The sequence below is a fragment of the Oryctolagus cuniculus genome, chromosome 3 (genome assembly GCF_964237555.1).
Source record: "Oryctolagus cuniculus chromosome 3, mOryCun1.1, whole genome shotgun sequence".
Lineage (NCBI taxonomy): Eukaryota > Metazoa > Chordata > Mammalia > Lagomorpha > Leporidae > Oryctolagus > Oryctolagus cuniculus.
This window is the reverse complement of record NC_091434.1, coordinates 150284679-150428857: the sequence shown is the minus strand read 5'-3', so window position 1 is coordinate 150428857 and position 144179 is coordinate 150284679. Positions and strand designations below refer to the sequence as shown.

The 144179-nt window shown below is 38.7% G+C and overlaps 1 protein-coding gene and 1 long non-coding RNA gene across 3 annotated transcripts; both read right to left on the bottom strand.

The window, feature by feature from the left end:
• Positions 1-25726: 25726 nt before the first annotated feature.
• Positions 25727-127288, bottom strand: MDFIC (MyoD family inhibitor domain containing). 2 transcript variants are annotated; one of them, XM_008258188.4, is made up of 5 exons: positions 127146-127288; positions 126680-126878; positions 105354-105476; positions 63482-63760; positions 25727-28329 (listed from the first exon to the last, which is right to left on the bottom strand). In XM_008258188.4, exons 2-5 carry the CDS (start codon positions 126771-126773, stop codon positions 28082-28084), a joined length of 744 nt encoding a protein of 247 aa, XP_008256410.2. In that variant the 5' UTR covers positions 126774-126878; positions 127146-127288; the 3' UTR covers positions 25727-28081.
• On the bottom strand, positions 44994-57857 carry LOC138849050 (uncharacterized). Its single transcript, XR_011387420.1, has 2 exons — positions 47489-57857; positions 44994-47122 (listed from the first exon to the last, which is right to left on the bottom strand). It is a non-coding gene; the product is annotated as an uncharacterized lncRNA (long non-coding RNA).
• Positions 127289-144179: the final 16891 nt, after the last annotated feature.

Below are 144179 nucleotides of genomic sequence, written 5' to 3'. Positions count from 1 at the left end.
ATCTGACCTCACATGGGTTTCTGAAAGCTACCAATACCATATCCTGTATTGCTTTTATACTTATACATTGTACTGTGATGTGTGCTAACAAATTCGTGTGCACTTATAAACAGGCTGAACTGTACTTCTAAAATTCTGGAGTGATATTTCTTTGGTTTGAAATTATGTTTATTCTTTTTTTATTTTTTCTTATTTTCTCAGTGAACACTAAATACACATGAAAAGAAAACTCACAGTCATCACCTAATTGTTACTAAATTCTTTTTTTTTCTTTCCTTTTTTTTTTTTTTTTGGACAGGCAGAGTGGACAGTGAGAGAAAGAGACAGAGAGAAAGGTCTTCCTTTACCGTTGGCTCACCCTCCAATGGCCGCCACGGCCTGCGCACCATGCTGATCTGAAGCCAGGAGCCAGGTGCTTCTCCTGGTCTTCCATGGGGTGCAGGGCCCAAGGACTTGGGCCATTCTCCACTGCACACCCTTGCCACAGCAGAGAGCTGGCCTGGAAGAGGAGCGACTGGGACAGAATCCGGCGCCCGGACCGGGACTAGAACCCAGGGTGCCGACGCTGCAGGGGGAGGATTAGCCTAGTGAGCTGCGGCACCAGCCTAATTGTTACTAAATTCTTAAAGTCATCACTTTTGCTACTCTTAATCTGTCTTCCAAAATTATCTTTTCCATTTTTACTGATCCTTTCCCAGCTTGTAAGCATGGCTAACTTGCCCACAATTAAAAGACAATTTGCACAACTCTCTTTTCCCTTTCATCTATTTCCCTCTCCTAGTCCCTTAAAAGTCCATTTTCTTATTTCTGCTTCCTCAGTTTTCTCCCATTTCTTTGTGTCCACCATTCCACTGACAACAAACTAATATGTTACTTATGACCTCCTGATAGACAAATCAAGTGGACTGGTTTTAATGTTCATCATACTTAATCTTGCAGTAGTACTCAATGACAGTGACCATTGTCTTCTCCTTGACATTATTTTGTCTTCTAAAATGTTCTGGAGTGGGTGTTTATTTCAGTGATTAAGATGCTGCTTAGGACACTAACATCCATACCTTCCTGCCTTGTTCCAGCCCTGGCTCTTCTGATTTCAGTCCAGTTTTCTGTTAATGCATACTCCGAAAGGCAGCAAAAGATTGCTCAAGTACTTGAGCCCCTGCCGTCCAGGTTGAAGGCCTAGACAGAATTCTCTGCTGCTGGTTGTCAGCCTGGCAGGACTTTGGGAAGTGAACCAGTAGATGGAAGATCTCTCTCCATCTGTTTGTGTGTGTGTGTGTGTGTGTGTGTTTCTCTCTTTGTCTTTGAAATAAAATAAATAAATATTTTTAAGCTAATAAAATGTTCTAACTGGATTCTAGTCTTGTTTTCACCTCATGCATCCTCTGTATTTGCCAGTACAATGATATTTCTCAATGTCTACATTATCCAAAACAAGTAGCCACTAGACACTGTGACTTCTTGGGCTGGAGAGATTCCATATTATATAGAGAGCCATATTAGATTATGCTTCAATATATTTGTCAACATTTTACTTCTTTTAGTGTTCATCTTTAGTACATGTGTGAGAGTATGTATATATATGTATATATAAAGTGGTTAATACAAGAGAGATAACTGAATGTTTAACTTCAATTTTGCTTTAAATAATTACATGTGGCTAGTGGCTACAATATTGGATATAACAGTTCTGAAACATACACTAGGTTGGATGCCTCCCAAGTGCCAAAAAGTTCTCAAACCTTAACATGACTCAGGGTTATAGCTTTTTGAAAAATGTTGATTCCAATGATTTATTCCATCCATCCATCAACTAATTAAAAGACTGAGGACCCATGGCTGTTACTCGTCTTTCTCCCGGAGACTTATGATGAGGGACTAAATGAGGAGATCATTTTTGTTTTTCTTTCAAGATGGACAGGAACCAAGACAGGATGATGATAATCATTCCCTTGGCTTAGAAAACTGTTTGATACATGGCAAACTCAACTCCAACCACCAATTCAGAGATTTACTGATGTTATGTTTTAAATAAAACCTTTTAGACACTTTTCTGCTCTCACATTTTTTAGTATGCTAAAACTTAGAACTGGAAACGAAAATCTTTCTCTACAAGTAATTTCAAGGGCAGAAGCCAAGATGGCACATGGTAGAAACATACAATCATCTCTAGGTCATTAAAAACATCATGTAAGTCACATAGGCAGAACAAATCTTTGTGGTTTGAACCCAGTAATATAAATTCTCAGTCTGGTGATCTAAAGGAACTGGTGGCCTAAAATTTAAAGTACAGATTCCCCGCCCTGTTCCAGAAAAGCCTTTCAAGCTCTGGTCCCTCCCATTCTCCAGTTGTACCTCATATGTCTCTGCTAAAGGTCTTATCATCTTTCATCTTTTGCCAAGACATAGTAAATTACTTAGCACAAGAAATTTCTCCTTCACTGAGAATCTCCTATGTGATACCTACCTGTCTTGCATTTGTTCATTTAATCTCCACATAGTTTTCTGAGGCAAGCAGGTCATCCTTCACTTTCTTGATAAAGAAAGTGAGCCTTAGTTTAATTTACCCATTATTATATAACTAGTAATTTGTATGTTAGTAGGAATTCTACACTGAAACGGGATTGGTTATGCATAAAACAAGATGAACGGATTCTAAAAATTTAATCTGAGTAGAAAAAAACCCTAATTACTCCAGTATGTTATATAATTTACTTAAATTACAAATTCTGTGTGAAAGTCCAATATGGCACATTTAACAGAATATATATGCGACTGAGTGAGGAAGAGTAGGAATGGCATATGTATTTTTAAAAAAGTAAATTAATGGGTTAAACAAGAGAGAGGTCTTGTATGTGTCATGATCTGGAGGATGGCAGAGGGGAGGAGAGAAAGTGAGAGAAGGAGCAAGTGACTGCATTGGAATACATTACCAATAGTAATTGTGAACTGTCCTCTGAGGCTTTTAAATAGGAACCTAAGACACATAGTAGTCATTACTGAATGCAAGCATGAGATTCAAAAATTTAAACTTTAACAACATCCTCCTCATCACTCACTAACGTATTTATGTTCCACTAAGCTCCTCACTTGATGTCTTCAGTTTATGGTTTGCTCAGTGTTGACTTTCCAGTTGTCTGCTACATGGTTATTTTTAAGTATTGTTTCTCCTAGAATCAAAGTTTCTGAATAGAAGAGCTGTTAGGTTCTTAGTTTTCTAGGTATATTCTACAATCAACTCATTCAACAAATTCATATCTCTATCTATATCTCCTAGATATTTCTGCTAGAAACTATATTATGTTCTTCATGAATATAAAATCTTTCTGGTCAGTACGAAGTAAGTCGTCTCTGAAAGTCTGATAATTTATCATCAAAGCTCATAATGATTATTATGCTATTTACTCCTTAAGTCTAGAGGAATAAAAATTTATGTTACCAAATGCAGATTGTTTTAATTATATAACCTCAGCCCATTATTGTAGGAAAACTACCTAAGAAAGATTAAGCTGTAGCCCTCAATACCAGTAGCTGATAATAGAATGGTCCTATACACAAGACATCTGAACCATGTTAGATTATTCTTCAATATATTTGTCAACATTTTACTTCCTTTACTGTTCATCTTTACTGCATGTGTGAGAGTGTGTATGTTACGTATATATTTATATGTAGCATGTGTACATTTATGTATATATATATTTATATATAATATTACATATATTTATTTATATGGATGGCCATAGGAGGATAAAAAATGATAAGCAGTCCAAAAAAAAAAAAACCAACATTCCTTTTCTTTGTTGTTGTTGACTGATTAAGTCTGGTTCTAATACTGAGTGGAATTTCCAAACATGACCCTGGGGCAAGACAGAAAGCAAAAGCCAACATATTTCCCAAGGTATTAAAACTATCAGGAGGAAGTTCTAGTATTTCCTTAAACACACACAATGTAAAATTAATCAAGATATGATGTCATGCTTTATTGAAGTATTTATTTTCATTACAATTCGCACAGTTCTTCAAGGTCAAAATGACATTGGTCTTACTAGAAAATATGGGATTTGAGTTACATAAATCATTCTTTAGTGTTTAGAAAACAAACCATGAATTTTCATGAATTTGGAACACAACTCTAGGGACCAGATGGTATCAAAATTCAAAGATAAGTGACAATATTTCTTTTTTAAAGGCACCCTTGGAAAAAAAGTTAACTTTTGTGGTTATGTTGAAAAAAATGCAAAGACCAGTACAGCCTATCCTTTTTTCTTTAGAAGTTGTGGAGGCCTTTTTTTCAGCAGTGTGATTCCCTGACATCCCCCTACTCTGCCATTCTACTAAATTTCCTCTCACATCTTCTATACAGCCCCCTCCCACATACACAGGACAGAAGTGGAACAAGTGGAGAAGAAAATGATGAGAGTAATGCCGAGGGAAGACAGCAGCGTGTTTAACATCACAAGATCAGAGGGAGCCCAGAAGCAGAACCTAGAAAAATCCTTTCACAGCATGCAATATAGAACAAAAATCCCCAGAAAACTCAAATACTACTATTATCATGTTTCAAAACAAGAAAGCTAAGAAAGGTGACAAAAGGACCCAAGAAAGGATTGCACATACTTTCAGCCACCTGTGTGTCGGGTGGAAAGTTTTCATCAGAACCCTTTAATTCCTTCCTTTGAAGTATAAGCCCAATCAAGACAATAATATGTCCTTGAACCAAAATGAATCCTCTCTGATAGGCTATCACTCTGGGTGATAAACAAAGCTTTTAAAGACATAAACTAGCTCTGTAGGTGGCATTCACTCACTCCAAGGAAGCTTTTGATTAAAATAAAAATGTATGTAGGAGCAAAGTTGAATGAAGGCATTCAAAAAGTTTTATTCCATTTGGGAGAAATAAACATGAAAATGAGACCTCTTCAAAACCCTACAAGGGTAGACAAATTGATCAAACCAGGCAGTAAGAAAAAAAGGAGAAAGAACAACTTCCCTTCAACTGCTTGAAGATTTTTACTTTAGGAGAATAACCATCAAGCCTTGAACAACCTTTAAACAATTCTTTTCTGTAGTGTTTCCTAGTTGTTCAACAACAAATATGAACATCTGTTCAATGGGTTTTGCTAAGGAAGGTGAGAAGTAAACTGAAGTTAAAGGCAGCGTATGACTTTTCACCTAATGGCAATCTATTTGCAGGCAACCTATTCAGATGAAGAGATGAATACTGGTGCAAACCAAGTGAGAGAAACCAAAAAAATAAATTTAAAAAGGCAGATGAGCTAGATATGGAAAAATGTTGGGAAACAAAGGGAAGCAATCGGGGCTGAATTTCAACATTAAGAAAAGAAGTTGTAAGGGTAAGAATTTCTTCTGATTCATATGACACCTGAAATAAAATTGGAGTCTTTTCCTGCCATTCAAAAAAATGAAAATATGGAGACTAGTTATTGGGTAATCCACAAAGAAAAGCAACTATAATTATTGTAAATAGCCTCATAGGAGAGTATTCTGTTGGAGGTTGAAAGTAACAGAAACAAAACTTTCTAAAGGTAGCTCTCACAAGGATATTTCAGGGCACACAGCTGAAACACAACTATTTTTCAGATTTCAGACTAGGTAAGAGAAATTCAGAACAGAGGATACCGTTAGTAAAGTCAGCATTTAATTTCTCAAAGAGTGTACTGAAAGAGGGTGCAGATATTGCCAAATCATTCATGTCAAGTTCTCCAAAATCACATTTTTAAAAGCACTCACATGCTTCTTTGGGAAGAGAGGGGTGGAATTTGATTAAATTCGGCTGAGTATGGTTAATTACTGTTTTTCTGTGAAAAATGAAATAAATTAAAACCATACACAGACCAGCATTTCTAAGCTACCACAACATTCTGCTTCTAGATCTGATGGTGGTGAGTCCAGCAAAGATGTTTCAATATGATTTTACTGTAGAGAAGATATTAAATAAGAGGTCTTATTTTTCATCTTAAACTTCTTTTAAAATTTTAATTTTAAACATTATAGAATTGTTGACATGTCAAATAAAGACATAGGATTTTAAAACTGATTTTCATGTTCTCTTCTCATTTATCATCTTGCTCTGTGAAAAAAGTCAGAACAATAAAAACACACCAAATGGAACTCAAATTCTTAAACAACTTAAATTATTATTTGAGGACAATCCCTCAAGCCATGTGCAATCAGATGTTAACAATTCTTGATTTGTATTAATGATAGGGAACTGGTAAGGCAAGAATAATTTAAATCAATATTCATTATTCAAATCTATTTAAGCCAACGATTTTCATTTTTGCCTTATCAAGCAATTCCTATATTTAAAACCAAAACAGCTAATGATCACTCACAAATAAACTAATAACTGATATTTCATGTTTTCCAACTAATATGTAATATACTTTATTGCTGAGAAAGTGCTAAATGATTGAAGAAAGCATGAAAAACATCTATAATTATTAATGTGCATGAGGAAATCATGAATAAATGTATTTAAGCAAACTTAACTGTTTCATTCAAAGAATTACATAGTTTCAGGATGATTGATTTTTCATCATGTATTATAAAGAATATCAATATGAATGAATACTCCACTTAAAATTTAAATGTCTTCCCTTCAAACATTTTTAGTATTTTTCTGGCATTAATATATAGAAATTTAGGAAGTACAAATTACAAAAGAAAGAATAAAAATCACTAAGAGTCTCCTAATTTCATCAGTTAGAGGCAACACTACTGAGTAATAGTATATTTGAGAAAGGAGTCAGAGATTTTTTTTATAAAATTAGAGATTGACTATTAAAAAGTTATGTATTCTTACATATAGCATATTAATAGCTCATCTAAAATAGTTGTTGTGCCTAATAATTTTGTTTTTGTACTACTTGGTCATAACTTTTTTTGAATTCACATCAATTGTTCTTTTTTCTTAATGGTTTCTTTCATTGCTTTTAAAGCTAAAAAGCTACTAAAGCTTTATATAAAAGGCAGTGGCCTGATCAGAGCTGTCCTTTGGAGTAGATTTTTTCAAACATTTAGTCCCAGGATCCCTATATGCTCTTACAACTCATTGAGAACTGAAAAAAATATATGTTTAGTCTCTATCATAGCTTCCATGTAAGAAATTAACACTACATTTTTATCTCATTAAAAGTCATAAGCCTATTATATATTAAAACAAAAGGCATTTTTGATAAATAATATTTTCCAAAACAAAAATATTATTATTATTTTTTTGCACAGGCAGAGTTAGACAGGGAGAGAGACAGAGAGAAAGGTCTTCCTTTTTCCACTGGTTCACCCCCAGATGGCCCCACGGCTGGCACACAGCACCGATCCAAAGCCAGGAGCCAGGTGCTTACTCCTGGTCTCCCATATGGGTGCAAGGCCCAAGCACTTGGGCCATCCTCCATTGCACTCCCGGGACACAGCAGAGAGCTGGACAGGAGGAGGAGCAACTGGGACAGAATCTGGCACCCCGACCGGGACCAGAACCCGGTGCGCAGGCGCCCCGGCTCATTATTTATATTTTTGCAAATGATTTTCACACCTGGTTTAACAGACAAGAGCAAGGTTCTGTTTTTTTTTTTTTTCTTCCTTCAGTTTGTTGCAATTTCTTGTTTACTTCACAAGGATAAGTTATTAGAAAAAGAGAGACTTGATAATAGCCTTTTCAAATAGCTATGGATATTCTTTGAATGTTATACATACAAATATTGTACACACACACACACACACACCAGTTTTTTAAAGGTTAATTGCAACCAGGAATATTAAACAATGTCAATAAACTTTTTTTCCTATGGCATTAAAATCCATTGACCTATTTGCACTTTGAATGGTCTTTTACTCTTCCATGATTTTGAAACATTGTTCACTGGTCTTTGGGAAGTTTGGTTCCCTAAATTATACAGATCTTCCAAATGCTGACACATGTAATTATAAAATGTTTTAAAATGCATCCATTGCCGCTATTGCTGACTTTTTTTTTTAAAAAAAAAAAGGTTTTGAGTAGTGGATATGCTTTCCAAAATTCTGATTTTCCCTTGAAAATTCAATATTTATTATTCTGAATAAATAGTTCTTTTCCTTGAAATGACAGACTCATTTCATCCATTTTTAAAAAAAGATCCATCAAATTAGGAAAAAAACATGGTTTATCCGTCATTAACTGTTTAAGGTAAAAAGAGACAAAAGCGACTTGGTCAGCTCACATGTCAGTCAGTGTTTTCCTCAAGATAACTCTTCCATTGTAGGAAGTAGGAAGTACCAAGGTAGGTAAGTGCTCTTCCAAAATTGTCAGGCAGGATATTTAGAAAGTCTCGTGTTTTTAGATCAAGATTCAGCACAATTAATAAGTACCTATCATTCTCAAAGATCTTTATAGAATTTCTATTAGCCTAAGAAATTCAAAATTGATTTTAAACTTCTATGTATTATAAGGTTCTAGGCAGATTCTGCAAACAATGGATGAAATATCAGAATGAGATCACATTTCAATAGCTACTACCATTAATGTAAATACTACTGGTCTGAAATAACAACATGAATTTTATATGTAATAAATCTATTTCTAACAACTTTTCTTGAGACTCTCAGTTAGAAAAACCCTCAATAAATATTTTCTTCTGAAGGATGTCAAAATGCTGAAGGATGTCAAAATGTAGAATGCCAAACAGGTTGGGAAGAAATACAAGATTTTTTTAAGATAAAGGAACATCTAAGAGATAGAGGGCATTTTGCCTAGTGGTTAAGACATCTGCCTTCCATATCAGAATACCTGATTTTGATTTGCAGCTCCAGCTCCTCACTCTAGCTTCCCACCAATGCAAACCTGATGTGGGACTGATGGTTCAAGTAGTTGCCTTCTTGCTACCTACAGGGGAGACCCAGATTGAGTTTTTGGCTCCTGGTTTACCCTGGCCACGGGTGAACCAGTGGATGGTGTTCTCTCTTTCCATCTTTCTCTCTGTCTCTCTGCCTCCAGAATAATAATTAAAATTTTAAAAATACACAGAATGAATTTTTGATCCTTGTCTAATTTTTACTATCTGAAGATGTACATCTGATGTGTGTATGTGTATATCATTTTAATTTATATTACTAGATAAATGACAGTCTGAATAAAAAGTACACAATATTAAAAAAGAAAGTCCTTCAAAGTCTGATTACATTGTCCTTCACTAATTGTGCCCGACAATTTATTCAAATTTTGAAACCTTTTAAAATTATGCTTTATATCGTTTACAAAAAAAAAAAAAAACAAAAAACAGAAAATAAAAGGCTATGTTATGAGTTACTGAGTTTCTTAAATATAGTTTTCCTTATATCTTCCTGGAATTCTAAATGATAAAAACCTTTCACTGGAATCTTAGCTGTATCTCAATGTTACTTCTTGTCTTTAATTTTTTTAAAAAAAATTGAGAATATGCAGATGGGTATGATTGAATTGAAAGAAAGAATGTTCAGTTTTTTATATTGACAGAATGGATAGACTTAAAAACCAGATGTTTTGATTCCCAATTCTCCTGGCCTTCGTTGTCCTACTTTTCAGGAAGTTGAGTCTAGATTCTGGGTATTTATGACCTAGTAGATTTGACAGTGATGTTTCCTGTATGACACGTATGTGTTTTAAGGTAATCATATTATTAGGGCATGAGAGAAAATTCTGATATTGAAAATACAATTGATAGTTTTATAAAAGCAATACATTTGCTCTCCAAATGGAGTGAAACACTCCTGTGATTTAAACCTAGCTCAAAACTAATTCTGAACTTTAGGTGTCAGTGTATAACCTTGTGAAAGATTTCCATCATTTGCATTTCCGTGGTTCCATCCAAATTAGCTTTAAAACTTTGCTTCCAGTTAAGGTAGCATTTTACGTTCATTCTTTCTGATCTTCTACTGCAAAGATGGCATTGTGCAAAAATTTATATACAGAATCTATATTTCATATACACATTTCATAAATATATGAAAATAAGCAAGGTATAAACACAATGAGAGAGAAAGAGATCTGATCTCAAAACAAAATAAATGATTCTGTGGAATATACTAGGTAGGTACAACAGGTTGAAAGGTAGCTCAAGTTATGCGGCTCACTGGGTTCCAGATCTAGACAACGTCAAGACAGCTCAAAGTTTGTTTGCTGTGTTATGATGAGGATTTCACACAATGTGGGAGCCTGAGCTAATCTTAGTTCTTGAAACACACGTCTGGAATATTGTTTCCTAGTCACTAACCTCTGCTCCCAACTGTTCTTTGAAAGCAGAGTGGAGAGTGGCACATAATGAGGCTGAGTGAATGCAGTAATTTTCTCAGGTTCAGCCAGTGAGGTACAGAGCCCAGCTCAAGCTCAGTCATTTCTGATTCCAAAGTCTGGGCACTTAATTCTTTCTCCATCTTTTCTTCTCTGACTCTTACGCTGTTTTCACAAAATTTATTTTCTTTCACTTCTATTCTTGCTCCAAATTTGTATTTCTTAAACTTTCCTGAATCAAGAGGCACTTTTAGAGTTTGATAAAAACTACGGGTTCATTTCCAGGAAAAATGGATATAAAAGTAATTGTCAACATGTTTCAACTTCTCTGGCTTTACACTGAAATCTGGCATGTCACAATGTGTCATGTTTCTTCTAGTGATCTCATCAAGTCTAGTAAATTCAACAAGTACCTATTTGTGGTTGACTCTTATATCAAACACATCTGGTGCCCTGGGTCACAACTCTAAGTGCCAGCTCTGTTTTCAGATGTGAATGGGGCAGAGAGTTCCTATGGGCTTCTGCCTATTCCATGTTGACCAAAATCAGCATCAAGCAATGCCGAAATACTTTTTTTGCACCAGGGTTTCTAGCTCAGAATACTGTGGATGTGAAGTAAGTCAGAGTACACTCAGCTTGGAAGTATGGAAGTAACACCCTAAGAAACAGCGTCAACCACTGTCACCTTTGAGGGAAATGTCGGGGGTCCTTGGATTAATGTCCCCACCTCCTGCCATTCTAATCAGATATGGGTGAAATTCTCCCTACATCTCATAGTGACAACCTCAGTAATGCCTTATACTGGCTTTCCCTCGCAGTCCGTCTGCCTGCTGCTCAGTGTTGCTCTCAGGGTGACCTCCCAAATAAACTAAATGCAAGTTATTGCTTCAGATCCTCCTTTCGCAGCAACTCTGTCGGAGCTAAAATAACTCTCAGATTTGTTTCTCTTGCCTTGATCTCTTTTGAAATCTCATCCTACAAGTCAAACTGTAAGAATATTTTAATTTTCTTGTGTGAGGTGAGGCCTCCATTGTTAGTACATTTCATTCACCTAACATCGCTTATCTTCTTTAGTAGCTTTATAATAAAGTAGTTTGCCAAGATAAAAATTTTGGGTATTACCCTTATCTCTCACCTCTTCTCATTCTCATATTCACCTAGTACTAAGTACCATCTGTTTGACCTTAGTTTATATACTGAGAATCTCATACCATCCACTATCTGCTTCTCTCCACTCCTACTGCCATACTTTGGCAACCTTAGTTTCTAGATAATCTCTTAGCTCTCTGTAGTAGCAGCCACAAATCTGGTCACATTTCCTCCTTTCCCACTCCTTTATTCCCAGGATTTTTCCACTTTATTTGTCTAAATAATCTTTCTGAAACTCACTTCCTACACTCCTACACTTAACTTATTGCACATGGGATAAAATCTGAATTGCTTACAATGGAACAGCATCAACAACAATAACAACAACAAAGTGCAGTTTAACCGGAGTCCCTATTTTCAGCCTCATCTCTCTGTCCCTCCCATAAAAATAGCTTTTTATCCACATTGAATGTCCTTTTGTCTTTGGACATGATACAGTCTTTATCACTCCATATAATAGTAAATGCTCTTCTTTCTGCCTGACCATTCCTTGCTCCTCTCTAGTTAGCTGAAATCATGTTTCAAAAACTGGCTCAAATAATATTTCCGTCAAAATATCTGTTCCTCTCAAGCCTCAATCTTCTGCAACCCCAGACAATTTGCACATTTTCCTAAGCCTTCTCACATTGTATTTTAATGATTTGTTCACTTCTTTGTTTCGCTTGGCTTACAGTGTGCTATATAAATGCAGTGGCCAGCTCTGATTTATCTTGTCTTCCAGGGAATGGGAGAAAATCACCACTCAAAATACGTGAGGCCAACTTAACTAAGTGGTACTGAGAATATCAAGTAGAAAGTGGACATGGAATGAAAGCCCTGGGAAAAGAGGATGATGGAGTAAGGAGAGGATCTTTATAAACAGGCCGGTCAGGAGACATGAAGAATGATGAATGGAAAGAGAGCTCAGATAGGAAAGCCAGAAGTCATAAGAAAAATATCCATAGACAGAGGGCAAAGGGAAGATACAGGTAATAGAAGCATAAGTCCCAGTTGATGGATAATGCCAAAATTTAGGAAATACCTCACAGGTTATTGAGGCTAAATTTCCAAGGTACTGCAACTATTCATACAAACTGTTATAGTCCCTGGATTAATTTAGTGTAACATTTCAAATCATTTTTTATTATTGTGCACAAAAAAAAAACAACATGGATACAGTATCGGCAAGTGACTTAAATGATACTCTCTAGTTTGGAACTGTTTGATGAACCCCAATTTCCCTTTGGTGAATGTGGGTGTTCTAAGTTTGTGTCTCAGAAAGAATGTTGAGAATCAGCTTTTGAGTTAGAAATCTGATCTAAAAGCCAGAGTTAGAGTCCCACACCAAGTGGCAACAGGGTGTCCAAAACTCCCTGAAACTTTCACAAATGAAAAATGCATATGCTTCATCATACCTGTAACTTCAGAGGAATGAGTTTTAATTCATTGTGTTAATCCCACTCACCAGATTAGAGTAGGCAAAGAAAAGATATGAGCTCTTTTTTGGTTTTAATATAGAAGAAGACATGTTGGAGATATGTAAGTAATAATGTCCCGACTTCTTAAATTCATATAGAAAAGGATTGGCAATAATTCCAATAAAAAGAATTAAAATTTTTCCCTTGATACCAGTGCTCTTTTTCTGCTGTTCTGTAGTGATGTGATTGTTGGCTGTGTTACAGTTTGATGTTCTAGTAATCCTTTTTGATATATTACTAGTGATGATCTCTCTTAATATTTTCTGAGTACAGTATAACTATATTTATCTGTTCTTTATCTGTTCACATTTTCTGTCTGGCTGGGCTATTTTGCCACACATTTATCCTATTGGGAGGAGGCAACTGGAATTCTCATGTCCATGTTATTGTCAGATTTTGCTACAAAAGTGTCAGGAAAACCTCATAGCAGTTATTCAGGGAATTCTTTCAGGATATAAGTGGTTCTACCAAAGATGTATATACAAAGCACATTCATATATTTCTACTTAATACACCACTAAGATTTCGATGTAAGATTTATTTATTTGAAAGACAGAGTTACAGGGTTGGGGGAGACAGGGAGAGAGAGAGAGAAATTTTCATCCTCTGGTTCACCCCTAGATGGCTGTAACAGCTGGAACTCATCCTTTCCGAAGCCAGGAGCCTCCTCCATGTCTCCCACATAACGGTTGCCACTGCCCAAGTACTTGAGCCATCTTCCACTACTTTCCCAGGCACATTAGCAGGGAGCTAGATGGGAAGTGGAGCAACTGGGACTCAAACCAGAGTCCATATTGGATGCCAGCATTGCAGGCAGAGGTTTTACGTGCTACACCACACCACAGTGCCAGTCCCAGTTTTGTTGTTTTCTAAGAGCATCTCATACGTGACTCACAAGAATATGATTTTAAAAAATCAGTATTTCTATGTGAGCTAGAGGCAACCAGAAGATACCAAAGGCAAACTGAAAAATGTCATGAACAGAACTTTTAGAGGCAGTGAGTACTGTTGACATGTTGTAAATATGAACTTAGGGAGTGACTTCATGATTTTTATTCTTCTCCCTTGAGGCTCAATATAGGATATTAATATTTCTTTTGTCAGAACATATATACATATACCAACTTCTCCCATTACCTTGTAACAGTTCTGAACCATAAACTATTCCTGAGAATTGATTCCACACTCCTTCAAATATGACTTTTCATAAGGCAAGTCCTTTAAAAATACAACATTTCATCTATTTCTCAGACTACATGTCAAATCAGTATCATGCAAACATAATACTTTTACTACTTTCTTAGAGCATGGTGTTGAGAGGGAAAAATTTAATATATCGGTGCGACATCTACATTAATGCAATGGTGCAATATTGAAACTGCTTTTATCTGCCACATTTCTCAAATGAAAGTGGCAGCTAAATTTTATGGTAGTTAAACTGTGAACCTTGCTCACAGTTTTGCCTACGTGGACATGGCCCTTTGGTGTTATTAAGGCAATAGTCTTTATTCCGCATCTTAGACTTTAAAAGTTGCTATGGATATAAGAATCCTATCATGTGGTCATGTCTACACCGTAAAATCTTTCCAAAGTGTGCAGCAAATTCTTGATAGAATTCACAGGTCTTTCAAGAACTTAGAGTAAAATTTCATCTGGCACTTCCAAGGCATGCTGCTAAGGAGACTGTGGTCCAGCTGGGCTCCGGAAGGCTCCAGAAACACACTTTTCAATAGTTCCTCAGTGAGTCTGTAACAATGCCTGTTGTTTGTTTCTCCTGCTGTCTACCCTACAATAACCTTGTGCTTCACACACAAGGAAAGGTAAATTTCACTATTTGAACAAAGGCTGTAATTTGGAATTTTGGGGCAAAGACAACCTTTATTAGTTAAGAGTTAGGCTCACTCTTGCAGAGAACTTTACCATTAACAGAAAAGAGCAGCAGATAAGCAATTTCTCATGTGAATATACTTAAGTGGCTTGGTAAGGGATTATGTTTTAAAGATCCTTATACTTTTATGTAAATTGAGTATGCTAGAATCCTTGCTGTGAAGATGATAAACTCCTTGTATCACCCACAGTCAACAATATCTTTTCTTTAGCTGTCCTGATTAAATGAATGACATTCACTATTGGTAAATCCCCCACAGAGGAACTTGAGCTCACATGTGCCCAGCCACAATGCCAGTAATGACATGATCCTGAGGGGATTTGAAACCCTACCTCAACAAATTTACTTCTGTTTTTCAACATATATTCAAAGCAATACTTTAGCATTGTAATGTGATTCTTGACAGGGCTAAGGTAAATTCATCATGCTAAACTGAAATGTTTCTGGCAGATGTCTACTCTGTAACAATCAAATTGTGTGTACTATAATATATGACAACCACAGTGCTACTTCTAGTTGTGAAACTTACAAGTATAATACTTTATTAATGCAAACCTGGAATATAATTATGCAATGCATTAACCACCATATTTTTTCACTTAGAAAAACTTTTCCAAGTCAGTCTGCCCATCTACAAATAATGAGAATTTTAAAATAAATATAACTTTTTTGTGACAAAGATATTTAGGCATTTTGATACTTTTCAAAATTGTGTATTTGTTTAAATTTAAGAAGACATAAAATTCAAGCTTTACTCTTATTAAATACTAACTTTACTTCCAACGAAAACAGCTATTTGTGCATGGACTTCTTTAAAGAAGAAATGATTAATATGCCAACACTAAGCACTAGACTGTGTTTAAAGTGGTTAGGTTTTACAATAACTTCTGCCTAAAAATCTGTAACATGTTTATACTTTCAATACAATTTATGATATATTAGGTATAAGATCCTAAAGAGTGCTTTGCTTTAAAAAAAGAACATCCAAATGGATGTTCACCTTTTGACTTAATACTACGCAGAAAGCCTCAGCATGTGACTCTCATTTAGGATATAGTCACTCAAAACAGAAACAATCAGGGAATCTTTTGAGAATCTGGCAACTTGAACTTTTCATTTTATGGTTTGGATTCCTATTGCCTTATCACATATACTTTCAACAATTATTTTTATGTAAATATTTTCACAAACAGGAAGAAGTCTCAGTTCCTCTGTGATGATGCAGATGCCAGATGCAAAGTGAAACTCTCCTTCAGGGGCTGGTTACTTCCATAGGGAACAAGTAGAACCCAGTGGCTTGCTTTTGCCTTACTATCTCTCCTTCTCCCTTACTATTCTTGGTAAGGACCTGTATTTTAAAGACTGTGAAATTTCATTAATATTTGCAATGTGAAATATTTACAATCTAGGGACTGGTATTGTGGCATGGTGGGTTAAGCTGCAGATGCCTGCAATGCTGGCACCCTATAATGAGTTTGAATTCTGTCTGTTCCACTTCTAAGCCAGCCCCCTCCTAATATAAATGGGAAAGCAGTAGAAAGTGGCCCCATTGCTTGGGCCCCTGCACTTATATAGGAGACCAGAAGAAAGTCCTGGCTGTTGGCTTTGGCCTGGCCCAGCGCTGGCCATTTAGGCCATTTGGAGAAAACAGCAGCTGGATCTGTGTGTGTGTGTGTGTTGTCTCCTTCTCTCCCTGTAACTGTCCATTTCAATTAAATAAGTAAATCTTTTAAAAATATTCACATTTTAACACAATGATTTTTTTGCAAAATAAAAATTCTATTCCACCATCTTTTTGTGGATTATTGTAAAAAATGAAAAATTAAAAGTAAATTTTGATCAATTTATTAGGACTAAGATAACATGATATGTGATACAGAGAACTTAAGACAAATTAGGCAACCTCTCAGGGTTAATATTTTCCCTAACAAACAAAAATTGAAATGTGCCCTGTTGAGAATTTGAATAAATTTGTGCAAAAGGACCAAGACACAATGATAGAAGATTTACTCACTGCGGAGCTTCTGGGGCACATGGGGTCATACAGTAGCTAAGACTTAGGGTAGGAAATAGTTATATTCACTAAGCCAAGTATGCAATGAATCATTCCACTAATAAATTAGTCCCTAATAACTGGTTAGTGATTTGATTTAGTTAAAAATGGACAGCAAGTGTGTGCATGTATATGTATAACCTAGTGGAAAATCTCCCTCTCCTTCAGTAACTACACTTGTAATTGTCATCCAGTGTGCTTTGGGATACTATATATCTGGTTCTGTACATGACTGAGTTACTCATATGCATAGATGCTCATTAATTTACTCATTTACTAAAAAATCAGTAAGTAACAGAATACCTCTTAGATGCCAGGTACTCTGGATACTGTCTGTCCTTGACCCCTTGCTCTTTGTCTTCCTCATACTTCTTCCCAGCCTACCCCTGAGAGACCAAATTAGCATATCAAGGAACTGAAGATTTGACTCTGGCATTTGTCTGTCTTGGTCACCCTGAGTGCCACATACTACTATCAGTGCCCCCAGGTATACCCTAATAGAAATTACAAGAAAGGTTTCCAACATTGGTGACACCGTTTAGAAAGCACTTCAAAATTAATTTAACAAAAGCATAAATATGTATCCTGAAATATATGAACTTATTTAACATTCATATAATTTAATTTGTTTGCAAACACTGGACACATTTAACACATCCTTTGGGACCATCTTTAAAGTTCTCTTCCAGAGTTGTGTTTAATTCAGTTCTCTCTCTCCTGTCTGTTCCTACAATCAGTGCATTAGCTCAGTCCCTCAACACTTTTTGTGCTTATAAGCAAATGCAGTGTTTCAGCCTATTCATGTTCCCTCTTCACCTCCTAGGTAGTCCATTAGCTCTTCTCCTGCCCCAAAATATAAATTTGATCTCACCAGCTTCTTCATTAAAATCCTCAGAAGGCTTCACATTTCCTACAGGACACAGCCCCAGGGTTTTTCACAAGATACTTAGGGTGTTGCCTTTTTTGATTTGGCTCTGCTTCTTCCAAACCTCCCTACCTTCCATTCTTTACTGCATTACTACAACTTCAGAATATGCCAATGAGAAGTCATTCTTTCTCCAAATCCCACTCAGAACGTTTCTCTTCAGGAAAACTTTCTCTACTCTCTTGGGGAGACTTTTTCTACTCTCAGAGCAATTATGCCTGTCTCTTTTCTGTCTTTAATTCTATCAAATTAATATGCATTCCTTCTTGCTAAACTGAGAACCCATCAACAACCACCATGCTACCATTTCTCCCAGCCTAGGGTCCATCCCACACAGGTGCTCAGTAAATGCTCCTTGACTAACTGGGTGAATGTCTCAGGCAGGAATTAATATAGTGCTGGTTTACTAACTTAGCAAAACGGGATGTCCAAGACTTGATACTGGACCTACTTTAGTTTGGAAATGTTTGGCACTGAGGGAATGTAAGTGTTATGTTAACTTGATTTATTATCATCAGCTACATTTCTATGGATTCTCCAAATTGTACACTTCTAGAGGGATTAACTTCCAGGCTAGTACTTCTGCTGTGGGTCTACTTATGTTGATAATTAGGATGATATAATTCAGGTCCTGGAGAAAAAAGGAAAACACCATTGCCTCTAGGGATCCTAAAGTTTTGGAAACTCAGTTGTAAATTTTGGGGACTACTTCTGGTAACGATGGCCTCTTTCTTTTCCTCCCCTACTCCCACTTGTTATGTCAAATGTTAGCTTGAAGAATGTATGATCATGGAACCCAAATTGCTGAGTAAATTTATGGGATGTCTAGTATAGTTCTGGCAATATGATATTCAGTTAACTGTACATAAACATACAAAAGACCACCAGCACTGATGTAATTTTGATAAATATTAGAAATACATGATAACCACACTGGATTCAGATAATATGTACATTTGTGCACACACACACTCTTCCTCACCACCTCATTCAGCCAGTGTACTGGAAGGAAACAGGTGGCTAACTCACAGGGCTTAATTGAACAGAGTTTAATAAAAGGGACTGTAGAACAGTGAGTTGCGAGGGAACCAACAAGGGAGTTTGCAGGGAAAAGATCTAGTACCACTGGGACATCATTACTTCTCTATGCCTGAAGGGATAATGCAGGGGAGCAGGAGGAACTGTAACTAAGAGGAGCCACTGTACAGAAACCACATATGTGGAGGAACAGGACAATTGTCAAACCACTACCGGGCAGGGAGGGGGCTACACAGTGGACTAGGAAGTAAGATTTTTAAAAATTTTTTTTAATTTTTTTTTTATTTTTTGACAGGCAGAGTGGACAGTGAGAGGGAGAAAGACAGAGAGAAAGGTCTTCCTTTGCTGTTGGTTCACCCTCCAATGGCCACCGCGGCCGGCACACCACGCTGATCCGATGGCAGGAGCCAAGTTCTTCTCCTGGTCTCCCATGGGGTGCAGGGCCCAAGTACTTGGGCCATCCTCCACTGCACTCCCTGGCCACAGCAGAGAGCTGGCCTGGAAGAAGGGCAACCGGGACAGAATGCGGCACCCCGACCGGGACTAGAACCCGGTATGCCAGCGCCGCAAGGCGGAGGATTAGCCTAGTGAGCCACGGCACCAGCCGGAAGTAACATTTAACCTCTCTCTCTCTCACATTCTGATTTTCTGCCAGTGCCTAACATAAGCCAAAGCCAACAACAAACCAGAGAGCAAAAGAGAGGCACAAAAGCAGGCAGAGACAGAAAACAGATCTGGCGGGATAGAGAATGAACAATACAAATCCCATGAAGAACATCCACTCTTGACTCTTCACCTTTTTATGGGAAAATGACATCATTGATAAGGAGATATAGAACAGCCATGCATTGTGAGCTGCCTGATTTTTGAGTCATACATGTAAAGCAATATAACTATCGCAAATAGTTATGATTTTCAGTCTCTCTTGTAGCCCAGGTCAAGATCTTCAAAGTAGGACAGATGGGAGAAAAGAAAAAAGGTGTACAAGACTTCTGACCCCATATCCCCATAAGAGCTTAGCAGAGCATATTTAATGTATAAAGTAATATGTAAGCTTTCATAACAAAGAATTTTTTTAAAAAAAGAAATTGCATAAACAGAAAAAAAAAAAGATTTCATTGGAAATATACTGATCTAATGGAAAGAACCAGGAGTCTAAATTAGCTTTCCCAGGTCTATCAGTAATTAGGAATGTTACTTTAGGAAATAAGCTCAAGTAACCTATCCCAATTTTTTCATCTGTAAAATGGAAGTAAAAACATATGCCCTAACAGAATCATCACGTTAAAAAGATCAAATAAAAAAATGAATATGGTTTCCTGTTGGACAAGTTAAACAAGCTCTACAGGCCCTATCACTTCTGGATGCTATCTTACAAAGCTGGTCCCTGGGTGTATGCTTGCCAATCATCATATCCTCTCTTTTTGCCTATCTTTCCTCTACACATGGAGCACTTCACTCAACTCCAACTTAAACATCACATATAAAGGAAAGATAAGCAGTAAGAAAATCCAAATGCGTTGGTAATACCACTGCATGTTAAAAAGAAAGAACTAGATTCACATTGAACTTCGTTTTCGTGGTGCATAACTCCCCTTTCCATAGGTCCTATTAACTTCAAAGGAAGCTCTGTGCATGTAAATGATTATATTTATTGGATGCGCCAACCCCTTCTTATCCTCCGGGCACAATTAGAAATATCATAGAAAAATGAATGTCAGAGAGTTGGATCCATATTTGATATTCTATGGGAAATTTCCCATAGTTACAGATGTTAAAAATCCTGCCAATAGTCCAGTTATGAATTTGTAGTATTTCTTCTTCTATATTATTGGAATGAGTTTTCCTCAGATTTTAGAATATTCTTCTTATATTAAAGAAAAAATATTCTCTTTAGGTCCAGATAAACTAGTAATAAAATCTTGGCTTGTTGTACAACGTGGTATAGTAATACAAATTTAGACGGCATTACTCTTCCTTCAAGGAAATGTTAATGCTTCCCTGACATGATCCCATTAATACTTACAGCAACTCTGTTCCTACTTCAAGTTCACCCTGGGAACGACTGTTAAGAATGTCTGGAAAATAAATTCCTCAACGCTCAGCTAACTATTATATCCACAAACCATATTGTGATTTTCAGTGTTCACTGTAAATTCAGACCATTACCAATATTCTTGTTATGTACCTACAAACAGGTTTCAGCGGTTGAAGTTACCATAGTCAATTAAAACAGTTGATGGGTGTAGGGAACCCTGCATTGTTCACACTGATTTCATGTTTGTTCACTTTGAATTCAGTCATCCCAAGGCTTTGGTGGAAGTGTCTCTAATACTGACCAACAAATTCATGTACCACTCTGTGCTTTCAGTAAATAGAAAGCTCTTGCAAGTGTTATGCACATGGCGCCTCAACAATGCATAGAATACATCTAAGAGAAAAGATAGCTCTTGTTAAATCTCCATTTTTCTTTGAAGGCAGAAATAACGACAGATCCCATTGTTTGGTTCACTTCCTAAAAGCCTGCAAGAGCTATAGCTTGGCCAGGCCTAAATCAAGAGCCAGGACCTCATTCTGTGTCTCCCATAAGTGACAGGGACTCAACTACTTGAGTCATCAGGGTGCACATCAGCAGGAATCTGGAGTTACAAACAGATCCAGGACTGAACCTAGGTGCCCTCAAAGAGGATGCGGGGGTCCCAAGTGGCAACTTTATGGCTGGGCTAAATTCTGTCCCCAGTTTAACTCTTAACTGTAAAATTGTTTTTCATGTGGTAAAAGGCAGGGGTGGGGGAGAAGCCTTTCAAATCAAACATTTGGAACTGAGATGAAAGAGCAAATGTTAACTATGAAATGGTTAAAACCTTTATTGGACATGCATATGCACATGAAGGGCGGTTTGAAAGAGACCCAATACATTTTTATAATGTTTTGAGAAGCTGTACATTACAAAAGATCTATTCTAACTAACTTCATGGACAAACAAATAAAAACATATCAGAGGAACTTAAATCCATTTTGCATTATTTGTAAGAAATAAGTAAGCAAGAGTAGTCTAATTTTAGTAAATATTTATAGTGCAAAAAATTCCAAAGTATATATAACAATCAAATTTCTAGTGAAATTGTGTGTAAGTAGGTTTATTTTGAAAGGAAAAGTCCCACTCCCAGTGTCATAACCAATTAAATTCTCCAGGTAATGACCCCATTTGCATAGTGAGCGGAACCCACAAGTGGGAATTTTAATGGGTACACCACCTGAGTACAGTAATTGAGAGTGACACAACTTGAACTAGTTTTGTGCTTACCCCACTGAAAATTCTACTCATATTATTTTTAATGCCAAGCTACAAGTCAAATTTCAAGATGATGGATTTGTTCTTTTTTAAGCACTGAGTTTGAATAAAAGAAATGCTTTAATTCAGTTATGCATTGCATATCTTTGCTTTAACTAATCTGCAGTTCTGATTCTCACCATTGCTTCATTTTCTTCAGTGATTGGAATTTAATTTTATTCATTAATTTGCGAATAATTAGATAAAAAATAATGTCCTCAGCAGCTAAATTGCTTTTGGATTGTGATTTAATGTACTTTTACAAGAATATGTATTATAGTTAAGCTGGCATAATAGTTTACTAAAATGTAATTGTGTAAATATGCCCAATTATTCTGATGATCTAACAAAATCTAATATAACATGTATTCACGATACTTTACTCATCCTTTACCCTGAAACCAACAAAATGCAGTTTCTGTGAGCTGATCAGAGACACCTTGTCATCTGAGAGTGTTACTTTTAACAGCTACTCTCCTTATCTCTCAGGCACTATTCATGTCCTTGAAAGAATTGTACATTTTGATTGAGGGATCATATGAGGTCCACATTAAATTACATAATAAAGGTGACTTTGAGACTCTAAGAGTCAGACACACACGATGAACTGTGCTTTCGAGGTTTTAAGGTGACATTTTTAAACTTCTTTTGTTTCACTCTAAGATTGCTTGTGATACTGTTTGTAGGTGTTTGACACCACTCTGCCACATCTGTAATTGGCATAGCATCCAGCAGACAGGCTCTGTACATCTTTACACTGCAACCTACCAAGTTAAGAAATGTATTGGTTCAATATAAAACAGCAGGCTGTTTTTAGACATAGTTACTAGTGCACAAGCTTTAATATGGCTTGGCTTCATCCTATAATGAGATCTTTTGGTTCCCTGCTCAACAGGCTTTTATTCCTTTGCAAAAGGCTATGAACTATGTCAAGTGGATCAGCTGCTTTTGTACACCCTCTTTCTTGGCTTTGGAATGTAATTCCTTTGCTTCTACCCCTTTATGCATCAGACAGAACTTAAGAACCTTTTCAATTTTTCAAGCTCAACTTAGAACGAATTTGTTTGAATTTGATTTTTACCATTTTTCTAGTAATTACATTCTCAACCAAACCTTGCAAAACTCCCGCCTGAAGAGCTATACTTTGTCTTTAACACATACATCTGTACCTCATATTGATAGTCTGTCAAATGACGGTTTTCTGAGATGATTATAACAGTCACCCCTCAATTAAGTACACGATTCTCTTTCAATGAGCACTAAATGGGATGAGGTGACAGAGCAAGTGTACAAATAATGAACAAATACTGCAATTAAAACTACCAGTCAAGGGGCCAGCGCCGTGGCTCACTTGGTTAATCCTCTGCCTGCAGCATCCCATATGGGCACTGGGGTTCTAGTCCCAGTTGCTCCTCTTCCAGTCCAGCTCTCTGCTGTGGCCAGGGAAGGCAGTGGAGTATGGCCCAAGTGCTTGGGCCCCTGCACCCGCATGGGAGACCTGTGAGGAAGCACCTGGCTCCTGGCTTCGGATCGGCACGGCGCCGTCCATAGCAGCCATTTGGGGAGTGAACCAACGGGAGGAAGACCTTTCTCTCTGTCTTCTCTCTCTCCCACTGTCTATAACTCTACCTGTCAAAAAAACAAACAAACAAACAAACAAAAACCTACCAGTCATTATTCAATTGGAAGGCTTAGGCACTATAGTTATGGCCTCGATGAAAAATGTCATAATGTCCCAGTTGGATGAAATGTGATGATGCAGATTTCTTTTGCACAAACTTTGTTTCCTAGTCAGTGGCTTTGTATATGATCCTTGTCCCAGATTGCCTATTGTCTTCAGGGCAATTTGATTATACATGCATGATGTTTTGGGTCATAGTCTTTTAAAGAGAGAAGTATTGTTCATGGCAAATTTTACAAGGTGAACATCCATCACAGTTAGGACTTAACTTGGGATGCCCATATCTCATATTAGGGTTACTGGTTCAAATCCCAGCTCTACTCTTCATCCCAGCTTTCTACTAACATGGACCCTGGGAAGCAGCAGGTGATGGCTCATGTAGATGGATCCCTGCCTCCCATGTGGGAGACCTGGACTGAGTTCCTACTTTGGCCTGGCCTAGACTCAAATGCTGTTGAAATCATTTAGGGAGAAAACCAACAGATGGGAGATCATTCTCTCCCCAAAATGAAATAATTAAAAAATTCATTATGAATTTATTAATGAGTGAAAAGGTGAAAAGGTCTGTAAAACTCAAGCTTCATATTAAGGCCAGACTAGTATGTTATCCCTCTCCATGACCCCTTCCAAATCCTCTAAAAGTCCTCTTAAACAGGAAGTAAGTATTAGTAACCATACAATTAGAACTATTGGATTTTAATTGGTGGTGCCAGAGTTGAAGCTTCCTTAGGATTAAATGGCTTTCTGGAGGTTCCCAGTACCAATCCAAGCAGAAAAAAGCATTCACTTTACACTTTTTGGTTATAGGGGCACACGGAGGTAAAGGATTGAAAGGAATCCCTTGTGATACCCAATTGCTGATCAAAAGTATAAATAATGAGTGCCAAATAAACCCTATCAATATAGTAACTATTACTTGATACAAAAAAGATAGGCCCTACTGCATCAGTGTAAAAGGAAAAGAAAAGCTGGTACTATAGTAGTTGACAAAATTTTATTTTGCCTGTCAGATTAGATACAGCAATCCTTCAGGCCAACAAATCATAAGTAATTGGAAAGGGCACAAAGGTCTTGAATAATTTGAATAATAATCTTATTAATAATCAAATATATTTGTTAGGCACTTGGGTAAACCTAAGACTTTAACTAGCATTCAAAAGGAGGCCACAGTGTTTTTGGGCTCAAGTGTTATTTATGCTAGGCAATGACGTTTGACATTTATAACATCAGAATCTAGGGCCCTGATAGAGTTTGTCTGGATAAAGGATGTAAAGTTATTATATAAGGTTGCCTTGGTTACTCCTTTAACTGCTCAGATAACACTGAGTATTCAGGTGAGGAGAATGGTTAACAGTTGATACAGTGTCAAGAACACAAAAAATGAAATTATTATTTTTCTAAGTAAAAGGCCACACTGTATTGCTGAAGTTATATGGTACTGTTTTAGTTAAATACTTACCATGAAACTTTTCCAAAAATTATTTCATTGAAAATTCTAGATGGAAATACTTCCTATGATTTACTTTAGTGTGAAATTCATTGAACCCAATTTTGTAGATATTTGAACATTTTAACTCAGTGTTCCATTTTAGCATACATAAAAATTTACCTCAGTTTTTATAAGTTGAAATATTATTTCAAAGTAAACAAATTAAATCAATTGACAAAAAAGGGTGAAAACTGGTATGTTGATATACTGTAAATTTTTTTAAATTATGCTTTCATATACTTTAATTATGCTTTGTACCATAGTGACTGATATATTTCATAGTTCATTTATGGACATGAGTCATATGATTTACACAAGGAAACCATGAAATCTTCAGAAAAAGATATCATAGGATAAAAAAAACCCTCAGATTGTAAACTACAATCAAATCCCTTCAAATGTAAGTCAATATATCAATTCGATATGAAAGTAGGCAAGAGCACAATAAAGAAGTCATTTGTTTTATTTCAAAATAGTGTATTAGGATAACACAGGTCCAGTTTAAAAATATTTAAGTTCCCACATTTAAAAAGAGATCAAATCTATTAACTGTAAATTATAGCACTTAGTCATGATTTCCATATAAGTCAACAAACCATTTTACTTATAGAAATTCTAAAATATATGGAAACTATATTCACATTTGCCTACTTTTCTTTTTTCTTTAAACTCTACAAAATGATTTATGGAATGACTGCCTGGCATAGACAACAGAGGAAAAATACAATATAAATATGAAAATAAAATTCTGATATCCATTTATGTTCTCTGCTACAGAGAAACGTTATTTCAAATGTGTTAATATTTTCATCACAAATAGTAACAGGATACATTTAAATATCAACCGCTTGGTTGAAAATTTTTGCAGGATAAAAGCTCAAATCTTTAACAATTCCAGATCATTAGGAGACTTTATATGTCTATAAACAGATGATATTCTTACACCCTGATGCATAAGCAAGAGTTGACCTCTGGCATATGTAAATATTCAGATTCTGGTATCTGTGAAATGGGACAAAGGATTCCTTATATTTGATGTACAAATGCAAGGTGCATATGAGGGGAGGAAAAGGAAGACAGCTGTTTATGAGAATTCTATTTAAACTCAACAATTTAAAGGTATACATATGTGTATGTGTGCATGTGTGTCTGTGTGTAAATAGCATGCAAAGGAGGATTCAAGAATTTGCTAACTTTTTTTTCTTTTTGAACCTTTATAGTAATTATATTCACATAACTAGAAACTAGGTTTTATTTCAAAGAAAAGAACCATATTTGACATTCCCATACTTCAGTTTAAAAAACTCTCATAAAATGGATAGTTTTGTTAAAGATTTCTGAAAAATATAATTTTGCTGTTATTAACAATTTGATTTTGGACAGAGGAGCCGAAAATAACCATTAATCGTAAAGGACATTTGTAAAACTTCTCCAAGGAATTACATGAAGTCGAACTGAAGTACAATTTTGGAGTGACTGAACTCAGAAGGAGAGCAAAGAGTATGGAAACTTACTCCCCTTTTCATCTGACCTACACAGTTTCATGTCTCAGTAACTCATAATTAGTCTTGTAATTGACTTTTTAAAAATACTTAAGGATCTTCATAACATGACATATTGGCTTAATCTAACATAAAAGTGCAATCCTGAAATTTGGTCATAGTAGATATCTAGATTCCCAATGCACTGGAAGGAATGGTTTGTATTCATAAAATACAACACTGGCTAAGAAAAACAATCAAGACAAACAACAACCTCTCTCCAACAGACTGAAAGCTCTTCAAATAATAGGAAACATTTTAGGAAAACAAAATTGTAAGACTGAGATTTTAATATAAAATACCTCCTAATTTAAATTTGGCAGAAGTACTCTATTCCTTAAAAAATAAAGATATCTTAATTAGGTATTATCTTTTCATCCAAAATCTTATAATAACATTTCAATCTTGTGTAAGAAAATGAATAACTTGAGACAATTTAAATTTTAATAGTTTAAAAAAAAGGATGTTTTCGTGCAACTAAAAAAAAAAAATGTATGCTGAAGGCATTTTTCTTTTAAATGGATGAGGGCACACACAGTTCAAGCTGTCCACCTAACACTTTGCCCTAAATCTAAAGAACTCATTCAAGAAGCAGATGACTCACACATTTTTTTTTGCAAGAAGTCTCTTCAAATGCCACATCTCCCCTAAAGCCTTCCTGAATATCCTGGCAGCTCTTCTCTGGGTATTCCTAGCGCCCTCGGAGTTCCCTCTCATCACCCTCACTTCAGTGTGCCTTGTGCTGTGGTTCATTCTTTAGGGCGCCTTTCCTCTGCTGAACTGCACACCCCTGTGGACAGCAGAGAAACGACAGCCATTTCTGCAGTGTGTGAGGGAAGCACACACAGTAGGCCTTCGGGTCTGTGGGACAGGTGGGGAAGACAGAGAAGAGAGCCCGGAGAGCAACACTGGGTGCCCAAGTATTGTGTGGGTTTGTTTTTCAAAGTTACTTTAAAACAAAGGATGCTTACTTTTAACCACTACTAGTTAAACATCAAAAATAAACTGTCCAGCTTAAATACCCACTGAGAAATAATATACAGGGAGCAAAGAAGTAGTTAAAAGAAGTAGTTAGGAACTTTCACATATTAAACCACATAGATTTGGTGAGAGAACAGGCTTTCAGAGACTACTTAAAATAATGAGTTAACAGTGCAAATACTGGGTTGCTGCATGAAAGTCTTACCATGTGTCTCTCTTCCCCCTTACAAGAAAGTTTAAAATGTTCTCCAGTTTTAACACAAACAAAAGATAAATATTTACGAAGGAAAACAAATTCCACAGCATTCCATACAGATTTCCAAACAGTCTGATGATTCACAACAGGCATCCATGATGCCACAATCCATGTCGCAAGGGCAGTTACAGTCATCCCCCATTTCGTCCCCACAGCAGCAGCAGCAGGCTTCCGAGGTGCAGATGCCACACGAGGCTTGTCCAAGGACAATATTGCAGAGGGTCAGGAATTCACAGAACAAGCACGCCAGGATACAGTGGACACAACAATCTTTGTTTTCAGTCGTGAGGACACCACATAGTGAGAAAAAAAAGGAACACAAAATATACGGCATCAGCAGACTGAATAAGAACTTATCAAGTAAACAACACACAGCCCCCAGGACATTCATCCCTAAAAGATTTTTGTGGGCTGAATGCTCAAAAAATTATAGATGAGAGATCTTCAGAAGGAAATACTACATTCAAAAAATATTATAGGTGTGTGTACTTGTCCACGTGTCTTAAGATTATCATTCTAATAACACCATTCATTGTGCGGTCCATCCACGTCTGATTTTTTTTAACCAGCCTCCTCTATATGCTATTCCTCTTTATCACACTAGGATAAAACAATCCCATAATGTTTTTAACACCTTTGAGAAACAGAAATTTCCTTCAATTGCTCCACATACATGTTCCAAAGTTAAAAAGAATAAGGCATAAATAAGAAATGATTGGTATATTATTGAATACTTAATTCATTAAACTAGAATCCACATGTTTGACTCTCAAATTGACTTATTTTCATATTTTCAATTTTTTTTATTTCACAAGAATTTAAACAAAAGTAATGAGACACATTGTTTCTGGAAAAGTTCTTCTTATTTCCAACAAAGGAATGTGCACCTTAGCCAACAGGAATAAGAACAGAGTAACAGTGGTTTCCCACTTCCTTTGGTGGCAAAATACCTTATATCTCTGTTATTTCCTGAGACACAATTAATGATGCCTCTCTAAACAAACTTTATTAGCTGATTAAAAAAGAGGAATTAAGCAAATTATAATTTAATAAGCTTTGTGTACATATTCTGCAGTTCTTTCTTTTGGAATTCTTGAGCAAATAGGAGGAGAAATTAAAGGAAATTTATATTTCTGAAAGAATAAAAGCATTTAAGACCTCTGTTTATGAAATTTGTCCAGTATTAAAAATGTTTGTGCATTTTTACTGGAAGTATAGAGACCTTCAAAATGTTTATGGAAAATACGTATTAGCAGAAAACCATGCTTAGATTTCAAAAGTTTTTGCACCAAAATAAACTTCATTTAATTCCATTTTCTTTGAATATTTTTATCCCCATTTTTCTGGTTTACTTTACAGGATGGCTTTCCTTTTTGTGTATGTTGTATGATATATATTTTAATAAGGGATTTCATATCCTGCAACAGCAGCAACACATAACAACCCCACCCTCATTTTATTGTCACATGTTCTTTGCATTTCTATATTTGGCACTAAAATTGAAAGCCTTGGATGGAATTTCAACAAACTGAGAAAACCACAGATGAAGGGGAAATAATCAGCTTGCTTGGGAGACTGCTATAATAGACAAGAATACTCCTCTCTATATAAAACCATATAACTCTACATGTAGATATGAATTGACAGCATCCCAAAACAAGCAATCACCAAAGTATCTATCTGGGTGCTCTCTCAACTCTGCAGGCCTATCCCTAACCACCTGAGCATAAACTCCCAATTCACCCAACATCCCCTTTTCCCTGCCGTCTCTACCTCTGTAGAGAATTCAGTGGGTGAAAAGAAGCAGTGGGGAAATACAAAGTCATTCTCTACATGCCAGATGACAAAAAGGGGAGAGGGTCAAACAAGAACTCAAATGGGAAACTCCAGAGTTGTTTGTAGATTTAAAGCCTAAAAGAATAGATCAGTCTTTCATGCTTGTCAGTGCCAAGTCCATTCTTATATATGATCATCCATGGGGCAAATGGAAAAAGTTCATTTAGATGTTAAAGTCTCCAAGCCTCCTAATCTTCCCCTAATGTTTATTTTCTTGTAGCATCCAATAATTTCAGGACAAATCAATCTATGAGTATACAATGAACTTGAAAAGTTCTAGGTTTTTTTTTGATTTATTTATTTATTTGAAAGTCAGAGTTACACAGAAAGAGGAGAGGCAGAGAGAGAGAGACAGAGAGAGGTCTTCCATCTGATGGTTCACTCCCCAGATAGCCGCAACGGCTGGAGCTGTGCTGATCCAAAGCCAGGAGCCAGGAGCTTCTTCCAGGTCTCCCATGCGGTGCAGGAGCCAAGGACTTGGGCCATCTTCTACTGCTTTCCCAGACCACAGCAGAGAGCTGGTTGGAAAGAGGAGCAGCCAGGACTAGAACCAGCGCCCATACGGGATGCTGGTGCTTCAGGCCAGGGCTTTAACCCACTGAGCCACAGCGACAGCCCCTGTTCTGGGTTTCTACAGAGTGCCATGGTTCCCTTCTGTCTATGTTCTTTCTAGAAACTTTCATCCTAATATTTGTTTTATATATCTCTGTTTAGTTGGGCTCTTCCAGGATTAAACTATCATCATAATTTGTAAAATACTTGAAATGTTATAATCCATTTTATTATTATTAGGAAAACAGTGTTTAACTGGCAACAAGTCGCTTATTCACTGGACTATCAAACAAATCCTATGTTAACTAATTATAAAATAGTTCATCAAGAATTTCACTTTTTTTTTTTTTTTTTGACAGGTAGAGTTATAGACAGAGACACAGAGAGAGAGACAGAGAGAAAGGTCTTCCTTCCGTTGTTTCACTCCCCATATGGTCGCTATGGCCAGAGCTGTGCCGATCCGAAGCCAGGAGCCAGGTGCTTCTTCCTGGTCTGCCATGCGGGTACAGGGGCCCAAGCACTTGGGTCATCCTCCACTGCCCTCCTGGGCCACAGCAGAGAGCTGGACTGGAAGAAGAGCAACCGGGACTAGAACCCGGCACCCATATGGGATGCTGGCGCTGTAGGTAGAGGATTAAACAAGTGAGCCCCGGTGCCAGCCCCAAGAATTTCACTTTCTATGATTGCACTGTGGCATGTCTTTAATTTCAAGACAGAGAAGGAATTTACAAAGGCCTACTGGACACTGGGTAACTTTTAACTGAATTTCTTAAAACCCTCAGAATGGCCACTGAGCATGTCAATTCTTCACATACAAACTATAGAAATACATTTTACATAGACGTATATATGAGAGAACTTCAAAAAGTTTGTGGAAAAAATTAAACGATAGGTTTATTTTTGGTAAAAAAAAGTTTTGAAACTCATGCATATCTTTTTTTCATAATATGCATTTTCCATGAACCTTTTGAAGACTCCTTGTATGCATAGATTTCAAAAATTTTTGCACCAAAATAACGTTTTAATTACATTTTCAACAAACTTTTTGAAGTACCCTTTATGTAATGGGTTTATCAATTTTAAAGGGAAAGCATGTTTGTCACACTCAGCCTTAGAAATGGAGAGCTCTAATTTTTTTTTAAGCTAGCTTTTCCAAGTATATACTCCTATCTCGAGAGATACTGTTTTGAATACTGAGTGAACTTTTCGCTTGTTTTTCATTGGATTCTATAGTAACGGTGTATGTCTAAATATCCCTACATCTAAAGAATGGAAACTGGACTGTGTGAATTCATGTGTAAGTAGCAGTTCTTGTTCAACATAATGTATTTCAGATTCACTCATGTCAGTTAATAGATGTGTAGTTCACTCATATTCCAGGTGTTTGGATTCTTTTGAATTAATATACCACAACTGACTTGTTCATTCCATTATTTATGGGCATTTTTCATGTTTTCAGCATTTCTCCTCTTCTAAATATTTATATTTCAAACACTTTTTGGAAAGTCACCTAGTATACACATGTCAAATATGTAGTAGAACTGCTGCAATGCAGGATTGCCAATGTTATTATTTATTTGGTAATATCTATGCATTCCCAAAAGGATTGTTCCAAAATTTACTCCCGCTAACCAAACACATTGAACTTCAATTTACTCCATATTCTCACCAAGCTTTGAAATGGATGCACTTTAATATTTATGCCAGTTAGCTGTGTGTGAAATGACATCCTATGATGATTTCATTTTGCCTTTCCTGTTTACCAATGACCCTGGATATCTTTTTACATTGGCCATCCATGTTTTCCTCTTCTTTAAAATATGTGTTCAGGGGCGGGCGCTGTGGCACAGTGGGTTAAAGCCTTGGCTGCTCCTCTTCCTATCCAGATCTCTGCTATGGTCTAGGATACCAGTGGAGGTTGGCCCCCAAGTCCTTGGGCCCTTGCACCCACTTGGGAGACCCAGAAGACGCTCCTGGCTCTTGGCTTTGGATCAGTGCAGCTCCAGCCATTGCAGCTATCTGGGGAGTGAACCAGTGGATGGACGACCTCTCTCTCTGTCTCTACCTTTCTCTGTAACTCTGTCTTTCAAATAAATAAAATAAATCTTTAAAAAAAATAAAATAAAAATAAAATATGTATTCAGAGGGCCGGTACTGTGGTGCAGTGGGTTAAAGCCCCAGCCTGCAGTTTCTGCATCCCATATGGGCGTTGGTTCCAGTACCATCTGCTCCTCTTCCAATACAGCTCTCTGTATGGCCTGGGAAAGCAGTAGAAGATGGTCCAAGTCCTTGGGCCCCTGCACCTGCATGGGAGACCTGGATGAAGCTCCTGGCTCCTGGCTCTGCTCCAGAGCTCTGTTCTGGCTGCTGCAGTCATTTGGGGAGTGAACCAGCACATGGAAAACCTCTTTCTCTTCTCTGGCTCTACCTAGCTCTGTAACTCTGTTTTTCAAAAAAATAAAATAAATCTTTTATAAAAAAATATGTGTTCACAGAGTTTACCACAAGGTGTATTTCACTCTCATGCAGTTTTTCTATTGAGTTTGTTCTTTTTCTTGTTGATTTTCAGAAGTTTTTCATACATTCAAGATAGCAGTCCTTTGTCAAATATGATTTCCTCTCTAAGTATGTAATTCTCTTTAGTTAAAATAACAGCAGGGGACAAGTTCATCTTTAAACCTTGAGAGTTTGGGGTGATGAAGGAATACACATCAATTCTTGTAGTTAGCTGACGATATGGAATTACCTTGCTAAAGAAGTTAAGAGGCAGATGGACAGATTTCACAAATTAATCAGTGAGAAGAGGAGGCACTGACATGGTTTGGTGGCAGAAAGAAACAAAATGTTTTAGTGTCTGATTCAAACCAAGGGAGTCCAGTCATGCTTACATGCAGAAAGTGGGTAGAAACCAATAAGCAAAGTGACATTCCTAACTAAACAATTCATGCTACTCATCGGGTATATTCATCTGAGAATTCACGTCTTCCAGATCTCTGACTACAAAGACAGATGTCAACAGAAATTAAAAGCCCTAAGCCAAGAAATGAATCTGTCTAAATTTCTACTTCAAGCCAGTGAGATCTACAAATTAATTTAAGTCTGCTAAAATGTCATTTTACTTTTAGTAGACAAAGAAAGTGATTTTAGAAAATGCTGTTGGCTCCAAGTTAATCTAACACTTTTTTTGAATCTACCTCCTATAACATAAACTGATCATTATAACTAACACAGTTGCTTTACATAGAATGGGCCATCTAGTATCAATGCAGAAAGCATATTTATTTCATGTTTTCAAAATTAAGAAATATGTTAACTTAAGAGAAGAGATGTTTTCATGACTCTATAACAATTATAAACCTAACTTTTCACTAAATTCTGTTTTAAAGTCTATAGATATTGATCCACTTAATTCCAATAACATTCCTAAGAAGTAGTGAGTACTGGTTTTATCCTCAATTTACCAAGGCAGAGACTGATTTATTTTTAATTTTGTTTTTTAAAAGGCAGAGAGAGAAAGACACACATAGATGGAGTGGGGGGAGAGAAAGAGAGAGAATCTTCCATCAGCTGGTTCATTCCTGAAATGCCCATAACACCTTAGCTAGGGCAGACTGAAGCCAGGAGCCATGAACTTCATCTGAGTCTCCCACACGGTTGGCAGGGATGCAAGTAGTTGAAGCATCATATGCTGCTTCTTAGGGTATCCATTAACAGTCCCCAAAAATTATATATCATGTGTTTCTCTGATTTGTGGTAACTAATATGTAGAATACAAAAAACTAATGTATATGAGTGAAATTGACATTTTGAGATTTGACTGCTGTTGATAGCCCTTGTATATATTCTTGAGAAACAGTGGTTTTTCTACTTAATACTGTTGAATTCCTTATTTGGTGAAAGGTTAAGCTTGTGATTACAATGAAAATTGAAAGTATGTCATTGTAAAAATTAAATGCAAATAAGAAAAGGAGGTGGAAGGATGGGAATGAGGGAGGGAGGGGGGATCTGGTGGGAAGCATTATGCTCTTAAAACTGTATATATGAAATAAAAAACCATGTTATTGCAAAAACTAAAGAAAAAAGAAAGGGAAGGAGGAGTCAGGAAGGGAGGAAAGGAGGCAAGTACAGTTATCTTCTTAAAATTGTATCTGTGCAATAAATGAAATTTTTATCTTTATACTAATAAACATTTAAAAATAAAATAAGTTGTACCAAGTTTTTAAAAAAGTATCCTATAGAATTAAGCAACAGCAGCAGCAGCAGCAGCAGTGGGACTCAGTTCCAGGTGCTCTGATATGGGATGCAAGCATCCCAAGCAGTAACGAGCTCATAGCACCACAATGTGCACATCATTATCTACTTGTTTTTAGTTCTCATTCATGTTCATTTTCCTTTCTATGGATTATTCTGACCTTAGAGTTTAATGAAGAGTTCACAGTAAACGCTAACACTAAATAAGTAACAACAGGGTCATCACTGAGTTGGAGAACTATTAAATCACTGGCCACATTACTGAAATAGGCAGCAGAGGGTTGGCAACCTGGAAGCAGATGATGTTTCAGCCTAAAGAAGTACCTTAGCAAATCTGAAACATAAAAATGAAGGGCCACAGTTGTATATACCAAAGCAATGTGGACAATTCATAGGAATACTAGTGGAAACGTTAATGGTAGACACCCCAAAGGCTAAGCTATCTATGTAAATATTAAAACTTATAAAAACAATCATTGTTTTAAAACACAGACCCTACATATTTTACTAGGAAACCACATACTCAGAAAAACCTAATCTATTAACAGGCACCCAAAGAAGCCACAAACCAAAATGCATCTTAAAGATGACAGAGCTATTAAACACAGTATATCCATAGAAATACACCCATTTTATGTGATTTATATGTAGTAACAGATCTAGAAATGGCAACAACAAGAAATGGATCCCTAAGTTACATCAAATCAATGAAATTATCTGGTTTCTATTCTTACCACATGTTTTATCTTTTTTCAAGTTGTATTCTTTAAAGAGGAGCTCAACTGATGAAAAGGGTACAATAAACTATGAAGTAATTGCAATGGTTCCTGCCCCACACTGCCAAGGGGCACTGAGGGTCACAAAAGACAGGAAAACTGAAGCAGAAAGAGACTGCAAGAGTGATCCAATCCAAGAAGACTGTAGTAGAGAAACAAACTTTCAGAAAGACAGGTTCTCTGTATCCATGTGGTTCACCGTCAGAAATAATTCTTTCTCCTCCTGTTCTTGAGGTTTTCAGTTTTTATGATTTTATTCAGTCATTATTTGCAGTTTTTGCCAAAAGTGTTTAACCTTTGAGAAGCCAACTGGGTTCCAGGAAGGAAGCCTATCCTGTCTTAAACTGGGCCAAGCCAGAATTGCACAATTCGGAATACTGAGAGGAGAACTCAGCACAAGACTGACAGCTACTGTAAATTGAGGAAAACAAAGAAACACCCTGGCAGCCAAGTAGTTATAAAGAAAGCATGAAAGAAAGTTTCTAGCACAGCACTGGATCTGAAAAGCAAACCACAGCTAAAAACACTGTCATGAGTGACTGTGGACACAACTTCAGTCTCTGAGTCCTGGGAGAGGTTATCCATGTGACGTCCCTGCAGCTGGCACACCTGGAGAGCTCAGGTAACAACGGAAACTGACCTCGCAGTCTCACAGATACTGGCCGAAAATGTCTGTGACCCATCCAAGGAGCTTTGCTTTGCTTAAAATGAGACTGAAGTTTTGTTTCCATAGATGTCAGTTTATAATAAATTACCCCAAATTGATTTACCCAATCAGTATGTGAGCAAAAATCACTAGGAAATTGGAGGAGAGTAGCTTGTGACAGCAAAGGGAAACCTGAATAACAGCCACCAAGAAACTATTTGCACAATAAACTCAGCTCTGCTCTAAACAACTCTTTTATGTTTCTTTCGTTTCCACCCTTTAAGATGTGGTATGACAGGTGCTCTGAATTTCTTGGAACAAAGATACCAAGCAGCTGAACTGGAACACAGACAGGCACACGGCCCAGCAAATTCTGAGAACCATCAGCTTTTTTCTTTCTTTTTTTTTTTTTTTTTTTTGAGTGAATACAGATTGTATGTATCTTATCTTAACTAATCTATAATAAAGCTTCCTATGACTTAAAATGCTTGAAAATACTTTCTTAATCAGGTCCCTGTCAATGTAAACTATATTCTGAGAAGAAGGTTCTTTAGAATCTGAAAGACTAACAATATGCCAAAAAGCAGCTGCAGATTGGAACATGAGCAATCACTGTTATGTGGAATTAGCAATTTAGGAAACTGCTTTGAGATCAAACCTGACTCTGTAGCTTCACCAGCAAAGCTCCAGGGCACTCACAGTTGTTCCCTGTCCTTTAGCTGCTAAGATTCACATCTGCCCAGTGGTGGGATGATACCCGTTGTGCAGGGCCCAGCTGGGTGGAGGCATTCCTCTTCCCAGATACTGCTTTCCTGTGACTGTGGTTTCTCAATACAGAGTCCAAAAGCAGCCTGGAAGTGGGCTTTGGTTATCTTGAATCACAGCCGAGAAGGCTGAGTATCCAGCCTCTGTGAAAATCCAGCTGTGAGGGCCAGGACACAGTCTTCTCCAGGGAGTTCTGCTCCTCAAGTGTGTGTGGGGCTGGGAAATATTTACTCATTCTGCACGGTAGCTCAGCTCCAAGTAGCTCCATGCCTCCAAGACAGAGGACGCACAGCGTTTCTGGCCGACAGCCTTAGACTGACCTGCTGCCTGAATAAACTGGCCTGCAGTGTGCCTCCTACACAGAACCCTCTGGCTGACGGCTGTCCCAAGTGGCCAAGTGTCTTAGCCAGAATAGAGTCAACATTTTCCTAATGGGGAAGAAAGTGAGATAGGTCAGGAGGTGAAAAGAAGGCTGGAGAAGAGCCACATTTCCACTGCAGCACAAAGAAGACCACGCTCTGGGAAAGTGAACAATAATCTTTACTGTTATCTATCCTCTCAATGAACTCAAACCATCTCTGAAAGAAACAGCACTGTCGTCCCACTCGCCATGAAGGGACTTCCCATTGACCTTCCCACCACACATCAAACTCCTGGAATCCATCCATCCCTGGCCTATGGGTGGTAAATTCGATTTTTAAACTACATCAAGAGGATGGCATGGAGTTTTTGCTTCTCTTACTCATTTATCCTTTTACCTGACCTGTGACTGTTCCATTAAATATTCCAAACTCTCAGAAGAGAACTGATCCTGAATCATTGGTCGTGACTTAACTGAAGCAGTGGTGTAGATAGTTCTTTTAAAAGTTGCATTTTACAAAGTCTAGAAGATAGCACAGGCATCAGAATACTTTTTGCCTCCCAAAAGCTTAACCCAGAAAACTGAAGCTGAGGAATCATGTAGTTATCTGAGGGGTTTTCTTAAACCGTATGTGTAGCTCTTTCCCCATCTTGAAAGATGGCAGATGCGAAAGCTGAGTAGCCAAATACTAACAGGAAGTCCTTATCCACTAAATACAGACTGAAAAGAAAACAAAGAATATCCTTGCTACTGTCACATTTGGTGTTGACAAGAATGCTGTGACCTGGGTGGCTAGGATTTGTGAAATACCCAGACATGATCCAACTAAATGCCCTTTGAAAGCTGATGAGACACAACACCAAACCCTGAGTATAAGGAACTGAGGGCCAGCATCAGCTCCAAAGCATTTCCATCATCCCCGGTGGGTATCACAGAGGAAGGACTTGACTTTCCTGATGCAGATGAGCAGTGGCTTCCTGCCTGGGACTGAACTTCTTTGCCTCCCTCTGTTGAGTTTCTCTGCACAGAACACACCAGGAATGTGCCATCATCATCTCCACAGAAAGTGAGATCAATAGCATGAACACCCCAGAACATCTGATGCTCACTATACCTAGAAGCACCTGTAGAGGCCCAGATACCAGGAAGGTGTGATCTTCAACACAGAAAGGGGAGTATGCATTTACGTAGGAGCCCAACATTAACTGGAGAGCTGTGGGCTTGCAAAGTTCCCCCAAAATCAAAGTTTTCCTCAGCCCCAGTTCTACCTGCAATCCTTTCTTGTTCTAACAAATGGAATTTAGCCTCACAAATTGGTGTTCTAAATTTCTTACCAAGAACTCAATTAAATAATTGGTATACTATAAAAATTGATACATAAAATTGGTATTTGGGCAGACAGAAGGGAACCAAAGACAAAAAAATTATATTCATTTTACAACACTAATTTTTTTAAAAAATTTATTTGTGAGGCAGAGAGACAGGAGACACACAGACACAGAGAGAGAAATAGAGAGAGAAAGAATGAGAGAATGAGATTGCATCCCTGCTTCACCCACCAATTGTTTAAAGAAGCTGAGGATGAGCCTGGGATAAAGTCAGAAGCCCAGGAATTCTACCTGGGACTCCTATGTGGGTGGTGGGAAGCCAATTACTTGCGCCATCACTGCTACTTCCCAGGGTCAGCATAAGCAGTTAGATGGAGTCAGAAGCCAGAGCTAGGGAGGGAACTCAGGAACTTTGATATGGGATGAAGGTGTCTTAATGCGCATCTCAATAGCTAGGCAAAAAGCTCACTCCCTCTACAACATTTTGAGATCACAAATGTGATACTGTGAATAATAATAATATTATAATAATATTACTTCCCTCATAGTTATGATGATGATGGAAAGAGTTAATGTTGTATCAAGGACTTCATATGCAAGTACTTAATATTATTATGGTGATAGTAATGATGATGGTGGCACAATATTTATTTTACATCCAACTAAGTTCCATTCACCCTCATCATGACACTGACTTGGCATCATTCTCTTTTAATCTAGGGAGATTTGTGAAAAGCTCTGTTCATATGGCTCTAACACTTCAACACAAATTAAAAAAAAAACAAGGAGGCAATTCTAAGAAACAGATTTTATAAAGACTGGAGCAGAAATCTGCAGGAAAGAATCTGTAATCTTATTTTTGGCTACAGCAGAAGACTCAAAAATGATAATCTATTTTTTCCATATTGAATTCTTATCAATTTTTTTCTCCAGAAGCTAGAAAGCAAAAATACAGCAAGACTATACTTTACTTGAACCTACTCAGAGCTGACTCTTAAGTTGGCCAGTGAAATATCTCTAATGCAAGAAGTTGATAATAATAAGGCTTAATAGAATTTTTGGATAATGAAATCAATTTTAGCTTTTTGTTAAGGACATAGATTTATTTGAAGGAGATAGTGACACACAGATCCACAACAAGAAAGAAGGGTGGGGGGAGAGATCGGGAAGGGAAGAGGTACCTTCCATCCACTGGTTCACTCCCCTAGATGGCTGCCATGGCCAGGGCTGGTCCAAGCCAAAGAAAGGAAACTGGAGCCCCATCTAGGTCTCTCATGTAAATGGGAGATGTATCAGAAGCAGAATAGCCAAGACTCAAACTGGCTGTCCTAATAGGATGTTGGAATTGTAGCAGCTTGACTCACTGTGCCACAATGCTGGCCCCTGCTATAGCTCTTAAAAGCTTTGTCCTAGAAAAAAATCAATGTTAAACAGTCTACTCAAATTGGTAACAATAACATTTATGGTTAGGGCAAAATACATGAAAATAAATTCTCTAGTGCTAATGAAAGTGTGCAAAATTTCTGTGAAATGCCTGACTTAATATTTTCTCTAATTTTGTTTTCCTAACTGTGTTTTTTACACAATTCACATTTTGACCTCACCTCTTATTTGTCCTTTATTTAAACACTGTGCAAAGTATGTTATGAAAACAGATCAGTATGTTATGAAAAAAATATATAATGTACCTAACTGAGTGATTCTGCAAAATGTTACAGTGGTGGTGACGATAATGAGTGAAATTTCACCCTGGCCATGGCTGATGATAGTCACAGACATTAGCATGTTGCAGAGACCCATGGAGCTGACCACATCACCTTGACAGTTCATGGCAGCTCGTGGGAGTACACAATCACAGGAACAGGAGCTGACAGAATCTGCACTGAGGCCTACAATACTCGCAGTACTGGGATCATTCACAATTCTCCAGGCACTCGACCAACCACAGCTCAACAACAGTCCAAACAGCACCTTTGTAATCCAAAGGACTGAGCGGTTCCCACGGATGAATGTTCTTGCAAGCCCCAAGGAGGCAGGGGCAGCATGCCCAGCTGGAGGAACAAGCCTCACACAGGAAGAGGAGCCTCACCCAGAGAAGGCCCGTGAAGAGATCCTCAGCCCCAACCAAAGAGGCACAGCAGTCCAACAGACACACCAGGAAAGATGAAGAGGAACAAGCAGAGTGAAAAGTGACAGTGAAATGCAGCACCAAAGCATGTTTCAAAGCAGTGCACAGGAGGTAAATCCTATTATTTATGGAATTAATTTGTGAATTAATGCTGGCATTGTTACTCTTTACACACACACACACACACACACACACATCCCTTTACCCGTGTCATCTATTAATAGCATTTGATTTTTTTAAGGCACTATCACAAGGCTCAAATGAACAGGACAGCATGATATTGAAATTATAAGTTATAAATACCTCTACCTTAATTTAGTGTGCAGATAACTTTGGAGCCAAGAAAATCTATGACTGTGTTGTTTGCAAGTACACTGAAACTGACAAAAGCAGATAAACCTGCCTTTCTCACACAATGAAAATGGCTTACTTATTCTTATTAAACTGTGCAAAAGAGATAAAAATAAAAGCCCTCTGACTGAGCTGACTCCCAATCCCTTTACTTCCTCCAACCCCAACTCCACCTCCAGCTGAGTTCATCCTGAGTCACAGCTCATTATATACCATTTGGACAGACAAACTCCTGAGCTACAAAAAGAAATGCTGTAAGTGTCTGTGGTTGCCACCTGTTTGTATGTTTGTTTTAAATTAGGTGATTAGCAACAGGGAAATAACATACTTGGGGCACAGAAACAAAGGTGCTTCAGTTAACGATCACTCTTCCAACTTCATGAGTGTCCTAGATAGCCAATGATTACCCTATTCAGGAGGGCTGTGTTACTGGAAAATTAAAACTGGCTTCCTAGTCTTGGCTCTGTCAATTATTGGCTGAGTAATCTTGAACAAGTCATTTCAATGGATGTCCATATGCACACAGAAAAGGGAAAAATGATCTCTAAGTTCTTTCCAAGAAATAACATTCTAAGATGATATAATCTACTATTATCTATAACCAGTAGATTTTTAATGTCTAGTTCAGGGTCTTTTCTTGGCCTCCGATAGGGCCATTACTGAACTTAATGCAACATTCAAAGCACTATGGAAAGAATGAAAGCTGAATACAAACTGACTGTAAGTTGGCTAAGCCCCAGGAGCACTTGGCTCTACTGTGCAGGAACCAAAAAGAAACAGGCCCAGACAGCCTCACTGCAAAGACTAAACAGGGGCCCAGAAAGAAGGCTTTGTATAAGCAATGGGCAATGATCAAAGTACAAACTGCATGCTCAGGTCCACAGAAGCTGTTAGTCACATGGTATTAGCCACACAAGTTTCTGAAAGTGGTGAGTACATAGGGAATGGGGTGGGGGGATGAAAAATAAATACAGTCCTTATTCCTGACCTGCACAGGAATCCAGAGACAACACCTTGGTGGTTAAATGTACATTCAATGAAAACTTGAACTTTTGGCTACACTGCCCTAACTGAAGAGAGGGATCTCAAGGAATGCAATGTATATTTAAAGGGAGTCATAATACAGCATTGTAACTGCTGTGACTGAGATAAGCCCACAGTGCTGGCATGAAGCTGATGGGGAGGAATGGTCAGGTAATGATCAGGAAAGCTAACGAGGCACGGCCTCATTGGCATGACCATCAATCTCATGAAGTGGGCATTTGCACTTGGCCCACTACACAGATAAGGAAATCGAGGTTCCAAAAGTTTACATAACAGGCCCAAGATTCTAAGGCAACAAAGGGAAGCCCTAGGATTCAAATTTAAGTATATGTGACTTCAAAGGCTGTTCTCAACACTAAGACATACCGTCAACATGTTTTAGTTTATTAAATTTTCTTTCTATTTGTCAACCTTCTATACAGTAGCTACTATGGCCCAGATACTACCGTAAGCAGGTTACAAGTATTTCTTCATTAAGCTCTTAGAGCAATTTTATAAGATGGTTGCTATAAGTAGTCCCATTTTGCAGTTGAGGTCACTGAGGCACAAATGGATGGCATATTCAACATCCAACTCAGACTTGAATGATGGAGTTCTGAGGGGTGACAGAGGAGGAGGCAGGGTAGAGGAAGCAAGTCAGGGTGATCTCTGAGTTGTGTCTTGAAGAAGAAGCAGGTAGGGAAAAGAAAAGGCAAAGGTTGTTCCAGCCAGTGGGTAATTTCTATAACGGCTATGAGGCAAGAATCAGATACTTTCAGAGATGCAAGTGGCTCAGTATCTTTGGAGAGGGGAATCAGGTGAAAACACCTTCAAGATTCTGTGTCTGAGACATGGAGGCAGGGAGAGCATGCAGTGACAACACAGAATCAGGTCAAGCAAGGCAACTGGACTGAGGAAATACAAAGGAGGCAGGACCAGCATGCATTGATGATTCTGGGGGAGGCACAGACGGGAAGAGATGGAGTCAACTGTGACACCGTGGTTTCTGGAGTCATTTCCCAAGAAAAAAATCTAGGAAGAAGAATGGCTTGGCTTACAATAATTCTGACAAAATGATTTGTTTGTAGTGGAGACATGTTAAGTCTGAGGACCCTCAGTAGCAGGTGAGAGGTAGCTGGAAATGTAGCCTGGAAGGCAGATGGATCCAGGCTAGGCAGTCACTGGTGGCTGAAACTCTCCTAGTGAATAAAATAACCAAGTGAAGAGAGACAGCAGTCAAGGAAACAGACTGAGAAAGAGTTGCTGGCAGAGGAGATGGAGAAGTTAACAAGGGTGCAGAAAGGTAGGAAAGGGAGGCACCGTGGAAGCAAGGGAGAAGTCCATTTCAAGGAGGTTCTGCCAGATGCTCTGTGTATCCCAGTGATGCGTCAGTGATGGGAATGCGTAGCAGTGACCTGGAGTGTGACTGAAATGGGACAGAGCAGAGACCATGAATTCAAGCACCCTTTCCAGAAAGCTAACCGTGAAGGGAAGGAGGAAACAGGAAACTCTACAAAGGGAAGCTGAATCCAGGAAGAAACATGCACACTGACACACAGCCCCCTGCATGCACACCTCTGGACAGGTGCCACAGTGGAATGAGTGGCTAACAAGATGTGCAGCATCTGGGGGAATGCTACAACAGGAAGAGCGGCATCTCCTTCGAAATGGGAGGTAAAATCAGACTTAGGTGTAGGCAAGTGTGTAGGTGGGTGTGGGGAGCAACCGGACTAGACTGAGTTACTGGAATTAAGACTTATTCTATGCATCTGCTCTCCCACAATATGGCGCTGGGAGAGAAGTAAACAGCTTCCGCACAGCTGCCTCCAGTTCAACTAATAAACTGTAGGACTTGCTATTGATTGGAGGAGAGCAGCGTACTCGGCGTGTGGACAGCCGAGTTAGGATTGGCGGAGGAGGACTATAAAGGAGGAGAGAGACGGCATGCACCAGGAACATCTAAGGGGAATATCTAGCTGAAGGAACACCCGTGCAGCCCCCGAGAAGAGCCGGCCGGCGGTGTGCCGCTCCCCTGCGGAAGTGGGGAATGTGGCCAGGGGGAACTGCCCTTCCACGGAGGTGGAAGGGATAGTAGCCAACCCGGGAAGAACCAGCAGCAAACCCGGGGAGGGCCGAGCAGACGAAAGAACAGCGCAGGGTCCTGTGTTGCTCCTCCACGAAGAGGGGGAGCGACAGGTGGGGCCCTTGATGGAGAAACCCTGAGAAAAAAGCAGGACAGCTTCTCCTCCAGGACTATGAGGAAACCTTGCAGAGAGCTCCTCTGAAGAGAACAGCAACAGAATGAGAAAGCCATAGGGGAAAACGGGAGTGTAGGGGCTCGCCTTGGTGGTTCACTGCTGTAACCCAGTCCCTGGAGAGTAAGTTGCAAGAAGTATTTGTTGAATGACCTTGGCACATTCTGAAGAATGGCTGAGGCGGTCTGAGCATCCACCTGAGACCTGTGAACACATGCAGAGTGATAGAGATCTACATGGTCAACAAGCTTTCTCTAGTAGTACCCAGCTCCCACATCAACACAATATAGATGTTTGGTTCTGAAAGGTATTCCAGAATGCCAGGGTCACAACGGAGCTGGGATCTTCATCAACAGATCCACAGCTGAATAATGAAAAATGAAATGTATGTGAGGACAATATGAGGGTACTTCAAAAAGGTTGTTGGAAAATAGAACAAAAAGATGTTTATTTTGGTTCAAAAAATTTTGAAAACCATGCATAGTTTTTTCATAGTCTCACTTTCCATAAACTTCCTGTAGTCCTTTCATATAGACATGATGGTATAAATATGTATGTGTGTATATATATATATATATATATATATATGTTTATGGCATGCTCAATTGGTGTTCAAGAGCCTGTAGTTTCAAATTTATTTCTCACTACAAGGTTTTTTGTTGTTTTTGTTTTTTTTTTTTTTCAAGAAAAGGAAAATTAAATACCATAGACACTTTATTAAAAGATAAAATGCAACTCCACTACAGGCTCTAACACACAGGCCTTGGCTTGTGGCAGACCCTTATAAATACCTGTTGACTTGAAGCCATGCTAATGGAAAGAAGACTTTGGTTTTGCTTTAACTTCCCCTGTCACTCCACTGAACACAACTTTCTAGGTGATACCTATCATTGATACTGAAATGTTCTTTCTAAAATAACTACTCTTCTGTCATTTGAAATTGCAATTTCTATACCCCTCACTGAGCATAATTATGAGAAGAAAAATAAACTTCAACTTTCAGTGTCAACTTTAAATTCTGTTATGTTATGGGGATATTATTCCCCAAGAGGTCTGTTTCCTCAAACTTGATTTCCCAAGAGAAGACAGAGTAGAAATTTAGGCAGCTTTAATATGTCTTTGAAAACTAGCATATTAATTCATTTTGCTCCTTTCTTTCAATTATCTTCACACTTCCACCAAACTTCTAAATTTCTAACAGACAACTACAATTTATTTGTATGCATACTTTTCCTCTTTCAAAATGGAGAGAATGATTAATTTCCCTGAGCAAAGCGTTGAATAATTATTCAATTTTATTCTTCTAATTGCCTTCTAGTCCACTTGAGAGAATATCTACCACCTTCCGTTTTCCCTTTGGTTAAGTGCACAAGAGGAAGGGAAGCCAGTACAAATTACCGGGGCACTAGTAAGTGCTTAGAAGGGAGCCTGAGGCCACACTGTGTTGCCTATCAATTTAAATCCCACTGGAAGATTTGCCCAAAAGCCCTGAAAACATTGTGTCACTGGGTTGTTGACTTGGAAGCATAACCTCTGGTTTCACAAATACTTATTTATGGAGAGCTAAATTAAGATAACCCAAACAGTTGCTTACAAAGACAATGAATTGTATTCCTGGTATTACTGACTATGTATTGGTAAAAGTATGGCATTAAAAGGTAAACATGAAAATAACAGTTACTTTGGAATTTATTTAATGTGATTTTTAAGGTGGAAATTTGAATATGTTATTTATTTACCATTTCAATCTAATGTGAGCACAGAAGAGCTATTCACAAAAACAAACTTTGTTTCCACATCATGAAAACTGTACACGGAAATGCAAATTTACAAAACAAGTATGTTAAGAAAGAAATTGTTTTCCCTACAAAGAATGCCTAGGATGTGAAAGGGGCTAAAACAGGTATGTTTAGGGGTTTTCTTTGCTTGTTCTGGTTTTGGTTTTAGTGTGCCATGGACACAAAATATTTTTAAATCTATAAAATGAAATATATAGGACTTTGGAGGAAACCAATTGTGTCAAAATAATCATAACATTAAAAGTTGAGGTAGGGGGCTGGCACTGTGGCATAGCAGGTAAAGCAGCCGCCTGAAGTGCCAGCATCCTATTATGGGTGCCAGTTTGATTCCCAGCTGCTCCACTTTCAATCCGGTTCTCTGCTGTGGCCTGGGAGAACAGTGGAAGATGGCCCGAGTCCTTGGGCCCCTGCACCCTCATGGGAAACTGGGAAGAAGCTCCTGGCTCCTGGCTTTGGATCCCAACAGCTCCAGCCATTGAGGCCATCTGGGGAGTGAACCAGCAGATGGAAAACCTCTCTCTCTCTCTCTCTCTCTCTCTCTCTCTCTTCCCCTCTGCCTCTGCCTCTCTGTAACTGTGTTTTTCAAGTAAATAAATCAATCTTTAAAAAAATAAAAGTTGAAGTAGAATAACTATGTGCTTCTTTACATTAACAAGATCTAGTGAGAACCTGATAACTATCATGATTTTAAGGTCGTGCTCAGCATAAACAATATTTTATGACTTAAAAAACAGCATTAATATGATTGGAAAATATTATAGGTAGACTCACAGGTACTACTAATACTACTGAATATTGATGGTTACATTTACAATTGAGGGGAAAACAAAATTTCATTTACTAGAGGTTAGTGAAATTAAGTGATTTTTTAAAATCTCATTCAAGACATAGTTGGTCTCAAAATTAGTGAACACTGAGCTGGGGGATCACAGTGAATCTTTCTATTAGCGTCTTATTGTATTCTATTTAAACCTTGCATATCAAAAACTCACCTTGTGAGCCGGCGCCGTGGCTCAATAGGCTAATCCTCCACCTTGCGGCGCCGGCACACCGGGTTCTAGTCCCGGTTGGGGCGCCGGATTCTGTCCCGGTTGCCCCTCTTCCAGGCCAGCTCTCTGCTATGGCCAGGGAGTGCAGTGGAGGATGGCCCAGGTGCTTGGGCCCTGCACCCCATGGGAGACCAGGAAAAGCACCTGGCTCCTGGCTCCTGCCAGGATCAGCGCGGTGCGCCGGCTGCAGCGGCGGCCATTGGAGGGTGAACCAACGGCAAAAAGGAAGACCTTTCTCTCTCTGTCTCTCTCTCTCACTGTCCACTCTGCCTGTCAAAAAAAAAAAAAAAAAAAAAAAAAAAAACTCACCTTGTGAGAGTGCTTCAGATATGTATCTGTTTATGCAATGAGTTCACCTCTACTTCACACTCTATTGAGAATTACACAAATTATCTATAAAAGTGTCTCAAAACTATGATAGTTTAACACAAAGTGAAAAGATTTCTAAGGAAACTAGTATTTCTATGTTACTTCAATTAGTTGTGAGAGTCAGGTAGGATCATTTGGGAATGGAATTTTAAAAAATACTACAATGACTAAGTAACTATTTGTTTTTTTAAAAAAATCCAAAACCTCCATATTCAAAGTTATTTTTTCCAATGCTAAAATCCTCTATTCTTAAATATTCTTATGTTTATGTAGCCAGGAAATCATATATCTTTTGCTTATACATAGAATGGGATGGGGGTACACACACAAAAAAGGAAATGAAAGAATGCGGTCATAAAATACTAGAAGGGAAAAAAGGAAATTTTATAAGGCACCAAAAACAATAATTAAAAACACACAATATAGGGGGCAGTGCTGTGGCGTAGCGGGTTAAAGCCCTGGCCTGAAGCGCCAGCATCCCATATGGGCACTAGTTCTAGTCCCGGCTGCTCTCTTCTAATCCAGCTCTCTGCTATGGCCTGGGATAGCAGCAGAAGATGGCCCAAGTCCTTGAGCCCCTGATCCCACGTGGGAGACCAGGAAGAAGCTCCTGGTTCCTGGCTTCAGATCGGCACATCTCCGGCCATTGAGGCCATATGGAGAGTGAACCAGCAGATGGAAGATCTCTCTCTCTCTCTCTACCTTTCTCTGTAACTCTGTCTTTCAAATAAATAAAATAAATCTTAAAACACACACATGCACACACACACACACACAAATATACAATATGGTCCCATTAAACAAATTTCAGCTAAAGACAAAGAAACATGAATATCATTCAGCAAGACTAAAAATTTAGAATGCTCTCCCCCTAACAAATTTCTAACAGGCAGGGTACATAGTATTTGGACTTGATTTAAAAATTCAGAGGGACCAGCACTGTGGTGTAGAGTGCTGGGCCACCACCTGCAATGCTGGCATCCTAAGTGAGTACCAGTTCAGGTCCTGGCTGCTCCACTTCTGATCCAGCTCCCTGCTAATGGACCTAAGAAAGCAGCAGAAGATGGCCCAGATGCTTGGCCCCTGCACCTACGTGGGAGACCTAGAAAAAACTCCTGGCTCCTGGTTTCTGCCTGGCCTGGCCTTGGCTGTTGCGGTCTTTTGGGGAATGAACCAGACATAGAGGATTTCTCTCTCTCTCTCTCTCTCTGTGTGTGTGATTCTCTCTGTGTGTGTACCCAAATGTGGCTTTCAAATAAATGCATCAATCTTTAAAAATACATGCAGACTTCAAAATATTCATTAAAAAGTGCATTAAAAGCCAAGTTCATTTTGCTACAAAACAATTTTGAAATACATAGATTATTTTACCATATAGATTTATTATTCACTTGTTCAAGATTGTTCTATGCATGAATTTCAAAGATTTTGTTCAATAATAAATACCTTTTCATTCCATTTCTCACAAATTTTTGAAGTACCCTGATACTTACTTTTTTTTTTAACTTTTATTTAATGAATATAGATTTCCAAAGTACAGCTTATGGATTACATTGGCTTCCCCCTCCTCAATGACTTCCCTCCCACCTGCAACCCTCCCTTTTCCGGCTCTCTCTCTCCTTCTATTCATATCAAGATTCATTTTCAATTTTCTATATATACAGAAGATCAGTTTAGTATACATTAAGTAAAGATTTCAACAGTTTGCACACACATAGAAACACAAAGTGAAAAATACTGTTTGAGTACTAGTTATAACATTAAATCACAATGTACAGCACATTAAGGACAGAGATCCTACATGAGGAGTAAGTGCACAGTGACTCCTGTTGTTGACTTTACAAATTGACACTCCTGTTTATGGCATCAGTAATCTCCCTATGCTCCACTCATGAGTTTCCAAGGCTATGGAAGCCTTTTGAGTTCACCGACTCTTATCTTATTTAGACAAGGTCATAGTCAAAGTGGAAGTTCTCTCCTCCCTTCAGAGAAAGGTACCTCCTTCTTTGAAGACCTGTTCTTTCCACTGGGATCTCACTCACAGAGATCTTTCATTTAGGTCCTTTTTTTTTTTTTTTTTTCCCTAGAGTGTCTTGGCTTTCCATGCCTGAAATACTCTCATGGGCTTTTCAGCCGGATCCGAATGCCTTAAGGGCTGATTCTGAGGCCAGAGTGCTGTTTAGGACATCCGCCATTCTATGAGTCTGATGTGCTGATACTTACTTTTACAGTCTCAAAATGCAACTCATTTATTAAAAGCCAAAGTACTTTAAATGAAGTGGTAAAATTTAGGCTGAAATGCATACAACATATTTTTAAAATTGTACCCATGATACAATTTTAATCCTGATAGTATTTTTCTCTGTGTATATTGCTTATAAATTGCAAAACACTTATGAATGGTCAGCAAGTTTTTGTCAGAAGATTCAAACACTCTGCAAACCTTGTATCTTTCCCCCAAAACTTTCTCCTTCTAATTGTAGTATTTTGCAGTGTCTAGTGCTATTATTATAACGAAGACATTTTTTTGAAATTCTTCTAAAATGAGAGGAAACTTTGTAGTATATTTAACATTATTCCAAATCATAATTTTTTTTACATGGAAAGTCTCCAAAACTGTGAATTTACCATGCCAAATTGTTATGGTCACTTGAAAGGTCTCCAGTGAAGTAGATAAAAGTCTGTCCTACATGTAAAGTGCTGTACTTAAGATGTATGATTTTCCTGGCTACATAAACTGTAAAACACAATGTTGTCAAAGCATGAGCCCTTTCTTCCAACGACCTAAATCTGACAGGGATCACAACACACACACACACACACACACACAAAGAGAGAGAACTGCAACACAGTGCACTCTGTAATGGCTCTCCTCCCTTCTTATGTACTCAAGACACTGAAGTCTCCCCTCTGTCTGCTCCTTACCCACAGCACTCAGCCAGCATTTCCCATTGCTAAAAACACTCCCTTTCAGTTCCCAGGCCTTCTTCCTTTCCCCTTTAGGAAACTTCTTGAACAGAGTAATCTAGACTTGCAATCTTTAATTTTTGTTCCCTCATTCTCTGTAGAGTCACCTTCAGTCAGACTCTGTCCCTACCACAACACCAAAAATATGAAGGTCAACAATGACTTCAACATAACAATTTCAGTGGTCACTTCTACTCATCTTACTGGACTTCTCAGTTGCATTTGAAACATGATTAATCCCTCCATTTTAAAACTTCCTTCATCTGATTCCTCCACTGCACTTCTTTATCCACTACTGGCTGTTCATCCTCACTTTTTCATAGGAAAAAATACAGAATATATGTCTGAATACCATGTGGTCTGACTCTTAGAAACCTGCAGGAAGGTGAAGAAGCTAAACTGAAAGCTTAGGGCTCACTTTTTACAATATTTTTTGTTTACTTTCTGGCCAACTGTTTTTAACCCTGCATGAATATTAGAATCATATGGGAGGCTGAAACCTTGGACCAAATCCATTTCAAGTTAATTATAATCTCTGAAATAAGGTCCAAAGTTGTATTTCACTTCCTCAAAAATAAAATTTGTCCTAAAGCTCTTACTCTAAATACCCAGATGTCTGGGTTGAGAATCCTAACCCTGGGTAATCCCATCTACATTAAACCCGGTACCCTAATCATTCACAAAATGCATCTTAGAGGGCTAGTGTTGTGGCATAGCAAGTAAAGCCATATTGTGATGCCAGCATCCATATATGTGCTGGTTTGAGTCCTGGCTGCTTCATTTCCAATTTATTTCCCTGATAATGGCCTGTAAAAAGTAGCTGAAGATGACCCAAGTGCTTGGACCATTGTACCCACATGGGAGACCAAGATGAAGCCTCCTTGCTTTGGTCTGGCTCAGCCCTGACCATTGCAGCCACTTGGGGAGTGAACTAGAGGATGGAAGATTCTCTCTCTCTCTCTCTCTCTATCTCTTCACCTCTGTAATTCTGATTTTCAAATATATGAACAAATCTCTAAAAACCACACACACATCTTACGACTGCAAACCTTTCTGAACTCCACCCACCTCTTTCCAACCACCTATTCCACATCACCATCTGTATAAGTAATGGGCATTTCAAATACAACATTTTCAAACCAAACTTAACTTTTCTCTAAGAACTAAACCCTGTTCTTCCCACAGTATTCTCATCTCAGTTAATGGCAATTCCATACTTTCAACTAGCCAGCCAAAAATTTGAAGTCATTTTTAACCCGTCTTTCTTTCACACTAAAATCTCGTTCTTCAGCAAACTTTGTTTTAACTCCAAAATACATTTGTATGCAACATCACATCATATCCATCATGGCCACCCTGATCCAATCCCATTACTTCCCATGAGAATCAAGCCAAAGTCTCATAGTTGGTCTCCCTTCTTTGGCTCTTAGGTACCTGAACTCAGCTCTTAAAGGTAAAGTGCTGTTTAGAGATGGTAAGTCAGATAATGTCAACGATCTGCTCAAAATCTGCCACAAGCTTCCTCCTCCAAAATCAAAACATTACAATGAGTTGTTAGGCTCCTCATTATCTGTTCAGTTCATAAATATGTTTGATTTTAGAATAAGATATCTAGGCCGGCGCCATGGCTCAATAGGCTAATCCTCCACCTGTGGCGCCAGTACACCGGGTTCTAGTGCCGGTTGGGGCACCGGATTCTGTCCCGGTTGCCTCTCTTCCAGGCCAGCTCTCTGCTGTGGCCAGGGAGTGCAGTGGAGGATGGCCCAAGTGCTTGGGCCCTGCACCCCACGGGAGACCAGGAGAAGCACCTGGCTCCTGCCTTCGGTTCAGCGTGGTGCGCCAGCCGCGGCGGCCATTGGAGGGTGAACCAAAGGCAATAGGAAGACCTTTCTCTCTGTCTCTCTCACTGTCCACTCTGCCTGTCAAAAAAAAAAAAAAAAAAAAAAAAAAAAAAAACAGAATAAGATATCTAAATGTATCCAATCTCTATTGTTACCTCCAAGAATAACACAAGTGCTAACCAGATTTTGTTCTTTTTCTTAAAAACTTGGGGACGAGGGGGGAAATGATAATTTTGGTCAGATTTTTGAAGAAGCTCATAAAACCAAAAATGATCATAATCATGGTTTAGGTTATTATAGGTTAAGTCTTAACCTTTTCAAGCCATTGCTTATAACTATAATTCAAGGAAGCATAAATTTACTTTAAATATATTTTAAAACTAACCTACTGGCCTCAATTTCTCAGGATTTTGCAGTGGTTTTCATACTCACCTTTTCTATACTTCTAATTCTTTAACTGTTTGGTTATCTATTTATGTTTTATTTCTTATACTGCATTATGTGTGAAAGTTATGATTTAATTCAATTTAGGACCTTATAAATCTAAATTGCAAAAAACTACCACTGCTATCAATTTGTGGTCCCAAATACAACAGGCACAAGTTTGGAACTCAAAATTACATAGCCCTGTAAATCTCCACCATTCAAATGCAATTAATGCTCAATGAAAGAGGAAGAAGTGTGGACTCAAGAAAGGCTTTTTAGTCACCAAAGGTTACCTTTCCTTATCCCAGAGAAGTTACTCGGAAGTCTGAACCTCATCAGTCACAGAGCCTACAAAGAGCACAGCCTCTGGGGACCACAATTGTGCAAACGCTTCTCTTGTTCCTCAATCTTCTTGCTTTGACAATGTATGAATTTCACTTCATTCAGTGTACTGAATTCTACCACTTGTCTCCAAAGAAACTATATGCTGGCCTGTTAAGAAGGCAACATTACCGCCTTTTAGATTTTCAGACTTTGCAACTCACCTGGATGCCCTCCATCCAAATGGAAACATACTCAAATCTTACCATCTTAAAACAAAATAATACTCATGCAAACCAAACAAAACCTCGTTAACCCTTCACTTCCGCCCTGGACTTTGGTCTCACTGGAACTCCACAACCCACACCATTCTGTGTTCTCCATAAAAATGACTCTTAATAAAATGACCAAAGGACAATCACATTGTTGAATCTGGTAGAATTATTCTGCATTCTTTTTACTGAACCTGTCAACAAGATCAGGTGCACTTTGGTATGGTCCTCTTCTTCAAACACTCTTCCCCAGGGTAAGTGTGTGGTCCAGCAGTTAAGATGCTATTTGGGATGCCTGCATCCCATATTAGAGTGTCTGGGTTTGTATCCTGGCTCCATTTCTGATTCTGGATTCCTGCTAATGTGCACCCTAGGAGGCAGTAAATAATGGTTCAAGTACTTAGGTTCCTGTCACCCATGTGGGAAACCCAGATTTGTTTCAGTTTGATTCATGCCTAGATATTGCAGGCATTTTGGATGATGAACTAGCAGATAGGTGACCAGTCTGTCTCTATCTCTCTGCCTTTCAGATAAAATGGAAATAAATAAATTAAAATTTAAGAAAAAAATCCTCCCCTCTCCTTCATGACATTATATTCTCCAGTTTATTTCTTTTTTCACTGTTCTTACTGTTTCTTCTATAAGCATTCTGATCTCTCATCCAGGCTATATTATCTGTGCAGCCTTTCTCTAACTTACTCTCTATCTGACCTCGCCTCTGGAGAAACATCTGAAGTTTCCATGGGACTGTCTCCAAACTCAAGCTGAACTCACACTCCCATCCCATCAAACTGGCCAGCCCCCAGTGATTCCCTGAGTCACTTTGTTCTCAGACATCTGACCTTTTCTTTCAAATCTCTACTTAAGAAAGCTCATCCAGATTCTCAGTTATAAATCTCTCCAGTTTGAGAACAAAAGCAAGTGTGCTTGGTTCTAACTCCTCACAAGCCCCAGTTGTGTATATCCAAACGCATTTTGGAATTCTCCTCTTGTACAATGTTTTATCATTTCAAATTGAACAATTCTAAAGCTCAGCTCACAGAGTGGACCTTTGGCTCAGTCACTGAGATACCACTTGGGATGCCCATATCCCATATCAGAGTGCCTGGGTTAAAGTCTTGCTTCTGCTTCTGATCCAGTGTCCTGAAAATGCATACTCCAGATGTAGCCAGTGATGGTCCAAGCACTTGAGCCCTGTCCCCACATGGAAGACCCAGATTGAGTTCCTGGCTCCTAGTTTCAGCCTGGCACACCTGGTTGTTGTGGGATTTGAGGAGTGAACCAGTGGATGGGAAGTCTCTCTGTGTCTCTTTCTGTTTTTCAAATAAAAAAAAAATCAAAATTCAACTGATGATCAGTTCCAAACTATATTCAGACATTGTTTCTGATTTTTATTCATTTTTCCATCAAACTGAATTGGGAAGTTAGTGGCATTCCTGTTCAGAAGGCATATCAAACTGCTGTTTGAATTTATTCCAAAGTTAGGCCTCTTCCAGGACTCTACATCTAATCCCAAATCTTTACAAAAAAATTCAGGTCCTTTACTGTCTAGAGTTGGCACAACACTTGGGGTTGAAAGTAAGCTTTGGGCTCCAGCTTGTCTGTTATAGTACCTATATTGTGCTATTTGAGATTTAAAAAATACTCAAATGTTCATTATTGTCTTTTAAAAACCATAAAAACCTTGGTGTAGTAATAAGGTCATAAAGTTTGTTCAAATCTTTCCATTTAGTTTATTATTCTGAAGCTCAGTTTCTAAATAGCCTCTTCACTTAACCACCCACACCCCAGAGCTTCCTGGCCATTATATCTGTATCTCCATTGTTTTATTTCCTCCCCACCCATCTCCTCAGTAAATGCTAAACTAATCTAAATCATTCAAACAGTGGCCTCAGATAGCTTGTTTGCAAAATCAGAAAACAGAAAGTGAAGGAGGTGAAGTTCATATGTAACTGACAGCTTCTATCTTTTCTCTAAGATGGGCACAAAACTGTTGCTTGTTATAAAAGCAGAACTTGAGACTTGAGGTATATTTTGATTTGTCACTATATTTGAAGCTCAAATTATATATATTTCAGAACCTTGTAAAAATCTTTTCTTTCCTCCTTATCAAATAGATGAATATGAGAGTACAAATTACACTGCAACCCTAAACACTAAGAAGTATATTTAAATGTTGGCCCTACAGAAACACTTACAAATACTATATGTTATAATTTTTAAATAACATATAATTAAGGGGCCAACGTTGTGGTATAGTTGGGTTAAGCCTCCACCTGTGACGCTGTCATCCCAGATCAAGTCCCCACTGTTCCACTTCCCATCTAGCTCCCAACTAATGTGCCTGGAAAAGCAGTTGAAGATGGCCCAAGTGCTTGGGACACTGTACTAGAAGAAGCTCCTGGCTCCTAGCTTTGGCCTGGCCCAGCCCTAGCCACTGCGCCATTTGGGGTATGAATCAGCTGATGGAAGATACCCCTTACCCTCTCTCTCTCCTCCTCCTCCTCCTCTTCTTTCTCCTCTCCTCTCCTCTCCTCTCCTCTCCTCTCCTCTCCTCTCCTCTCCTCTCTCTGCAATTCTGCCTTTGAAATAAAAAAAATCATTAAATACTTCAAGTAAACAAAAATCAATGATTTATAGGTGCTGAATGATTTATAGTTCAACATAGTCAGCTATGATGATGCCTAGTCGACACACACACACACAAACATGCACCCGTCCCCGTTGTTCCATTTAGTATGTTGGCTAAGCAACAGAATACATTAAAATCTCATTTTTTTCAAAGGACTAGAAAATATTGCATTGGAAGGCAGAATTCTCAACCCTTCTCCCACACCATTATTCTGACATGGAATGGAAGGCATTGAGCCTGAGAAAACAGAGTAAAACAAACAAAACATCATCCAAACAAGTTAAGTATTTTGAGGTATGCAGTGACATATCTTCCCAAAGTCACAGAAAATTTGTTTCTGGAGGCTCTGATTATATCACTTTGGTCATTTAATGAAGTCCTATTATTATGTTTCCCTAAAAAAAACTAGGACTACATTTTTACAATTATAGGGAAAACTGAGTTTTTTTTTTTAATGGGAAGAAATAAATATAAGATTTTACAACACCACTGAAATTAAGAACAAACAACTCAATTTCATTTTTACCTTGCTGTTTTTCTAGTTTCAGGATTTGGGACAGTGAAGTTGTTAACTATATGGAATAATGAGAAAACTTGATGAAGTTTGGAGGCAAGAGCTCTGAGTTCTAATCCCAGCTCTGCTGTTTCTTTCTCTATATTTCCTTTAGCTCAAATATTTGCACTTCTTTTGATGTCTTCACATTCTCCCCCCTGAGGATTTGAGTCATTCCTTTCAACCACAATGTCTACGGAATGTTAAAGAACAAGTATCCAAGTTCTCCAGGTTTCAACCCTTACTCACTTGAACACTCATTGAATGCATATAACCACGCACTAGACTGTAAGCTTGAAATCATAAGAAGAGCAAGACAGAGTCTTTTCATTCAGTGAGATCAATGTTTAGCACAGGAAATAGAGTAAAAGAGATAAACTTTAGCACAGTTTGTTTATCAAAAGTGCTGTGGAGATCCAAAAGAAGGGCAGTTAGCCCAAATGAGGCATCAGGAGATGCCAAAGATAAGTTCTGAAAAAAATGTGCAGAGGTCAAGAAAGCAAAACAAGTGAGAAGGACATTCCAGGCTCACAGAAGAGAAGCAGAGGCACTGAGTTGTGTTGTCTTATCACCTGTGCAGGGACTTTGATGCACTGTAGTAAAGGTACAATTCTAAGCAAGGAGCTGAGTTGGAGTTTGCAGGTGCAGAAGAGGGAAAGGGCTACAACAAGGTTAAGGAAAGATCCTTCTGCTGTTTCACCATGATTCTCAAGGAGGAGCAGGGAGGTCCTCTCTGAATCACCTGGTTAGCACCTCATTTGAAAACTGTGTAGCCTACCCAGGCTGAGGCCTATAGAATCCTGGTTGTTCTCCTACTGGTAGGCATATGTCCTTCCTCTCTGGTATATTGTGAAAAATTCCTACACTGTGAATACAAGGAAAAAATGCACCAAAAAGTGGAAGAGATGCCTACAATGAAGATGAAGAAAAGTTATAGATGTCAGAAGCTGAGTGAAGAGTTTAGAGAGAAAAGAACCAGTAAAATAGGATTGGACTTCAGTCCATCCATAGGAGCAAATGCTCTTATGCACGGGTGCAAATGGAGAGCTCGTTGGCATCCAGAGCTCAACAAATCTAAAACCAATTCCCTATTTATTTATAGTAATGGGTCTTTACTAAGGCAGCAGGAGTGCAGGTACATCATGTATCACACGTTTCCTACAAGCATGAAGGTACTCATCCTACATCTACAGAACAGCAACCATGGAAATACAGTACTATAGCAAGAAAAGAAAACAGAATTTTTCTAACAAGTAGATACGGGATATAAAATAGTGTCTTCCCGAGAAGTGCTATAGCTCTGACCTACCATTTTGGAAGAATAGGGCATCCCAGGCTGCCTAACAACTGGTCCTTTCCCACCTTCCCAGTTTCACTTCTCCTAATTCAGGTTCTGTGAAGAGAACACATGAATTTATAAAGCTCTCCAGCCTTGCGTGCCACTGTGCACCCTCAGTTCTCTAACCTAACGGTGCCTCATGTTTCAGGTCCCCATCCAGGCACTGCATTTTCCAGGAAGCTGATATTCCTGACTCCTCGGTGATCCTGTATAGTGATGAGCTAACAGCAGCTGATACTTATCTACTACTTCTTCTAGACCAGCCTGTGCTCCAAGTACTGAATAGCATCCATGTAATTCTTCCTAACAATCCTAAAAGGAAGGCACTAATAATATTCCCATTTTACAGGTAAGACAGAGTCACAAAAAGGTTAAGTAATCTGCCCCAGGAAACTGTTCAGTAGGAAAGCCAACAATGAACCCAAGAAGACTGGTCCTGGAGTCCATGCCCTCCACGTGATCAAAAATGAGATGATCTTAGTTACATAAATCATGCTCTTCATTGTCTTATTCAGTATTTGTGATCAGTGATATACTAGGATTGGGTATGTATCTCTATAAATACTCAATGTATAGTATCAAGTATTGAATATAAATTAACATCAAATATTCCTAAAATGAATACTTTTTTAAAAAAACTTTTTGTTACAACTTAATTTTTTATAAAAATATATAGCTGTAGCTAAAATACATTGGGATTTATCATTCCTCTGATAAGAGAAATGTCTTGGAACCTAATGAAAACCCCTGGCAATTTGAGCATTATATGATACTAAATTATACCATAATTATTTCAAAGGTCAAGAATCTTACACATTTAGTCTTAAAACTCTCCACCCAGGTGAGGCAATCAGAAAATGAAAGTATGTATGAAAATATTTAATTATACAAAACAAGTAGAAATCTATTAATTTAATAACATTTAAATAAAGTGTGCAATACTTTCCCACATGGGTATTTTTTTTCTTCTGTTGTAAAAAACTGAACTTTTTAAAAGAGAATTCTTTTAAGTGACTATGAGCACATATTTTACTTTCCAATTCTAGTTTCAAGGAAGATTACGACACATTGGTTTGAAATGAAGTGGCAGGTAAAACTGCTGCCTGCCACCGACATTCCATATGGGCACAATTCAAGACCCAGCTGCTCCACTTCCCATCCTGATCCCCACTAATGCACTTGGGAAAGCAGCTGAAGACGGTCCAAGTTTTTGGGCCCCTGAACCCAGGTGGGAGACCCGGAAGAAGCTCCTAGCTCCTGACTTATACCCGGCCCAGCCCTGGCCATAGTAGCCATCTTTCAAGTGAACCAGCGGATGGATGGTCTGTCTCTGTCTCTGTCTCTCTCTCTCTCTCTGTATCTCTCTCTCTCACTCACTTACTCTACCTTTCAAATAAATCTCATAAAAAAGAAAATATGTGCCTAAAAAAAGGAACCAAGTACTGTAACACTTGCTAACTCATAAGAAACTCCTTAGAGCTATTATGTTGGGCATGACTGTACATTTGAAAAAACAAAACCAAAAACCTGACTTAGACTCAGTCTAGCCTTATTAGAATTTATGGATGAGTAGGGAAGAAAAATGAAACAAGAGGACAGATGAGCGTTGTTTTCCAAACTTTCATAAGAAGGACTTCAAGAAGCAAATGTTTACTAATAGGAAGAGCCTTTCTAATCCACACCTGTTAACATCAGTAATATCCAATGCAATGATGGAATGGGTAGCAAACTATTGTTTTCTCAGAGATCCCTAATGAGACAAATGGCACAATACAGTGGTTAGCAGCATGTTCTACAAAGACAGAGCATTTGTTCTTGTATCTCAATTTTACCACGCATGGACCAGTTGATTTTGTTTGTTTCAGTTCACCTCTCTCTGCTTCTGTTTCCACATTTATCATTATATCAATACACACAGTTCATGGAATGACAGTGTTGTTGGGAGGATCAGTGAGTTCATGTGAGCAAAGCAGACAGAGCAGGGCCTAGTCCATAGAAGACATTTTCTAACTACATGAATTGATGCATCCTAAGAGACTGGAGATGGGCATCTGGCCTACTGGTTAAGACGTCACATGGGATGCCCCCATCCCATATGGCAGGGCCAAGATTCAAGTTCTGGTTCTGCTCTCCATTCTAGCTTTCTTCTAATGCAAACGCTGGGAGGCAGCAAGGAAAGGCTCCTGCCACCAAGTGGGACACCCAGATGGAGGTCCCTGGCTCCCAGCCTCAGCCTGGTTCAGCCCTAACCATCACAGGCAACTGGAGAGAGAACCAGCATGTGGGACATCTCTCTCTCTCTCTCTCTCTCTCTCTCTCTTTCTCTCTTTCTCTCTACCTCTATCTCTATGTCTCTCTATCTCTCTCCCCACCTCTCAAATAATAAGAATCAACAATTTAAAGAAATACAAGGCTATTTAGATGCAGGCCTCATGTAGCCCATGGTTAAAGAAAGACATTAAAACATTTCATCAACCCACACACTCAATTATGCAGCTGGTTCACTCCTTACCTCTGTGTTCAATGAACCCACCTCTTAGCAGTGTTTTGCAATCTGGTCAGCAGAGGCCCTTAGTGCACTTAAGGGAACACTATGAAGTAAACATTTAATTCCATCATCTGAACCAGAAAGATTCCCTTTCAGCTTGTCTATATTATTTATGTGCAATACAAAAATCACAACCACAAGCGCCATGTATCCAGAAAGAATACAACTATCAAAATGAGCATGGTTAGCTGTTTTGAGGTTTTCAGTTAATAGACTTTGCCAACTATTTGAACATTTGCTATTAAAGAAGAAGGAGTCATTGATGGAGACTTAAGAAAAATACGGAATAGAAAAACATAAAACTAAGAAAAGTCTAGATACTAAATCCCATCATTGTTATTGCTTTTTTCAAAACTATGTTCTACCTATTTTATTCATGCAACAAAGCAAGTCTATTGAAGACTCTTCTGATATACAGGTCTCTAGAAACCCAGCAGCTATCCATCTCACCAAAATTGTTTCTGCCACTTTCCCCTTCTACTCGTGAGGTTTTAGATTTCACCTCAATTCATTCTGCAGACCAAGAGACTTGCTATGAGGCTGAAGCAGCTGTGCTGTATGAAGAGAACTACAGAATCTCTGAGCCAAACATAACTTTTAAGAATAATCTAATACATACCCTTAATTTTATAAAACAAGTGGCCCAGAGAAATCAAGTCCCCCAGCCAGCAAGTAGCAGAGTTGAGAATTTTTTTTTAATTTTTAATTATTAGTTCAGTGTGTTTTTATCTTTTTACTATACTACATTGTCAGTGAATAAACAACTTCAAAACTGAAAGAAGAAACAATGAAATTTTAGGGCATAAATTTATATAATGAAAAAAATTGTAGCAATCCAAATATGGACAAACAGGAAACAAGAAAAGGGGTATTTTAATTTAGATTCAAGTACCAGAATACAAGAAACCCACATGGGCAGGGCACTGGTGAAAACACTCGTATCTCACATCAGAGTGCCTTAGTTCAGTTCCTGACTCCAGCTTCCTACTAATGCAGACCATGCGAATCAGCAATGATGGTTCACGTGATCAGGTCCCTGACACCCACACGGGAGAGCTGGATTGAGTTCCTGGCTTCAGGAAGTCTCTGGCATTTGGGGAATAAGTGCCGGGGGGGGGGGGGGGGACAAAAAATATGGATCTCTCTCTCTCTCTCCCACCCATCTTAAAAAATGTTAAGTTTTAAAAATGAAAAACCGAAACCTACAATAGATAATGCTATAGCCTAATGGAGAATACACAGATCACAGGATTCAATCAGCATATCTAGACATTTTCATTTGTATTTCGTATTTCTCATGACTCCAACACAAACTGAACTGCACTTTGTAATAAGCAGATTACAAAGGACTTCATTTATCCAGATCTGTGTGATAACTTAAGTGTACAGGTGAAAAGGAAGGACAGAAAATGTGGAACTATATTTCATTCAAATGATGTTGGTTTTCTTCCTTGCACATATGTTACTTATGAAGCTGTATTCTTACATTAGAAACCAGCTATGCTATTAAAAGCAAGCAATAACGAATATTTTTATAAAAATTCCATACAACCTATTTCAAATTGGATTGATATGCAAATGCTACCATTCTTTAATATTAAAATAAGTAAATATCCAATGGAAAATAAGAGGTTAGGGATGTAATAAGTAAATTCAAATGTATAAAACAAGTAGATTTCAATTGCATTCAATTATTTCACCCAATCACCCAGAAGCGAAGATCCTCTAAAGAAAATTGCATTGCCTACCCAACTCCTTGGAGAGCCAGTTTAGTTATCAGCCTACCTATACTTCAGAGATGACCAAGGAGCTTACATGTCAAACTCATTTTAAAGTGTCAATCATGTCCCTTTCAATCTAATTAGTTTGGAAAGTAGTGTCACTGACCTGGAACTATGCAGACCATTTATTATCATATCATTTGATCATCCTAACATTTTACCTTAGTTGAGTTTGAGACACCTGTAGCCAAAATGTAATATTCTTTCTACTACTCATTACTGGTAACTCTCAATACAATTTCCTATTTACAACTCAATTTCTCTCTATGAATAAGCATGGCCAACTTCACACAGGCATGCCACAGAACTTCCTTTATTTAACATTTCATGGCAATTAAAACCACTAAAGGGAATATATATACACACATATATAACATTCAACATTTTACATTCCCAAGAACTGCTTAAGGGGAAAAGGAGGAAGAGCAATAGATATGCTCGGAGAAATTTGGAACCCTAAATATGTGGGGTGGCAGGGAGTGGATAACATAAAATAACGAACCATATAAAAATATCTATAGAGTTCATTATCATCACTTGGGTTTGTTTTATAATGCAAACTTTCTCAAGTTCATAGTATTTAACCTGATTTTTACCAAGGGCAGAATGAGACAGAGAACTGAATAAAAGCAGTGACTTGTTCTCCACAAGTCTGAGTATACAGCTAAGGGCCCACAGGGAGGAACTAATAGTGGCTAGACTAGAGTGAGGTCAGACTGGGTGAGGCTCCACACAGCACAGGGTCTGGAAGGTGATGGTCAGTCCAGCAACAAAGATCACCTGGCCCAGTCTCTAGCAAGATCAAGAAAAGTATCCCATCTTTTTCTTATGTTGGCTTTGCATATTTAAGAACTGATTTGCAAGACAAAAATACAAGCAGGTAATCTTATCTCGGAACTATAGACTAGCATATTGCATGCGGGAGGGAACAAGTACTCAAGCTCAGATGTGCCACCAAAATGTTGTATTCATATTTTTAAATGTGGCATTAAAAAAAAGCACAGCAGCTATATTTAAAGTACTGACTATTCCCTCTAGAAGACGACAATCTAAAAAACCAGGATGTCAGCTGCCAATACTTCTTTTCTACCCCGTGCTTTCCATTGGGGAAGTTAAGCTGCCTTCTACCAAAATTCCTGTTTGTCTGAAGGGTAAGCAAGATTTCTTCAACTATGTGTGCTTGATCAAATCATTACTGGTGAATACGATTTTTACATCGGACCAAATAAAGTATGCATATAACTCACACTTACCTTCAGGTGAAGAGCCTGTCTTTTGGGAGAAGACAGCATTTACTTTGCTCTTCTTACTGATATCGCTGTTTACAGACAAGCTGGATTGAATTTTTCTATGCATCTTTTGAGAAACAGGTGCTGAAAGTTTGCGATTATCTGCAGATACATGTTTGGCCCCGTGGTGAATTCCACCTCCATTGCTCAGACCTGTGTGGCCACCGTTCCTTATCTTGCCAAGTTCCTCCTCACTTGGTTCCTGTGCGGAAGGTTGAAGCTGCGGTAAGCGCTGAGGTTGGGCTAAATTAGGAAAGAAAAAAAATGAAAAGACATTCAGTAATTTCAGTAATGGAAATTTAGATTTTCCCCATAATTCTAAAACTGAAGAGGGGAAAAAAGAGAAAGAGGGAGAATAGATGGACAAAGAGAAAGAATAACTACTGAAAGTTAGAAGAGGAGCAGGTCATCAAACATGGTTTTATACAAGTATATCATAAAACAGGGTACAGAAACACTGGTTTTGGTATTTTAAAAAGAAATTTAAGTTTGTAACCTGAGAAACTAACAAAATGTTTCTTGTTTTATACATGCTGGGCCCTCTTTTCAGTGCTGTAAGCACAACAATATTATCTCTAAACTCCTAATAATGATAGACTACTCGACTATCTTTTTGAAACAAAGGGAAAGGAATAACGAATTTAGCTATTCAAAGCTGAATTGGTACAATACAGAAAGAACTGTGGCTCTTTAAAATTCTATTTTAAATCCTGCCTGGAGAAGTAAATATTTTCTCTAAATATTCCTTTATAACAAAAAAAAACCCACACAATTTACGGAAAGTGAGGGGAAATGAGAAATTATTTCAACTGATAAACATAGCTACCAAAATCAACTGTCAGTAATTTTGTAAACACTCCTGTTTTGGTCAAGAGCAAGCAAGGACTGCTTGCTGCCTTTCACCCATCTTAGAAAACATTACACTGGAGATCCTAGTGAAACCAATAAACAAAGAGAAAAAGTGGGTCTGAGCTCTGGAAAGAAAGAGTAGGATTCTGAGGTGTGCACAGATTATAATATTCTTTAAAAACTAATATACAAATCCTCAAAGACTAAGAATTTAGCAAAATATAAGCAGGATCAATCATATAAAATCAACAATTATTCTCACATGCCAACAGTAACTGAATAACAAATATAGAAGAAAAATAAAAGCTTCACAATAGCAAAAAAGGAAAAATAAAACAGTAACTAGGAATTAAACTAAGAAAATATGGGCAGAGATTTTATGGGCAGGATGACAAAACATTAACTAAAGGGTGTAAAGAAATCCAAATAAATGGAGAAAGTATGCATTTGTTGATTCTGTTAATATACTTATTCTTTCCAACTTACTTAGATAAAATATTTCCGACATTTCCAACAAGCTTGTTTATGGAACTGGAAAAGCTGGTAAAAACATTTATAAGGAAGAATAATCAAGACTCACTAAGGAAATTTTAAGGAACAAAAAGAGTTTTGGGACTTGGCTTGCTGGACATGAAATCTAATTATAAAAGTACAGTAACTAAAGCAGTGTGGTGTTGGACTAGACAGACATATGAGCCAACAGAACAGTAGAGTCCCAAGTAGGTAGGTCTGTTCATATATATGCATGTGTAACTCATACATGTAAATTCCAGGTATATTAAATGTCTCTACATGAAAAGCAAACATTTTCATTTGGGGCTGGTGTTGTGGCACAGTAGGTTGTAAACCCTCATTCCATGTGAGTGCTGGTTTGAGTCCCCACTGCTCCACTTCTGATCCAGCTCCCTGCTAATGCACTGGGAATTCAGGGGAAGATGGCCCAGTACTTGGGACTCTGTCACCCACGTGGGAGACCCAGATGGAGTTCTGGGCTCCTGGCTTCAGCCTAGCCCAGCTACACAGTCGTGGCCATTTGGAGAATGAACCAGTGGATGGAAGATACCTCTCGCTTATTGTCTCTCCCTCTATTTCTGTAACTCTGCCTTTTAGATAAAATAAGTAAATCTTTTGTAAGAATTATGTTGTGGGGGCCAGCAGTGTAGTGTAAGATGATACCAGCATCCTAAATGAGTGCTGGTTTCTATCCTGGCTGCTCCATTTCTAGGTAACTCAAAGTAGTGGGGGCCGGCACTGTGGCATGGTGTGTAGGGCCACTGCCTGCAGGGCCGGCATCCCATATGGGTGCCTGTTTAAGTCTCAGCTGCTCCACTTCTCTACTATGGTCTGGGAAAGCATTGGAAGATGGACAAGTCCTTGGGTCCCTGCACCAGCGAGGGAGACCGGGAAGAAGCTCCTGGCTCCTGGCTTCAGATTGACACAGCTCTGGCCATTTCGGTCATTTGGGGAGTGAACTTTCTCTCTCTTTCTCTCTCTCTCTCTCTCTCCCCCTCTGTCTTTCTGTCTCTCTCTGCCTCTGCTCTCTCTGTGTAACTCTTTCAAATAAATAAATGAATCTTTAAAAAAAAATAAAAGGTATCAAATGTAAAGTTCACACAGTTATGCTTGGTATTGAGAAATGTCTCAAAGGGACTGATTATTCAGTTTGGGGACTAGCTAAGACTTGGTACCAATTTTTAACAAAGAGACAATTTGTATTTGAGTAAGTCTTCACCACAAGATTGTTTATTTCAGTTCTTATTCACATAGTCTCTATATCTTCAAAAAGAACATTCTAACATATCAAAATACCCTACTCCTGAATGTGCATATTTCAAGAAAAGGAACCAATTCAATTAGTTCACTTGACAAAAAAAAAAAAAAAAAGACATGGTTTCATATCAAGTCTATCAACATTAAAACCTGAGTTACCAAATTAAAACATGAAAAATCTCTTACAGTCTTTTGGTTCCCTTGTGAAAAATAATTCTCCATAAGGCAAGATTCAGAAATACCTAAAAAAATGGTCATAAAATAGTTGTTCTCCTACATTTGCAATAAAAGGAAAAATAGAAAAGGTCACTTCATTGAGCAACTGTGTCTACCCATCTCATAACTAAAATCTACAATCAAGGCATCTTAAAAGGAGATCTATTTCTTATGGTTGTGCAGTCACTTGATTTGAAGATTAATTTGCTGCTCCTGTAACTTCTTGTATCAACTAGAATGACATTTTAATGACTGCTGTTGAATTTAAAGCTAGTTATGCATATGTATTTAAAAGGATGCCAAAGAAGACAGTTAAGTCTAATTTGATGTTCTTTTCAGGGCACTTTCTAGTAATCTCACCAAATAAATGGGATGTTTGGCGCCACTTTCTCTCTGAAAAGAATAATTCAAGATTTATGAGAGCTTGGTTAATTCAAATTGTCATTGGTCAATGCCGCGAAGACTTCTTATCCATCAAAAGCATCCTGCCATATTCTATAACCCAAGGTAAATTTATAATTACTATGGAATCGCTATGCATGCTCAATAAACAAAAATACACATGGTAGAATACAACTGTGTCCTGCCACCAAATTATAAATTTGACAGATCTGACCTTTTGCTACTATCAAAATTGACTATTTGCAAATTACCAGGTATGGTGGCAGTGATAGTCTAACATATTCTTAATGATTAAGCTACATTTCAACCTTCAGCATGATATTTATTTCCTTTGGAAGATAAATGATAGTACATTACTTTTGCTTCACTCTTACCTAATTATTGTTGCTATAGTTTGTATCATGGTCAGGAAGTCACGTATTATTTCTTCACTCTAATTTTTAACATCAAAACAATTTAATTTTATGATTTTTCTCATGTGCAGTTTTACATAAATAAGATCAAAAGTGGATATGCCCTAGGTATATGAGTTATTTTAATCAACATAACATTTAGCATTGTTGATCATTTTTATTCATATGACTTCCATCTTAAGATTAAATTATTATTAAAATCAATTAGGAAATATGATCTTATTTTCAAAAAAAAAGAAACAAAAGCACCAGACTGATTACACCACAACTACGTGGTTTTTCCTTATTGTGTAAAAGTTGTGTATGGCTTTAAAAAAAAAAAAAAACAGCACGCTAATATGGGAATGACACAATGCTTCTTAAAACACAAGTGATGCCTAGGGACCCTCACTCTCCCTTTAATGATCCACTGCTCTCATTCAGCTGTCTTTCTTTTTTCAAATCTTTACATATGTGACAGCTCTCAAAAGTAGACCATAGACCATCTGGCATTTTCAGAGGTGTGACTTGTGCAAATTCAGCTCTATTGGGAGCACACTGCTATCTTCTGCCTGCGTTATAAAGGGACAATAGAATGTAGAACTTATGAGTTGTTTTGAATTATTCATTTTTTTGCCTGTATATTCAAGAAATTTTACAAACTCTGCATTTTGTACTACATAATCACATGCGTTAAAGGTACAAAGAAACTTTTTGACACCTCTTTTCTACAGAAAGCTGGCATTTTGTTTGATATGTGAACATTCAGCATCTGTTATATCATTCTAAACAGGATGGGTGCTTCTACAAAAGACCCCATTTTAAATTTACTCTATATGAGCAAAAAAATGTATTCTTGATATTCAGTAACAAATGCAATACACATCAAAATTTCAAATACCAGTTATAAGAACATTCAGCATCTTCAAACCTGGATAGCACTGGTCACCCGCTTACCATATGTGTAGGGATTTTTTTTTAATCATTGCTCACACAATGCAGCATGACTGTAATTTTAACATCCATGATGAATAGTTACAAATGTCTTAAGAAATACTGTGCTTTCTAGGTTCAAATGTTTTCAATCAGGAAGGAAACCAATAGAATTAGGTCTAGTGATTTTCAATAAGAATAATAAATATGGGCGTAAATGAATCAATAGCATGGACTTCTTTTGATAATTTTTTTAAGCTGGGTGATATTGTAGCTAGTAGTAACTACACTTGAAATGACAGCTGCTGTAGTAGTAATATAAAGCAACATTTTGCTATAGCATATAATCTATTAGCATGTACAAATCATCTCCAGTCACTGGTCTCTTTATACAAGTCAGATTTAATAAAATTACAAAAGATTTCTCATACCGTTTAGTTTAAATGGTTGTTGTACACATAAAAATATCAAAATTAAATGCTTAGGATTTAAAATTGCTAATAACAAAATGATCAATACAGAATATGCAGTCAAGGAAATGACTTAGCATAAAGCTAAACTACTTTCTCCATGGATAGTTATGAAGCTTTTACTGGGTGCCCAGTGCTATGTCACTATGCAACAAATACGTATTCGTGTACATATCACAAATGGCAGACATTGCCTGTGTACATACATGCTAATTCCATACCAAATGTGATATAAAAATTCATCTATGTACAATAATAGCTTTAAAAAGAAGAAAAGTTACTTCTATTTGCACCAATACCATATTACTTTTTAATTGCTATATAATATGAATTTAGACAAAAAAAACTACAATAAATGTGCTAAAAACCCAGTTTTTTTTCATCAGCTTGATCCAAACAGTTCCCAAAATGCAGACCCTGGATGGAAACTGATACTCAGGCAATCTGCAAACTCCTAATATTTTCTATACCTGTTTCCTTTGTTCCCCCCACAAATTCTCAAAAATTTTATCTACTTCTAGAACTTCCAGGATTTTTCATACTACAACATATTTTCCATCTTCATTTTATTGAATAATGTATATGTTTATCAAAGTGAAACATATTTTGTAATCATCACATTCTTTTGGAAACATCGATCAATTTGAGGACTCCAATCAAGTTCTATGACTACATAAATGGGAATTCACAGGATGGAGAGGATTTTTTTTTAAAAAAAGATTTATTTATTTTATTTGAAAGGCAGAGTTTCAGAGGGAGAGAGAGAGAGAGAGAGAGAGAGAGAGAGGTCTTCCATCCACTGGTTCACTCCCCAGACGACCGCAATAGCTGGAGCTGTGCTGATCCACAGCCAGGAGTCAGAAGCTTCTTCCAGGTCTCCCACACAGATGCAGGGGCACAAGAATGTGGGCCATCTTTTACTGATTTCCCAGGCTATTTCAAAGAGCTGGATGGGAAGTAAGTGGAGCAGCTGGGACTCGAACCACAGTGCCGGCCAGAGAGGCCTGTTTAAAGATATCACCTCTTATATCATTTCTATCTTTTTTTTTTTTTTTTTTGACAGGTAGAGTGGACAGAGAGAGAGAGAGACAGAGAGAAAGGTCTTCCTTTTGCCGTTGGTTCACCCTCCAATGGCCACCGCGGACGGCGCAACGCACTGATCCGATGGCAGGAGCCAGGTGCTTCTCCTGGTCTCCCATGGGGTGCAGGGCCCAAACACTTGGGCCATCCTCCACTGCACTCCCTGGCCACAGCAGAGAGCTGGCCTGGAAGAGAGGCAACCGGGACAGAATCCGGCGCCCCGACCGGGACGAGAACCCGGTGTGCCGGCGCCGCAAGGCGGAGGATTAGCCTAGTGAGCCGCGGCGCCAGCCTATCATTTCTAATAATTAACTCAGGTTAATGACTACAGAACAAATCACCAAGTGGTAACTACTGATACTATTACGAACACAAAAGGATTAAATCTTTAGAAGTCCTTCGGAGAGGTAATCGCCTTTCTGTATTTCATGAAGAATATTTAGAAAGTACGTAAACAGACTTATGGAATGGCTGGAGGGGGGAGACGGGCAGCATTCCCTCAAATCCCTTTTCCCCATCATCCTGGGCACTTGGTGAATCCATTCCCTAGCTTTTTTTCGCAGTAAGGTTTAGCTGGGTATTCAAGTTCTCTCTGAAGGAATGAGAGCAGCAATTATTCCTGCCACTTCTGGGCCTGAGCTATAAGACGTGGTGTGCGCTTTTTTCACTTTCCTTTTTTCTCCTGGCAGCAACCTAGCCTTGACCACAGCAGTGGGAACTATCTTAAAGGATGCTGGAGAAACCAAACAGGAGTTTGCATGTCAGCATGGAGCAGAGCCTCTTGCTGACTTCGAGTGTCCTTCCTATACTGCTACAAAAGAAACTAACTTTGATCCTGTTGAAGACACAGAATTAATGCTATAACTCATTATAAAAGTATTGGTAGTTTCTATCAAGACCTGTTAACAACTATGTGCCATAAATATAGATACAATATAAACTTGCCCCTAACCCAAATGACTCAAAAGATACCAAATGTTAAAGTGATGAACTGCTACCAATATAAAACATCTACTACTAAGTAGCAATAAAAAGTCGCTGCCAAATTCAAGCCTGTGGTGCATTTTAGAAAGCAGATGACCCTTATAACACAAGATCTAATAATTGCTGAGATATGGTAATGATACAAAGAGTCTGTAGAAAAAAAAATGATCCATCCCAGGCTTACTTCACCATTCAAAGACAATTATTTCAAATTCCATCCAATTTTCATCATGGCTGGCTGGATATCAAACAGGGTGACCCATCCAGGTTGTCCAGGAACAAGCTGAGTCCTGGGATGTGGAATTCTTAGTTTGAGAAAGAGCTCAGTCCCAGGCAAACTGGGATGAGCTGGTGACCCCTGCATTAGGAGCGATTTGTGGGTAACTGCTACTGCTTTCCTCAAACGCGATTCTGACAGCCACAAATGGCATGGTGGCACAGTGAGCATGTGAACTTCAACAAGGGAAACTAGGGTTTGAATTCTGGACTTGGTATTGCAGTTCTGCAGTCTGGACAAAGTTACTTCACTGCCACCACTCTCTCCCTGCTCCCCAGGGCATGGGGACAGGCAGAGGACAGGCCCTCAATGCTATCTGCAAGTCTAACTTCCCAGTCCCACAACCTCACTTTTCCTTTCCTTTACTTCCCCGTTTTCTCCCACTTCTTTCTGATTTATCCTTTAGCTTTTACCTTTTGTTCTGTGTTACTAGCTTTTCTTATTGTACATATCAATCTAAAACCCTTTTTATAAATACACAGGGTTCAAATAAATATTCAAACATTAGCAATCGTTTTTCCAAAAGTTACAACTTTTTTCCAAAAGTTACAGCAAAATGCATTCAAAAATAATAAATACTCAGAATTTTCTTTTAAAATCTGCATATATTACTGAAGACAGTAAACCAGTGAAAAACAACAATCTCTACCATATTCCATCTAACTGTAAGCTTTTAGAGAAATGCTAGTTTTTATCCTCAAATGAATGCCAAATTCTGCCAGCTATCAAACATCATAGTTTCTACTTATCCAATAACAGAGTCTATCACTCACACATTTGCAAACAGAATAGTTTTCATTTAATTCAGTAGGCTTGTCTAGAAACCCAGTGGATTGCTGCCTGCAACACTATATCTAAAGCACCTTATGGATGGCCTTCCCACCTCATCTCATGTCAAGATGGTATTCACTTAAGTTTGCTGTGGGATCACTATGTCCCCTGACTCAATAGATACTTCCATATTTTGAATAAACTGATAAGTGACCATTCAGTAATTATTTGTCATTGTATAGTAAATGTATCAAATAAGAATGTACGTATTTACACATATTTTACAGAAAATAAAACACCTACAAAGTGTTGTATATGAAAGAAAATAAAATAATTCAATTACAAAGAGTCATGAAGGTACAATCTTTCTATTTTACATGATGAAATTTTTACAATATGGAGATTAAGAAGCAATAATGCTTACTTTTTAAATAATCACTCCTGAGTGTTCTAATAGGAGTTTGAAAAGTCCTTCATTATGTTTCAACAAACAGAAGCTTGCTTCAGTATTCTCAAAACAAGGCTTCTTATACTGTAATCTTCAAACAATCAGTTAAACATTTCTTAGACATTTTAATATAAAATGTAAAGGAAAACATTTTTTAAATTGTCACTTACTTTGTATAAGCAACCACTTTAAAAGTACCTGGTAGGCTATCACAATGGGATCAGATATATTCAATTATCTTTTGAATATTTCTCTTAACCAAGTTCAGCATCAACAAACATTAAGCAATGTGTACTACAGAACAATTAAAGCAGAAAATAGCCCAAATTAGTGGATAATCATAAAGCATATACAAAAAACTGCATAGATTTCAAACTTCAGAATTCACTCAGTTTTATTCCCTGAGTATAGCATTCAAGGACCACAAAGCATGCAAGAAGACCTCACATTAAGAAGTATGATGAACTCTTTAAGTTTTAGCTTCACTTATGTTTGTTGATATTTGGAGAAATGAAGAAATGAACTTCTTTTTCTTTAAACTTATTTGAAAGGCTGAGAGAGAGAATCTTTCTTCCATCTGCTGGTTTACTCCCCAGATGCCTTTTTTTTTTTTTTTTTTTTTTTTTTTTTTTTTTGACAGGCAGAGTGGACAGTGAGAGAGAGAGACAGAGAGAAAGGTCTTCCTTTTGCCGTTGGTTCACCCTCCAATGGCCACCGCGGCCGGCGCGCTGCAGCCGGCGCACCGCGCTGATCCGATGGCAGGAGCCAGGAGCCAGGTGCTTTTCCTGGTCTCCCATGGGGTGCAGGGCCCAAGCACTTGGGCCATCCTCCACTGCACTCCCGGGCCACAGCAGAGAGCTGGCCTGGAAGAGGGGCAACCGGGACAGAATCCGGCGCCCCGACCGGGACTAGAACCCGGTGTGCCGGCGCCGCTAGGCGGAGGATTAGCCTAGTGAGCTGCGGCGCCGGCCCCCAGATGCCTTTAGCAGCCACAGCTGGGCCAGGCCAAAGCCAGGCTCCGAGTACTTAATCGTCTCCCACAAGAGTTGCAGTGGTCTAAGTACTTCAGCTACTATCTGCAGCCTCCCAGGGTGCAAAACAGCAGGAAGGGGGAATGGGAAATTTAGCCACTAGGGACTCAAACTCAGGCACTCTGAAATGAGATGCAGAAATCCGAAGTGGTGTCAACCACTACACCAAATGCCTGCCCCAAGAACTGCTTTCTGATATAGGTCCTAGAGCCAGCCCTGCCCTTGAATCCCATGAGCAGCCCGAATGTGATACAGGCACTCTGATAAGGCAAGGGTGTAAGTTAAAAACAAAAGCAAAAAACAAAAATGAAACAAAAATCTCTGACCTAATATAAAAAACCTGCATCTGGAGTTCAAATGTAAAACTGGCTAAGTAAAGGCAAGAATGTAGGCAATGAGATCATGCCATCCCAGCATGGAAAATCAGCAGTCAATATGAAACAGTAGCCAAGGAGGTATTATTATAAGCTATCCTGAGTTAATGGAATGCAGATTGTGTTCATGTTAAGGCTGGAGCTTTAAGGAACTCTGCAGAAACTTGTCCATGTCTTACAACATTATCAGTTACTACAATAAAATGGGAAATGCTATTCCAGCTGACCACAGTGAAAACCAACTAGAAAAGCCAGGCAGTTTTATTGAAAAAATTTTTTAACCTGCAAACAACACAGCCGTAGCCAACAACATACAAGTAAATAAGCATCACCTGGCAGTATGTGGCACACAATAACACCAGCTCTAGAAGCATCACCTGGATGTGACTGTGCTTTATCTTTCAATGGAGAACTGGATCTCATCAAAGGGAAACACTGTGAAATATTACGCAGGCACAAATACACATGGTCTGGGTAGCCCAAGACAGGACTAGAGTAGACACCTACTCTTGCTCTATTAGACATCATACCCTTTTTCTGATAACGATGTAGATATTAATGAGAATTAACTTACTAACGACATGATCCCTTCACAAAACTAAAGTATTTCTGGTTACTTGTGTTTTGCACACACAGCTTGACAACAGAGTGCATCTGCTTACTTGACTTGAATATATACAGAGTACTTTAAGGACAAGATCTCATATTCGTAGGAGTCTGTCAACCTCATCAGACACACACTTGTACATGCTGACAAAGAGCCTTGTACGATGTTCAGCACCCAGTGGACACCCAGTGAAAATTAACTGATGATGATGAATTATACTAGCTTTTAAGCTGTCACTTGATCCCAGCACATAACAACCCTCCTGAATAAATCAAGCAACAGTTTGGTATTCAGTACCATTATAAACTTCATCCTTCACCTTCATGGGTCTAGGGAATTGCTGTAAAAGCATAATATGCACACGGTGGAACTGCAGCAAGGATTCGAGAATTTCTCTCTGTTATAGCAAGGTAATTAAAGATTCAGTTACAGATATCATACTATGTGTGCAGAAATACATCAAAAATACTAGTTAAGTAACCTTTGTGAAAATAGGGGAAGAAAAGTCAGTGCCAAATTATATATCAAAAAGTTTTCCCCCTCCCTTTAATAAAAGCAAATTTACCTTAGTGTACAAGTGAAACCAGTATCTCCTTAAGATGAGAACAGTGGAAATGCGAATGAAGTTCCAGTTAAGAGACGTGGAATTATGCAGAGCAAGCTATAGACAGCTAATGAATGTTTAGAAAATAAACTTATTTGTGATGGATTATACAAGGTAAAGCACAAGAAAAACAAATTCCATTATTATGAATTACCCCAGAACTTAAACAGACCTCACAACTCTCAAGTTCACTGATAAGTACTTGTTAGGAAAAGGGCACCAATAAATTCCCTGAAAACAGGACCCAAGACAAGGAAACATTTGGGCCTTAGGTCTAGTAACAGTTCTTACTGAAGAAGCTGCTCTTTCTGACACAATCTGAAAATTTAGGATTGCAAGCAAAGTTCTAAGAACTGACTCACAGACTGGGATGGTCTCACTATCATGCCCAGCTCCTAGAATATTCATAAAATAGTGTAGTAAAGTTTTTCAAAGCTGCAAAACTGAGTTCCCAGGAATGATTTTTGAATTATTTTTATAGGTGAATAAGAGTATTGCTTAAACATAATAAATTTTTTCAATATGTAAATAAATAAGTAAAAAATACTACTATTTCTTCATTATTCTCATCTTTTCTCCTGAGATTAAAGTCTTACCCTTGGGGGTAAATGTTTGGTCTAGTGGTTAAGACACCCATGCCCCATACCAGATGATTTTGGTTCAATACCCGTTCTGAGTCTGACTCCAGCTTTCTGCTAATGCACTCCCTGGGAGACGGTGTTGATAGATCAGGAAGTTGAGTCTCTGTCACCCATGTGCCAGATGTGGATTGAGTTCCCCACTCTAGGCTTTGGCCTCGGCCCAGCCTTGGCCAACCATTTAGAGTGAACTAATAGTTGAGAGATCTCTCTATCTCTCTCTAACTTTGAAATGAATAAATTGGAACTTTTTAATTGCCCCCTTTATGAAGACTGGTTTAATTTTTTTAGAGACTGATTTGAGGACTGTGAATCTTAGATTCTTGCCTTCACCAAAGTATCAAAACAGTTTTAGTCTCTATGAAAATAGAATGTTACCCAACACCTAAGTATCAGGAAATGGCTAACCACAGGAGAATGAACTCCCATCCTAGTTATAAGACTCTGATGCACTTCCAGACAATGCATTCAAGAACATTCTCAACTCTTTAAAAAAGAGGACACTCTCTTACTGCCTTCTTTAAGAATACTTTTAAACCATATCCATTAAACTCCCTAGGGAATATTCACTCAAATTTCATTGATCAGTACTGAGTCACCAAAGCCAGCTACTTGAAAATGGAATAGGTTGGCCATGACTGGCTGAGACTAATCAATATTTTCCCTGCTGACTTTTTGGATATTTGAACAAAATCTTTGCTCTCTTAAAAAAGAAGGTAGATGTCGGCCGGTGCCACGGCTCAATAGGCCAATCCTCCACCTTGCGAGGCCAGCACACCAGGTTCTAGTCCCGGTCGGGGCGCCGGATTCTGTCCCGGTTACCCCTCTTCCAGGCCAGCTCTCTGCTGTGGCCAGGGAGTGCAGTGGAGGATGGCCCAAGTGCTTGGGCCCTGCACCCCATGGGAGACCAGGAGAAGTACCTGGCTCCTGTCATCGGATCAGCGCAGTGCGCCGGCCGCAGCGTGCCAGCCGCGGCGGCCATTGGAGGGTGAACCAACAGCAAAGGAAGACCTTTCTCTCTGTCTCCCTCTCTCACTGTCCACTCTGCCTGTCAAAAAATAAAAAAAAAAAAATTAAAAAAAGAAGGTAGATGTTAAAAGAGCAACAATTTCAAATGCACCCATATGCTATTATTATTGTTGTTATTATTGTTATTATTACTTAAACACAGAAAGTCTTGGGAATAATATGTAACAGCCAGATATCTACCAGAGTTTTTAAAAGTTGCACCTTTTGCATATTTGCTTAAAAAAACTGCTTCTTTTTTTAAAAAAAAAAGCCTACACATTTTCTTGAATGACTAATATCTCCCTTCACTTCATTAAGCAGGTAAATTCTTTCCTTTAACAATATCCTGGAACAGTCTCTCCTGAAAATCGTTCTGTTGCTACAAACTCACTTCCCAGATACAACTGCTGTACGCACTCCAAAGAGCAAATCCCAGGAAGAGCATCTTAAAACAGCTTTCCAGGTAACTCTGATAACCAGACTGGAAAAGATTGATCTCAAATAGTTACACTGCAAATGCTCCCTTGTATTATTTTATTAGAGTGTTTAGTGACATAAACAGCCTGTTCTTTTTGATATATTGCTTGATGAAGGGCTACAGTCATATGGATTTGGGTTGTAAAATTCCACAACGGCAGCTTCACCTAGGGCTCATCAGCCTCACGTGCAGGTGGCTGCTTCAAATTTATCATGTTGGTGAAGGGTCAAAGGTAAGGAAAATAACCATATAAAATGAAAGCACTCCCCATCACAGTGAGCCCTATGACAGCAGACTGTATGAATCACAAACCAAAAATAACATCAGGCCCACCACATCAGTACTGCCAAGGCCATGGGCACTCACAAACCTGTTGCTGCCTTTGAGAACGTCTTTCTGTAACATGCAACACCACCTTTCTCTTGAATAACTAATGTTTTACAACAAGTAAATAAGACATCCCACTGAAACTGAATCCATCTTCTACATTTCCTTAAATGGTTGCTTTCATTTATGAAAGTCTGAAATTTAGTCAACTATTATTTTCAGTGACTTAACATCTGACAAATACGTAAAACATAAATTTAAATAAGTTTACTGGCTTTGATTTTAAGTATATCTTTTAGAATGAATATATATATGCATATACAGATATATATATATATATATATATATATATATAATAAGTACATATGAATTGTAACCTGAAACAACATTGTACAGAGGCGGTTTTTTTGTTACTTTGATTTGGTTTGACTTTTGTATTGCTTTTGGCATGTGACATATTTTAATCAAAGCATTCTTATAGCTGAAAAAAACAGTAAAAAACAGGGTTAGAAAATAACGATAAAATAGGAGGAAAATAATGAAACATTAGGAAAAGATAGAAAACAATGAGATATTAAAAAATGTTTCTTCTATGTGACAGGAAGACAGTGCCAGATTACAACACTAAACCTTTCCTGCTCATCTTCCACCACCTGTCACCCATTAAATCAAGCAAGCCTTTTGGTTGTGTGCCTTGCACACAAATCTCTCACATGCCATCTGTGCTGTCTAATGCCTCCTCTCCACCTCCATCTTCCTTGCATCATCAGTTTAAGTCCTTATCATCTCTTACCTACTTTACTTCAGCCTCCCAACCAAGGGTCCATACCTCCAGATTTTTCTCTTCCAGTCCATTTTCCACACTAACACACACACACACACACGTGCACACACATATTATAGATCTATATAATAAAACAAAAATTAAATCAGTTTATATTAGCATCCTAGATAAAATATACCAACCTCCAGGATAAAATCATAGTTTAGTAGCTTTACCAAACCCTTCACCATATTGCCCCAATGTCACAGCCCATCATCTCCCCAGCTTTAACAACACAGAAGTTCTCCCATGTTTCAAATATATCACACAGTTCCTGCCTCCATGATTTGCATTTACTCCTCTCCTCAAAATGCCCTGCTCTACATCTTACACTTGCCTTGAAAGCCAGGTCAAATTCCATCAACTCTTCTCTGTTAAATGGTTCCTTTTGGAAACTGTGGCTTCCCTTCTCTAAGAGGAAGGCCTATTTAAATGCATCTGCCTTCTCCTTTGACCATATACTCTTTCATAGCAACAAACATGTCATTCATTCACTCATGCAGTCACATGGCAAACATCCATTAAGTGTCACACTCAAGTGCCAGGTACGTACAATGCTATTCTGAACATCTGCTACAACATTTGGAAAAGTGGCCCCTTATAAAAATGACACAGGGCACAGCATCTGAAACACTGCTTAGGACACCCACATGCCATATTGGAGTTCTGGGCTTGGATCTGACTCTACTACTGATAGTGACTTCCTACTAATGCGCACCCTGGGAGGCAGTAGGTGATTGTTCAAGTACTTGGGTCCCACCCATTCATGATGGAGACAGGGACTGTGTTCTCAACTCCTGTTTTTGTTCCAGCCCATACCTGACTATCCCAAGAATCTTGAAAATGAAGCAGCAGATAGAAGATTGTCTGTCTCTTTCTCTCTCTGCCTTGCAAATAAATAACAAAAAGGATAGAAGGAAGCAATAATGTTTTTTTTTCTGCAGCTGCTTATTTTAGTTGTTTAAATGAAATCTAAGTAAGTACACAATTTTTCAAGGGAAGTAAATAAGGAAATCCTAAGCAGAATTGCTTTCTTCTGCACCTTCCTAATATATTCTAATTTATTCTTCTAATTTATTCTTCAAAATCTGGATTCTTTTTAGAACCTAAGGCAAGTATCCCCAACCCCCAAACCACCACACCCATCCCATACATATTCCATCATCTGTAAGGCCAATTATTTTTATTAAAAGAATTAGGAAAATGAGGATGTCATATTTATTCATCACCGTAGACTTCATATTAATTTCATCAATTGTAGAAAAATCCACAAATAATAATTGGAGCTAAAAAAACAATTTTAGCACATGAAGGATAAACAATGAAGTGTCAAGTGGCCACTTAGAGACTTTTGCTTCCTCTACATGATACACCTTTCACTCAATATTTAATGAAAATCTATGTGCCGGAGTGCTATGACTAGTTAAATAGAAGTGAACAAAAAATTAGCCATGTAAATAAGCAAATAACACTTAGAACACACAATTTTAAATGATGGTAACTGCAATAAAAGAAAATACATACTAGAGTAGAGAGGAAAAGAAGAGCAATTATTTCCATGTGGACAGCTAGAATGGGCATTTGAAAAGAGACCTGAAGAGGAAGGGGCTTCCCAAAGAGAAGGAAGAGGGTTTGAGGCCAGACAGACTAACATCATCTTGTGAAGTCCTGCCACAGAGCTAGTCTCTGCACATTTGCTGACCTGATGGGAAGCCAGTGTAGCCAGGGAATACACATATCTGTTCCCTAATTCAAACTATAAAAATTAACAAATATGTTAGAGAAATCCAAAAATGTGCTTCCATAAACTCTTGCTGGCAATATTCTCCCAAGATGTTGTGCTTCTTTCCTACAATAAATTATTCATTTTCAAGACCACTCTCAGTGTAACTGACCAGAAGCTGGCATGAATACTTTGTTATGAGTCATGACACTCCTGATAAAAGGTTCTTAGGAAGTTACATAAAGGAGCCATCAACTGTATATAAATGTAAAGCATATCACAATTTGGAACATTAGGAAACATTTATAGAAATCTTATACTTTAATTACTTTCCAAGAGAGAAACACATACAACCATTTCTCTGAAATGTACAAACCTATTTATATTGAAATTCAGTGAAAATTGTTTTCAGGCTAGAGAGAACAGCATGAATGATTTGATGTTCTTTAATAATGGAATGAATAGCTGTAAGAGAATCATGCTGCTGTTCTTACAAATCTACTCAGATGTTAGAAATGAGACTATTTGATTTGTATTTATCTTCATATTTTATTCTGATTTCCTAAGTCAGGTTCCTTTACTCAATTAAAACACATAATTCTCTAGAAATAGATCTCAATCTTTTTCCAACTCCGCAGAGTTTATGTGAGCAATACATACTCTTTAGTAATATCTTCTGTGGTTTGAAAAAACATATTCCTTCTCCAAGGATTCTCAAATCTCTTGCCTTACATACTCTACTGGAGAATCCCAATTTTAATCCTGGAAGCATAATGGTTAGAATGCTGACCAACAGCAAATTTTATCATAAATTCAAGCTCTTATGGGAGAGAAAAATGAGCAATTCAACAGAGAATTGAGTAAGTCAATCTACCTGAGATCTTCAAAATTCTTATTAATTTCCAGTAATTATTTTCTATAAATATGGATGTTCAAATCCCACACTGTGGTTTACAAATTGCAAGTGGCAATTATATATGCTGTGTAATAATCAAGGATTATTTTCAAAAATTATAGCCTTACATCTGCCAACAACAACCTGGGCTACTTAGGACAAACTGTTTACCTCTTACAGTCTCTGTATGTCAAGCAAGAAACACAGAGGTTGAGCACACTGAGCTCTAGGGCATCTTCCCTACTTTATAAGAGTATAGGTCCATAATTCTTTGTCAATCTAGAGAAGAACAATGTCCATATGATATAGTGTCTCAAAAACAATATGGAATGAATGAATGATTCAACTCATGAGGATTTTGTAATTTAGGATGTAAGCCACCTAAACAATAGCTGATGGCATAGATATTAAACTTTTCTTCCTTTGCTAGAAAAGTACGTAACAGAGGATGAAGGTGTATACCTTAACAGAAACATTCACTGGCAGCAAGATTAACCTGCAGGAGTGATAGTAGTGAGTATTTTTCCTACCTGCAGCCAACAATTATTGACTGAACAATCACCATATCCCCTCCACTCTCAGTCAGGTGTCAGGATCTCAAGGCTCCTGCTAGTAAAGACAGCAACCAGGAGGAAGTAAGATTAAATTTCTCCTGTTTGTTTGCAAATTGGAAAACTAATGAATAAAATAGTGTATTAAAATAAACATTTTCTGGGGTGGGTGTTTAACCTAGCAGTTGCATTCCACATCAGAGTACGTGCGTTCAATTCCAGCTTCTTGATAATGTAGGCTATGGGAGACAACAGATAATGGCTAAAGTAATTGGGTTCCCCCGACTTAGGTGGGAAACTTAGGTTGCATTTCTAGCTCCTGAATTCACCTAGTCCAGCTCAGGCCATTTTAGGTATTTAGTCACATTTTCTCTATGTGATTCAGTTATCTGGTTCATGACCTCAATGCTTAAGAAGAAAAGACGACAGGACTTTCTAAGTGTCATGGGGAAGGGAGGATGCATCACCATTCAGGCAGTTGATTTCACTGGGCACCATATGTTCAGTATTGACACTCATTCCTGGACTCTGCTCTGCAGGCGTGGAGGGTACAGAACACAACTGATAATCTAAATCCTAGGCATTCTCCTTCTCAGGTGCAAATCTCATCCCAGATTTCAAGAGCCCTGGTACAACCAAACAATGATCCTTTAGGAACAATAGTGTGCTGTGTCATATTGGCATGTAGGTTCTGGCTTCTCAGTGCTACATCAGCTATTATTTCTCTGCCTTCTTACCATCTTCCAGGGAATGCCTGACATTTCCAATCCATCATTGTTTCCTTACCTGTTCTCTCTCTCCTTAAATGCCTTTATAAAAATTACACTTCACTATTGTTAAAGTGGGATTTATGAATAAAATGGCACATACGGTTCAAACTGCCAAGCTGAATAAAACACATTTTATTCTTAAAACACAAACAAAAAATCCAGAAAATTTGTCAAGATATTAACACTTGTTAATCTGAGTGATTGGGTTGGTACACTGGTAGTTGCAATATTCTTCCATATATTTCCCTACTTCATTGAGATATTGTATTTAAAACTGCAAATTTATTTTCAAATAAAGAAGGGTCTATCCAGTGCAATGGCTTAGTTCCTCATATTTTTGTGAAAAATCCAATAAATGCTTTTGTGGACTTTATAGTTTGTTGTGTTTTTTCGGGCTCATGTGGAAAAGGCCATGCTATACCTACTGGATTCTTCTCCCCCAGTTCTTGTTTAATTAGTGAGAGGGTGCACAAAGTCATGTTCCACCTTCCTTACCAGGTTCTCTGTTCAGTGACTCTGGAAAGGCCTGAACTGCGGTAGGAAGAAGCTCTACTCCTTGCAAGCATAACTCAATGGAACTGTACACCTTCCATTAACCCAGTCACTGGTTATTCTCATCCATCTAAACACCCAATGAAGTGTTTCCATTCAGATGTTCAAGTCTGACCCTTCACCAACTGCATAAGGTAGGGAGGGAAGAGATGGCCTCCAAGTGTATTTCAAAGATGCTACAGCTCAAGCCAAGACACAAAGTGACTTTTACCCAATGTCCCATAGCAAATGCACTTTAGTCAGGATTACAATCCAAATTACGGAACTCTACACCACATCTTTTCCAAGTACTTATAGTCTTTCCTTTTTTTAACTTTTATTTAATAAATACAAATTTGGAAAGTATAACTTTAGGATTATAGCAGCTTTTTCCCCCCATAATCTCCCTCCCACCCACAACTATCCCATCCCCCACTCCCTCTCCCATTCCATTCTTCATCAAGATTCATTTTCAATTATCTTTATATACAGAAGATCAATTTAGTATATACTAAGTAAAGATTTCAACAGTTTGCACCCACACAGAATTCAAAGTATAAAGTACTGTTTGAGTACTGGTTATAACATTAATTCACATTGTACCACACATTAAGGACAGAGATCCCACATGGGGAGTAAGTGCACAGTCTTTCTCCATAACACTGCTGTCAGGCACTGCCTGGCCCTTTGCTATGTCTCGTGTCATGTTTCTAGCTGTCACTAGCACACTCCTAGTTCTTCCAGAGCCTTTACACACAATCACTAACAGTGTGTAAGATACCAGATTTCAGCAGTTAGTTGCCAGGACACATTACAGGGCACAGCAACAGGACTCACTGACTGTAAACTCCTGAAGCAGCCTTGAAGAAGACTCAGAAAATTTAAGGTCTTCAAATAACGAAATATCCTTATGACATTTTCCCCAAGGGATGGAGTTGCAACACTGTGTGCTAAGACAACATCATAGGGATATGTTGGAGGTGGAGATACAGATGGCAACAGGCCTCTCTGAAGTAGATCCATTATTCAGTGTGTTATAAAAGGGTAACTCTTAATAATCAGATGATCAAGTTCTACTTAATGCTTGCATATCATAATACAGATAATTGATATATTAGCCAGTGATTATTATTGATTCCTTAGTCATAAACAATCATGCCAGAAGTTGTACAGAAGTAATGTTTCCTGACATGTCTGCATTTGCTATTTTCCTCATTCTTATAACTACTCTTAAGAAGTAACTACTCTTTCTCAGGCATGGAAAGCCAAGACACTGTGGGAAAAAAAAAAAAAAGACCTAAATGAAAGATCTCTGTGAGTGAGATCCCAGCAGAAAGAACAGGCCATCAAAGAAGGAGGTACCTTTCTCTGAAGGGAGGAGAGAACTTCCACTTTGATTATGGCCTTGTCTAAATAAGATCAGAGTTGGTGAAATCAAGAGGCTTCCAAAGCCTTGGCAAGTCATGACAAAAGCCTCGGGTGATTACTGACACCAAAAATAACAGGGTCAATTTGTTAAGTTAACAATAGGAGTCACTGTGCACTTACTCCCCATGTGGGATCTCTGTCCTTAATGTGTTGTACTATGTGAATTAATGGTAAAACTACTACTCAAACAAACTTTATACTTTGTGTTTCTCTGTGGGTGCAAACTGTTGAAATCTTTACTTAGTATATACTAAGTTGATCTTCTGTATATAAAGATAATTAAAAATGAATCTTAATGAAGAATGGGATGGGAGAGGGAGTAGGAGATGGGATGGTTTGTGGGTGGGAAGGTGGTTATGGGGGGGGAACCGCCATAATCCAAAAGTTGTACTTTCAAAATTTATATTTATTAAATATTTTATTAAATAAAAGAAAAAAAGAAGTAACTTCTCCAAAGAAGCCATCTATAAATATTTTCACATTTGTATTAATAAAAAGTGTATTAATAAAAAATGACACTGTACCTTCAGTTAAGAACAAAACTATCCTCAAACAATTTAATACTGACTTTGCCCCATGAGATAGGCTGTACTAGAGCCACAAACTACCTGTTTTCCAATTCACTGTAATTGAATGTTTCATACACTAAAAGGGACGCTAGAATCTGTCTTATTAAAGACCAGGCTATAATCGGACCTACTCAGTCATGCTAGAGCTGTAGATTCTGCTTCTGAGAGCTTAGTTGTTCAATTCTGTTTCTTAAGCCCAAGAAGCAGTGGTTGGGCTTCTGTTTGTTTTTGGTAAAAAGAAAAACAAAATGCAGACAAGAAACTCTCCCCCACATTTGTGCTTTTTGCACATTAACTATGCACTCTGTGAACCGTACCATTCAAGTATTTTTATTGTAACATTGATGATGTCACCAGAAAAACAAACTAAATAGAAGCTTCTATTGCATTCTAACAAACTTGGTATTGCAACAAACCCCTCATATTCTTCAGACTTAACGGGGACAAGGAACGGACTCTGAACTCAATGTTTATCAAAATAAGCAAACTTGAGAAACAGGAAACCGTGGAGTGAGGAATGCTTGCATAGATAATGGATTCCACTTCTCAGGAGGAAGAGTTTTGGACATATTTAAGACAATGACGATGACCTGCACCAATATCAGAGTATAGACTCCAAGGATCTGTGCAAAGGATAAGAAGGCACAGTGTTTTGTTTGTGTGTCTCAAAAGAATCAGGAGGGGTGAACGTGTGGCCTGGTGGTCAAGACCTCCAGCGTCAGAGTTCCTGGATTCCAGTCCAACCTCCAGCTCCTCACTCCAGCTTCCTGATGACGCAGATGGTGGGATGCAGCAGTGATGGTTCAAGTAATTAGGTTCCTGTCACCTATTCAGGAGACTTGATTGTGTTCCTGACTCCTGGCCTTGGCCTGCTCCACACCTGGGCCACTGCAGATGGTTTCAGGAGTGAACCAGCAGATGGGAGTTCTCTCTGTCTCGCTACTTCTCAAACAAACCAATAAAAGAAAATTTAAATCAGGAGTAGATTGTATACTTTGCATATATGTCTCTAATGACCTATAACTGTATATACTGCAGACTTACTAGTTTTCACAGTACAATCTAGATCCTTGAAGGATCTCCCTCCAGGCAAGAGTGAATAAGAATTCAACTATGTAATAACAGTTTAATTTAGAATATTTATTCCTGGTAGCAAGCTAGTTCCTTCCATACCAGCCATTTGTTTACTTTTACTTAATTAACTTTTTCCTAGTTCCGTTCCTCTCTGTCTTCTTCAGTATATTTATTTCACAATTCTAAGTCTTCTTACCCCAAGTGCTGAGTTTTCCGGAGTGGGTCTATTATTCAGTGTTTTGTAAAAGAATAACTCTTAATAATTATGTAACCCAGCCTTATTTAATGCTTGAATACTGTGGTCCAGATTATTCACACATAAGCCAATGATTATTATCGGCTTAGTAGTAATAAACAATGAGGCCAGAAGTTATATAGAAGAAATGTTTTCCTGACACATCTATAAATATTTGCTATTTTCCTTGTTTTAGTAACTACTCCTAAATGAGCAAACTCTGAATTTTTATACAGTCAGAATGGTTTAAAACTGCCCCTAATAAATCTTCTTAGTCTTAGGCTATATTTTCATACCATTGAAAGAAACAGCTGATATTGCACAAAGTTTTGAAATACACTGTTCTCCAAAGTATATGCTTCATCAGCAATTTATTTTAACATCCACATCTCCCCCTCAAAGGGAATTGAAACTAATTATGTATTGTCCCAAATGCCTAGATACCACTGATACCATATGAATTCATATATTATTCAAAAAGCTGATTTTTTTTACTTATTACTATGACTCTTAGGTAAACTGTATCTCTATTATAAAAGACTTTGCTTTGCTCTGAGAACAAACTCTAATAGTTAGGGAGATATTCTTTCCAATATGTCTACAAACACTTGATTAAAAGGATGCTGATTCCAGGAATTTTAAGACTCTCACTCAGGACAGAGTATCCAAAGAAGATGAAAAAACAGACATTTTTAATTCTTCAGAAAAAATCAGTAAAACAGCTTTAGACCTTAAAATTTTTATTCATTTTACTAATATACTATAAGCCTTTATTTTGGGAATCCTAAACTAACCAAACAAGTCCTTATGACTACATCTTAAAGATGTCAAAGTCCTTTCATTGTGTCAGTTAGCTGGGCTAGATGACTAATTATAATCATTCTCTGATGTTATAAAACTTGAAGTGCTGTAAGGAGAAACAAGAAGAAACATCTGGAACCACGTTAACACCTCTCAAGGAAACAGCTTCCCCCAAAGGCTAAGAACTACAATGAGAAGCCAAAACGTGGGCTGCCCCAAACAGGCAGGCACACCCATCAGCTCCTGCAGGACAACAATGCATAATGAAAGAAACCATGTTCAAAAAAAAAAAAAAAAGAAAAAGAAAAAGAAAAGAAAAGAACAAAAGGGAGGGAGGGAGGGAGAAAAAATGTCTTTAAACTTTCAAGTAAGTAGTTAATGTTCAACTTGTAACAGTATCCATTCAGGGCAATGTGTTCTACTGAAAACCTTATTTGTTCTCCATCTGTGCTGCGTATTAGAATTACCAGGGAAGCTTACAAATGTTTATGCCTCATTCCCAAATGATTCCAAGTTAACTAGTTTGGATGGGTCCTGGACATTAATTTTTTTTTTTTTTTTTTTTTTTTTTTTTTTAAGATTTGTTTTACTTACTTGAAAGGCAGTGTGGCAGAGAGAAGGACAGACAAGAGAGAAAGAGATCTCAAATCTCCTAGTTTATTCCCCATTTCTGGGGCTGCACCAAGCTGAAGACAGGAGCCAGGAACTTCACCCTGGTCTCTCAACTGGATGGTAGGGGCCCCAATACTTGGGTCATTATCTGCTGCCTTCTTGGGCATAGTAGCAAGAAGCTAGATCAGAAGCGGAGCAGCCAGGACTGGAATTGGGGCTCTGATACAGATGCTGGTGTCACAGGCTACAGCTTAACCCCCTGTGCCACAACCCTGGCCCCATCAGTATATTTTTTAAATTGATGTGAAGAGTTTAGAATCACTGCTTTGCACAAAGAGATATGACTGATTACAGAACCATCTTCCTGCCCCACCTTGAATCTTCAGCTTCAGTTATCAGGATTTCTTCTTCCTACAGAAGGGAAGTGTGTATTTTTACAACACAAAAAGAATGGTGTAACTCAAGGTTCTCTAATTATCTGCTGGAATAAGACCAAATTCTGAATGCAATTGAGTAAGTAATTCTGAAAACTAAAGGATCTTTTTTCAAAAGATGTCAATTACTTGTTTATCCCAGGAATTGTCTTGAATTTGTCATAATAGAGAAGAAATTCTGAATAAGTATAGTATGCTGCAATTTTTCCAACTTTTTTCTGACCCTACACAAAGGTAATATAAAGTCTCATCAGCCACAGTGGTAAAACACAGCAGCAATTTTCAACTAAAGAAGTGGACCAGAAATTTGGAACATAGAATAAATTTATAATTTGGAAAAACTGCCCCTTCCTCTGTGATGGTACCAGTTTCAGAGAACCATAAAGTCCCTACATTCCCTCTACTCTATCCAGCTGTTTCACTTCCAAACCAGCTTCTTTCTAAGATGCTGGATGATGATGGCCCAAGTACTGAGTTCCCTGCCCACCTAAATGGTGGGACTGAATTGAGTTCCAGGCTTCTGATGTTGTCCTGCTTCCTGTCCTTTGGCCTAGTTCAGTTCTGGCTGCTGTGGGCATTTAGGAAGTGAACCAGCAGATAGATGATTCTCTCTCTCTCTCCACCCCGCCCCCTTCACTCTGCCTTTCAAATAAATAAATGAGAGAGACAGAGAGAGAGAGAGAGAGAGAGAGATCTTTCATCTTCTGGTTCACTCCCCAGGATGGCTACAACACCAGGGCTAGTCCAGGCAAAAGCCAGGAGTCAAGAGTTTCATCTGGATCACCCACATGGGTGCAGAGTCCCAAGAACTGGGCCATCTTCTGCTGCTTTCCAAGGTGCATTAACAGGGAGCTGGATCAGAAGTGGAGCAGCCAGAGCTCGAACTGGCACTCCAATGGGATGCTGGTGCTCAGACTGCAGCTTAACCCGCTGTGCCACAGCACTGGTCCTGGCTCAGTCTTATCTTTAGATAATAATAGTTATCCTGGCTGACAAAAAATTTCTAATAGAGCACATTAGATCATCAATATGAAAGACTCTGTTAACTGTAACAAATATTGTAATAATACTGTTAATATTACTAATAAAAATATCCTTCAATTTGCAGGAGCTGTAGGTTGAGAAAATCAGCTCCTTAACAGAAGCATAGCTAGTCAATCCACATTTTAAAACAAATTATTACAGCTTAACTAATTCAAGGCTGTCAGTCTCCTACAGAGAAGCTAAATGTAGTCAAAAGGTAAAGACTTTCATTTATTCAACAATTAACACAAAAGTATGGGGAACCAACTCTGCATGGCCCTGGGCTAAGGACTGTGACAGCTACAAAGCCAAAATGAGACACCAACCCTGCTCTTAAGGAGCCTTCAGTCCAGTAATGGAGATGAGGGTCATAAACAGAACATGTACTACACATTTGAAATTAATGAGTCTTTTGGGAAAGATGGAGATGAATTCTGTGAGTCCAGATGAGGAAGGAATCACATAGCCTTGCCTGCTTAGCTACAGATGCGGTAGAAGGAACATACTAGTCATGTAGAGAAGAGCAAGCAACATATTTTGGCTACAGCAGAAGTTCATGAAAGGAAGTAGCTGGGACAAAAATCAAAATTTATGTTATTCCTGGAATCAATCATCCAAAATGATTCACTCTAAGTTGATTGTGGCCCTGAAATTTTGTTAACTTCTGAGAACACAAAGCAGAGACAGTGCCTGTTAGAAATCTAACTGTAGAGATCAATTATAAACTGTGGCAATGACTAAAAAGGAAAAGGATACTGTGTGAAAGAGGGAGAACTATTTTAGGTGGAGGGATATGGCAAGGGTAAACAAGACATAGAAGTACTTAAGGGGCTAAGGTACCAGTAATGTACACCAGAAATGGGTTGAATATCAGCAACAGGTATTTAAATATAACCTAAAATATTCCAGTGATCAATCAGCAAAGTCACTATAAAATAGTATCATAAAATTAGAAGGCAGGAATGGAACAAAATGGAAATCAATTACAGCAGAGAAAAGAGACATACTAATTGAGATTAAATAACACACATTATAGGAGAATTAGTCCTTCGAATACATAACATTCTTCCCCTATGATTCACAGCTCTTGAAACCCAAAGTGAGAAGACATGGTGTTACTGTGATTTCAGCTTAAGCATGGCAAATATGCCATAAGGTCATGGAATTTAGGGATATAATGAAACATGATTAGCAGGTTCCAGCTGGCCATGATAAGGACATGAGATACTGTGGAAGAAAAAAAAAAAACACAGTGAGATTAGAAATAATTATTATTAAGCTAAAGAACAGAGAGAAATGAGAACATGAATTTCTGATTTCAACATCTTAGACTAGAGACAATAGGAGACAATAAAGTCCAAAGTGTTTCCCTATTTATAAGGCAACTAAAGTGAGACTGGTAAGGTCTTCAGAGTTAAAGAAGTCAAAAATCAATAAAATTTCAAAGAAATTAAAAGAAGCTCTACATCAATCAAATACTGGAAAGTGGTGACTCAGAGGGTCAAATAAGATACTAGTTCAGGATCACATAGATCAAGCTAGAAAGTAGAGCAGAAGACACGAACAGTTACACCCCAGCACCCTCTGTGACTAAGGTTCTGCCATTTGATTTTCAGTGTCACCTGGAATTATTGTCCTACCACTATCTCTTCACAGCAACTGCCCAGGTACCAGATTAGCAACTAGCCTTATTATGAAGTAATAATATCATATAACCTGAAACTGTTCAACATTCATCTAAAAAATGTGGACTTTATAGCTATAATCAGTATTTCTAAAATCCTCTTAAAAACAGGTATGTATCAGTGTTTGTGTAGGTAGGGGTGTGTGTGTGTGTGTGTGTATACATCTTTGTATATTTTACTTAGGTACAATCTTTGAACTTCAATCAATTTAAAATGAGTTCTTTTATTGAGAAAATTAAAAGACAATTTATATAGATTTAAATTTAAAAAGCGGCATTTTGTTTTTCATCTTTAAAAACTGTAGGTCCAGACCAAAAACCTTTATTTGGCTGAAATACTGAAAACCTAAATGTATAAAAAATATGGGGTTAATTTTACATTTCCAATAGTGAATATCTATATACTGAGTTATTTGGTAAGACTTTTATAAATCTGCTGGATATGGGAAAAGTGCAATAATCAGAACCCAACTCACAGGAAATAGTAGGAAAATGATAATTACTAATAATCATACCATTAGTTGGGTCTGCAGTTGTTGCTGCTGCTGCTGCCTACATTATCACTCACCTTCGTGATTGTGACAGCACCTTTGAAATGTTGAAGGAATGTTGTGAAGATAACCTGCAAAGACAGGTCTCCACATAAATGATATGTTAACATCTTTTTCATAAAGACAAGGAATGATGGGCAATATCCAAAGATGAGATGCATGGTTTTATTATGATTTTATTATGATTACACTGGCAGGAATCAATTATTCATGACAATTTGAGACGGTGGGAACCTTTTTTTTCCTTAAAATTTCCAATCCAAGTTCTCACAAGTTCTCAAGAACCATGGAAAATGTATTTAATTAAATAATGCTCCAAAGCAGAACAAATTTCTCCACCCACTCTCTACTATGTTTCACTTAATGTAATTTTCACCCTCTAATACCAGCATCTGAGTGTTTTAAAACAGATTCCCCTTGCCTTTTGTGTATCTTGCTGCAGAACTCAGGGACATGGGAAGAATCCAGCTTGTGAAGGAGAAATGTGGAGCATGGATTTCCCACCAATTCCTGAAGGCCTAGCTGAAACAAACAGGGGGTAAGTTACAGCTGAGCTAAGATGAAGAGCTCACCAAAGGAGTGGAAGAAGGTTTCCATTAACCAGCACCCATCCCCTCTTTCTCACCCACTATCCTGAGCCAGGAATGAAGCTGGGCACAAGTCTTGCTCCTTTTTTTTTTTTTTTTTTTTTTTTTTTTTGACAGGCAGAGTGGACAGTGAGAGAGACGGAGAGAAAGGTCTTCCTTTTTCAGTTGGTTCACCTCCCAATGGCCACCAAGGCTGGCGCGCTGCGGCCGGCACACCACGCTGATCCAAAGCCAGGAGCCAGGTGCTTCTCCTGGTCTTCCATGCGGGTGCAGGGCCCAAGGACTTGGGCCATCCTCCACTGCACTCCCCGGCCACAGCAGAGAGCTGGACTGGAAGAGGAGTGACCGGGACAGAATCAGGCGCCCCGGGCGGGACTAGAATCCGGTGTGCCGGCGCCGCAAGCAGAGGATTAGTCTATTGAGCCGCAGCGCCCACCAAATCTTGCTCCCTTCTTTAGGCTGTGACTGGAACCATTGCCTCTGGCAGGAGTTCTAGACAGCTCTATGATCTTCACATTTGTAACCAACTTACCAACTGATTTGCCCCAGCCCAGTAAAAACTGCTTCATTTAGGAATTGTTGGGACTTACTGAGAAAAAACTATAAAGTAAGTACAGAGTATATTTTACACGGCCAAACCTGGATCTCCAGTCTGTCACGCCTCCAGCCTTGCCCCACTACAGCTGGCATGGACTTGTGCACCATAAACAGCTCTTTGCTGTAAAGGGTTCACACTTGCCTTAGTACTCTGCTGTTGCTGGGTTGAAATCCATATAATTTCTGAACAAAAATCCTTATACTCTCATTTTGGGCTACCATCCCTCTCCGAAATTATGTAGCCTGTCCTATCTTCCACAGAACCTGAAGGAGGTAGATCTTCTGGTCTACCTATACTCGCAGGTATCACCTCCAGGTGGCCAGGACTTTGTGCAGCTTTGGGAAGCTAGGGCCTGACCCCTGCATTTTTTTTTTTTTTTTTTGCTATATGGGAGAATTTCCTTTGCAAAATATTAATTATTTTAATGTAATAAAAATGTCCTTTATGGAGAAAAATCAATGTTATAAAAGAGAGAACACAGGATACTAGTAGAAGTCTGCTTCACCTATATGTCCCAATTCAATTTTGTTTATCTAGTGGTAACTTACCTGGCAAAATGGCTATAAATCTTGAATTAACAACACATACACACAATTTAATAGGAATCTTTCCTTCATATATGTGTTCACGTATGTATACATAATCACACACAAATACTGACATAGATTTTTTTTCTTAATTCCAACTTTGTATGACTATTGGACTAGATACAAGAGACCTATTCGAGTTTTACAATAATGAAGACCAGCATCTAGAAATTAACTGTATTAATTTTCACTAGTTTGTGGGATCTCAGCCTGGAAAATGGCAAACAATTATTCCATTTACCCACAACAAGGGACTGATCTAAGAACAAGGCACCAAAGAATCAGAGATAACCAACTGGCCACTTCTAAACCATTGGTTCAGTGAGAAATCTAGGTGACTGAAATTCAAGAAATAAAGATAAAATCTCAGTTTCCCTCTTACATGGAGATTGGAACAAACATCTATCTCTGACTCCCACCTTCCAACTATGGAAAATTTTATGAACTATCCAAAGCCTCTTCCAAATGCAGCACTCTGGATTTGGGAGAAACTATTTCAGTCTCCCGTCCTCATGACCACACCTTGGACCCTGCCCTCACCTGAAATTCCACCTTAGAAATGTAACATTCCTGTTCCCAACCTCTTACTCCATCTCCTCTTTCCACATATTCCTCTCATTCACTACATCCATATTTGTTTTGTTTTATCTGTTAAACAACCAAAACCTAGGATATTTACCCTTTCTATTTTTTTTTTTCTTATTTGTTAAGACTTCTTTTGTCCTTACTTCCTTCCCTACCCATTTTATATCCACTGCCCATCACTTTAGACTCGCTTTGGACAATGTTCTAAAAACCTTGGCCTCATTTCCTTTCAACACAGCTATCATTTGTCCGAAGTAAAGACCTTGGGAGTGCATGCTTAGTCTAGAAATTACAGATGTCACTTCAGACATCCCACACCCCCATCCCATACTAGAATGCAAAGAGTTTTGGCACCATCTCCACTTCCAATTCCAGCTTCCTGAACCTTGGGATGCAGCAGGCTGATGGCTTGAGTAGCTGGGTCCCTGACCTTCACGTGAGAGACCCCAATTCAGTTCCTGGCTCCTAGTTTCAACCTGGTCCTACTCTGGCTGTGGCAGGTATCTGGAGAACAACCAGTGGATAGGTGATTTCTCTCTGTCTCTCTCCCTCCCATCCAGAGAGTTAACCAGTAGATAGATGATATCTGACACCCCACCGCCCCATGCCCTCTTAATAAATTAAATAAATAAATATTATTTAAAACCTTTTGGCCTCATTTCCAGCACCTGCCATTCTCCTACTCCACAAGTCTTACTTATTGCATCCCATAAAAAGTTAAATTCATCCATTAGAAGTCAGCCATTATCACAATCCTAGACACCTTCCTTTTTTACCTTCAGCCCTCTCCATTCTCATTTACTTTCTATTACAAAAGTAATTATCCTGAAATATAACTAAATTGAAAGAATAACCTGATTGGGTCACCACTTCCTGAAGTACCTTCCACCTTCCCTTAACCCCTTAACAGATTATTTTCATATCTCTCTTTCCATTCTTCATCTAACATTTACACCCAGAACACAAAAAATTTCTCCACTCTATTCAACCTGTCTATGGCTTCTCTGGCCTCTAGACCAGTGATGCACTGTGGGTGTGGAATATTCTGACCTCACTCCTCCCGTGTCCAGCTGGCTAACTCCTGTAGGTATCATAATATCATCACTTCCTCCAGAAAGTTCTCTTGGACCTGTCTGCTATGTGGGTATCTGAGCTTCTCCTGTGAACACATACAGCCTGAAGCACTTACAGCACACATTATCATTTTGGGGTAGCTTATCTCTCCCACAGATTGCAAACTTTGAATGCAGACAGCACACCTGTTTTGTACATCACTATATTTCCCCAGTTAGTAACATGTAAAAGCACTTAATCTTAATGAAATTTATTTTAATTCAGCTTTCAAACTTAAACAAGGAATGTTCAACAAGTACATAGAAATTTGTATTATTAAAAAACAATGCAATGATTTCAAAAAATTTTGGTGTCAAAATAAATTTGCCTTTTAATTCCATCTTCCATGAACTTTTTGAAATTCTCTGGTGTTTTGACTCCTAAACCATAAAATTCCATCTAACTACATTCTCTACAGAAAATAATTAGTGTATAAATTCACAGAATGTTCAGATCCAGGAAGTCTGAGGTCTGAGAACTAAAATTATCTAGGCCACAGCATTTGTGGTCTTGATCATGAAGTCTTATTTACTTCTTCAGTGGTTAGCATTTTCAGAATGATCCCTAAGATATTTCCCAGGCCTCAGCTCCTCCCTGAGGCTCAATGAACTCCCAAATGGGAAAGAAAGAAATTTGGTTCCATGCTGAGCCCTCATCCACCACTTACACTTCAGTGCCGTCTTATCTACTCCTAAAAGGTTGTAAGATTTAGTATTATCAGGAAGAAATTGAAACCTTTGGCCAAAAAGAAGTAGGATACAGATTAAATATCCTAAGTTATGGGATATGTGAAGGGTGAAGTACAAAGTAATAAAGTAGAATCATTTTAATAATAAGATGAACAATAATACCATATTGTACTTTTTCACAGTATAAAAGCACTTTAAAAATATTCTCATACAGTATTTACATAAATAAAACTCTGATCACTTAAACAGGCATTATGGAAAGGACCTAGAAAAAGACACATTTTCATTTGAGGGAAAGACAAAGACATATACATAGAAACATGAACTTCCACAAGTTGTAAAAGAGTCTCCTTTCTTTTATACATCCAGAAAATTAGTTTATACACAACTTGCAACTATACAACCCATTAAAATTAACAGGCAAATTTAAGTTTACAAATCCATACAGGCAGAGGTAAATATTAGAAGAAACTCACTGGGAGTAACAGTCTCTAAAGAATAAGGGGCTTCATTTTATACACATGTACACATATTACACAAATAAACAACATCTATGTATGCAATAGGATTACACACATCTGTTAGAAGGGCAGACAAATACATGACTCAGAAGAAGAAAGGAAAAAGGTAAGAGGCAAGGACAGAAGGAAAGGTAAATAATGAGAGAGAAAAAAGGAAAGTAGAAAACTAAAGTAGCCTCAAAATTGTCTCTTCCATCAACAGTAGGCTGGATAAAGACATTATGGGACATGTACTCTATAGAATACTATACAGCAGTAAAAAAAAATGAAATCCAGTCATTTGCAACAGAATGGAGGAATCTGGAACATATCATGCTCAGTGAAATAAGCCAGTCCCAGAGGGACAAATATCATATGTTCTCCCTGATTGGTGACAACTAACCGAGCACCAAAATGAAAACCTGTTGAAGTGAAATGGACACTATGAGACTTGATTGGCCCTTGTCCTGTTGATGTACAACTTAATACTCTATCCCTTTTAGTATTTTTTGTTCTACTTAATACTATTGGTTGAACTCTGTAATTAACACACAATTATTCTTAGGTGTTTAAATTTAACTGAAAAGTGATCCCTGTTAAACATAAGAGTGGGAATAAGAGAGGGAGGAGATGTACAGTTTGAGACATGCTCAAGCTGACTTGCCCCAACTGGTAGAGTTAGAAATGTGTCAGGGGATTCCAATTCAATCCCATCAAGATTGCATGTACCAATGCCATCTCACTAGTCAAAGTGATCAATTTCTGTTCACAATTGATCATAATGATAGGTCCAACAGTCAAATGGATCACATAAACAAGACTAGTGTCTGCTAATACTAACTGATAGAATAAAAAAGGGAGAGAATGATCCAACATGGGAAGCAGGATACACAGCAGACTCATAGAATGGCAGATGTCCTAAACAGCACTCTGGCCTCAGAATCAGCCCTTAAGGCATGCGGATCTGGCTGAAAAGCCCATGAGAGTATTTTAGGCATGGAAAGCCAAGACACTCTGGCAAAAAAAAAAAAAAAAACCCTAAATGAAAGATCTCTGCGAGTGAGATCCCAGTAGAAAAACGGGCGATCAAAGAAGGAGGTACCTTTTTCTGAAGGGAGGAGAGAACTTCCACTTTGACTATGACCTTGTCTAAATAAGATCGGAGTTGGCGAACTCAAAAGGCTTCCATAGCCTTGGCAACTCATGACAAGAGCCTAGGGAGATTACTAACGCCATAAACAAGAGTGTCAATTTGTTAAGTCAACAATAGGAGTCACTGTGCACTTACTCCTCCTGTAGGATCCCTGTCCTTAATGTGTTGTTCAATGTGAATTAATGGTAAAACTACTACTCAAACAATACTTTATACTTTGTGTTTCTATGTGGGTGCAAACTGTTTAAATCTTTACTTAGTATATACTAAATCGATCTTCTGTATATAAAAATAATTGGGCCGGCGCCGCGGCTCACTAGGCTAATCCTCCGCCTAGCGGCGCCGGCACACCGGGTTCTAGTCCCGGTCGGGGCGCCGGATTCTGTCCCGGTTGCCCCTCTTCCAGGCCAGCCCTCTGCTGTGGCCAGGGAGTGCAGTGGAGGATGGCCCAGGTGCTTGGGCCCTGCACCCCATGGGAGACCAGGAAAAGCACCTGGCTCCTGGCTCCTGCCATCGGATCAGCGCGCTGCGCCGGCCGCAGCGCGCCGGCAGCGGCGGCCATTGGAGGGTGAACCAACGGCAAAGGAAGACCTTTCTCCTTTCTCTCTGTCTCTCTCTCTCACTGTCCACTCTGCCTGTCAAAAAAATAAAAAATAAAAAAAATAAAGATAATTGAAAATGTATCTTGATGTGAATGGGATGGGAGAGGGAGATGGGAGGGTTGTGGGTGGGAGGGAAGTTATGGGGGGAAGGCCATTGGAATCCATGAGCTGTACTTTGGAAATTTATATTTACTAAATAAAAGTTAAAAAATTGTCTCTTATAGTAAGTGAAAAAAATAAGGAATAGAGGACCAAAAAAGGCCTAAAATAAGGTGCTATTCACACACACATTTGCAGAAAATGGATGTTAATCTGACCACTGCCTTTAAGAAACTCACAGAAAATTCTTCAGAGTATCCTGTTCATGAAGATCATGAAAAGAGGTCAAATTTAGAATTGGTAGCTTTCATGTCATTAGTGTCATCTATATAAACTTGGAACTCAATGTGAATGAAGCAGGCTTGGGCTGGTAGTGTAAAGGAATAAACGGAAAAACAGAGTCATTCAGAATCTTCAGCACAGGACCTAAAAGTCTGAATTGAGGCAACACTGATAAAGCATCTCCTCCCTCCCCTCATTAGTTCAAGACACTTAAGTCATCAGACAGTCATTAAGCATAAACCATGCAGCATCTAGTCTGCTGCCTATTGCTGTGAACATATCTATCAAGGTTCTTGGAAGGATCTGGACTGTGTACACAGCATTCCTTTGCAGGCAATCCAATAGAACCATATCAGTAAGAAAAACAAAGCCTTAAATCTGATACTTGGGCACAAGAATAATAATAATGAAAAGCAATGAGTTCATTGAGTGCTTACTCAGCAAAGTGCTAATTAAGTACATGAATACATTTTGTTGTAGAATCCTCAAAATAATACAATGGGGAATAAGGTGTTAGCACTTTTATCTTAAAAGGAGAAATCCTAGCTCAGAGAGGTAAAGCAACTCACGCAACAATAGTGGTAATGATACAGCCATGGTCTGAACCCTGGCAGTCAGTTTCCATTGCTTCCTACCTCTGACCCTAAGATGCTCAAAACAAAAGACAGACAATAATTCTCTCCAGCTTCTTGGGCAGAATCCACATAAAATAGAATAATGCATCCTGAGGAAAAGTATGCCAAAGAACTTGATCTTCATTCTAGAACACATTCTAGTGGCTGCCAGTGACCAATAAGATAAACATAGCAGCCCATCAAAAATGACTCACAACTATCCACCCAACCTTGAAATCAAATCCTGAGTTTGATTTTGGAACAACTGATGAGCAATAACCAAAGGATCTGAACTACAGCCACATAGACAATCAGCCAGCATAAGGAAAAATAGAGATTTTTTTTTCTTAGAGTTAAATGGAAGACGAAAGGATATTGAGTAAAAGGGAGAGTAACTCCTCCCAATATGTGTTCCAACAAATATGAATAATATAAGTGTTATGGGAAGAAATCCTAGATTACCTAAGGAATATAACACAAAAGCTACATGCACCAGTCATAACTGAATGATACTTATCTGTGGGCTTATCTATGGCTTGCTTTATATAACGTGAATCCTAAAGAATCCAAATAATACTTGATGAAGTATGCATTCAAAGAAAAGAGCCACAGAAGAAATTTAAATCCAAGCCTCCCAAAGCCCTTCCCTTTCCATCAAAGTAAGAAATGTTCTAACTACATAAATAGTATACCTGAGTATCTGTTTTTCTTTCAGTGTTTTATATAAAGGCATCATTCCCTAAAGTGATGAAATAGTATTCATTAAAGAGTGATCAGCAGTAAATTGTCAAAGCCTAGGAAAAGCAATAATAGGGTCCCTAATAACAAAGCCTGTTGATATTGAGAGTAAATTCAGAGGATGACAAGAGGAAGTTTTCAAGGAGGAGCATAAGTAAAATGCACAAGGCAAAGCGGTAAGAGTGGGTAAGTATGAATTAGAAAACGGTTTGCATTCCACTGCCAATTAAGTGCTTACTATTATGAGAGCTAAAAACTCTTCAAAATGAATAAATGGGTTAAATAGAATGGGGATTACCACTTAAGTAGAGCATTCTAACTTTGCTTCAGATCATGGGAATTCTGTAAAATCACAAAGGAGAGAATTAGCTGAACAAAATAGTTTAATTTAATGGGAAATTTATTTCAGAAGAGAAGCTAAGGAAAATTTCTGGAGTTAAGTAATGACATTTAGAATTAGGAGACGTTTATGTGAAAGTAAGGTCCAAGGATAAAGTTAAGTAATAAGAATTTTCAGAAAGACCTAGAAAAATCTGAAGTAGAGAGAGACCTGAGGCACTTTATAAAGAGGAACAAAGAAAAACCTAAGCTCTTTACAGGAAATAATTAGAATAGTAGAATTTGACCTAAATCAAAGGAAAACATTACACATACCTGAATGTAAGCACAAGAACACACACACACACACACATCCTTCCTACCTTAGAAAGTCCCCCAAAGACTGAGATCAAAATGTTACTTCTGTTTCTTTTCTAGTCTAATTAAAACATGAAATGTTGCCTATTACTGTTATCAGTTTATGCATATTACGGGTTACATAGAAAAATTAATATTAATTGAGGGTGGCACTTCACCGCAACATTTATTTTATTAAGTCGAGGGAATAGTAATTATTAAAACAAGACATAGCTCCAAATTATATACTGTACCATATATGCTAATCTGAGGGGAAAAGCCAAAGTCTTAGTTGGTGCTCTCATTAAAAAATGTTTTTGTAAACCCCAAACTTTAAGCCCTGTTCCAGAAATTAAATTATATGCCAAAAGGTTTTCTCAGAATACGAAAGCCTTTAAAACTGTAAAAAGGAATTTAAAAATCACAAAATAAAAAAGAAATTTTCCAATTACAAAATTTCCTCTCAAAACCTCCACCGTGTCTCTAATTCTTTTACTAATTTGATTTAGATTTTTTTAAATACACTTAAGTGGGCAGAATCATCTTTTTAAATTTAAATTTCATAAAAAAGAGAATTATAATGCATATTCCCTGACCAGATTTGTGTGTGGCCTATTTATTCAAAATGTTTGTATTTCTTCTCTCTTATTTATTATTTCCAGAAAAGATTCTCAATACTAAGCAACTTAAGGGCAAACAATTTGAAATCCAAGCCCTGAAAGACCCCTGCACTCCAGGTCTGCCCTGTGCAATGTTTTCTCGAAGGACCAGGAAGGACAGTAAAAAACACAAACTTCTGCATGGAGTGTGAACCAAGCAACAGCAACAAGCAGGTGGTCCACTGATGTCAGGGTTAAAGTTCATGGAATAACTGGAAATTATTCTCAGCTTGGACATGGTTTACGAAGCCTGAGAATACACCCTTTAATTAGAATGCAATTTCCAAAGCAGCCACTCCCTTGACTTTCCAGAGCTTGGTTATTCTCAGCAAAGAAAAGTAAAAACAGCCTCATCACACAGACAGCTAACGGTCCCCTTTAAATTAGGTCAGAATGTCCCACGAACAGGGCAGCAGCAAGGACAAAAGAGAGACATGAGCTGCCAGCCTTGACCAACCACTCTCAGGAACAGATAAAGAGCAAGAAGTCACATTCGACACAATCAATCTCCTTCATGCCTTGCTGGTGCAGCTGAGCTGACCCATGACAGCTTGGAAAAAGAGTGGGCTGTGCATTTGAAAATGCTCCCACATCACAGCTGGCCTCACTTTACAGATGATCCCTCCACTCAGCTAACCTTGCTCGATAGTGGGACTAGGAGCATCAGTATCGTGACAGCCCTTCTCTTCCACGGCGCTCAGGGGGCCGCACAGGACTCCCTGAATAGAAGCCAGCATGGTCCTGGCTCACCACACATGAGGTCTGTGCCAAAGTCTCCCTTTCCAAGCCCTATTGTTCTTATAAAAGATTTACTGGGCCCCAAAACGGTGCTAGATGCTGAAGCAAGAGGAAAACACACATCTCCATACCCTCGGGTTTTGGAGATGGCCAACCGCTCCACGGAAAATGCCAAAGAAGGAAAGACTGGCAGCTGTGTGCAGTTTCATCTCTGGGAGTGGGAACAGCAGAAGCCACCACAAGCCCAAATTTTCAAATGCTATCCAGAGGGGAGACAAGTTTAAAGATGATATAAATGCTCTACTTCTGCAAATCCAGATCTCGCAGTTTTTTTTCCTGTAGATCTAACAAATAACCTTTGTTTAAATAAGAAGTTTTTGGAATCAGTAATCAGAATGCAGAGTCAGATGTCACCCACAAGTATGTGGAAACACTTGCCAGCTTAATGTTTACAGCGGCACTGGCATTACTGTCTTTGGCCATTATCTTTCGCATATGTATTCAGTTTTACCAGCAGCCCTATCTGAGGGAGCTATAAATCTCCCTATCTTTGCATTCTTTCAGTTCAGATTAGTAGAAAACTAAGCAGTTGTTCCCAAATGCTGCAGTGTCCCCTGGCACAAGTTGCATCATTATCTCTATAAAGAAACTAGTTCCTTCAATTTACAATATTTCTGATCAGCGTCCACTTATCCAACGCAAACAACAGATATAGTAACTCTATTTGAATCCATTCTCTTTAAGGGGATGAAATCTGTGACCAAAAGGAGCTTCACCGAGCAAAACAAACATATTTCACACATTAGCATGACTCTCCATATCCTTGTGCAACAGTTGTCTGTATTCTGGGTTTTCTTCTAAGTGATCTTATTCACATTTTCCTAGTGTGGGCCTTGGGAAAGGAAATTAGGGAAATAATTCAATTAAATGAAACAAACACACACACACATTTAAAATTCTGTTACCATGAAAAACACAATTAGAGAATAATCATACTGCCCAACAGGTGGAGTTAAGATTCTCTCCCAGAGGAGCTTTCTGGCACTCCAGGCGGTGGGAAATCAGATAAAACATGCCAGTATCTCAGAAAACCATAAGCTTCACAACAGTACAGTCAGTCTTTAAATAAAAGGCAAGCAATATATTTTTTGGAATAAATGCTGGAATAATGTGTTTTTTAACTCTTTTTAAAGAGCTTTATAAATCTTGCTCCTCACTAATTTCTGAGTCTCACTGCCTTCCTTCCTACTCCTTTCACCAAGACATATGTGTATTTTTAAAAAATGATGCTAAACACACTCAATTTTAGGGCTGGTTTTGAAAAACTGAAAATTTCCTTAATTTTTTATTGTTATTTGTTTTCTCTGCTAAGTTGGCTTCTTCCTTTTCTTTTCCTGCTTTGCTCTGTTTGGTTTCAGTTAGACCCAGGTATTGGGAATTCTAGAGTACAAAGGAATTTCCAAGGTTCAAAGTAAGTATAATATGTTCACTCATGCTGAGTGAATTAAGCCAGTCCCAAAGAAACAAATATCATATGTTCTCCCTGATCTGCGACAACTAACTGAGCACCAAAGGGGAAACTTGTTGAAATGAAATGGACACTATGAGAAACAGTGACTTGATCAGCTCTTGTCCTGACGGTTGATGTACAATGTAATACTTTATCTATTTTAGTATTTTTTTTGTTCTAATACCATTGGTTGAACTCTGTAATTAACACACAATTATTCTTAGGTGTTTAAATTTTAACTTAAAAGAGATCCCTGTTAGGAATTTGGAAAACATTATACTGAGTGAATAAGCCAATCCCAAAGGGACAAATACCACTTGTTCTCCTTGATAGGTGACAACTAACTGAGCACCAAAAAGGAAACCTGTTAAAGTGAAATGAACACTATGAGAAACAGTGACTTGATCAGCCTTCACCCTGAATGTTGATGAGCAGCTTAATATGTTATCCCTCTTAGTATTTTTTTGTTTGTTCTACTTGATACTTTTGGTGGAATACTGTAATCAATACACAATTCCTCTTAAGTGCTGAAACTTAACTGAAAAGTGATTGCTGTTAAATGTAAGAGTGGGAATAAGAGAGGGAAGAGATGTGCAATTCGGGACACGCTCAAGCTGACTTACCTCAAACGGTAGAGTTAGAAACATACCAGGGGATTCCAATTCAATCCCATCAAGGTGGCATGTACCAATGCCATCTCACTAGTCCCAGTGATCAATTTCTGTTCACAATTGATCATAATGATAGGACTAAGAACCAAAGGGATCACATAAACAAGAATAGTGTCTGCAAATACTAGCTGATAGAATCAAAAAGGGAGAGAATGATCCAACATGGGAAGTGAGATACACAGCAGACCCATAGAATGGCAGATGTCCTAAACAGCACTCTGGCCTCAGAATCAGCCCTTAAGGCATTTGGATCCGGCTGAAAAGCCCATGAGAGTATTTCAGGCATGGAAAGCCAAGACACTCTGGGGGGGAAAAAAAAAAAAAAACTAAATGAAAGATCTCTGCGAGTGAGATCCCAGTGGAAAGAATGGGTCATCAAAGAAGGTGGTACCTTTCTCTGAAGGGAGGAGAGAACTTCCACTTTGACCATGGCCTTGTCTAAATATGATCAGAGTCAGTGAACTCAGGGGGCTTCCATAGCCTTGGCAGCTCATGACAAGAGCCTAGGGTGATTACTGATGTCATAAACAAGAGTGTCAATTTGTTAAGTCAACAACAGGAGTCACTGTGCACTTACTCCTCATGTAGGATCTTTGTCCTTAGTGTGCTGTACATTGAGATTTAATGCTATAACTAGTACTCAAACAGTATTTTTCACTTTATGTTTCTGTGTGGGAGCAAACTGTTGAAATCTTTACTTAATGTATGCTAAACTGATCTTCTGTATATAAAGAGAATCGAAAATGAATCTTGATGTGAATGGAAGGGGAGAGGGAGCGGGAGATGGGAGGGTTGCGGGTGGGAGGGACGTTATGGTGGGGAAGCCAATGTAATCCATAAGCTGTACTTTGGAAATTTATATTCATTAAATAAAAGTTTAAAAAAATGTGTAACAAGACTTAATTGATGAATTAAAAAATAATGATGAAAATAACACATGATACCCAGAAATGAATTCTTCTCCTCTGTCACTCTGGAAAAGTGAAAATGAAAGATGGGGATTTGGTTACCATGAATGAGAATTTCAAGAGATCTCTTCTCACGCTCTTCGAGGCGTGGTATTGTATTGATCTTTAGATCCACATTTTTACTGTATAGAATAAATTATTACATGTAAAATTCATCTTGAAACCCTTAGGGGTGACCAGAGCACAAACTCTAATGTCAAGAGTAGGACCTCACAGAGAATCAGCATTCTCAATGATAACCCAAAGACACTAGGATTTAAAGACATCCCCAGAGTAAAACAAAAATATGCCAAAACTTTTGCACATGTTCTAGAGAGAAATTTTAGGCAGCATCAAAACAAATAGTGACAAAATGTTAATTGTATAAAAACACTTTGGAATCATTTGACCAGACAAAACAAGGATCACAATAGCTTTATCAAGATACTACCTGGGGTAGGAAAGGGTCTAGCCTAGTCAAGACGCCTGCAACCCATTTCAGAATACCTGGGTTCAAACCATGGCTCCAGCTCCTGATCCCAGCTTCCCGCTAATGCAACCCCTGGAAGTCATCAAAGATGGCTCAAATAATAGGGTTCCTGACATCTATGTGGGAGCCCTCAACTAAATTTCCAGTTCCAGGCTTCAGCCAAGTCCAGCCCTAACCATTGCAGGGATTTGGGTAATGAATCAGTGAATGGGAGCTTTCTGCCTCTCTTTCTATTTGTCACTCTCTCTCTCTTTCTCTCAAATAAATGATTTTTAGAAAAAAAAAAGCTACTGCTCGCTCTTCAGTTCTTTCCATATTTCTCTTTCTAGTTTTACATTCACATAAACTAAGAGTTGCCTGATTTCCACTCTAACACAGCTTGAGAAGGAACAGTTTTGACTATATCCAGTTCAAAATTTACAGATCAATACTTCTTTCCTAAAGAAAGGATAAAAGCTATCAGACAGCACCCTTTACACCCTACTTATAGCTCTGTAATTTACAATATTATTGAAAACATGGTCAGATAAATTCTTTTGATATTAGATTTGCAGCAGAATTATGCAGAACAATTAACAGAGCATAGTAACACAGTCATATCCCCACATCACTCAAATTTTCTCTAAAATTACTTACTTCTGATGAGTTCACCACCTGAAGGAGTTCTCCAAATGGACTGGTCTTGCATCTCTCCATGTGTGAAACGGCTGTTAGTAGCTTCATTTATATCTTTCTCAGTATTGTCTTTATCACATTTTTCTAAACAAAAAAATACATATATAAGATTATCATCACTGAATGTTACATATTTTCTTTTTGTTTATATAGTTTTCCTAATTGCTTCTAAGTTTGTTGTAATTTAAATAAATTGGAGAGGTATGCATCTATTGACTGTTACAGAGTAATTGGCTCCACAGCAGATGTTTATTGCGTCCCTTTTATCTCTCTAAAATTGAAGAGATAGAAACGCTAATAGTAAAAACAATCTGTTAAGATTACAGTAAACAAGCAATTTTACACAGAAAGTGATCTGACATGACAGCCATGGAAAGGGACATCAAAGATGAACATAGTGCATGGAGCAGATGAGTGTGGCCAGGAAAGCACCAGAGAAGAGATTCCAATGAGTGGTGGAGATGCAAGTTAGACTATAGCTGAATGAGAAATGACTGAGTACTAAGGAGGTACAGAAAGCAAATGCAGACTTCTCTCTGTGGAAACTTGGGAAAAAGTCAAAGATTGTGTAATGCATCCTCACAGAAGAAGTACATTTAGGATGAGAGATTTATATGTAGGTTTATGGGTTCCCAAGGGAAAGCCAATATGTAAGGAAATGTAATGTCTTCTTGGGAACATAAGTCAAACAAAAAGCAAACTGTAACAGAAGGCAAAATGCATGCTCTGAGGGGTTCAGAGCACCAAAGAGTTGGTTCAAAGGGTGGGAAAAAAAAACTCATCGGGATTCAGAGATCAAGAAAGGTACCAAAGAAAAAGGTGCATGTCAGATGGTCTTTAAAAGATTAGAAGGATTTCAAAAAGTGCAGATGGGAGAAAGGTGGAAGAACAGCATGGGTAAACTCCAAAAGCAGACACTTGGGCAAAGGTTCCAGCTCCGCACTGTGAAGTACTTGCAGGGGGTACGTTAGGAGGTAAGACTGTAAATGTGTGATTAGATATAGGATAGGTGTTGGAATGCCAAGATGAAAAATTTGGCTTAATTCAAAATCAAGATAAACAATTAAAAAGTAGTCACTGAAGCTTTATCAAATGCCTAATCAGAACTGTGCATGAGAAAGATTAACAGACTCATGTACAACAGTGGCTCTCAATCCTGGATATTTTCAACCCAAAGCAATTCCACAGTCCCACAACCAAAAACCCAATTTCAATGAGGGAGATTCTATTTCACTTGGGGGCTGCATTCAAATGATTCCATTGCACTTACATTCTTGCAAATCACTAGAGTATGGACATCTAAGAGGGAGAGTAGAGTAAGGGAAACTACAGAGGAGACTGCACAGTCCACACAGTATTTGATAAGATTTTTAGTTAACTAGATAATTAGCTAGATAAAAAAAGTAAGAAACTAGACATCAGTACAGATAATCAAGGAAAATGGGATGAAGACTAACTTCTCAGTCTGGATTTGACTAGGAAAACCTGGGGGATTCAGAGAATAATCTTTCAAAAATATATATTTGAACACACTAGATGTTTATGTATTGTGCTAGGTGATGGGGGTACAATCATTATGAGATGCAACCCAGGCCATCCTCATGAATTTCAAAGTTGTACAATCTAGTGGATGAGTTCAATATAAGACATTTGAATTTACAAGTCGGGAAAAAAGGGTTAATCTAGAAACACTCTTCTTCCTAATCTTGATTGCTAAGGTCATTCAAATTATTGGGCTCACTGAAAGAGTGAATGTATGAGAAGAGGTGAAAGGTCTGTACAATTAGGAAGGAGTTACAGAAGTAACAAGAGCTGGATGATGTCAAACCATGGAAGCAAAGAAAGGAAAGAGATTCAAACAGAAGTTGTTAGTCAACTGTGTTAATATTTCCAGTGGAAGGGAAAAATTTTGCACATGCAGAAATTTCTACTGTAACAAGGGAATTTCACAATAATTGAAAAGTTCTGCCATGAGATACATTTCAACACATTAAAATGGATGGACACCCACTTACAACTAAGTCCAGAGGCTAAGATGCTAAAAGAAAATAAATTCTTCAATGTTAAGTAGTTTTAGAAAGCAAAACCATTTCAAATAGCAGTAAAACATAAATTAAAAGCATGCTAAACCAGTATGTTCTAGGTTTATCTAACATTTACTCAGCATTAACATAGAGAAAGTGTAATCTTCATGAGATGTGTTAGTTTTCATTAAAATCTTTACTTTTTTAAACAACTCCAGAAATCTTGCATGTCTACAGTCAACTCAAGGCCTTTCTTAGATTATCAAAAAAAGATATTTTTATATAAACTCAACAGTGCCCTAGCTCATCGGCAGAGTCCCACATGCTTGCTGCTACTGTAATGTAGCTGACTGCCGCCAGGTGTCATGCTAGTAGGCTTGATTCAATTAGTAACTTTAATTGAAGCTGAATGAAATTAATTATATAATTTTGAGCTGTTCAAGTTTAATTCCATTAAAATTAATTCATGAAACCAAGGCATTATGAAGCACTGCTGACTAAAAGAAAGTAGGTATGAATAAAGCCTCTAGACACACTTGACTCATATTTGAATCATGTCCAATATTCAAGTGCTAAACGCAGACCCTCTCAACTCTCCACTGAATAAATGGAAATGCCATGTAGTCCATATACACGTGGATTTATAACCCTGCAACACACTACTGAAAGGAAAATAAAGTTCTCCAATTTTTCACTACAGGATGCTTTACCATACTTGGAAAAAAAAATATGTCATTATCTGTGAAATTCTAAAATCAGATGATCCTCAATGTCATCTCTCAGGTTAAAATGGGAGAAAAAAAATTTCATTCTCTGCATCATTATATTCAAGAAATAACAAGTAGTATGCAATTACTATTACATCACAATCATCAGTCTATCCAACTTGGCTTCTTTTGAAAACTGAATGTCTTGGCTCAATAGTGTCTGGCTTTTGCTAGGATCCACTGCACCCAGCCCAAAGCAAGGCTCAGAACAGGTTCCAAGAAAAAAATTTAAGTTGACTTTTGCCAATTTTCCACTTGCATAGACTAAATTTTTTGACCATTTGACTGTCCTTGGCTTTCTAATGTATGCATATTTTATTAATATGCTCTTGATAGTTAACCCAGTTTAATGGAATATCCATAAGGCAGCCTCACTGAAGAAATACACCAAAGATAGTGGGATTTAACTCATATACAACCAGTATGTAAAAAAAATGAACCTTACTACAACTTTGAATTCATTGGGTCATTCACTACTCAATAAGATGGCAAAATGACAGTTTTAAACAATGTATTTCTGTAATCAATGTTGGCTTCCTGTGTCACTTCTGAATTGAAAAGCAGAGGGCTCATTCCTGATCTAATGAATTCCATTCTGGATTTACAAAGGTTTGTAGCTGTAATTCAACTACTGTGTAGGCCTGACAGGTGTTGTCCACAGACAATCAGGTGATTTTAGTGATGTATGAATTTCAGTTGGTATCTTTCTACAAGATTTCTATACACACATTCAATGGGTGTGTTTCCCAAAGTAGCAATTTTCTCCTAAAATGAAGCTTTTGTCATCCCAACAAGGCCATTCGTCTAAATCCATGGTTCCCTACTTTGCCTAGGGGTTACAACCAACTATAGAGCTCTGTAAAACAAAGGTGCACAGGTCTCAATGTCCTACTTTGAATTCAAATGGTTAAATTGATGGCTTCATGATATATGGCCAAGTTGGATGGGCACCATTCTAGGCACATATTCTTCTGTACTAAAAAAACATTTAGAAAAATGTATAAAATATTGAGATACAGACTTTACTACTCATCACCTTGTCGCAGTATTTCAAGTAATCAGAAGCTGGTCATCTACTTATTATAGATGTTATGTAGTACTGTCTCCATTTTCAGGCAGGTATGAGAATACCTTAATTATACATAGTTCAATAATAGATGAGAGAAAACTTATATGCTTTATATATAAAAATAGACATTTAGACACTTTAAAAATGGTATTGACCAAGGGCTAGTCATAGACCACTGACACCTGCTTCTAAAGGCCTCATTCCCAAGGGTTCTAGGTGCCTCTTTTGTACACAGATGTGAAGAAGAATTTTTGCTTAAGGAAGAAAGGTAGGTCCATGGTAACAAATCTAACCAGAGAGACAAATCACACATACACACATGAGAAAATCAAGCAACGACAAAGCAGAAAGTAAGGAAAGCTGCCTGGTTCACACTTCTGGCTCTAAGTTTGAGCAGCTGTGTGACCTGGGTGGACCTCATTTCCCTGATCCTCTTCATCAGGAAATGAGGGTGATGTGCTGGATGACTGCAGAGGACCTTCCGGCTCTGAAGTCCTGTAAAGCTGCCTTTGCATGGGAGCTAAACAATAGCACACAAGTCTCCTATACAAGGGTGTTCAGAATTCAGAAAAGAAAATCATAGAAAAGTCTTCAATTTGAGTTAATTCTCAAAGAAAGTGATGAGCATGAATGACACAAAAGAATCAAAGGAAAAATAATGATCAACTTAAATGCAATTATGTCCTACTCAGAAATGATTTACTAATGACTTACTGGATCAATATACTTATTTTTTTTTTTTGCTTTTTTTCTGAAGAAGCTTATGAATGGTGAGAAGCAATGGTGTTCAATCTTGATTATTACTGCCAAATCAGAATGGAAAAGATTCAGGCAAACAGAACTTCGATTCAACTTTAAAACTCTATAATATTTTATATAGTTAGTATTATCCAAATTTGAAAATTTGATAGTTCTACTTAGACAACTCAGGCACAAAGCAAAGGAATGGTAAATAAGAGAAGATAAAAATTTATGAGCACTGGAATTAAATCAACTGAATAATAATTTATGTAAAATATTATATATGCCATACAACAGCCACACAGTTGATATGTGGTTGTTTTAAAAGAAAAAAATATGAAAATTCTTCCTTTGGTTGAATGAATAAGTCAATGAATTCTTGCAATTACAGTATTTACAGCTTTTAAAGGACATTAATATGTATTTATTATATCTTCAGAACCATCAACAATATAATAGGGAAGAAAACAGAGCGAGTGTTAGAGAGATTCAGCTGGAAACAGGTTCTTGTGGCTCAGCTACTTTCATGCCCCACCCAGAGTAAAGAGCTCCTCTGCAATGCTCAGCTCTTCTCCACAATGTCAAGGAATGTGACACCTTACAAGGGAAGACAAGTCAATTATGGGTCAGTTTAGTGCATCATCACATATTATTTATCCTGAATATAAATCCCATACCTTGTCAGCTATAACTATTCCTAGCTCTGTCCTTTGTAAGTAAAAACACTAAGCTACTTTTCTGTAAGTTCAAACTATTGAACAGGATATTTGTTCCCTCAGTTTATAATCAAGCAAAAACCTTAACTCAATAGCTGAACACTATTAACAAATAATAGTACAAAAGAACATAGGATATTGCTTCAGGATGAAATGAGCTTATCAAAGTTACTGTAGTTATGTGCTTGAACACTATGACATATAAAGTGCTGCACATGCCAGTCTTCCAAGAAATACAGACAATATTGCCATTCTGTGGTCAAGACACTTGAATCCCTCCTGATGAGGACCTTAGGTTCTCTGGGACAGAAATACTATCCCTAAATTGTACACTGCCCTAAACAAGTGGTTAGGAACACATGATCTGAAATCAGGGCGTCCGGGTTCAGTATTAATGATGTGGACCCTGGGTAAACAATTTTTTTTTTGGATCCTTCGTCTAAAATGGAGATGGCAACAGTACTACCTCATAAGGAGGATGCCGACATAGATGAAATCATGCCTGGAACACATAGTGTCCGGTGTACAACAGCAGCTCATTCATGCCATTATTATTATTACAGTGTTATTGGAATAAACAGCTTTAAAAAACCTGTCATAAACATATCATAGGAAGGCTGCTCAAGGCAGTATCTACTCAGCAATCCCGCTATGAAAAACCATGCAAGAAATCCGTTTCCAGACTGACTACAAGGAAAAGGACTGCTCTTCCAAGAAGTCTTGTGTTATCCTTTTTTTCTTATGGATAGTCACTTTCATAGGAAATAAAAGTCTTCTTTTTAATTCAAATTTACAAACAAAGTCAAATAATTGAGCCTGACCCTACAGTCTAAATCTGTACATTCTGGTTTTCCTCCAGGTTTGGCTTTTCTAGGCTACCTATATTACCCACTAATCTCTTTTAATCATTTTATTTTTAATGCACACTCATAAGCCACCTCAAATATTCTACTGAACTAGGCATATATGTGTAAATTCACAGCTATCAAATGCACTTTCCACTTGTTATTCGTACTTTATTTGCTTACTTCATGAAAGAGTATATAAATGATGGTGCTTCAAAATCTTCACAAAACCTGTAAAACGTAATCGATGTTGCAAAGATTCTTCTAAGTAGCTCTCTTAGTGCTTAGGCTTTAGGACTTTGGTATGGAAGAATTCTGCTGCTTCAGTTAAATATTTTATAATAATCTATGACAGATCATGTTTAATCTGCATTGTATGGATATTGTCACTGCTCTCTGATCTACATTCATACTTCCTTTATTAATAAGCAATATCTTTTTAAGCAATTTCATTTTTACTTTTCTATTCAAAAGTTAGCATAATTACATTTAATATTTGTGTATTCTGGAATATGAAATCTCAAATAATCTGAAACAAAAATCTCTGGGAAAAGTGAAAAATCTGGGTCTGTACTTTCCCAGAGGCTTGGAACAAAATGAAAATTCTACAAATGCTTCCCAAATGTAACCTTTAAAAAATCAAAGATAAGGCAGTTTCAGGAAGACTTGAGGCTCTGGAATTTTACTTCTTCACTGATCCAAAACAGAAAAACAACCCTCAAACCTAATGACCTTTAAGGAACATTGCAAAACGAACCTATTTGGCCTAATGTCCTAAAATTGATTAAAATCTCTTTTCTTGAAAATATGTTAAGGTAAACACAAGAAAATAACTCTGTAATAACAGACACATCATATATATATACACACACATATATATTTCTTTTTTGGCCAGGAAGAGTGGACAGTGAGAGAGAGAGACAGAGAGAAAGGTCTTCCTTTTCCGTTGGTTCACCCTCCAATGGCCCCTGCGGCCGGCGCACCGCGCTGATCTGAAGCCAGGAGCCAGATGCTTCCTCCTGGTCTCCCATGGGGTGCAGAGCCCAAGCACTTGGGCCATCCTCCACTGCCTTCCCAGGCCACAACAGAGAGCTGGCCTGCAAGAGGGGCAACCATGCAGAATCTGGCGCCCCGAACAGGACTAGAACCCGGTGTGCCGGCGCTGCAAGGTGGAGGATTAGCCTAGTGACCCGCGGCGCCTGCCACATAATATATATTTAAAGAATGAATTAAACACTTAATCCATGATTACTAATATTTTGGAAAAAAAGATGACAGGGATGGTCTAAAATGCATTCCTTCAAAGGGCTTTTTATGCATATAGAAGCTTATGGTATGCTCAGGAGCATAAGAACGAAAAAACATACACTGACTCAATCAGTTTACAGATTTGGGGTGGGTGAGTAACAGTGAGATAAAACAAAGAAAAAAACTGCAAAATTACACAAATATGCAACAAAATGGGAATATGCAAAAGGAAGGAGTGGTAGATGGCCCAAAGGTTTGGTCTCCTGCCAGCCACATGGGACATCTGGATGAAGTTCCTGGTTCTTGGCTTCGGCCTGGCCCACTTCGGGCCTTTGTGGTCATCTGGGGAGCGAATTAACAGATAGAAGTTGCTCTCTCTCTATCTCTCCCCCCCCTTTATCTCTCCCTCTCTCTCTGTTACTCTTTCAAAATAAACAAATAAATCTTTTTAAAAACTTTTTTTGAATACATATCAACTTGGTCATGGTATAGTGGGTAAAGCCACTGCTTGTGATTCCAGCATCAAATATGGGTGCCAATTTGTGTCCAGCTGCTCCACTTCCAATACAGCTCCTTGCTAATGGCCTGGGAAAAGTAGCAGAAGATGGCCCAGGTGTTTGGGCCCTGTCACCTACTTGGGAGACCAGAATGAAGCTCCAGACTCCTGGTTCCTGGCTTCCCAGCTGTTGCAGCCAGCATGCGGGTGAGCCAGTGGATGGAAGATATCTCTCTCTCTCTCTCTGTAACTCTGACTTTCAAAATAAATAAAAATGCATCAGTATAAGTAAAGGCTCTAAATAAACAGGGAGAGAAGACAGGAATTCTGAACTTCTACTGTAAAAACAAAGGTGGGAAGGTTACAGCACCCTGATGAGGGAACCAGTACACATTATTTCAGTCATCATAATTTGCACCTTTTACTTCTTTTTTTTAAGATTTAATTATGTATTTGAAAGGTAGATTTACAGAGAGGCAAAGAGAGAGAGAGGGAGAGAGAGAGGTCTTCCATCAAATGGTTCACTCCCCAAATGCCTGCAACATTCGGAGCTATGTCAATCCAAAGCCAGGAGCCAGGAGCTTCTTCTGGGTCTCCCACATGGGTGTAGGGGCTCAAGGACTTGGGCCACCTTCCACTGCTTTCCCAGGTCATACCAGAGAGCTGGATTGGAAGTGGGGCACCAGGACTCAAACCGGTGCCTGTATGGGATGCCAGCACTGCAGGCAGCGGCTTTACCCGCTATGTCACAGTGCCAGCCCCATCGTTTACTTCCAAACCTGTGGTTTCTTACTCCCTGAACAGATTTTCAGGATGACTGACCCTGAGTCACAGTGAGCTCCTACCTCCTCAAATACACGTTCATTCTGTTTCTTCAACAATATACTCACACTAACACAAAACAGTCATAGACTCAAGAAATTTGGAGTTAGGCTCCCAGAGGTCCCACTGACAACCTGATAATATAAATTCAAGTGAAAACATTCAACATCAATATGGAACATCCTCAAGAGTAGGTCAAGGCATGAAAGCGTGAATACTTCCAGGGCTAGGAAAACAACCTCAGAAAATATCTTCCACTAAATACAATGGTTTCCAGTTGCATCCATTTTGTTGCAAAAGTGAAATTAGCCAGTTCCCAAAAAGACAAACATCATTTGTTTTCCCTGATCTGCAGTAACTAATAGAGAATCTAAAATATAATGTATAGGAGTAAAATGGGCATTGTGAGATTCAAGTTACAGCTCTTGTCTCTGTTGTTGAGAAACACTGTTTTTCTTCTTTATACTATTTGTTGAACTCTTTACTTGGTGTAGGGTTAATCTTGTGAGTATAAAGTAAACTGAAAATACAGTTTTGTAAAAGTTAGGAGTGGGAAGGAGCAACACTGTAGCACAACGGGTAAAGCCACAGCCTGCAGTCCTGGCATCCCATACGGGCACCGGTTCAAATCTCAGCTGCTCCACTTCCAATCTAGCTCCCTGTTAATGCACCTGGAAAAGTAGCAGAGGATGACCCAATTGCTTGGGCCTCTGTACCCAAGTGGGAGACCTGAGGAAGCTCCTGGCTCCTGGCTTCGAACTGGCCCAGCTCCGGCCATTTTGGCCATCTGGGGAGTGAACCAAAGGATGGAAAATCTCTCTCTTTCTCTTCCTCTGCCTCTCCCCCTGCTTCTGCTTCTCCCCCTGCCTTTGCTTCTCTTTAACTGTGACACTCAAATGAATAAATAAATTTTTAAAAAAAATTAAGAGCGGGAATAGGAGAGGGAGGAGAAAGAAGCGTCCAAACATGGGTAGGAAGAATCACTATGTTCCTGAATCTGTATGTATATGAAATGTATGAAATTTGTATACCTTAAAAATTTAAAAAAAAAATAAAATATCTTACTCCAATTTGGAACTGCTTTAATTATTCAACATCTTCCTCACATATGGCTAAAAATCTACTTCCCTGTCATTTCCATCAATTCTTCATAGTTTGGTCTTTCCAAAATCAAAATAAACAAGTAAAAAATAATCTTTCCTCCATGTGACAGCTGCATATTAGAAAATAGCTCATGTTTTTTCATCCATGTCTTCTGTACTACTAAGTAGCCTTAGTTCGTTCAATGATTTTGCTGAGGTTTCATAGTCTATCCACTCTTACAGGCACAACAGTTTTTTAATCTTACCTGGAAAGCTATGTATCATGGAAGAGTTTGGTTGCTCAAATCCAAATGTACCATATCTACAGCAATTTAATGAATTAGCAGCCCATTAACCCTATTATAAAACAGAATTAAGGACTCTACCATCACCCCCTTTTAAAAATTATACAAAATCCATTTTCTATCTTTTAGCATATCAGTCTTATAAGTTTTTTATTTTAATTTTTAGTTAGTTTTTAACAGATTCAGTGTGATTTATAGATACAACCGTAAGAACATAATATTACCTTCTTGCTTCCCTTACCCTCTTTCTCCTCTTTCCTTCTCATGCTCCTTCCTTCTCCATTTCTTTCTTTCCTTTTTATTTTAGCTTTTGGGATAGCATATTTTAAATGTACATTACAGTAAAAAGGCTTAATATATCACCAAATAAGTTTAGCAGGTATGAACCCTCAGAATCCTTTTATCAAGAATACTTTCTTTCTCAGCTCTCTGGTTAGGCAATGAACCCTTATTTGGCACCATTACAAGAATGAATGCCATTGGAGATCAAAAGTGAACCAAAGGGGGTTGCTTAATCTGTGAAGGCATTTTAAAGTTATGATTCAAGTCTGATCTTGAAGTAAATAAGAGAAGATCATTTCAAACAGTGGTGAAGGCACAAATAAGATAATGATAAATGAATTAGAAGTATATTGAAATTGATTTCTTGGACTTCAGAATGATGGATATGGATTTGAAGTCAGGAAGTGTGTCCTCTCTGTGAATTCTCATAAGACCCAAACCAGGAGTATCTCATATAATTCATTAGGCCAGCCTCTGTTTTCTGGGCCTACTCCTCCCTTGCTCTGGGACACTTCACTCTTCTGTTTCTCCTTTAAGTCTCCAACTCACTCGTTCTCTTCTGGCTCTCCCGTCTTTGCAATATCATTGACTTCCACAGTTTTAGTCACGTCCAGAAGAGTAACTTTTGGAGACATTATCCTAACCCTGACCCCTGTCCTGAACTACACATTTGAAGTTTCAACTGTACAGAGAAATATCTCCAGCAATGCAAATTCAACATGGCTGACAATTCATCACTTCTCTCCCTGCTATTTCTCCAACTGGTCTGTACCTTGGTCAATGGTAGTCACAGGATCATTTTTCACTCTTGACTTTTTTTCCTTATTTCCTCTGTCCTAACATAACCAATTACCAGATCGTACAGTTATAATTCCCCAACTGCTCTCAAAATCTGTAGTTTCCCATGCCCACTATAGTGCCTCAATGTGTTTTCTCTCTAACCAAAAACACAAAGATTGGATTTGTTGCACCTTAGTTCAAATAAGAACTACACTAATTTTGTATATTGAGGAAAAACTGACATTGTTTTTTAACACAGTACCCAAATTTAACTTGTAAACTCCTACACCTTTTCCATGCTCATTAATTTCATCTTGTATGTTATTAAAAAAAAAAAAAACAGTAAAACCCTACAGAAAACTTACTAACAATCCTGTGTGTTGCTTGGGTGATGAAAGAAATAAGAACAGAATGGGTTTACACTCAGAGACTCAAAAAATCAGGGCTATTCCACCATGAAAAAGAGCAGAAAAAAGATGCCCTGGAGTAGAGAAAGAACAGAAAGGAAGCCAGTGTCTTCGTACTCTGCCACCTAGACTCAGAGTGCCTGTCAACTGCTTGACCACAAGTTGCCTTATTTCTTAGTGCTCAACTCGACACAATTCTAACCAAAAACACCACAATCTATGTAGTTTTTGACTGGGGTCATCAGCAGCCTTATCTAAACAAAACTGAATCCTACTGCCATCCTGAGACTCTGCCTCAACTTCTACACTCACCTTCACCTAGAGCCAGAAACACAGTAGTCAGTTGGTACCTGGCCTAGCTACTGCTCTGTCACATGGTTCTTTCTGCACTCTGGAACTGATATTTAAGGAAGGAGTTGCAATTTCTTTTCATGCACATTTAGATCTCATCCTCTCTCATCTAGTTTACATATTCCTTGTGAGCAAAACTGTGTATTATACATTCTCAGCCTCCACGGGACCTTGTACATAGTAGGCACTAAAAACATATGTATACAAAGGATTTTCCCCTTTAAATGACTCAATACTAAGATATATGTGGTAAATGTGCTGGAATAAAAATTAACTTCAGATTGTATTCCTGAGGCTGCTAAAAAAATCTGGCAGAAAAGCACATGTATATGAATCATCTTGCTTCAGATCACATGGGTGTGAATCTGAAAACAGAAGTGGACTGCGAGTAGAAACCACAAGCAAAATTAAATTCATGTTAAAATAACTATTTTCACAGTTCCTACTTAGTAAACCCTAAGTGTTTAGAAGTAGAATATAAAAATACAATTCAATTTCAAAAACATAGGGTTAAAAGGTTTTCCCCCTTTAGGACATGAACGTAAAAAAGGAGATATTAAAAGTAACTTTAATGAAGTATTACTTGCAAGACAGAGAGAGAGAGAGATAAGAAAATGTAAGGGGATAGGACAGAAGAGAGAGAAAGAGATAAAAACATCCAAAATGCTGGTGCATACACACAGCTCTAATTAGAACAGAGGAGTTGCAGCATCTTTGGTCATAAATCACCAATGTTAAAGCATCAATAATCTAGAAACTAGCCAGGCCCAAATCATTTTCTTAATAAAAACTGAATAAAGACTGAAACAGAAACTTAGAAGTCCCCTGTCTTTATACAGGAGAATATTTAGTTTCAAAAACATAATTTGACTGAATTTTTTCTCTCTTGTGTTTATTGTTCTAAATAATTTTCCATTTGCAAATGGCCTAACTTTAGATTATGTCGATTTATGTTTCCTTATTTTCCCAAAGTCTTTTATTATTATAAACTACAATACTATTAAAATAATTACATGGTTATTAAGAATTCTTTCCATGAAACAACCTCAACAAAATCCAGGAAATAAGGTTCAAAGAAACAGGAAAAGCCTTTACACACCCCAAAATTCCACAACTTCCCTTCTAGCCTCTGAAAGGTCACTCCATCATGTATATTAAATCCCTAAACATGGACTGACCAAACAAAGCAAGCAAGCACAGACTTTGATTGCCAGGAATGTTAGCCTGCCAATTCCATTTCTAGTCTCTCTGGCTCCCCTCTCCAGCCTGGACTGCAAGAGCAGTTAGTACAAAACACACTCTTCCCTCACATGCTGTGATGCAAGCCCCTTGTCCTTGCAGGGCTTCCACCCAGCCAACCCCCACCCATGCCAATTCCAAAATCTATTCTATCTGCTTCTATTCCCAAGCTATTCTCAAGCTCCCACATGCTTCTTGCTGAGAAAAGTAACCAACCATACTGATCCAGGTCCAGGAGAATTCATGCCATTCATTCTTGGTTAAGCCCATGCTGTTACAGAGCAGCCCTTTTGTTTGCCCCAGATTCACTTGCTGGTGAATTCTTCATTCTTCCAAATCTTTTCCACACGTCTCAAATTTCTTGACTCATCCAAAGCTCCTTGCTCTCACCAAATGTTACCATCTGCTTTAATGAGAAAATCTAAGCCTTCCATGTTCTCTTTTTCATATCAAGTTTTCTCTAGATGGTCACTCATTCTTTTGCCTACCTCATCTTAAAGGAAAACACTCCCTACTTCCCTAAGATTGCACTCTTTCCCATTCTTTCCAGACCGAACTGGTTCAATTACAAAACCCACCATATCACCAATTCACTCTGCTCCATGTCATCTTCAGTCTCTATCCCCTGGCTGTCTTCCCATCAATGTGCAGTGAGCATGCTCAATCCACCCATCCAAGAGAAGCATACACCTTATTTGTTCTTTAACAAACCACAGTTTATCTTACCTTCTGTAACCACCAAGCATCCAATGCATCTGTGAGTGATCATCATGAACTTGTTTTGATATTTTTGTTTGTTTGTGCATCCATTTCCCATTCCTCCCCTAAAGTGAGGCCATTCCCCAAAATTTAGTCTTCAGACTGCTCTTTCACTCTTAGGCCTATCCATCAGCTTCCTGTTGGTGAATTATTTTTCTTTTTTAGATTTATTTATTTATTTATTTATTTGAAAGACCAAAAACAAAGACAGAGGGTGAGACAGAGGAAAACCTTCAATACACGAGTTCATTCTTCAAATGGCCCTAACAGCCAGGACCTGGACCAGACCAAAGCCAGAAGACAGGACCAGTATCCAGATTTCTCACATGGGTAGCAGGCGTCCAAGCACTTGGGCCATCTTTTGTTGCTTTCCCAGGCACATGAGCAGGGGGCTGCATTGGAACGAGGGCACCTGGAACTCATATATGAGATGCCAGTATGAGATGCTGTCATATATGAGTCATTTATGAGATGCCAGCACCACAAGCCTTTGCTTAACCTAAGAGGTCACAGCACCAGCACCAACTGGTAGAGAAATCTTAGACTTTGAGCCTGACCCTCATCACTCTTTTGGTCACATATTCCCCTTTCCAGCTGCCCATTTGCGACCATGACCGTGGCTAAATTCCCTTGAATCAACTTCATAAAGAAGCCTAAAGCTACTTCAGTGTTTCCACTCTGGCGTCAAGGCAAACCCATGGATGACTTCCAATTTCTGCCTTTCCATTATCTCCCATGAAATATTTTATCCAACCATATCTATTCATCAAAAGGTGAACACTGCACTTTGAGGAGATCTGAAGATGAATAATAAAAATCAATGTCCTCAAAGCGACTTTCACAGCCAAGACACAGCTCTACCCTAGTTTTGTCATTGTTTTTACACACACATTTCCTAATTTCCATTCCCACTGGCAGAGGTCTTCCTAGGTCATCTAATGTTTAGTCAGGCTATGGTGAGCTACCTCCATTCTTGGCCCTCCCTCCAAAATCATCCTTTAAATTTCCACTAGATTTATTCTCCTAAAAGGTCCAATGGGATCCTGTCCTTGTTCTTCTCAAGAACATTCAATGGTCCATCTTTTGTCCACAGAAAAGATGTATAAGCTGCTCAGCAGGAGAATCAGGACCCTCCTAAAACTGACTGCAGCCTGTCTACAATTATACCTCATTCTCTGCCCCTTCATACAATTTTTATATGATCCTTAGTAAAGGAGACAGCATTCTGCAATCACCGGCTCCAGGCGTTGTTTTCTACCGCCCTATGACCATGCTTCTTGGTCCAATGCAAACCAAAACTTCTGCTCGAGGTTTACCCAGTCCCCTAGACATAGATGCTTTTCCTCATGCATGTTTGTGCCCCTACCATGGTAACTATTTCCTTAAATATGCCACCCATAGGCCAGCATTGTGGCATACTGGGTACAGCCACAACCTGCAATGCCATCATTCCATATGGGTGCCAGATCATGTCCCAGCTGCTCCACTTCTGAGCCAGTTCCCTGCTAATATACCTGGAAAAGGAGCAGAAGATGACCCAAGTACCCGGGCAGGGTACTCATTTAATTCGCACCTCCTTTATTTATAAACAGTATCTTTTTAAACAATTTATTTTTACTTTTCCATTCAAAAGTTAGCATAATTACAGTCCACTCATGTGGACTGCACAAAGTTCCATTCTCCTAGCCTCAGCCTGGTCCAGTCCTGGCCATTGTGTCCATTCAGTGCATGAACCAACAGAGGGAAGATCTCCCTGTCTCTGTCTCTCCCTTTCTCTCTGTAACTCCACTTGTAAAATAAATAAAATAAGTATTTTTTTTTAAATACCAGCCATATTCTCAGCTCACACCATGAACATTTTTTTCTCTACATTTCTCCATTCAACTTGTCCAAAAACTTCCTTAAATTTCTAGACACATTTTCTTTAACCACTTCCTTCCCTCCTCCCTCTCTCCTATATTAGTTTGTTTTGGTTTTGCCCTCCCTCCCACCCCCTGTCAGCTGCCCACCCAGTTAAAGCAGTTATTCATTTGCTTCTTTTGCTCAGCAAAAAGAAAATGAATATGCTCAACTGGTAAGCCATTAACTTCTACAGCTAAACTTATAAAATGAACATTATTAGCTCCTTTGGACATAAAAAAGAATTAGAAGTATAAGTTCTGAAAATGTCTCCAAATCCTCTTTTAAATCCAGACAAGTCTCCCTATATTTTCTAATTAAATCTGTCCCTACTCTAGCAGCTACATTCAAAAAGCATTTTAAAGCAGTTTCTTTTAAGTGTAGTTTTACTCTCACTTATTTATATGTGATTACCAGTATTATAATAGTATGTTCTCTGTGATTTGTCATCATAAACAAAAATTCCAAAAAATTTAATTCCAACATCTTTTGAGATTTATTATAAAACCAAATATAATTTATCACTCTGTTTCTATAAGAAGGTATAATCCAGGTTTTCAAAGGTCCAGCTTACATATGAACACAACTCATGTAAAAATGGAGGAGTCCTTTCCATGTTTTGTCATATGTGAGGGTCTCCAAAGAGAAGTGCAGGGGAACACCAGCAAGAATGTCTACTGAGGTGGTGAAAGTAAGTGTTAAAATTCTATTTGTTAACTATCTTTTAATTTTTACTTGCATTTTTATGATGTTTGAAATATATTTGATTGTAGTACATACATTTTTAAAAGAAAATTTTTGGAGATGAATATTCAGGACTAATCTGAGGATGAACTGCGGTATGTGTTAAAAAAATGTTGGAGCATATTAGTAGAGAGTTTACCTAGTGATACGACTTTAATTTTGGAACTTACAAAAGGGACGTTTTTAGAGCTTTGTGAAACCGTTCTCTGGCTTCAGAAAGAAAAGACTGTTTATAATATAAAGCTTAAAATATATTATGTCCTTTTCCAGATAAAAGCCTCCAGAATAGTGATCCTCAACTCAAGCTAAGGAGAACTTGGAGCTATTTAAAAATAAGACCTTGGGTTCTTATTCCCAGGGATTCTAAAGAGATCTGGACAGCAAGATTTCTGGATCTCAAGAACATGAATCCTATGGACCCAATCCCAGTACACTGGCCTCTACTCATTCAATGCCCACAGGAAGCACACGCCCCAGCCCTTGTTAGGAACAAGCTTTTTTCTAGGTATTGTCCAAAGCCTTGCAGAGGGCAAAACTGTCCCCAGTGAGAACCAGGGACAGAAGCTGTCCAAAGATGACACATTTTGAGAAATGCTATCTTTTAAACAATAATAACAATATGATAAAAAAGTAGAAAGCCAGTATGTATAAGCATGCATTAAATAAATTGAAATAAACAGGCTTCCCAAAAAGGAAATCTGATTAGCCATTACAAACTCCTGACAACTTAGCTAAGCCTCTAAGTCAAAGCTCTTCTTATGTAATTTCAACTTGAAGATTCTCTCCCTAGCCTCTATTTTAGATTATTTTTTAATTAACTTCACTGGCATTTTGCATCCTGCTATGAAAAGTCCGCCTAATAGTCTCAGAGGACTCTCCCAAGAGAAAAGAGTGCATTAAATCACACATTATCACATTAAAGTGTATTGCAGCACTCAGAGTCCAACAGCCTATGTCTTGGCAAAGGCACTGGAGTGGGGGATGGAGCATACTACAAAGACGGAAACAGGCTCAAGTGATTCACAATATCCAAAGCCTATTAACTTCAATCCACCTGACCCTACAAAAAAGTTGTATTGATTTTTCTACTTCAACCACATTTATCACAATGACATATAATATATTTTACAATTTGTGCTTCTACCCTGAATTCTTGCTACTGACTATGTGCGGGACCTTGGGTAAGTCACTTAAATTCTTTGAACAACTTTTTCCTCATCTAAAAAACGGTCAGATTAGACTAAATCATTTCTAAAGATCTCTCTGGGTACAAGTCACAAACTTATGAATGAAATAATTAAAAGGTTCTTTCAATTACATGGGATCTAATAACTATTGCACCAAATACCAACACTTTCAATGTTGCTTGATAAATAATGAATTCTAGAATGCTTACTCAGAAAAGACTGATGGTTGGAGGAACCACATACACAAGACCCATTCACACGTTTTATCTTGAGTTATTTATTTTATGTACTTGAAATGTAGAGAGAAAGAGACAGACAGATAGAAAAATATTTCTCATCCACTGGTTTACACCCAAATGCCCCAGCAGCCAAAGATGGTCCAAGTCAAAGCCAAGAGCCAGGAACTCAAATCCAGGTCTCGCACATGGGTGGAAGGATTTAACTACTTGAGCTGTCACCTGATGCCTTCCAAGATGTGCATTAGCAAGAATCAGGAATCAGGTGTGGGTGCACGACTTGTACCCAGGGACTCCAATATGGGATGCAGGTATCCCAAAACAGTATCTGAAATCACGGTGTCAAATGCCTGCCCTCAAAAGTATTCAGTCATAAAACAAAAATAGGCATGACAGAAGTTATTTTTCACCTATGAAGACCTTTATACAGGTACTGTGCATAAGAACATAAATCAATATTTCAGAAGGCATTCAGAGAGGGAAATAATTTTAAAATCACGTTTACTTTCTATTTTAATAACAGAGGTCACAAATCAGCTGCTCAGAGACTACATCTAGCCTGCAGGTGTGGTTGTTTTGTGTGGCCTGGGCAGAAACTGTATTTAACTGCCAACTTTAAAAAGTGGGGAAGTAAGACACAAAGATCCAGATTTCCAGGATCTGTTGAAATACTGGAAGGTATTAAGCCACATGGCAACAATTAGTTATAACTGGGCCTTGCCCTCCTGGCCTTGTGCTCTTCAGGCTCCTGAAATCCCTAGTGTCTGACACCCATCTTGGTTCCCTCTCACAGTTAGGAGTATGTGAGCTTATGTCCCTACTCTGGAACAATTTTTAAAATACACATAAAAGATTCTTTATGCTGTTTAATGCTTCAAAGCAGTAGTAAAACTTGCAGAATCACAACAAGAAAGTAGAAGTTTTAAGAAAGCAGAGCTATGTTCTCAACAAGAAAAGCCTTCCTTACTCTTAATACATTTGAATGTAATGGATGACACTGTGTAGGTTTAAACCAACCTAGGCTGCAGTCCTTTATTTGATGAGAAGTTCAGACTAGAGAATCCCTAAAAGTACTTCCAATTCCAAGGTTTCATGCCTTTGGTTAACAGCATGGATAACTCATTACCAAATAGTAATGTTACCCACAGGTTACACATACATGTCTGTACCTACATATTGTGCACATAAATGTATAACTTTACAGTAAAGACACAATTTTCATGAAATCATGTTTTCTGTTAACTTTCACAAAACACTCAGAATTTTAAAATTAAGTTTCAATTAACTAAGCAGCCATGTCCTACAAGAGAACTGCTAAACTATTATTTGAAAGGAATGAGGAAGAATCCAAGGACAGAAGGAAGTGGGTTAAGGACCTTGAGTGAGGGCTTAGGAGTACAGTGGCTTTTAGACAAGCCTTCTTGACAGATGTCTTTACCAATGAAACCAACCTAAAGACTGAATCTTGAAAGTTTGCCATTCACTCCCTCCAAATTTTTTTCTTTAATATGCCTTATGAAATCTACCTGTCTGAAATACAATACTTTTAACAAGACACTGAGAATTTTCTTTTTAAAGAATCAACTCCATATTACATTTATAATTGAGTCCCTACTTAAAGAACTTTTTGTGCCAAAGTTAAACTAATAAGAAAGCAACATATGTCATTGAAGTGATGGCTATTTTAGGTAAAATATAATCCAAGTGTTCCCACACTGAAACTGTATGTGCTGTATGCAGCAAGCATTCTACTTTAGGCCATCCTGGGCAAGCTGCCTCATAAAGTCAGATCATGTGACATCACACAGCTTTCCTATAGTACAGGTGCAATAAGTACCACTGCAGGCTTTTCCAGCTGATTTTAAAAATGCATTCTACTAACATTGGATATTGTAGGTACTAACCATTTCCAAGTCAAACTGTTTTTCTTGGATGGTTGATGTTGGTTTTTGACATATGCTTTGTTTAACAGTAGTGATTAATAGCTCAAATGTGAGCATAAACAGCCCATCAATGAGTCGATATGACTACTGAGGGCATGTCTAATGACAGGAAAATGATTGTGTTGACAATACAATGTGGAGAACACAGGCTGCTTCTGGGAAAACATATGTTTATCATCCTAGTTCCCTGATTTTTCTGCAGCTCATCGTTTTTAATTTTCTCAGTTTAGAAAAAATGAGTCACTCTGTCCATGCAAAATGATAAATGTAATTCAATCTAACAGCCCCGGATGCCAGAACATTCTAATTTAACCATGGCTGGTTTCTGCTTTTACCTACTGTGTGGCGTGAACATTAACATCTTCTTTTCCACTTTTTGCTGCTAAAAAAAAAAAAAAAAAAAAAAACCTCATTACATTATCATTCTCCTGGGCTAAGGGAGGGGGAAGCAGGGTGCTTCCAGATTTGGTTGAAATCAAGAAGTTTTTGATCCCTGATAGAGTACTTAGTTCCTTCCAGTGTCAGAACACTTTAAATCAGAATTGTCCTTAGAGGAAAAGGTGAGAGGAGTCTAAGACCTTTGCTCTCTATCATCAATGAAACCCTGGAGTATACTACCTACAGCAGAAGAGAAGATACGGGTCTGATTTGTGTATCAACTTGTTATGCGTTTCCTACAAACAGCAGTACATTTTTTATAGGCTGTACATATTTACACTTTGTAAAAACACACGGGAGCTAATTCATTCTTGAAAAGCATCTTTTAAAGCACGTTTATTTCAAAACAAAACAGTTACTAAAAACATATGCATGAGCCATTCCCAAGTCACAGAACTCCAGATCACCAGCCAGGGTGCAGAGCAGCCCGGGAGGAAAAGCTGAGAGGGAGCCCGCATGTTTGCTGAGAGAGCAGCGGGGGTCCTGGATTCCAGGACACAAGAACCAGAGAGGCCTGGAGTAGTAGGGGGGTCCTGGATTCCAGGACACAAGAACCAGAGAGGCCTGGAGTAGTAGGGCTTCAGAACCCACACTGTTGAGCCACAGGCCCAGAAATGCATACGCTTAACTCAGAAGCAAGCCTGTCACCCTGCCCCTCCGCCACCAAAGGAAGAGGAGTGGAGGGACCAGCCGATCCGCCCTCCTATCCGGTTGTTGATCTAGGGCAGGAATCCTGACGAACTTGCTGGAGGAACGCGAACTGTGCAAAAGTTCACAACCACACGGTGGGAACCCGGCCTCGCGCCGCACGAGCCACCCCCTCCCACAGTACCCGTGCGAGCAAACTTTACGAACGCAGCCACGACACACTCGCTTGCCCCTCTCGAGCGCACGCTCGCTCACTCACCGTGGGCCGGGGAGCCCTGCCGGCCGCCGCCCGCCTCGGCCGAGCGCTGCGGCCCCGCGGGCCCGGGAGCCAGAGCTTCGCCCGCGCCGGACATGGGCCGCTGCGCCGAGCCCGCGCCGCCGCCGCCGCCTAGCTCGCCGCCCCGCGGGGCGCACCGGGGAAGGCTCGGGACGTGTCGGGCGCAAGGACCTGACTGGTTCTGGCGGAAAAGAAAAAAAAAAAAAGCCCTGTTTTCAGAGAAGAGCACGCCACCCCTGCGGGACTTCCCTCCCCCTGCGCGGCCCTCCCTCAAACTCCACCCCGGGGAAGTTTTGATTTGAAAGCGGCGAGGAAAACTGTGACAGAGCAAGTTGACAGCGGCGCGCTCCCGGGGGGCTCGCAGTGGGCAGCGAAGGGGGACAGGGCCGAGGAAGCACGGGGACGGGACCCGAACCCCTTCTCCTCCCGGCCCGGGGCCACCACCTACCTCAGCATCCCCCCGCCCCCACGCCCCGGTCGCTCAAAGCCCCCTTCCTCCTCCTCTTCCGTCCGGCAAAGTTAGCGTGGCCGCATCGCGCCCCGTGGCCTGAGGGCTGCGGCAGCCGCCCCTGCGCGTCCCTCCCCGCCTCGCTGCGGCTCTGCCCAGACGTCGCGGTGGCGGCAACGGCGGCCGCGGCGGCTCCGACTGCGCGCACCCCGCCCCTTCTTGCCAGCCAGCTCGCTCCGGACCGGTCCCCTCAGAGGAGGACTCTTCCTCCTCTGCCTCAGTGCCCGCCGCTCCGCGTCTGCGGCCCCGAAACACTTGTTCTTGTGTGGCTTCTTGTCATCGCGTCCGGGTCGCAGAGGCCTCGAACCCTTGGCGGGCGGCCACGAGGCTGGCTGCTGCGCTAGCCCGCGCCCCGCGCTGTCTGGGTCAGGAGGCCAAAGGCGGACCCAGCGCTCGCCCGCGGGCTCCCCACCCGGGCTCTGGAACCAGAGGGAGTGGGCCGGGCTGGTCTCAGGCTGCCCAGACGAACCACCCTGAACCCTAGCCCTGCCCAGAAGCTCACTGCCTCCCGACTCCTCATTCTCATCCTGACCCCAGACACCTGAAGGGAAGTGGAAACCTTTCAGATGGACAAGGACAAAGGAAAAGAAACTACATGTAACTTTCCTGGTGGAATAGTGTGCATTTGAAACCTTGACCTCAGCCCCCCGCCACTCCCGACACACACACACACACACACACACACACACACACGTGCTGCAGGTTGAGCGTTTTATCTGTTTTTCTCTTCTTGGTCTGTTTTCGCCCAACAGGTAGGTCCCTGATCAGGTAAAACCAGTTGCAGTTGCAGAATCCGCTGGAGAGATCCAGACAGGCAGAGTTGACACCCTTGGGGATGAAGGTTCTGGCGCCTCTCCCAGTCTGGCGTGTGACAGGCTCCCTGCCTCACTGGACCAAGGCCCTCTGTGGGGGAGATAAAGTTGTGGTTGGAAGTGAAAAACTGATCAACTCTCAGCGTGTAAATGAGACGTTCTGATTGCAGCTTAATCCTGAGAGCCCAGAAAGTAAAGTAATTTGCTGATAAAAGAATACTTTAGTCAGGTATTCAGATATCTCCATTTTATTTCCTTCTGAGAAAATGCAGAATTCGTTTACAGAAAGCTAGTGCAAACTCATTTTTGGACACTCTAGGACAAGAGAGGAATCACAGTAATTCTCTTAACATTGAACGAAAGTATACTGGATTCACCCTTTTTCTAGATGCAGCATTAATATCCACGGAATTTCATTTCTTCACCAAGCCCATTGGAATCGAATCCAATTGATTGAAAACTTGCATTTCCTAAGAGTCAGTGCACTCAAATTTGATTTTTATTATTCAGGAAAAAAAAAAAAAACATCCTTGGAAGAGTCTGATGATGATGATTCATCTCATACTCCCTGAAGGAAAAATGACATTTTGTCCAATGATGTATAACAAACAAATGCGTGTTTATTTTGTTGACAGTTTCAGAAATGGCACTTATGAAAGCATGGTAACTCTCTTGAAAACTTGTCTAGGGGCCCAAGTTATTTGAAATCTGCTTGACAGGAGCAGATCAGTTCTGAGAATGACAGTATCAGTTCTGAGAACAAGCATTTAGGAAGCTTCTCTATGTTTTACAGCAGAAAGCAGCTGATCTGGAAAAGTCTGTCCTTTCTTGTTGTTATGTTTCCTTGTCCCATTTTGTTAATTCTCTCGCAAGGATGGTAAGATCCAGAATTAGCAAACAAGTTCCAGTACTCTAGTAGAAAGTCATAGTCAGTGGTAAATATTTGTTAATTTAATTTCACACAGTGCTTAATGTTTCAAATATAGTGAGTAATTCAATAAATATTTCTTTAATTAAATGTAAACATCTAATGGAGAAGAGATAAAATTCAAATAAAACTGTTAGGAACAAATGAGAGGCTGAGTTGTAGAATCACTGAAATGGTCAGATCTTTGCTCTTGGGTGACTTAGGGCAAGTTAGTCAACCTTTCTGAGGTTTAGGTTGTCTCATCAAGTGAAAATCAGAAAAGAAAAATCTTCACAGATTTTCTTGGTGAGAATCAAATAAGGTAATTCTCCTATAGAATTTGGAAGAGAATAGGAAATGGGGAAGTTGCTCAAAAATAGTAACTGTTGGGGCCAGCGTTGCCATCTTCTGCTGCTTTCCCAGGCCATCAGCAGACATTTGGTTGGGAAGCAGAGCAGCCAGGACATGAACCAGTGCCTATATGGGATGCTGGCACTTAAGGCAGTGGCTTAACCCACTACACCATGCCAGCCCCAAGAGGAATAATTTCTAATGTGCACAGTAGGGGTAACTACGATTGATAATAATTGTGTAAATTTCAAAATAGCTAGTAAAGGCCGGCGCCGTGACTCACTAGGCTAATCCTCCACCTTGCGGTCCTGGCACACCGGGTTCTAGTCCTGGTCTGGGCGCCAGATTCTGTCCCGTTGCCCCTCTTCCAGGCCAGCTCTCTGCTGTGGCCCGGGAGTGCAGTGGAGGATGGCCCAAGTCCTTGGGCCCTGCACCCCATGGGAGACCAGGATAAGTACCTGGCTCCTGCCATCGGATCAGCACAGTACGCCAGCCGTGCCGGCCATTGGAGGGTGAACCAACGGCAAAGGAAGACCTTTCTCTCTGTCTCTCTCTCTCACTGTCCACTCTGCCTGTCAAAAAAAAAAAAAAAATAGCTAGTAAAGAGGATTTTGAATGTTCTCAACTCAAAGAAGTAATAAATGTTTGAGGTGATGATTATTCCAGTTACCCAGATCTGATTATCACACATTGTATAGATGCACTGAAATATTTCAGAGTATCCTGTAAATATGAGTAATTATTATATGCCAATTAAAAATAAAAATATTTTTAAATATTAACTATTATTACTGTTATATAGCAGTAACATATGGAAAAATGACTGTATCACAAGGGCCACATCAAAATACTAGACACCATGATGTGCACTGTGGACAAATAATCTGTAGAGCTCAGGGCTGTCAGACCTCAAGGGCATCTTAATTCTTTGGATAAACTGAGGTCTTCTAGCTGCAGGGTGTACTTTACTAGCTAGAAGGTTGTAACCAAGGTGAGTGTGTAGAGTAACAACAGAGGGCCTAAGGGTGTGACTTGGTGTTAATGCTGTAAATTTAGTGTCTGTGATGCCAATAGTTATAGTGTGAGCTCCTGCGTGTTCCCCTAACTTAATTTCTTCCAACCCTTCTCTATTCACTTACTCTAACTAATCAATTAGCTTGGCTCCTGATGAACATTACCCCAGGGACTTCATCCTCTTGCTCTTCCACTGAGTGTCAGGGACTAAATACTTGTGTCCCCCAAAATTCATATATTGATATCCTAACCCCTAACGTGATGGTATCAGCAGATAATTAGGTCATAAGAGTGGAGCACTCATGAGTGGAATTAGTGCCTTTATAAAAAAAAAAAAAAAAAAAAAAAGCAGGAGTAGGGTCAGTGCTGTGGCGTAGTAGGCTAAGCCTCTGCCTGTGGTGCCAGGATCCCATAAGGGTGCCAGTTTGTGTTACAGCTGCTTCTCTTCCAATCCAGCTCTCTGTTTATGTCCTGGGAAAGCAGTAGAAGGTGGCCCAAGTCTTTGGGCCCCTGCAACCACATGAGAGACCCAGAGGAGGTTCCTGGCTCCTGGCTTTGGATTGGCCCAGTTCTGGCCATTACAGCCATTTGGGGAGTGAGCCAGCAGATGGAAAACCTCTTTCTCCGTCTCTCCCTCTATCTAACTCTGCCTCACAAATAAATAAAATCTTAAAAAAAAAACAGGAGGGAGCATAGTTTTCCTCACTCTGCTCTCTGCATGTGAGAATCTAATCACCTCCAAAAGGTCTCACTCTGGTGTCATCTGCTTACACATAAACTTTCAGGGATCACAAACATTCAGACACTGCAGGGCAGAGTGGGTGCTATAGTACCCAGATTGCTGTTTATAGAAGTCACTCTGGTGTACTACGAGAAATAACTTGCAGGAATTGAGATTGCAGCTAGGAAGCCCAATGAGAAAATCAGAGACCATCCTGACAATGGCTATGACAATGGCAATGGAACCAAATACACAGGATGAGGGAGCTAGAAGAATCAAAGGCAACTTCCAGGTTTCTGTATGAGAAGCGGGCTTGGGGGAAATCTGCCGAGTCAATCATGCTAATAATATAGTAATTATGAGACCACTAATTGGAACTTTCTAGAAGGCTGCTGGATGTATGGTTTGAATACATTTATACAGATGGTACTTTACTAGCTAGAAGGTTGTAACCAAGGTGAGTGTGTAGAGTAACAACAGAGGGCCTAAGGAACAGCTATGCTCTGAAACTCAATACAAATGTGTCTTTACTGGACCCTCTCCCTTGCTTCCCTCTTCTCAGTGTCATAATACTCTTATTTGATGGCTTGGAGCATCATCATTATTTAGATACTGCTACCATCAGTGCCCTATCTGCTATCCCAAATACCCCTGGGATTATTATTAAACAAGACTTTGTCATGTTTCACTCTATGGTAATTTGTATGGATAAAACCTACCACGAGGTCTCATCTTCCACTGGATCTGAATGCCTTAACCCTGCGTCTTTGAAATCCCAGTGTGCTTCACAACCATTCCTGTCTAGTGTGGCACACACTAATGATGGCTGACCTACACTCAACTGTGAAAGAGGTCTGGCTTGATGGAAACAAAAAACTGAGAGACTGAATAAACCATCTTTATTGGCCGTTTAATTTCATTCATTCATTAAAATTCATCACTGTGGTTGTACACCTACTATTTACTACCAGGCCACATGTTAGGCTCTGAAAATAATTGACTTGATTTCTTGAAAAGCAGATAAACATGTTTTTGCTTGAATGGAGGCTTATCTGCCTAGGTAAATTCAAAGTTAATATCCTTATATAGATCTCTAAACCAGAGGTCTACAAATAGAGTGTATAGTTGTGAGTGCACCCAGGGAGTGCACAAAACAATTATATGGGATGTGGGCAGAAATTATTAGAATAAACACTTATATTTGTTTTTATGTTACCATTTTTATATTTTGAGTATATTTTGAAGGGTATATAATAAAAGCACCTTCATGTAATTTTGTAAGTAAACATTAGGTGTTCATACTCAAATATTTCATCAATTGTTTATAAAAAAGATTTTTTTTAATATTTTAAATCAGTTAAAGTACACTCATTCAGTCATTTCCAGGTTGTGTCAGGGTTGGTTTTTCTCAAAAACATTTACACCTCATTTTTGTAGATGCACTACTTTACCAATCCCCAGACTCAAGGACCTAGAAACTGGGAAATAAACCCAACCCTCCACTACCTAAAATAACTTTCAAGGCCTTAACAAGGTGGGGACACAAAATCCATCAACTTTCTCAAATCCTACTCATTCTTTTCTAAATGTACATCTCTAAATAAACTATTTTCTATTGTCTTAGCTCATAGTGTATTAGTAGAAGAAAATTTAGGGCACATGGGCTTTGACTAGAAGAGATTAGCTAAGGGAGCTATTAGGTCAGTAAAAATGACAGCAGGAGAAATGACAGCTGACAGACAAGGAAGATACAGGAAAATAAACATGTCATAATAACACCTCTGTGAATTCAGCTCAGTGAAACAGTCAAGCAGTGTTCCTAATGAGAACCTGAGTCATTAAGGAAACAGTCACTTACGCGAACGCTATATTCTGTTTTTCAGGGAGCCAGTTCAATACTTTTACATTTTAGGAAACAAATGCCAAATAAAAACATGTTGCTACTTAAAATAACAGTGTTCACTTGGCATAGTTGTAAAAAAAAAGTTAGCAATCATGATTCTAGGCCAATTTGTTTTAATTATATTGTAATACTTTGTACTGTAATAGGATGTTCTAAGAAGAGACAGCAAGAGCCCAGGTTTCTAGACTCCTATTCTTACTTTAAAGAGACTTTCTTCTTCTTCATAATGTATTAGTTCTTATCTTAAATATTTAACTGATAAAACTAATTCTTCCATTTTTTTAAAAGTTTGAAAGTCACAAATCTTGCTCAACTCCTTCATTTGACATATAAAGAAATATAAAGACATAAAGTTCATTCATGAGATTCAATATATGTTGTGTGATTACTATAAGGTCAAACCACATGCAGGGCACTGGGGTTTCAAAAATAGAGGAAATATTCTTTTAGTCTCTTGGGAACTCACAGCCTGCAAAGCAGCAGAGCTGGGAGGGACACTGACAAAAATAATTGCTGCATGCAAGCAGCAGGAGAGAAGTAACACCTAACTCTGCTCAGGCGTAGGTGGGGGTAGTCAAGGGATGTTTCAGAGTGAAGATGACACCAAACCCAGTATTGCTGATGAGTAAAAGTTTGCCTGTAACAGAGGTTTGGGAATTCCAGATAGAAGAGATACTACCTTCAAAGCCACAGACATGTGAAAGCCCCAGAGAAGTGCGATGACTTGGCAACGGTCCTTTACCAGGTTAATTACAGGGCCAGTGCTAGCAGCCTAAGTTTCTTGGCACATATTTCTTGCTCGTGTTACCTGGAAAAATGCATGCAAATGAATCCATCCTCTCTGAATGATGGCAAAGCAAGATTGCGCTTGATGTTATATTTAGGAGTTCCAAAGATTTTCTGCTGTGAATGTGGACCAAAGAACTCAGTACTATACAAAATCTCCTGCTGCTGAATTAGCTGGACTTGTCCTTCCCTGGTCTCAGTTAGTGTCCCTTTCAGTTGGCTGACATCTCTGGCCTGGGGCACTGGCCTTCAGGGTCTCTCCCTGCTGTCACTGTACTTTCCTGCTTGTGTTTTGAAGGAAGGGAGGGAAATGTTAAAGCTTATACACTGGTACATATCAGATAAGGACAAAGTGATTGAAGACTTGAAAAACTGGTATAAGAAATGCAGTAGACAATAAGCAGATTTTTGCATCACTCATAGAAAGTGAACCTAGATATACCAGGAGAATAGAAAAATTTAAAAACGGTAAATACAGAAATGATGACTGATCTGCTCAAATGGAAAAAATCACAGCATGATGATCATGGCACAAATGCTTAAAATGACATAGATTATGAAAATTCATTTGCATTTCTGACTCCTAAACTCATTTAGATTCTCAAGTAAAAAGAGAAGATTTCAGTTCTGACATTTCATCAGTGCCTATATATTCCAAATTTCATATGAGGAAATACAGACTAAATCTGAAACTCAGGATTGTGACTAACCTATAGTTTTGAGCTTATTGTGAGACCTTTAGTGAACTCTGGGAAAAAGGCAAAGTTTTCTTGACTATTCTCACCTCCCATTCTTCTCCTGTCTCCTACTTTGAATAGGTTCTGACTGCACCCAGGCACTCATGTTGTGAATTTTAGACTTTGTGTGCTAAGCCTTATGTGTTAGTAAGTTTTTCATTACTTTAATGAAATCGCTGCAGCAGGCAATTTTATAAAGAGAAGAGGTCTATTTTCACTCACAGTTCTGGAGGTACAAGGTTGAGGGGCCTCAGCTGGTAATGGCCTTTTTGCTGGCAGAGCCCCACGGGCAATGCAAAGCACCACATGGCGAGGGATATGGTGAGTGCCTGCTAGTATCTGTGCCTATGTTTGTGCATCTCTTTCTATGTTCATAAAGCTACCAGGATTCAATCACACGAGCTCCACCCCGAATACTGTAATTGGATTAAGTTCCTACCTGTTAATACTGTTAGCATGTGACTTTGAGAATTAAACTCCTGCAAGAAGTTGAGGGCCCCACAGGGAAGATGCCCACGTCTCACATTGGAGGACCCATGTTCATTTCCCAGTTCCAGCTCCTGACTCCAGCTTCCTGGTAGTCCTTGGAGATAGTGGTGATGGTTCAAGTAATTGGGTTCCTCTCATCCACAGGGGAGACATGGATTGTGTTCTTGACTCCTGGATTTGGCTAGCATGTGGCCATGTGGAAATTTGAAGAGTGGAACAGTAGATGGGTATTCTCCCTGTCTGCCTCTCTCTCTGCTTTCCTGCCTCTAAAATAAACCATGCATTTTTTTCTAAATTTACCAAAAAGTTTTTCCTAGGCTTGTATAGATATATATCCCAAATCCTTTATGCCTAGTGCCCATCTGTTATCATCAGTTATAATGACTATCATGCACAGAATACACATTCCTTTCCATACATCACTCAATTTTATCCTTGGGATAATTCTGTGTGAAAGGTATCAAATGTGTATGTATTATAATCTCCACCATATAAGTCAAAAAGCTTGGACTTTAAATGAAATTAAATCTAATTATTCATCAGATAAATATTGAGTGATACTCCACACCAGACCTCCTGTTAGGCCCTGGCAACTCAGAATTCATTTATTCAACCACAAGATGTCAGGTGCTATGCTAAACCACTGGAATGAAATGGAAAACAAAGCATATGCCTCCAAGTCCTATAAAATCTTGACACACCATATGTCAATCAAGTAATCACAGATATAAATATATAACTACAGACAGTAGTTAGTGGTTAATAACAATGGAATGCTGAAGAAGTATGTAGGATAGGCATAGATTTAGAGTGTCCATGCTCTAAAACCTTAACAGTAGAGAAGGATGAATGACCAGGAAAAGAGATTTATATATAGCATGGTTCATACTATGAGGCAGGGATTGGGTTCTGTGTACAGCAGCATAGATGTCTTTCTTTTACTTGCCCCAAAGGTTTATTTTATTTATTTGAAAGGCAGAACTGACAGAGAGAGAGAGAGAGAGAGAGAGAGAGAGAGAGAGAATCTTCCATCCAATGGTTCACTCCCAAATTATAATAGATGGGACTGGGCCAGGCTGAAGCCAGGAGCCAGGAGCTTCAATCAGGTCTCCCACATGGGTACAAGGGTCCAGACTCCTGGGCCATCTTCCCCTGCTTTCCCAGGTGTATTATCAGGGAGCTGAATCAGAAGTGGTGCAGCCGGCCGGCGCCACGGCTCACTAGGCTAATGCTCCGCCTAGCGGCGCCGGCACACCGGGTTCTAGTCCCGGTCGGGGCGCCACATTCTGTCCCGGTTGCCCCTCTTCCAGGCCAGCTCTCTGCTGTGGCCAGGGAGTGCAGTGGAGGATGGCCCAGGTGCTTGGGCCCTGCACTCCATGGGAGACCAGGAAAAGCACCTGGCTCCTGGCTCCTGCCATCGGATCAGCGCGGTGCGCCGGCCTCAGCGTGCCGGCCGAGGCGGCCATTGGAGGGTGAACCAACGGCAAAGGAAGACCTTTCTCTCTGTCTCTCTCTCTCACTGTCTACTCTGCCTGTTAAAAAAAATAAAAATAAAATAAAAAAATAAAAAAAAAAGAAGTGGTGCAACCAAGGCTTGAACTGGTACCCTATGGGATGCCGGTGTTCTAGGCAGTGGTTTAACTCACCCTGCCACAACACCAGCCCCATATAGACCCCTTTCTGAGAGAAAAGAGTTCAAAGAGTGAAATGGGTTTGAAAAGGGCAACCTGGGCAACCTGGATTAGAAGGGATTAACCACTGGATAGAGGACAGAAAGGACAAAGGGAATAGAGGGAATAGCGAGTGCAGAGGTACAAGAGAAGGTGAAAACGGGCACATTCAGAGAACTCCACACCTCATAGCTGTTCCATTGTATTTCTTACACCATGTGTATGTGTTTCAAAATAGGACTTTCATACATTCCGGGAGTTTTCAACTCATGTCAGAATTCTACCAGGAGGATTTCTATACTAAATTTTTAACTGTTTAATAATAAAACCAAAACCCATTCCAAATATGCCCAAGATGCTTTTGGCAACACTGTGCTTTGGAGAATGAACCAGCAGATGGAAGGTCTGCTCTTTCCTACTCTCCCTGGAACTCTGCATTTCAAATAAAATAAATCTTTTTCTTAAAGGAAAGTCAAAGGAAAGAAAGAAGAGCACAGAGTATGCTTAAAAGACTTGCTTGGAATTACACCATGAAATGTACTACAGCACTGGACTCTCTCATAGACCGGTCATGATGCTGGGACTTTGGCTTAAAACCTGGGCTTCCCATGTCCCTTTTTATCCTACACTCTAACTTTCAGGAACCCCACAGCAGAAAACATTTTTCTAAGTTTCTCTCTAATCAAGAAGCTTATATTTGGAAGGTTCACCAAAGAGTAAAAGAATCTGTACACAGACGAAAAGGAATGGTGCTTATAATGATATAATTATTAAAGTATGTTGAAAGAAAATATATAAACCATTTAAACATAAGAATTACTGCCAAAGATTATTTATCAAGCTGAGATTGAAGAAAGTCGTTGCAAAATTCAACTACACAATTTAAAATTGCAGAAATAACTTGTGAATATTCTGCACAGTCTACACCAAGACTGTGAATCCTCTCGCTTAGATATTGATTGGCTGGCAGATATTATGTATGATCACTTAGTCTTACAGATATTAACCCTTTTTGATGCAAGTGTAATGCCTTCAAACCTAGACCAAGAAAACATCTTAAGACCATCTACACACACATACATACATGTTTTCTGGTAAATCAGTCCTTGCAGAGGGTCTGAGTTTCCTTAGCATCAGATTTTTTAATAACCATTTTAAAAATCAAGTGTGAAGCTGGCACTCTGGCATAGGAGGTAAAGCCACTGCCTGCAATGCCCATATCCCATATGGACACCAGTTTGAGTCCTGACTTCTAGTCTTCCTATCCAGCTCCCTGCTAATGTGCCTGGAAAAGCAGCAGAAGACGGCCCAAGTGTTTGTGCCCCTGCACTCACATGGGAGATCCAGGGGAAGCTCCTGGTTCTTGGCCTGGCCCAGCTCTGGTTGTTACAGAAATTTGGATAGTGAACCACCTGATGAAAGTGCTATTTCTCTCTCTCTCTCTCTCTCTCTCTCTCTCTCTCTCTTTAAATAAGTCATATGAAATTGAGCATAATTCCCCTAACTACCTTCAAAACAAGGCTAAACAATACTCTCAATGTAAATCATGGTTCTGTTTTTTGGTTCAGTACAAGGAACCCAAATCATTCTTCATGTTTTCCTAGACTCAATGATTCCTAAGTCCAGAAGACATGCTCATTCTCCAACCCCTCTATGCAGTCAGGTAAACAATGATCCAAGGGAAGAGAGGGAGGGCTTTTGACTGATTTGAAAATTCTAAACCTTAATCCAATAGAAAGGTGAGATACTGTAGCAAAAACAATTAGAGGCCTCAAATACTATACTTCCCTTGTGGCCTTTGACCCAAGGCAACAAATATGTTTTATAAATGAAATATTTAAGATGAAATGAAGGAAATTCTTTTTTTTTAACAGTAAGGCATTTAACATCGTTTTTTGACTTGAATAAATTCCTCCGAAGAGTGATAACCTCTTTTTACATGAATCTTTCTTCCAGGATTATAGATGATACAGAAGCTTGACTAATATATTAATAAGGTTATTTCCCTATCTATGTGTATATAATTAGTGTATTCAGTAGAAAACTAATGATAATTTTAAAATATTGAATACAAGAGATATAATTTTTCTCTGAAATATTTTCAAACCATTTTGTTTCTTGAGACATTTTACGTGTATAATAATCGTAGTAACCCTACTATATTTTCAAAATATTGACACATTAAAAATCAATTTTAGGGGCTGGTGTTGTGGCATGCAAGTTGGCAGCTAGCTGAGATGATGGAATCCTATGTGGGTGCTGCTGGTTCAAGTCCCAGCTGCTCTATTTCCAATCCAGCTCCCTGTTGACACACCTGGGAGAGCAGCAAAAGATGACCCAAGACCTTGTGTCTCTGCATCCATGTGGGAGATCTCCTGGCTCCTGGCTTTTGGCTGGTCCAGATTCAGCTGTTGTGGCTATTTGGGGAGTGAACCAGCAAATGGAAGACCTCTCTCTCTCACACACACACACACAAACACACACACACTTTCTCTCTTCCTCTCTCTGTCTCTCTGTAACTCTGCCCTTCAAATAAATAAAATATTTTTAAGAAAATCAATTTTAAAGTTAATTATTTTTGGTGGTTCAGGATGAGTTCTTTCATTGAACTATTAAGTCAATAAAAAATCAGTCATACACCTAATCAAGTAATATCTTTTTTTAAAGATTTATTTATTTTATTTGAAAGTCACAGTTACAAAGAGAGAGAAGGAGGGGCAGAGAGAGAGAGAGAGAGAGAGAGAGAGATCTTCATTCTTCTGGTTCACTCCCCAGATGGCTGCAATGGCCAGAGCTGTGCCGATCCGAAGCCAGGAACCAGGAGCTTCTTCCACATCTCCCATGTGGGTGCAGGGGCCCAAGACTTGGGCCATCTTCTACTGCCTTCCCAGGACATAGCAGAGAGCTGGATTGGAAGTAGAGCAGCCAGGACTCTAACCAGTGCCCATAAGGGATGCTGACACTGCAGGTCAAGCTTTACCCACTATGCCACGGTGCTGGCCCCTACAATGCAAATTTAATAATTCAAAACTCTGAAAGATTACTTTATTCCCTATAATTTTTTTTAATTTTTTAATTTATTTATTTAAGATGCTGGGGGAGAGAGAAAGAGATTGATAGAGAGTTCTCTTCTGCGGGTTCACTCCTCAAATGCCCAGAAAAGCCAGGGCTGAGCCATGCTGAAGGTAAGAGCTGGAAATTCAGTCTAGGTCTCCCATATGGGTGACAAGAACTTGGTCACTTGACCCATTATCTCTGTCTCTCAGTATTCACAGTAGCAGGAAGCTGAAGTCAGGAGCCTGAGGTGGGTACTGAACCCAGGCACTCTAAAATGGGATGCAGGTGTCCTAACTGGCATCTTAACTGTTAGATCAAATGTCCTCTATCCCTCCCCATCCATACCTTCTGAAGATAGATTTAAGGATTTTTATATTTTCTCCATAGCAACATGTGAATTCCTCAACAATGTTAAGCTGAAAAAAATGCGTGAATACTGAAGGCAAGGAAATATAATTTTCCACAAAACAGTACCATACTCACAGACATCTTGGGATAATAAATAGATGCTGTTTTAAGCTACTATATTTTGGAATAATTCATAACGTGGTAACCCACAACAAATAGTAGCTCTTTTCCTACTAAATCCACAGAGTACAACAGACCATCAGACAGAACTGTAAAGAAAGAGCCTACAGCAGCTGCCTTAGTGAGCAGCACATTTACTGACGTTCCGGAAGCAGAGGAGTGTTGTTCCTTCACATCTCAACTCACATAAACTCAGGAGACATATTTCACAAAGAGTAAAATTGTGTCAACTCTGTGTTTTTCATCATACCTACTGGTAAATAAACAAACATCTGTACCCTGGGAAAGCACTGAATATCCAATTTTTTAGTTGAGATATGATTAATATGTAATAAAATGAAAAGCTTAAATGTTTAGTCTGATAAGAATTTTATGATTTATTTTATTTACTTATTTGAAAAGCAGAGTTAAAGAGAGATCTTCCATCTGTTGATTCACTTCCCAAATGGCTGCAACAGCTGGAGCTGGGCCAGGCCAAAGCCATTACCTAGAACTCCATCTGGGTCTCCCATGTGGGTGGCAGGGGCCCAAGTAGTTGGATCATCCTTTGCTGCTTTTTTAGGCACATCAAGAGGGAATTGGATCAGAAGCAGAGAAACTGGGACTCAAACAAACACTCAAATGGGATGCCAGCATCAGAGGTGGCAGCTTAACCTGCTATGCCACAACATCAGCCCCTACTTTGATCAATTATTAATGTATGTATACATACATTTACCCAAATAAGCTGTAGAAGATTTCCATTGCCCTACAAATTCTCCCTTGTTCCTGCAATTAGTCATCTCCCTTTGCCTCTGTCCATCCCAGCTATCTAAGTTTTATAACATAGAGTAATTTTGCCTCAAATTAATTTTGTATGAGTGCATTTAAACACTGTATACTATTTTGTATTTGGATAACTTGGCTTAACATTAGAATTTTATGGTTATTCATGTTATTGTGTTTAACAGTAGCTTACTTTTTAAATTGCTCAATATCATTTTATTTAAGTGGATGTGCCATTTATTCATCTGTTTATCTACTGATGGACATTTAAGTTATTTGAATTTTTGGCAATTATAACTCAAACTACTATAAATACTTGAGTATTATCTTTATGTAACATATGTTTTCATATGAAATGGGTAAATAATTGAGAGCTGGATTTCTGAACAAGTGTAAGGATATCAACAAAAATCTGCCAAAAAGGTCTTCAAAAATGTTATGCCATTTTACAACACTATTAGATATTTCAGAGAGTTCTGGTTATTCAACTTACTTGATAATACTTTGTCTTGTCTGTAATATCATAGCCAATGTTGTAGGTAAAAAAAAAATATTACATTGTGGCATCAATTTGAATTTTGCTGATAACTAAAGAGGTTGAACACTTTTTATAGGTTTATAGACCATTATACATTCTTGCTGATTTTAATATTGAGTTTCTTCTGTTAAAATCTTTACTTAGTATATATTAAGTTGATCTTCTGTATATAAAGATAACTGAAAATGAATCTTGAAGAATGGGATGGGAGAGGGAATGGGAGATGGGATGGTTGCGGATGGGAGGGAGGTTATGGGGGGGAAGCCACTATAATCCAAAAGTTGTACTTTTGAAATTTATATTTATTAAATAAAAGTTTAAAAAATTGAGTTTCTTGAGTTTTCTTGTTGTACCTGAGTGTGTATTTTACATAAAAATACTATAGATACATAGGTAGGTATGTAGGTAGGTAGGTAGGTAGGTAGATTGATTGACTAATTGATTGATTGATTGATACTGTATACAAATCCTTTGTTGAATGTATGTGCTGTGAATATTTTCCCCAAACAATGGTTTATCTAGTTATATACATATATATGCATATATACACGTGTGTGTACATATATGTGTATGTGTGTGTTTAAACATATGTGAAAGGCAGAGAGACAAAAAGAGGCACAGAGTCAGACAGAGGAGGATCTTTCATTTGTTAATTTACTCGTCCAAAGCCCACAACAGACAAGGCTATGCCAGAGCAATCCAGGAGCCCTGAAGACAGCCAGGTCGTCCTGGAGGAACCCTGATGGACTGTCATATGCAAATTCAATTCATGATTTTCTTTGTCTTTTTCAAAAATATTTTTTCTGTGGCAGTGCTAATATGGATGCTGAATCATGTCCCAACTTCTCCACTTATGAGCTGCCTCCCTGCTAATGGCCTAAGAAAAGCAGTAGAAGATGGGTCACGTGCTTGGGCCCCTGCCACCCAGATGGGAGACCCCTAAGAAGCTCCTGGCTCCTGGTTTTGGCCTGACCCAGCCCTGGCAGTTACAGCCATCTGAGGAGTGAACCAGCAGATGGAAGAGCTTCCTCTCTTTCTCTCTCTCTCTCTCTCTCTCTCTCTCTCTCTCTCTCTTTCCCTGTTTCTAACTCAGACTTTCAAAAAACAAATAAATCTTTAAAAAATTACTTCAAAGACTGCTTCGATTTTTTATTTATTCTTTATTTTAGTGTTAAAGCTACAAACAGCCACCAAAATAGAGAGAGAGAGAGAGAGAGAGAGAGTTCCCCTGCACAAGTTCACTACACAAATGTCTGCAATGGCCTGAGTTGAGCTGGGCTGGGAATTCAATCCAGTTCTCCCACTTGGGAGGCAGAGCCTCAGTCATTTCAGCCACCACTGCTGCTTCCCAGTATTTGCATTAGCAGGAAGCTGGAGTGAGAGCTGTACCTGGAATCAAACTCATGTACTTGCATGTGGGACGCAGCTGCCACAACACGCATCTTAACCACAAGTCATAAGCCCTCCAGTAAGCACCTTATATTTAGAAAACAAACATAATACCAAGAATCTATTTCTCAAATACATGTTTTATTCAACAGGTTTATGTAATCATGTATTCATGTGCATGTTCTTCCTATGAAATCTTTGCCTGTACTGACATTGTAGTTTTTATATCCATTTTAAGTGGTAGTTGATTTTTTGGCATAAAGATATCCCTTTTAAAAATGTTTATTTATTTATATTTATTTGAAAGAAAGAGCAAGAGAGACAGAGACAGAGAGAGAGATCTTCAGTGGCCTGGGTCACTCCCCAAATCTCCATAACAGGTCTGGGACAGACTAAAACCAAGATCAAGAATGCCATTGGGGTCTCCAAGTGGATGGCAGGTAACTCGGAGCTTAAAAATTTTGTTGATCTGTTCAATGAACCAGGTTATGACTCTAAAATTTTCTCTATGTCATTGAATGTCTATTTCGTTGATTTCTAATTTTACTTTTCATTTTTTTAGTGTAGATTTGATTTAATTTGTCTTGTTTCTTCTAAGTTCCTAAGACAGATCCTTGATTTAGAACCTTTCCTTTCCACGTATAAAGATGCAGAGATAGCACTTTCCCCCTAAACCCTGGTTTAACCCTCTGTCACCAAGTTCAAAATATTCTATGTTCAATAGCACTCAGTTAAAAATGGTATCTGTACTTCCATATTTATAGCAGTTCAATTCATAATAACCAAGATATGGAACCAACCCAGATATCCAGCACCTGATGACTGGATAAATTGTGATACATGTACACGATGGATACTACTCAGTTGTAAAAAAAAGAATGAAATCCTTTTTCACAGCAAAATGGATGCAATTGGAGACCATTATGCTTAATTAACTGAGCCAGTCCCCAAAAGACAATTGTCATATGTTTCCCTGATTTGTGGTAACTTAGAGTACAAAAAATGTAATGTGTTTGAGTGAAATTGACATCTTGAAATTTGATTATTGTTTATAGCCCTTGTCTTATACTCCTAAGGAACAGTGTTTTTTTCTATTTATTATTTGTTGAATTATTTGTTTAGTGGAGGGTTATGCTTGTGATTATAAAGTAAATTAAGGAGCTGGTGCTGTGGTGCAGTGGGTTAAAGCCCTGACCTAAAGTGCCCGCATCCCATGGGGATGCCAGTTCTAGTCCCGGCTGTTCCTCTTCTAATCCAACTCTCTGCTGTGGCCCGGGAGTGCAGTGGAGGATGGCCCATGTCCTTGG

Coding starts and splice junctions, on each gene's coding strand:
- MDFIC (XM_008258188.4), bottom strand. CDS start 126,773: ATGTCCGGCGCGGGCGAAGCTCTGGCTCCCGGGCCCGCGGGGCCGCAG. Junction 105,477..126,679: donor GCAGGGCTCCCCGGCCCACG/GTGAGTGAGCGA, acceptor TTTTTTGTTTAG/AAAAATGTGATAAAGACAAT. Junction 63,761..105,353: donor AGGTGGTGAACTCATCAGAA/GTAAGTAATTTT, acceptor TTCCTAATTTAG/CCCAACCTCAGCGCTTACCG.